The sequence below is a fragment of the Manihot esculenta genome, chromosome 2 (assembly GCF_001659605.2).
Source record: "Manihot esculenta cultivar AM560-2 chromosome 2, M.esculenta_v8, whole genome shotgun sequence".
Taxonomy (NCBI): Eukaryota; Viridiplantae; Streptophyta; class Magnoliopsida; order Malpighiales; family Euphorbiaceae; genus Manihot; species Manihot esculenta.
The window spans coordinates 9,893,426-10,032,200 of record NC_035162.2 but is presented as its reverse complement, the minus strand read 5'-3'; the positions used below and the strand labels follow the sequence as shown (position 1 = coordinate 10,032,200).

Here is a 138,775-nt window from a genome sequence, read left to right as displayed (position 1 = left end):
CGGTCGCCACGAAGCGGCATCGTCATTGGAACGGCTTAATTTCTCGGTGGCGGAATGTCATCTCTGATCTTGAAATTCCCTCCCAACTTCGTGCGCCAGCTCAGCACCAAGTCCCGCCGGAACTGCAGCAACATCGATGTGGCGCAAGTCGTTGCCGCTTCGTGGTCCGACAATTCTGCTACAGGTATTCCCTCGGCGGCGGCTGCCGGCTCCGCTGCAATCCCCGCTACGCCAGTCGATTTGATTGACGGCGATGAGGCGACAGTGGTTCGGGTTTGGCTTGGGTAAATTCGGTTTGCAGTGGTTATGTCCTCAGTTGATCCACAGAAAGATTTCAGAGATTCAATGATGGAGAGGGGACAGGGGAGGCGAACGCCTGGGCCGAGGGTTGGGATTAGAACCGAAATCGGTTATTTCGGTTTGATCGGTTATTTAACACGTTTAAACCGAACCGAACCAAAAACCGAATAATTTTAAATATACTAACCGAACCAAACCGATCATCCCGATTAATCGAATCGAAAAACCGAAATTAATCGGTTCGGTTCGGTTTTTCGGTTTAAACCGAAATCTGCACAGGCCTAATCCCACTTCACAAAAGGTTTTAATGCATTTAATGCCAAGTCGCAAGGTGGGTACACGCTAGGCCGACTAACCGGGTGTTAGTCCCACTTCACAAAAAAGTTCTAAGGCATTTCATGCCATGCTGTAAGGCAGGAATATGCTAGGCCGACTGACCGAGTGTTAGTCCCGCTTCACAAAAAGGTTTTAAGGCATTTTATGCCAGGCCACAAGGCAGGTACACGCCAGGCCGACTGACTGGGTGTTAGTCCCACTTCACAAAAAGGTTCTAAGACATTTCATGCCAGGCTGCCATGCGAGTATACTCCAGATCAACCAACCAGGTGTTAATCCCATTTCACAAAAAGATTCTAAGGTATTTGATGCCCGAAAATTTATCAGGGTTAGAGAAAGTCCAGAAGCACGTCAAAGCTAGGATCAGGGTTAGGAAGTGCATGTAAGGGTTAGAGAAAACCCGTGAGCTCGTACGGGCTGGAAAATACTCGAAAGCCCATCAGGACTGAAAAAATACCAAGGAGCTCACAAGGGCTAGAAAAATGCCCGAAAACTCATCAGGACTGAAAAATGTCCGAAAGCTCATTAGGACTGGAAAAAGGTCAAAGAGCTCGCAAGGACTAGAAAAATATTCGGGGGCTCATCAAAGCTGAAGAATGCCTGAAAGCCCATAAGAGCTGGCAAAATGCTCGGAAGCCCGTCAGGTTTAGAAAAAGGTCAAGGAGTTCGCAAGGGCTAAAAAAATACTCGGAAGCTCATCAGTGCTGAAGAATGTCCGAAAGCTCATCAGGGCTGGCAAAATGTCTGAAAGCTCAAGTGGAAGGTGCTTGCAAGGGCTAAAAAATGCTCGAAAACCCATCAAGGCATTACTATATCACTCGAACCAATTTTTGCCAAACAATACCTTGGACCTGACTGGTCGGCGGGATAAGTAAGGAGAAAGCAAGGACGTCATGCGTTCAACTACATGTCAGATCATAAAGACAATTGTCATTTTCGAATTTAAAGAATCGAATATTAGTAAGAAACCTCTGATGTTACACAACAATCGCCCAAAGTAGACAGTGAATTGTTACTATAAGACAGGACCATATAGTAAGGATCTGATAAACCAATATACGGTCCCACCCGTAGAAAGGAAGATCTAGACATTTCAGAAAATGTCAGACAAACTCGTCCTCTTAACTTCAAGACGAGACTTCATAAGAAAGTTACTATTAACGGTTATACTCTAGCAGATTCGCTTTACACCTGCGATTATGGGTTTCCCAACCAATTAGTCAGTGAAGATTCCTTACCAACAAGCGGACCACATTATTGTTGTATATTATCAGGAAACATTATATTTATCTCCGCATTCTTATAATATAAATTAGGAATATACAAATTGAGAACAACTATAGAGGTAAAAGTTTAAAATTCTCTAAAACATAAATACTTTCAAGTTTTATATTCATTTCATTCTTAATATTACTAACTTGAACATTGAAGTAACTGCCGTGAGCATCTATCACCTCACTTTTTATGTCTTGCAGAATTAGTCAATTACAACACAGTTTAATTTCAGTCACTTTATTATTTTAGTTTCAACAATATTAAATATTAAATAGATTAAATAATTATAAGAATATATATAAAAAATAACAATTAATATTATATTAAAATTTTTAGAATAGCAGATAATATAAAATAAAAAAATTTCTAAAACCATATTTATTGTAGAATGGAGGTAATAATTTTTAATATATATATTTTACATAAAGTAAATTATTTATATTAATTAATAATAACATTTGATTTAATTTATTTTTGTATAAATATAATTACTCTATTAATAGAAGTGAGACTAATTATAGATACAGCATTAAATATTTATTAATCTTTGTATTCACTTATTGCTTTTGATAATTAATTTTGTGTTGGACATATTTTATATTAAAATAATTTGTTATACAGAAAATAGAATTGAGATTAGTATTCAACAATATATTTTCTGATAATGACATTCATACATCATTCATACAAGTTAAGTTATATATTATTTTATGAGTATACATGTGATAATGTTTTATTATAAAATATGAAAAACACAAAAGAATATTGATTATTAAAATTTCGACTATCAACATTTTTATTATAAAAACAAAGTGAATATCTAAAAAAATCCATTATAGAATAAAAAATTATATTATTAAAATAAACAACTAATTTTGTTAATAAAAAAAGAGAAAAAAATGGGAAAAAGAGAGATGGTTCATCAATGGATGATGTAAGGTAAAATTATTTAACATTTAAAGTTGCTTGTTGATGAAATAAATATTTTTAAAAAATTTTTTGGAGTCGTCGCCTATTGTTAACCGTTGATGGCTTTTTATTTATATAATATAGTTTTTTTAATAAAATATTAGTGTTTTCAACCAAAATCTGAGTATGACAAGTGAATAATATACCCTTATCTACTGTTAAGATAAATTTTATATAATATAGTTAAAATTAATTAAACTAATTTTGATACAATATGTGAAAATATATAAATCTGATGCAAAACTTAATTTAGTTTGGGAAGTTGGATGAAATCATAATAAAATAAAAGAAGGGTTGTACTCACAGGCTTAGTCTGGTGATAAGTGTATTCGAGTAAATCTGAGAGATCTTATGTTCGAATTCCTTACTCTCCATTTAAAAAAAAAAAAAATAAAAGAGGGTTTTCATTTAATGTGAGAACCAATTACACCCAATTTTTGTTTGCACAATAATAATGTCCATCTATACACAATCCTGCTGGATTTTGGGACAATACAAAAGTTTATTTGGGTCCCATTTTATACCTAATGATAAAAATTAAATTATCTTTTACATAAAATCAATAATTTGGCTAAATATATAAACTTTATTTTTTGAATAAACATAATCGTTCTTTTAAATTAATAGAAAAATACATTAATGGTCATGATCTTTTAATTTCAACTATTATATTTTAACATTTTTTTTATTTATGATATATTGCCATTTTTTAAAAAAATTAACAATTAAAATTCTACAATGTTATGAATAAATAAATTCCGAGTTGAGCAGGAAAATTTTCAACTCTTTAGTTCAACTTAAATTTGATCATTCACATGCACAACTTAAAAGTATGTTGAAATACATCCGAAAATTCGCTTCAACTTACATAAAAATATGCCAAATTGATAATAAAGATAAAATTTTTTGATATGGCTTCCTCTGGCATTGAGCCGGATCTTTTTGGAATCAGATCTGACCTCTGAATCATTATCGAATATGCAACTGCTCAACCCTTTTTTTTTTTTTTTTTAAAGTTAAAAAAACAATTCACAAATATAAGCAAAGTATTAAAATGGATTCATTTATAAAGGAAAAGTTCCGTAAAGAAAGGGATTATCTGCAAATTTGATCAATATTGGATGCATATGGGCCAACAATTCCAACAATAAGGTCCAATGGGTTGCCCTTTAATGTTTCGTTTTCTAGCAGCCCAAAAATCACTTGTTTTGCATGAAAAAAATTACTAGTAATATAAAGAAACTAAGAACTCTATTATTATTAGATTTTTCTCTCTTAATAGTAGGATATTTCAATTGAGTTTTCTACACCATGGTCATTACTGGAAACATATTAATTGATTAGTTTATTTCATCATATTATATCATTAAATAACAAATTTTTTATTCATTAAACAAGAAAAAAAAACTATGATTTTTTTAAAAATATTAAATTATTTTTTTAAAATATTTTGTATGGTTTTAAATATTTTAAAAATATTTTTTTTGAATAACTATTTTGAGTATGTTTAACTCTTTATTACGGTTTAAGTTTACTTAGACCGTTTACAATTATATGCTGAATTGAAATATTATTAATAATATTTAATGTTTTAATATAATATGAAAAGATAATTTCTATTCCCATTTCAAAAAAAAAAAAAAAATCTATTCCAAAATGAAAAAGAAAAAAATAAGCACATCACAGGGAATCATTAACCTTTTCAATTACATGCGGCTTCAAATTTTCCACACTAGAGAGGCCCCCACAATCAAACACTAAATTTGTGTTAAAGAATCCAATGTTCTTTCTACTTTGGATTTTCCTTCTTCTTTTCCCTGTTTTTTTAGGTGTAATAACAGGAACCTTGAGATCTTTGTCTGAAAAATGAAATAAAAGATGAAGGGGAAGAAGAACAGAAACATCAACATTTTCTATACCCACATGAATACACAGAGCATTAACAAAATCCAACCCCACCATGTGCAACTTTGATTAATGCAATTTCACTGGGCCTTCTTCTGTGATAGTGACCTCCTTGTAGCCTTTATACTTTGCTAGTTACACTTCCCTTGTGAGTATTAGATCCTTCTTTTCCTGTCTTTTCTACTGCAAATTGCAAGCTATATGCTACCCAACATAAAACATGTAGCTCTCCTATGTACTTGGCAGGCCCAAAAGCTAATTGGTGTGAAATATAGTGCAGGAAACATCCATGATCATTGCAATTTGCAATAGCTAGGCAACATTTAAGACATTTCTTTGAAGTTTCTCACAAATTATGTTCCTATTAGAATAAAGTACTCTCAATAGAAATTAAACTCTCGATCCCATTTAAAAAAAGATGCCGAATTAACTTTATCCTTTATCAAAATCAAGTTCTTAGTTTCTTGTGGATTTTAGTTCCATCTAATCACCTGGATGGTAGATCTTTTGAACTTGTGAAATTTCACAGGAAATTTCCCTACTAGTTTGTTTGGAGCAAATAATGTATTCTGTGAAAATATAGATGTAGTAAAATTGAGAAAGAGAATATAGAAGGCAACCAAATAAATCTTGCAAACTCAACTAAATTACTACAAATGCAAATGTGTGCCCATCACCATCATACACTACATAAAGAAAATAAGAAGGACTTGCTAAGGGCTGCGGGCTAACAATTTTTGTTTGGCCACTTCAGCCTCAACCCTAAACTTCACAACTTAGCATACCCACCATTCACAATCTCAAAAATAATCCATTTTCACTCTTTTTTTTTTTCGGTCCCACCCCCTAATAATGCCAATTACCGATAACCTGCGTCAAATAAGCTTTGCTTTTTGAAAAAAAGAAAATAACCAAAATGGTAAGAATGGAAATAGATTACGGCCGGAAACTTGAACCTTTTTTTTGGGTTTTGGGTTTTGGTTAATATTTAAATTAAATCAGACTCTGAAATTCTTCCCTGTGAACGTTTGACCAAATTGCCAGTTGTTTGGGACTATGTTCCATGAAGTGGAAGTGCGTCTGTCACTGCCTGTGAGCCTAAAGGAGAGTGACTGACCAACCAAAACTGCATTTGATTGCCAGTTTTGACCCCAGTTACGGCTCATGCTCATCCACCCGGTCCTGGAACCCTTCACGCTAACCTTCACGATATCCCCTGCACCTGCGACGTTGGAGATCAATACCAAATTGAAGTAACGGAAACCGTTGATTGTGAACCTGATTCCGCCTTTCTTCCGGCATGGCACCCTACGTAAATAGAACACAAACCGTGAGGAAATATTGTAAAATTAATTTGAGAATATGTCAGCATGAAACGCGGAGCTGGGGACACCACATGTAACCCTTTTATGAAGACTAGGATGATTTCGGGGACAGGGTTTTTAGGTGTTTGATGAATGTGTCGTTTCGATTTTCTAGTAAAAAACTACGGCTCTCTGCTAAAGAGGAAGGAAATTACAGTTGGGGTATCTACGTTCCAGTAATTGATTCAACAAAATCAACCACCTGTATTATTTATTTGTTTTATTTTAATTAAAATTTAATATTTTTTAATTTTACACGGTACTGCAGCTTATTAGCTCATAGATTTTCTTTTTTCCTATGGGAATTGGAAGAAAGGGCAAGGGTAATTTGGTACTTTAGCACAAAGAGGCAAAAAGAGCGGAAACGAACCAACGAAACTGACCGAAAACGGTTCAACGGCTAAACTCTAGTAAACGACGGAATAGGAGAAACGGTTCTTACTAAACGCAAGCATAGGATTCGTCAACATTTTCAAGATATCAGTTAGTAATATTCTGTAAAGACTATGGGCATTTCAGTCATTTCTCACTAACTAGTTAATGTCCAAAGACGGCAACTTTTCCCGCGGCATGACAAATGCAATAAACCAAAATCTGACCCCCAACGCCAAAACAGAGCACCACCATAAGCTTAGATTAGATAGATACAGAATGTTTCTATTTATCAACACCAAATTTTTATTGGTTTCAAGAATTAAAGCCACAAAAAAAGCGAAACAGTTAATTTTCTGCATTAATTCTGTACATGTTTTGGTACTTGAAAAACAATTGAAATATTATATGACGTAGAAAGTTATGTTCATCATTAAGTTAATAATTCAGCAGTGGAGCTTGTGCGAAGTAATGTTAAAAGATGTTAGAATGAGAAGGGTAACAACGGGCTTACCGGCGGTAGGCCACAGGGACAATGCCGGCGCGGTACTCGGCGATCTTGAGGAACATGGGCATGGCGAGGTCGAAGTGGGGGCGAGGAGGGTTGCACCACCCACCATTGTCATTAGGAAGAGCAAAATTTGGTGGGCAAAAATTTGTAGCGGTAATGAAAATGGAAGGGCTGCCTGCGTGACACCATTTTGGGTCGTTTGCGCACTTGATTTCAAAGCAAGCACCGCAACTCAGTCCATTGTTGAACAGAGCTGTGCTCAGTGCTGCAGTGTTCACTCCATAGCCTTGGCTGTAAAGGTTACCATACCCACATGCCCCACCTGAAAATTAAAGAAACACGCAATTTAAGGACTTTGCTTCTAGATCCCAACTAAAGTTAAAGGTTTAATCCTCAGATTTGCAGAATTTTAGAGGAAGGTAAGAACCCAAGAAATGAGGACGTCACTTTAGAGTTAAAGTCGAAAGAAACTAAATTTAGAAGCAGTTTTTTTTTTTTCAGAAAAATTGCACAATGAGTGTAAATGGGGGTAAAGAAAGGAAATACCCATGGTGCCGGAGGCATCAGCGCCACCATAGAAAGTAGCATGCGCATTCTGCCAAGCACCGCCGTTGTAAACGCCTGGAATTCTAGCTTCAGCCATCCACATTAAAGACATGAGTAGAGCTGCAATGTAAAATGCAGTACCCGCTGCCATTTTTTTCTTGATTTTCTCTCTCTTGACTGCCAAACTCAACGCTAAAAACCCACTCCCGTTATGATCTGAGAAGAAAGGAAGGAGAGAGAGTGTTTATGGAGGTGTGAGGGTCTGAGGAGAGGAAGAGCAGAGTACTTAAAGAGGTAGCTAGAGGGGCATTTCATGTAATTTTCAAACGGAACCATCATTAATAATACTTTTATAATATTTATTCTTCTTATTCTTTTTCATGTGTGAAACTAAAACGGAATTTTATTTATTATTTACTAATATTTATTTATAAATATTTTTAGTCCTATTTAACTACCTGGTTAAGTATGTATAAATCTTATTTTTCATCTCAGAATCGTGACTTTAAATATTAAATCTCAAAATAAAATTTTCTTTTTTGAAATGGGTCTCAAAATAAATTTTTAAAAATTATTGATATAAAGGTATAATTATAATATTTAAAATTATATATAAATAAATCTTATTGATATCATTTTATACAAATTAATTAATATTTTTTGTTTTTAAATTTCAAATTAATAATTAAAATACTTTTCATATATAAATAATTTTTTATAAATAAATAAATAAATAAATAAAATCTTGATATGTTAAGTAATTATTATTTTAAATTAATAATTAAAAGTAATTTCTAAAAGAATACAAAACATCCCATGTTTAACATCAAATATTAAAGAAAACAAATTAGTGCCATTCTTATCGAGAAAAATAAAAATGAAGATAAAAATAAAAATCTCATGCAACTAACTGAATTACGTGTGGACACCACCATTCATACCAAACGGTAGAAAATATTAAAAATAAATAAAATCAGGACAAAGGAAAATCAACAGGAATTTTCAGTTTCATTGGTAGAGCAATTTTCACGGTGAGACAAAAATGCCCTTGGATGCCAATAGTGTATGGGCAATGCATGACATCACTTGAGAACCCACAGGGACAAGGGCCGGAAAGGGTACACATCCAGTACGCTATAAAAAGTAAAGTAAAACAAAGTGTCTGGAGGGTTAGATCAAGACGCGTGATTTGCGGCTGTGGTTTGACGGAGATTTTTGATTGGGGCCCAAAGGAAGACCTTATCGGGTCTGAGATGGATACGAGCGAAACCCCATATAAAAATGGACCCAAACTAGAAGACACGGAGATGGAAGGGCATCCAACGTGGGGGCATGGGACCCACTCAAAGGAAAAATGTCCCCGTAATCATCGTTCCATATACTCCGGTGGGGTTTAACAGTAAATGGGGCGCACAATCTCGAGCCGCACGCGCGCACGCAGACAATTACTACTCTCCATGCCTTTTTCTTTTTTGGTATATATTTTTCTTTCTTGATTTACTGCTTAAATTCATGCATGTTGCCTGAGTTAGTAGTGTCATTTCATTAGCTTTTTAGAACAAGTATGCTAATTTGGACTGCCTTTAATCATAGTCTTCACTCTTTACGGTGTCTCCATTTTTCAAATTAGGCGGAGAGATGGCCAAATTAGGTTAAACTCAAATAATTTCTATACACTTGTTTTTAATTGATTTGTTTTGGTCTAATTTAGATATAGTTCATAAAAACTCTAATAATGTCGCAAATTATAAATATTGTATTTTGGACTTTGAATTCAATTGCATAAAAGCGAGCAAATGGGCCAATTAAATAGAGGCACGTAGGGATAGGGGGTAGGGTTGGGTGATGACTAAGTGTGAGTGGGAAGCATGTGAGTCCCAATCATTTTTACTTGATTTTATTAACTCCCCCAAAGTCAACTTCTACAGTAATCACTTTTTTTTTTTCTTTTTTCTTTTTCCCTCAACTCCCCTTGTTATGCTTTATAAAGAAATTTGTGTATCTTATTGTATGGAGGAGAAAGGATTTTGAAGTTAGTATGGTAGTGAGATTAGGGTTTTTGGGTGGCTAAAAGAGAGGGTTGGTTGTGGATCTTGGAAGCTGTATAGCCATGGCTCTGAGTGAGTGAGAAAATTGGCATGAATGTTTTGATAAATTTTGAGGGTTTTGTTTAATTTAAGGTTGTTATAAGTGAAATTTAAAATTTTGAAAATTTAATAAAAAAAATTTATAGAATGCAAATAAATAAAATGAAGTAATTTAGCGAATAATTTGAGATAAAATTACTAAAATTTAAAGAATTTAATTTTTTTTTCATTATTCCTGATTATAAAACATATAATCAATATCTTTTCTTTAAAAAATTACAAACGTTGTACAATGTATTTTTTAAATAGCTAAAATAAATAGTGTGGCGTTGGATAAATAGGCAATAATAAAACAGTTGACATGCATCTCAATCTGTGGGTGGCTTTTAACCTTTTTGTTTGATGTGTGTCTTACTTGATATCGTCTAATTATGTTCTTACCAAAACCATATTAATTAAACAATTTTTGATTAGTTATAACTTGCATATAAAAGAGGCGATTTCTTTTGTTTTAATTTGCTCTATTTTAATTTGATAGGTTATTTTGCATTTGTTCTCTTGGAATGTTGCTATTTGGTTTTAACACTTTTGGACATCTTCCTTTCTAACCACTTTCTTATTGTTTTCTTTTCTTCTGGGTATTTGCAATATTAACTTATTAGTTTGTCTATTTTCCACTGTAAGTTCTTGTTCTCTCTCCCTCTTATTTTTTATGCATGATTGACTATTAATTTTTTAAACTTTTTTCTGTGGATTTTGCAAGTAAATAATATGAAGCACCATTGAATTTGGGTTGATGGAGAAATGATACACTCCCTCCATTCCAGAGTAATTTTCACTAACTGTTACTAAACTTAAACCACTGTTACAATTTTTAAACTTCAATTTGTTTTAGAAAATTATTGACTTTTAAATACTTATCTGAAACACTCACTTAAATGAGTTTCTAGAAAATTTTGCACATATGTCAGAGGCTTAATCTCGGCATGACATAATTCTTTAACCCTTTTGCAATCCCTTCAATCTTTTTCATAATTACACTGGAACAAATTCGATAAATCAAAGATAAATAAAATAAAAGAAAATAATTTTGAGATAATAATAATTTTATTAATCGATTTATGTATTATTATAATTTTAAAAAAATAATAATAATTTTGAGATAATAAAAAAAATTATGGTTAAGAGAAAATATAAAGTAACATAAAAAAAGGAATTGACTTGTGATAAGCATAACTAGTTTTTTTTGGTATAAATAAGTATAACTAGTTTAAGATGCGAAGTGTGAACCTAATCTTTGAGTACCATATTCACATTAATTAAAGTTTTTTAAGAAAATAAAAATTTTCTAAAATGCATCAGTACTTGAGGGGCAGTATTTTAGGTAGAAAGAAAAGGGTGTTCTTTTTTTTTTTTTTAGAAAAAGAGGGATAGAGCCCTTATTTTATTAATTTAGGCCATGAAAGCCCTAACCTATCAGCATCCAGTAAAAATTTAATAGTAACAGGAGGCCATTGATGAATTTTCAAATTAAAATTATCACCAATGGTTAAACTAGTCAAACGATCCGCTACCGCATTTGCAGAAAGGGTGTTCTTTGGCAACCGCTGACTTTGAATCTTTCAGTTTCTTATTAAGAGATAACGAATATTTAGAGTTATACACGTCATGTCTGAAAAATGAGAATTCTGGAAGGGGAAAATTGGTCATATGACTACCACTAATTTAGGCATGATTGCAGTAAATCAAAACCTTAAAAAAAAAAAAACTAGCACTCTTTGCCCACGACTCGATCGTACGTGTATTTGCAAAATACAATATGTTTCTTTTTTTCTTTAAAAAAAAAAAAAAGACATCTCAATTAATTAAACAATTATGGGATTAATAATTTAATAATTAAATCCTTGTTTTTAAAGAATTTTATATGCATAAAAGAAAAAAGAAAAACTAGATAAATGTAATAAAATATTATCCTAGAATGAAGTCATCAGTAAGTTAAATTTTCAGTGGTAGTTAAAGAAAAGCCAAGCTTGATGAGCTATCAGAGTGAAGATTCTGCAGCAATTGGCAAGATATAGCCATCTGTTTTTCAGTGTTTTTAGCAGCCTTCTACTCATTTTTTTCTTGGTATTATTAGGTAACTGGTTCTTTCTGAGCTTTCTACACATAGATTCTTCCCTTTGACATAAAGTTGTTAGAATAAAATTTTTTCTTACATATATTATAAGCATAAATGTGAATGCAAAGACTGGGTTAGGCTCGATTTCATGCTTATCCTCAGCAAAAAGCATTGATAGTTATGAGATCACATGGGATTGAGAATGAGAAGGTGTTTGAAAGGAGACTGTGTGAAGGGATGATATCACATGACATGAAGGAGGTTGAAGAGGCCATAAAGAAGCTTGCAGAGGGTAAGAAGAAAGATTTCATAACCATAACCATGTGGGCTCAGAAAAACTTGCTACAACAGGACAACTCAATTTGCCCCCACCATCTTTGTCTATCCTCCTCCACTCCCCATGTGACCTTTATTCATAAAATAAAATCACCTTATTTTCTCAAATTTGGAGAAGATATGTATGGCCCATGGTGACTGATACCCATCAAATTCTGACCTCATCAAGGCAATTTTTTTAAAATATTAAGATACAATTTATATTTATTTTAATAATATTGAATGATGGGATGTTTTAAATATGTAAAAGAAATTATTATGAGACTAGCAAGAAGAAAGAATCCAATCCCACAATGAAGCATTGATGGAGCACAAGACCATAATATGTGAAGGATTTGGGTTGCAGAAGCCAATCTGAACAACAGATATTGTGGAACGCAGGGAATAAGTAGATAGGGACATGGTTCCCTGTAAAGCAAGATTTTGACCAAAGAGGTAGACACAGAGTGTCAGTCAAAGTAGATACAAATTTGAGACAGGAATTCTATCATGCAAAATATTACCTTATGACTATCCTGCACTCTCTTGTCAAATAGTATGGCCATGGGGTTACCAAACTCAAAGGCTGCAGCCTCAGCTCCAAAAATTTGACCGACTCAACAAATGGGTTTTCTTTTCTTTTTTTTTTTTTTAAAAAAAAAAGAAATCACAAGCAAATTTTTTACTGACATAATGTGTGGCAGAGAGACCAGGTGAAAAATTGATGGTCAAATGGTAAATGATAACATGTCCTTGGACAGTTGAGACAATTGAATTTGATTTGATAGGACAAGGCATCTCTTCTCTTGAGGCATGAGAGTTGAGGGTTCCACATGGAATATAAATTTTCTAATATAATCAGTTGCATATATATCGGTGATTTATATGAAATCTATCATAATTAATGACTATAGAGAAAATATCAGTCATGGGTGATCAAAATAATTGAAGGAACAAGAGGTTTAGCTGCCTTTTGCTGGACTTTTAAATCACAAGAGCATTCATGTTACAAAAGAGAGCAGCTAGAAAGAGGCATTTATTGAGAATCATAAATAGCTGGAGAGATGTAAGGATGAAGTATCTATTGCTTATTTGAGAATAGTAAGGATATTTATTCAACCCATCAAAATTTATTTGTCTTGACCAACATAATTAGATTAGTTTTCCTTATTAAATTAACTTTTCATTATCATTAGTAATGAAATTGAATGAAACTTGGAGGATTAATATCAAAGATTAAATAATTAATCTGTCCTTTTCAGACAAGAAAGATATATTAAATCATAAAGATCATTCTCCATAAATGCATCATTAATCAAATTTCAAAAATTTCTCTCTTCCTAATTGTGATGATCAAGGGTTTGAAACTAGGATAAAAAACAATAATTACAACGGAAACCAGCATGCAAGTATGATGAAGAGCCTTAGGCTGGTCACATCAATCTGTTAGTTGAACACGGGGACCAATATGCTAAACCATGCAATTTCTATTTTGATTAAACCCCTGCATGCCTTGAAAAAAAATTAGTCTTCAACTTTACGCAATCTCTATATGAACCCCTCCCCCCACCCCCCCCCCCCCCCCCCCCCACCAAAAAAAAAAAAAAAAAAAAGAAAAAGCTTATATAAAATGTTTCAGGAGCAAGATATGAAAAGACAGAATCATATCTAAGGATTTTTCTTTTTCTTTTTCCTACATAAACCACAGGCACCATCACTGCATTGCTAGTGATCTTAGCTTTGCTTTATTTGCTTTTGAGGCAAAAGTACTAAATTCTTGCTTACAATATTCCGGCAACCCTAGTTTAGTTTAGGAGTAAAGACCAACTGCTACAACTACCAGCTTAACTACCCATCATCATCTTCAAAAGGGCAAAGATTCTACAACCCCCAAAAGCTAAATCTATGAAGAGGGAAAAGGATTTGAATGCTGAGGGGAGAGTGTAGCGAAAGCAATTGATATCAAATTATCCACCACCCACATGCATGCAAAAGACAAGACATTATGGCCCAACCCACTTTCATTTGTATGCTTTGAAATTCATTTAAAAGATTTGATGGGTTATGCTCATTTCTTCACCTACCTCACCTAAGTTAGTGTTTTTCACTTATTTTTTTAAAGTACTTGTTCTTGTTGAGAAATTATTTATTTGAAGTGCAATAATTTATCACATTTCACCACTTCGCTTAGACTTCAAGGTTTTTAAGAAAAACACTTCACGTGGGGGTCCTATTTTCAGAACCGAAAAAAATAATTTAAATATAAGAAATATTTTAACATAAATAATTTGTTTTTATTATTTAATATTAAAAAATAAAATAAATTACTCTATCCATTTTATAATTTTTATTAATTTTATTTTTTCACATAAAAAATATTTTTTTATTAATTTTTTAATTATATTCATTTTAAATACATTAAATTTTATTAAATACTAAAAAATATTTTAAGAGATTTCATAAATATAAGATAAAATTAAATAGAATTATAATAATCAATTTATATATTATTATAATTTAAAAAAGTAAACAATAATGTTGAGATAAAAAAATAAAAAATAAAAATTATAAAACAGAAAAAGTAACATTAATAAGATTTAAAAAATAAAAGAATAATTTACTCAAATTTAAAAAGAAGAATTCATAGTTTAAAAAATAATTAAAACATTAGAAATTTATTTTTGTTATAAATTATTGAAAGTAAATATGTTAATATAGGAAGTAAATATTGATAGATGTGTCAGTTGCTTAATTTTAGGGATTGTATAACCATAGGTTTGATTTTCCTTCCTGTTTGGTTACCGTCTCTCATGTATAAATAGATTGTAATCTCTATTGTAATATACAATAAATATTATCTTTTTACATGGTATCAGAGCCTCTCATAGAGATTTTTTTTCTCTTTTCTCTCTCGTAAAGTTTTAAAATTTTTTTGGAGATTTAGGGCTCCGTTCATTTGGGTTATCCATAAAAGGTAACATTTGGATCTCACCATCGCTGGAGTCACCACACCGACTCCTTGTCAGATTTGAGGTTTGTTTGTCATTTGGGTGTTGGGTGGAAGTGTTTTATTTGGTACTGTTCATCGGACACTGTTCACGGTACTGTTTACGGTACTGTTCATCGGCACTGTTCACGTGGTACTGTTCATCGGTACTGTTCACGCTGGGTATTGTTTTCTGATTCTGTGTTTCTTTTGTCGCTATCGTTTTTGGGTTGGTTGTCCTTATGGCTGAAGTTAAAACCACCACCGTAACTGATGTGATTCCTATGATGACTAAAATCACGGAACACAAATTGAATGGATCTTCCGATCAGGGAATTTTGATATCTACAGATGAGTATGCACAATTCATCCAATACCAGACATCTATAAAATCTTCTAATTCCTCCTCTATCACTGCAATTGCCGAGTAAGGTAACTCTACTGCATGTCTTGTGTCTTCATCCTCCAAATGGGTTATTGATTCTGGTGCTACCGATCATATGTCAGGTAATTCTACCATTTTGTCCAATCTTGAGTCTCATACATCGCCTTCTTATGTTACTCTTGCTGATGGCACTAAATCGTCTGTCATGGGTTCTGGTCATGTCAACTTAACCCCTTCTCTTTCTGTATCCACTGTGTTATGTCTCCCTAAGTTCGCATTTAATTTGCTTTCCGTGAGTAAACTCACTCGTGCATTGAATTGTTGTGTCTCATTCTTTCCTGATCACTGTGTTTTTCAGGATCTTTCGACGAAGCAGATTATTGGTAGAGGAAGTGAGTCAGAGGGTCTTTACGTCTTGGATCAGCAACTACCTCGATCTCCTCGATCTCTGGTATGCTCCACGCGTTTAACACCTTTTGATGTTCATTGTCGTTTAGGGCATCCTTCTCTCTCGGTTTTAAAGAAGTTATATCCACAGTTTCATTCTTTGTCTATTCTAGATTGCGAGTCTTGTCAATTTGCCAAACATCATCGTTTACCTACACTGTCTCGAGTCAATAAACGGGCTTCGTCTCCCTTTGAGTTAGTCCATTCAGATGTTTGAGGTCCTTGTCCTGTTGTGTCTAAGTCTGACTTTAAGTATTTTGTTACTTTTGTTGATGATTTCTCTTGTACTACTTGGTTATTTTTAATGAAGAGTCGTTCAGAATTATTTTCTATTTTTTGTGCATTTTATGCTGAAATCCAAATCCAATTCAATACTTCCATCCGTATATTGCAAAGTGATAATGCTAAAGAGTATCTCTCTAGGGAATTTCAATCTTATTTGTTACAAAAAGGGATTTTTCATCGGTCCTCTTGTGTTGCCACTCCTTCACAAAATGGAATTGCTGAAAGAAAAAATCGACATCTTCTTGAAGTAGCCAGAGCCCTCTTATTCCAAATGAAGGTACCTAAATGTTTTTGGGCTGATGCTATATCCACTGCTTGTTTTTTGATCAATCGCATGTCTTCCTCCGTCCTTCATGGTGATATCCCTTATAACATTTTATTTCCCACTAAATCTTTGTTTCCTATTGAGCCACGTATCTTTGGTTGTACTTGTTTTGTTCGTGATGTTCGTCCACAGGTTACTAAATTGGATCCCAAATCACTCAAATGTGTCTTCATTGGCTACTCTCGACGTCAGAAAGGGTATCGTTGTTTTTCTCCTGATCTGAATCGGTATCTTGTGTCTGCGGATGTAACATTCTTTGAGTCCACTTCGTTTTTTCCGCCATCATCTGTTTATAACACCCAGGAGGAGGAAGATGACCTCTTGTTATACACGGTTCGCTCTTCGTCTCCTCAGACTACTCCTACACCTTTCGCTCATGTGCCAGGTCGCCCTCCCATCTTTCATTTGTATTCCAGACGCTTAGAGGACTCTGACTCCGTTCCGCTACCCGCTTCTTCGTCGACCGATCCTGCTCCTACTAATCCTTCATTGTCTGATTTGGATTTTCCCATTGCTCTTCGCAAAGGTAAACGTACTTGCACTTATCCTATTTCATTTTGTGTCTCTTATAATCAATTATCCTCCTCTTCTCGTTGTTTTGTCACTGCTTTAGATTCTATTTCAATTCCCAAAACTGTTATTGAGGCTTTGTCCCATCCTGGTTGGCGTGCTGCAATGGAAGAGGAAATGATGGCCCTTGACACTAATGGTACTTGGGAGTTGATGTCCTTGCCCCCAGGAAAGCGGGCTATTGGGTGCAAATGGGTGTTTGCAGCGAAAGTAAATCATGATGGATCTATTGCTTGCCTCAAGGCCCGTTTAGTGGCCAAAGGTTATGCACAAACTTATGGAGTTGACTATTCTGATACATTCTCCCCAGTTGTCAAGCTCGCATCTGTCCAATTGTTTATTTCCTTGGCGGCTACTCATGATTGGCCTTTGCATCAACTGGATATTAAAAATGCTTTTCTTCATGGTGATCTTCAGGAGGAGGTTTATATTGAGCAACCACCTGGTTTTGTTGCTCAGGGGGAGTTAGGTAAGGTTTGTAGACTTCGAAAATCGCTTTATGGCTTGAAACAGAGTCCTCGGGCATGGTTTGGCAGGTTTAGTGAGGTGGTCCAACAGTTTGGAATGAAGATGAGTAAGTGTGATCACTCAGTGTTTTATAAAAATTCTGATAGTGGAGTAATTCTACTTGTAGTATATGTGGATGATATCATTATCACAGGAAGTGACATTGCTGGCATCACATCCCTAAAAGAATTTCTTAAAACACAGTTTCATACAAAGGATTTGGGTTCCTTGAGATATTTCTTGGGAATCGAAGTTATGCGGTGTAAGAAAGACATCTTCTTGTCTCAAAGAAAATATGTTCTTGATTTGTTGGCAGAAATAGGAAAATTGGGTGCTAAGCCTTATAGTGCCCCAATAACCCCTAACCTTCAACTTACCACAGAAGACAGTGAGCCATTTGCAGATCCTGAAAGGTATAGAAGATTAGTTGGCAAGCTGAATTATTTGACGGTGACTCGTCCTGATATTGCATATTCAGTGAGTGTGGTACGTCAGTTTATGTCTTCTCCTACTGTTGCCCAGTGGGATGTTCTGGGACAGATTCTTTGTTACCTTAAAGGGGCTCCAGGACGAGGCCTATTCTATGGTAATCATGGGCACTCAAATATTGAATACTTTTGTGATGCTGATTGGGCAGACTCGAAAGTTAATAGGAGGTCAATTACTGGGTATTGTGTTTTTGTGGGAGGTAACTTGGTCTCATGGAAAAGTAAGAAACAAAATGTGGTCTCCAGTTCTAGTGCTGAATCTGAATATCGAGCTATGGCACAAACTGTTTGTGAAATCTTGTGGGTACGTCAACTGTTGGAAGAAGTTAGGTTCACAAATTCGGTGCCTGCTAAGTTGTGATGTGATAATCAAGCAGTTATCCACATTGCCTCCAATCTAGTATTTCACGAGAGGACTAAACACATCGAGATTGATTGTCATTTTGTTCGTGAAAAGGTCCAACAAAAGATAATATCAACAGGACATATCCGAACTGGAGAACAATTAGAAGATATTTTCACTAAAACTCTAAATAGGACTCGAGTTGATTATATATGTAACAAGTTGGGCATGATTAACATTTATGATTCAACTTGAGGGAGTGTTATAAGTTATAGAAAGTAAATATGTTAATATAGAAAGTAAATATTGATAGATGAGTCAGGTGCTTAATCTTAGGGATTGTATAATAATAGGCTTGATTTTTCTTCCTGTTTAGTTACCGTCTCTCATGTATAAATATGTTGTATAAATATGTTGTAATCTCTATTGTGATATACAATAAATATTATCTTTCCACAGTTTTTATAAAATAAATAGAGGATAAATCTATAGACATATTCAGCTCGAATTTTTTTTTTCATAAAATAAATAATCTGTACACATATTCAGCTCATACCTCCAATTCTTTATTTTTCATTCGGAGACTCTGCAGAAATAATTTAGAAAATTATATGCCATATCATATGAGTGTTCCATCACGAGAAACAGGCAACCCACTTAGTCACAGACACTTTATCTTCTACTCTAATTGGGCATCATTTAGCCTTTCTTCTACTGGACGCCAACTCCAAACTGATTTGAGGCACAACTATACTATAAAGCATAAGCAACTGTTACCATCGAAAGGAACACACCAACTACAAATAAATAGTATATTATGCATATCATACTTGTAAATTATGTCATATTTCTTAATTATATAAATTTCATATTGGAGTACAAAATTATAGCGAAAATAAGATAAGTTCCTTCATGCAATATTGTCACAACCCGCCAGATCCGCAGACATAATAATTGATTCAAAAACTCTACGAACCTCTAATGCTCCCATCGAAAATAAATTGTATTCAGAATCTTAAGGGTCAAGGGCAAAGCAAATAGTGTTCCTGGCACTAATTTGATTTCACAAGCTAGGAATTCTTTGCACCAAAATACAATCAACAAACTAAAAACAGTCTAAACAGCAGTTAACATGATAGACAACAGCAGTTTCTGCCTCGAGATTGCTGATGCTCACTGCTTAACACGAAAGACGACGTAAATTCAATGTGGCTGCCACTTGTTTCAGAATTTGCTCAGTTCTCAGTACTGAGATCTGGTACCAATATACCGGTCATATAGACCGATATTCTGGGGCGGAGCAGCAGGACGAAGCAATGCCCTCGTGTAAGGCTGATATTCAGATGGCTGGGAAGCATAATATGGGACATCATGGTCCAAAACACGATCCCTGTAAAGAACATAGGGATCATGGTGTTCAATCTCCCTTTGATGCCTCATTTCCAGACCTAGAGAAAATTCATTGCGACGCTCATGGATCCTTAAACGCTCAGGCTGCTGTCGATGCCTCGGCTCCAAATCTCGGAGTCGCACGTACTGATGCTCAACAAGCGGATCCCTTCTGTAATCGTTCATTTGCAAGTTCCCTTCATAAGAATATGATCTGGGAGGGGGCGCAACAGCTGATGCTGAGGGTAAAAGTGCACGCGATTGCAGAGGGGCAACAGGGGATGCATAAATTTCCCTTTTATAGGTGTCTTCCCTTTTGTAGGTGTCTTCCCTTTTGTAGGTGTCCTCCCTTCTATAGGTGTCCTCCCTTCTATAGGTGTCGCGGTGTCGCTTCCTAGTCCTGTCCTGATCAGCAAATCTACTGGTTTCTGTTCTGCGACTTCGTTTTCTGCTCTTATCTCGATCAGTAAATGTACGTGTCTGTGCTCCAGGATTTCTCTGCAACCCTTTTGAGATGGAGGTTTTGCTTACAGGTTGAAAAAGCTTGCACAAATTCTTCACCTATAGACAAGAAGCAATCTCCATCTTTTAAACAAACTAGACGTGGCATCATCCTTAATTTACCTGATGCCAGTAGCACCTTTTATAGGTATATTCATAATTAGAAAAGGTCAAACCTGTTTTGATGTCAAACGACAATCAAATTTGTTCTTCCGGTAGTAGTTCTCTTTGATGACCTTTTTGAACTTTTCCTCTGGCAGCGGCATGCAGTCCTCATAAACATTGAACCGCACCTACCATAATAAATCCTCTTATAACAAAAATATTTGATCACGAAACTGGCAAATAACACATATTTTCTAATATCTTTAACTACATGGTTGGGACAGAAACCACAATTAACCAAATCAAGATCCAGGTTTATCATTAGATCTTTTTTAAGTGAAAAAGAACAAGATGGTGCCTAAAGCAAATCAAACAACAGTGGTTGGCAATGCAATTAGAGAATCAAGCGTGAAATCAATTGAATGTCATAAAAACACTAACAGGAAGCCTTAGCATGACTTGACATAACATCAGTGTTTTTTGGCACACATATGCAGGATCCCTTGAGCTAAACAAATAAGAATGTGCCACATGCAATCTTCCAGAAGCAAGATGCCAATGAGGTGCTAATGTAGCTTTATATTGCTGAAAGAAGAGTGAGTTACGTTTTTCATCTTTTTAAAGGATTCTGTATAGCCCACATAAAGGCCCCTTTCACAAGCACTCCTGATGAACCTAGCATGAACCCACAACAATCTCATCTTCATATTAGCATTGACCATTCTCCTATTTTAAATTGATTACTTTGAGTTTGCTGAAATGATCAAGGGAATCACATGATTTCAGGAATATCTTGTCTGGAGCTACCAAACTTGTACGGTTTCTACGTGCATTAGTAAATAAAGAAATCCTTCCATCAAAACTTCAAAAAGGATAAACTAAGAAAGCAAGGACTGGGAAAGGAGATGATATGAAACGTTAAACATTAATCTGCCACCCTCAAACCCTCATAGTAAGTACCCTTCTCCCATAGAAAGCCATTGTTACAGGGCCTTCTACACGGATGGGCCAAGTCAAATTGGGGGTGCATTAACAGTATATTTTAGATGAAAGATGAAGCATGCAAATTATGATGAGGTGGCTGAGAATTCTGAAATGTTAGTTACTGGGGAATATATTCTGAGATGTTAATTACTGAGAATTCTGAGTTGATAACCAGTTTTGGCGCCTAAGAGTGTGTTTACTTATGGAAAATAGTTTTCCATTTTCTATTTTTCACTTTTTAAGAAAACTCTAGTTTTCATTTTTTACAGAAAATCAGAGAAAATATGGAGAATGCTTTCACCTGCAATAAAAAAAATCATGTTCTAATTAAAAATAAAAAATATTTGTAACATCCATAATTAAAAAAATTAAATCATTGAAAAATACTTAAAAACTTAGTAGTCTTCCATTAAATTTTCAGTAACAAATTAGTCCCTAAATTTTTATTTCTGTCTAACAAAATGGTCCTTCCGTTAAAAAAGGTACATATTGGTGTTAATTAACCATTAATTAAAGGTTATATAATTTTAATGACCAAAATACCCCTTCTAAGTGACATAATTCTTTTTAATAAAACGTTATTTTTATTCATTATTTTAATAATAAAAAAATTGAAGTACTATTTTGATTATTTTATCCATTACATATTAAAATAGCAACCTCTCAATTTTTATATTAGTAAAATAATCGATAAAAATAACTTTTTATTAAAAAAATATTGTCACCGGTATTTTGATCATTAAAAAATATATAACCTTTAGTCAATGGTCAACTAACATCAATATTTAATTTTTTAAAAAGGACCATTTTGTTAAACGAAAATTAAATTTAAGGACTAATTTGTCACCAAAAGTTGAATGAAGGACTATTTTGTGGATTTTATCAAACCTCAGGTCCAGTAAATTACCCTTTTTCAAATAATCATTTAAGTTTAATTGTGAAAAGTGTTACATGTGACAACATAATTTTTATTACAGAAAAGTCATTGACTTCCATTTGGAAAACAACTAGAAAACAGAATTATTATTGTAAAAGAAAACTTCCATTTGCAAAACAACTAGAAAACAGAATTATTATTGTAAAAGAAAACGGGAAAACACCTTACTAAATCTTAGCAAAATTTTGAAAACTAGAAAACTAGTTTGACATGTAAATCGGAACTGGGTTCCAATTGCCATAGAAAGTTCTTTCAAAAAACTGTTCCAATTTGCATAGAAAGTTCTTTCAAAAAACTGCTCCAATTTTCTAGAAGTGAAAGTTAAGAATTAGTTTGAGTCTACTAATGCCTATGAACATAATGTTTATAACAGAGGGTTTTTTCCCCTTTTCTGTAAAATTAGCTCCACTAGAAATTTGAACTTAAGACCTTACAACTATGAACACGACTAACTCTAGAGATGACCAAGTACCATGGTTTTAAATAACAAGCCGTTATGTAACAGATTTTGGAGGGGGGAGGGGGGAGCAGTTACCCGTTACTCCGTTATACAACGGCCCCCTTGGTTTGCAAGGGTTACGGCCGTTACACAACATTAACGGGCGTTACATACCGTGAAGTAACGATAACGGCCGTTACCGGTAACTGAAATTTGTTTAATTCCTCCCTCTTTTACTCCCTATTCTCATTTTTATTAGTTTCTACATTTTCCAGCAGCTTCAAAGACTATATATTTTAAGTTTTCTCTTCCCTTTCTCCATCAAATTTCAATATTCCCTGCATATTTTTCATATAACCTTAGATCCATCATAAACTACTATAAATCCAAGCTTATTTTTTCTAAGAAGTTAGTCAAATTTTATGTATTTTAGTTTTTTTAATTGTTATTTTTCCCTTTTTTTTTTAAATTGTGACTTAAAGTGTTAGCTTTGAGTTAAAATTGTACTTTCAACTATTAGTTTACTTGATCTATAAAAATGATGTTGATTTTTCTTATTTAAAACTATATGATTAACTTAAGTTAAATAATCTATATTTCATGTATTTATATTTATTACGCATTTGTATAAATTATTCTAAATTAAATCTAATCAATACAACATTAAGTTACAGGCCTGTTTCCATTACTCACGACCGCGATTTAAACCCATGCTAAGTACCAAACCTAATGCTTTATATTGAAATTTGAAAGGGGTAAGGACTAGCACAAATAAATTCTTTCACATGAAGATTATAATGCGATTCTCATGAAAAAAAAAGATTTGCAAGTTCATTCTAATTGTTCTTTTGTGATTGGTTTACACTGTTATTAACTAAAGATAAAAAGGCGCCTCTTAAATCTTCTTAAAGGGTGTTTTGTCTTTATAAGTTAGATAAACAAATTTGTAATATCTAAAAATAAGTTGTTTATAATATTTTCTTTTAACTTGTAATTGGATTATAAGCTAAAAAAAACTAGTACGAGATCAATTTTTCATTTTGATACTTATAAGCATTATACTTAAAAGTTATTTTTACTAAGAATGTTTACCATATTGCCACAATTTAATTTTAAAATTTCCCCATATCCCAATTTGATACCCATTTTAGTAATATTAGCTATAAATGAGTTTATAAGTTACTTTCTACCAAAAGTATCAACTAATTATCATCCACCAATAAAAATTTAACCAAATATGTAAGCTTAAAGTTTTAAAGATTTATAATTTAAAAGCACCCAATGCTTATAAGTTGTCTTTCATAAGCTAAGTTATACACCCTCTCAAGCATAAGCTACTTGTCAGGGAAAAATAAAGATAAGAAAAAGGTAAAATGCGAGAGCTTGCAAAATTTGCCTAAGAAAATCATCAACCATCATAAATTAAAATAAAATTGAAGTGCACTATGGCCACTAACCTGTGAGGGGAATGCAGACTTGAAAGCCTTTGGTTCAATATTATAACCTCCAGGTCCTGTAGCTTTGTAGATTCCATATAGCAATTTCAAATCAAAATCAAACAAAAATAGCTTCATGCCTTCATTGATTTGTAGAACAACATCTCTCTTGTTTGCGGGTAGACCTAAAACCTTGTAATGATAGCAATCCTTCTTTGTCTTAGAACTACACATAAATATCATCCCCGAAAGTTTGGCATTCTTTATTGCCTTTATGTTTGAAGGTTCATGGTCATTCTTATCCTTGACAATCACTTCATTCATGCCCTTCAAAGCCATCTTCTTCTTTGAGTCTTTTCCCCGCTTTTTCCTCCACTTGCCTATTTTCTTTTGGGAAATATCTTCTACTTTATCTTCACTCTTCGCTTGTTCTTTTATGCTTTCTTCATGCATCTCGTTATCATCAACATTGTCTTTATCATTCAAAGTTTGAAGGTTCTTGTTTGTAGGTTCTTGATCATTTGTATCCTTGACAATCACTTCATTCGACCTCTTCAAAGCCATCTTCTTCTTTAAGACCTTTTTTCCCTTCTTCCTTGGCTTATCTATTTTCTTCTTGACGATAGCTTCCACTTGTTCTTCATTCTTCACCTCCTCTCTAGCATCTTCCACAAGAACCACTCCTTCATTAGGATTCTCTTTGTTATTCAAATCCTCCATTGCATGCTCTTTCTCCTTGTCATGTCCTATAACCACATTAGAGACTTTTGCAAACTCTTCCTTCTCCTTGCCACCAAGAATCAAAATTGATTCGTCGCCATTTGCATTCATTGGATCCAAGGAAGTTATCTCAGTTTCAACATTCTCAATCTTATTATCATTCATCTCCACTTGCATATTTTCTTTATCCTCTTCACAACCAACAATCTTATCAAATTCTTTTGAAAATTGTTCCTTCTCTTCATCTACAAGAATCAAAATTGATTGTTCACCATCCACCTTCATCGTTTTTGAGGAAGCTATCTCAATTTCAACAATGCCACTCTTACCCTTATCCACTTCTTCCATCTTATCTTCTTTCTCCATTTCACCTTCAACATTGTCGTTGTTAGGCTTTGGCATTGAGCTAAGAGCATCCACCCCATTCATTTCATCCATTGCACCCTGAATAATCATATAGAAGTTTTTAATCAAGTATAGCTCCCTATTTAGACATTTATAGGTTAAACCAACTATAACAAATGGCAACAAAAAATAGTATTGCCAAATTGCATCCCCTTACAAGGAATTCAAGGAATTGAGCTCCTAGTCTTCTTGCTAGAATCTCTCAAGAACTTAGAGAACCTAGCACTTGGACAATATGGAGGAACCACATTAACATAATCATCCTAGTGATATAAAGAAATAGAAAGTTGCCTCTAGACACTTACAAGTTTGTACAACTTGTTATTACTGAATAAATTAAATCCAAACTATGGTACTCCTAAAAGCATGAACTCGAACTCTAAAATATCAAATTACATATGCAAGACGAGATTTAGTAGGAGCCAAAAGGAAAGCAAGGAAGAAAATAGAGACTACAAGTATAAGATTTTTTTGCTCAAGATAACTCGCTCACATTATAACTTCGAGCCATGTGAAATACATAATTCACAACATAGTCCTCAAGGTAAATAAAAGAATATGTTATTGTTTGATATACCATAACTAGGGCTGAAGCCAAAAAATTCTTTTTTAGAGGATCAATATTGTACACATGTAATTAATTTGAAAAATTATTAACTATACTCATTTTATTAATGTCATATATTCAAAAAATCATAATAGAGTACAATTGACTAAAATTTTTTAGAGGATGCCAATAACGTAAAAATTTATTGTATATATAATAAAAATAAATACTTCTAATATTTCACATTAACTATACCATGATAAAACAATAAATTATTTTCAGAGGGGCTAATGACAAAAATAAAACATTTTTTCCTTAAATGTATAGATACATAAGAAGTTGTATGGAGGTTGGGGAGGCCAAGGCTCCCCCTAGTCCCCACTCCCTTTGCACTTGACCATGACGATGTAACAAGGATATATTTTAAATATCTATAAGATCACCCAACCATGGTTGATACTATGCTACCCTTGTGCAATATCAGCCATAGGAGAGAGAGAGAAAGGAAGGAAATAAACTTTTTGAATTGATGATTTATAATCTATTAAGACATGCAAATAATAGATGGAAAGGAACCTATAATTAAATTATAGTGTAAGGAGAACAAATAGTCATTTGTTCTTCAAATCTCACATCCATGCTTCTCTAGAAGCACAAGACCTTATTTGGTTCACCAAGAATAATGATTAGGAACAAGAACCAAGTGTTCAATCCAATGATTTAAGTTCTCCGTTGACAAATATTGAAAAGAATCAAAATGAATGGTTTTCATTGGCCAACTTCATAACCACATATGGACTAGGTATTAGGAACAGAAAAAGGGAGACAAATCTCAATAACCAGCAAACTCCAAGTGTTACATGAGCTTGATAGTTATTATAAACGGAAAAATTCCTTCCACCGAAAGCCATGCCCAATAATAGAAAGGAAATTAGATTCACATAGCAAATCACCTAGATATTTCCTTCCACAAAACTAACCAAATCCATTCTGTGGCAGATCTAGGAAAAAAAAGTTTTGTGGTAAAAATACAAACATTTTTTAATAAGAGGTTTAATAGACCTCCCAATTGGATAAATACTTCTATCACTAAAAAAGTGGGTTGAATAATTAAATTATGAAGGTCAGTTTAAATAAATGCACATATACATAATAGTAACTTTTAACAAAAAAAAAAGACAAAAAAAAGAGGGGTCAATTGACCCCAAATTATCAGTATATTCCCCAATATATCCATTAGATATTTGCAAGTGGCAATCTGAGGACCTTTAAATTTGTTTGCATTTCATTTTTTCAATATATTGATCCTTGTCAACTCTATTATTATGCCATCCATGAAATCCTCACCAAGATTGCCATCATTGTGCTGTTTCTTGTTACATTTTTTACTCAACTAACAGAGTATGAAGTAAGGGAGAGGATGTGAGATGTGAAAAAAGTACAAACAGTCAATAAGAAAAGATACATCCATGTGCAAGAGGAAGAAATTTTTCAGAAGTAGGATTCTGTAGTTCTAACATCAACTAATCACTTTATAGTTAAATTTAAGGGAACATTTATTTTCATGACATTTCCTAAGAAACATTCATCTGTTAGGAAATATGCCAGTCAAAGTTTAAACAAAGTTCTTAGAGAATCAAGTTTTCCACTTTTCCTATTTTAATTGGACTTTTGAAAATAATTCTTCCAGTTCTCTGAGTTCCCTTTCTGAAGTTTATTCTTCATAGTAGAAAGTTAGAAAACATATTCACCTAAATGTATCTTTTCAAAAATTCTTATCAAGTTACGGAAATTGAAACATCCCACTTACTAAATTTGGACAAATAGCTGAAGACCATGTCAACTGAGTCTAGTTTTTCATGTTCTCTTGTTGAAAAATAAATTAGAAAATGTAGATAGAAAAACCTGAGAGAAGCAGAAACAATAGGCTGAAGGAAACGCAGGTCCAATTCCTTTAGAATGAAGCAGGCTCAACCACATGGAAACCAAATAATATCCAAAACGAAAGCATGTAACTCAAATAGTATCCAAACATCCTATACCTCAATAGGAGTTCTTAGAAACAACAAGCCACTCGAGGAACAATAGAACATGGAATGCAATAAACCTACATAGGTAGCAGCAATTGGATTCAACATGAATCTGTTAGTGACAACGTTGAGAGTATCTTAAGCACGTGAATTAGCCAAAAAGAGTCACACAAGAACGAAAACCCTAAAAAAATTACTAATCAAGCCCCGAAGCTACTAATTGTTACATAAAGTTTCCCCAAAATGTAAACCAGAACGAGTACAAAGCGATAGATGCATATAAAAAGATAAAATATATAACAAATTGGTTCCATTAATCAAGATGGAAGAAATCATACCCTAGGACAACAAAAATTCACCTAGAATTTCTTCGAAAAAGAAAATAAATGGTAAAACCTAACCTCCGTGAGATCGCTACCTCGCTAATGGCCGAAAAGAAAATCTGCAATCGGAGGACGATGACTCCCCTTGTGTTTCCAGTGAGAGAGAAAGAGGTATCGAGAATTCGCTATCGACTATAGAGAAAGAGGCTTATTGCAGTTTTGCAGATATTTTCCCCAACGTTGGCCCTAGAAAAATTTATACACGCGGAATCATCCCCGCTATGCTTATGAAGATGATAGCCAATATTTTCTGGATACCTGGCACGTGGGGGGGGCACGACGGCAGTTACAGTGTTGTGTTTAAATGTAATTTACTCTTTCCCCCCACTTTTTATTTTCTATTTAAAATTTTTACATAATGTTAAAAATTTAAATTATCTAAATTGTAATAAAATACTCGTTTAATTTATCGTATAGCTCTAATTTTCTTTCATTAATTTAATATTATAAAATATAGATAAATAAAAGATAGAAAATGAGATATTAATATAAGTTTAAAAAGTTATGAAAATAATTTTTTTAATAGTTATAAAGTTAATATTAAAAAATTAATTTATTTAAAATATAAATAATTTTTAAAAAGTTTCTGAATAAAAGAGTATAAATTAATATGATTTCTATTTTTTATTTTTCATTTAAAATTTCACTAATTACTCATTAAATTAAATTACGTATAGTATAAAAAAATACTCATTAAATTAATTAAATTACCATTTATTTTATCTAATTACTTAAATTTCAATAATAATTTCTTCATCAATCTATTATAGTCAATATTGAAATAAGATAAATTTAAAGAAATTATAAAAATAATATTATGCTATTTTTAACAGAAATAATAATAAAATTAAAAATCAGTATGAAAACTTATTGGCATACTTTTAATTCTTAAAATTTTAGTTAATAAATTGAAAACTATAATAATTTAATTTATAATGCAATTCCTAAAAACTATATATTCCATTTACTTAAAAGTATAACATTAAAAGTAAATGATTTAAAAATCATGACAAATTAATTATTTAAAAAGTAAAACTCAATTATAAAATCAAGCATATTTTAAAAACCTTTACTGCTATCATCCCAACAATATTATCTGCAAAAATCAAGTACTTTACTTTTTTTAATGGTAATAAAAGTTTGAATTTGTCATAATAAATAATAAGGTATTTTATAATATTTCAATATCAATATGCTTCATTTATAAAAAGTTAAATAAACGAAATTAGGAAAAAGAAAAACCAGTTTAAAAATAAATAATCACTTCATATTCTTTTCTTTTTAGAATAAGTAACCACTTCGTGTTCAGCTACAGTTTGTGGAATAGGGACCTAATGTCACATGCGAACAGTGTTAAATGATTTGACATAAATAACAAAGATAAAAGTTTAATGTTGTTGGGAGTTGCTAAAGGGACAAAGAGCAATTCAAGCTTTATAATTATTGAAATTAGTTTTAAAAAAACTATTGAAGTTAGTTTGACTGGAAGTGCTACAGTCATCTTTTTCCCAAAATTATGGAATAGTTTAAAATAAATCCCAAAAGAAAATGAAATTATAAATCATAGTCCCATTGCATTTTAAATTCTCCTCATTAAATTTGAAATAAAAAAAACTTTTGTACATATTTCCTTTGCCAAACTGATGACTGTTCACCGATTACAGTATACCATGACTCAATGTACCATTGATCTAAAATGCAAACAAGTTACTTATTTGTGTATTGGGTATATAGTGCATCCAATTTAGTTAAAACTTTCCCTTCAAAGGAGTAATGCAGCCATGCTATTGGCTATATATAACGAACTAATCCAACAATGAACAAAGAAGCAATAGGTAGAGAAAGGCTAAGGTTGATCCTCTGGTTATGACACAATTCTGTAAATTGTGTGATATCACACATCAAGGTTGTTTCTATTCTGCTAATGGACCAGTTCTTTTAGTTACAATTGTTGTAAAATTCTATATTTATAAAATTTTTGTTCCACATACAACAAACACAAATTTCTCCTTTAATTTATAAATGACTTTTTATTATTAGGCTTGTAAAGAGCGAGTAAGAAGAGCAAGCCTTAAAATAAATAGAACCAAATATTGTCACTTGGAAAAATGCACAAATCAAATAACAGGTACCTTGAGGAATAGAAAGTAATACCTTTACCTATTAGAGTATTAGTTGCTTTAGCTTCTTTTAAATGGAGACTTCGAAGCAAAAAGTTATATGGTACAACCTGATAGTTATGTTATTTCTGATCAAGAAAACAAAGTATGCAAACTTCTCAAATTCTATCCTCATATGGTTTAAAACAAGCACCCAAACAATGGCAAGTTCTGTTAAATGATGGTTTTTCCTCTGGTGAAGTTGATAAGTGTGTATATACAAAATGTATAAATGGTGAATCTGTGATTATTTGTTTATATGCGGATGATATGCTTATTTTTTGTACGAATTATGATATCGTTTGTAAAATAAAAGCTTTCCTTACCTCTAAATTTGATATAAAAAATACGGGAGAAGCAAATGTAATTTTGGGTGTTAGAATCATAAGAAAGAATGATAATATAATGTTATTGTAATACCCGGCTAGATTCCGGCATCGGAATTCCTACCTTCCGGCGGAATATCCGTTGGAATCTCGAATTTTGTCGATGCTAGAGTCTTCTAGAGGGGTAAAATGTGTTTCTAAAATGTTTTCACACGATTTTATGGTTTTTAATGGAAAAGAAATGAGTTTTTAAAAGATTAGACCAAGGAGGCATTTGCCAAGTTCGGTCGCCGAAAGTGAAGTTCGGCCGTCGAACATGGGAAGGTTTTGGGAGCGCTTTTGGCCTCCGAAAGCTTTGTTTGAACGAACCAAGGTTCGGCCGCCGAACCTCAAGTTCGGCCGCCGAACATGCATGAGTTTAGGGGGCACATTAGGCTGCCGAAGGTGGTTCAGCATGCCACCTATAAAAGAGCCCTCAGATCGGAAATGGGCGAGTTTTCTCCCCATTCTCGAGCTCAGGTGAGTTTTGGTCCTCCTTTGGTCGTTTTCATGCTTTCTTTACCCATCCCTCAAGCTTTCATGAGTTCTACCCTTGTTTTGAAGTTTTGAAGCTTAAATAGAAGTTTTGGAGCTTGGAGGCTTTGGAACTTGGATCCTCCACACCTCCGAGTTAGGTGTAATACCCGGCTAGAGTCCGGCATCGGAATTCCTGTCGTCCGGTGGAATCTCGGATGTCGAAACTCTCTAGAAGGGTAATAGGTATGTTTTCTAAGTATTTTGAATCTGTTTTACTGTGTTAGGTATAAAGCAAATGGGTTTTTGACTGGAAAACACAAAGGAAGGAAATGGCAAGTTCGGCCGCCGAAAGTGAGTTTCGGCCACCGAACCTTGCATGGTTTCGGAAACACGTTTGGCCTTCGAAGGTGGTCTGGCCAGCCACCTATAAAAGGCCACATGTCGGTGAAATGGATAGAAATTTCATCTATCAGCCGCCATAGGTGTGTTCCTCTCCTTCCTCATGTGATTTTTTATGTTTTCCCGTAAATCTTTCAAGGTTTTGAAGAGTTTTGTGTTTGTTTTGAAGTTTTGAGCTACAAGTCCAAGTTTGAGAGTTTGGAAGCTTGGGAAGGTTGGTTCTCCATCTTTCCACGTTGGGATTACCTATCCTCAAGTATTCTCCGAGGTAAGGGTAGATCCTGAGCTTCTAGCATGTTTTCTAAAGGTTTATGGAGTTTTTATGGGTAGAGATGCATGTTTAGGTTAAGTATGGTTGATGTGAGTTTTGTGCAAAAGCATGCTTATGAGATGCTTTGATGTTGTTGTTTGGGGTTTTAAGATAGTTTTAGACCCCTTTGTGTATGTACATGCGTATATGCGAGTTGTGGTTTGGTTGGTTGCATGTTTGAGTGTGTTTGGGGGAAGTTGTGCATGAGAATAGCAGGATTCTACCTACATGGCAAATCCAGGTTCGGCCGCCGAATGTGCTAAGGAGGTGGTTTCGGCTGCCTAAGCTCGCTTTCGAAGGTTTGAACTTTCGGCTCTGGAGCGGGATTTCGGCCGCCGAAGGTGCCGCTGAAGGATAGAGACTTTCGTCTCTGGAGTGCCCTTCAGCCCCCGAACCTTGCCCCCGAAAGGGTTCGGCTGCCGAAAGTAAAAGTTCGGCCACCGAAGGTGCTTGAGTTTCGTCTCTGGACAGGACTTTTGGCCGCCGAACCTGCCGCCGAAAGTGCCCTGTCCAGCCTTCTTTTGCATGCTTTATGTGATTGTTTAGGTTGTATTAGAGGGGTTTGGGGAAGTATGTTAGAGATGTTCTTGAGCTAGTTTGGTCCCTCATTTGAGTCCACCTGTATAGGTACGGACCAGAAGAACCGCAGAGACCAGCAGTGAGCACTGCACCAGAGGTAACCAAGTTAGACCAGAGTCAGCCAGAGGTGAGTAGAACTCAACTTCATCTTTATTTTAAAGAAATTAAATGCCTCAAGCATGTTCATGCATCATGCTGTTTATAGTAGATTGATTGCACTAGTTTCACGAATATGGCGCATTGCATAATATGATGACTATGATGATGTGGATGGACCAAGGCGACTCCAATAGCCCTAGAGATGTTGTAAGACCTGGCCGGGCCAGGCATACAGATGTTGTAAGACCTGGCCGGGCCAGGCATACAGATGTTATAAGACTTGGCCGGGCCAGGCATACTGATACTGGAGGGAGTTTTGGTGGTCATGTCCATCCGTGATATGAAATGTTTATGATGTGATGCATGTCATGAGAGCATGTAATTCATGAACTAGTTTTCAGTGTTTCTACTCACTGGGCTTTATAGCTCACCCCTCTCCCCTAACCTAGTTTTGCAGGTTCAGTGTGCAGGGGAGTCTAGCAGGGTACAGGAAGAGAAAGAGTAAGAGATGTGTAATAGCCTAGTGTGGACATGTAATGATGTAAAGAAAAATAATAATGTTAAGAGTTGTAATGGTTTTGTATAGTATTGTGCTTGACCCAGATGTAATGTAAATCCCTTTTTGTATACATGGTCTATGTATACATGGTCTATGATGTATATGGCTAGTTGATGAGTATGGATGACCAGGTTTGACATATGCTGTGTGGACTCAGCTAGTGCTTTGATGAGTGCTCTGGCAAGGGGAGTCTGTGTAATGAGTTAGTGCATGCACAGGTTGAACCATGGTATGAGATAGCAGTTTTACAGGTTATGTTAAACATGTATGGGGTTTTACAGGTACACAGAGAGTATAGCAGGCTTGCTACAGGTCCCGGCGACCTTAAGTCGATCTGGATCCTAGCGCCGGTAGCGGTCCGATTTCGGGTCGTTACATTAGGGATCGCACCAACCCTCGATCTTCAAGAGGTAAGTGTAGATCCTTGCTTCCCTTGGTGTTTAATGAAGTTTTAAGAAGTTTTAATGGTTGAGTATGGGTAGATATGCATGTTAAGGTTTTTGTGGGTTTTGTGCCCAATGTATGTTTATGTGCTGATTGTTGGGGGCTTGGACTAGTGTTTATGCCCTATATGCATGTGGGAGAGTGTATGCATGATTGGGAGAGGGCAAGTGAGATTATGGGTTGCTTTAATGGTTTTGGCGTATGTGGGTCATAAGCTATTGATGTGTGCTTTTTGATGTTGTTTTAGGAGTTTAATCTAGTTGTTAAGCTCCTTGATGCATGGTTAAGGATTTATGCATGTTTTTGAGAAGTTGTATGCATATTTAGGATGTTTGGAGGCTTGTTTGTGCATGAGGCTGAGTTCTGGATGAACTCAGGTTCGGCAGTCGAAGGGACTTTCGGCCGCCGAACCTGCCTGTGGAGGCAGCTTTTGGCTGCCGAACCTTGCCTCCGAAAGTTGGACTTTCGGCTCTGGAGGGGAGATTCGGCCGCCGAAGGTGCCGCCAAAAGTGGCTGAGTTTCGGCTCTGGAGGGACTTTCGGCCGCCGAACCTGCCGCCAAAAGTGCCATGTCCAGCCTTTTCTTGGGTATTTTTATGCATGCTTTGATGATATTTTAGGGGGTTTTTGGGGAGTTGTTTATGAGTTGTTTAGAGTGTGTTTGGTCCCTCATTTGAGTCCACCTATGTAGGATCGGACCCGAGGAACCGAGGTGTTCAGCAGTGAGTTAGCTGCTTCAGAGTTAGCCCAAAGCTAGCCAGAGATGAGTAGAACTGAACCTTATGTTTTTGTTAAATTTAAACCAAATGATTTAAGCATGTTCATGCATCACGAATACCATGTTATGTAATAGGTTGTTTGCATTAGAATTCATGAATATGATGCATTGCATAATACGATGATGATGATGTGGATGAATATTGGATGATCCTCTAGCCCTCAGTACGATATGATATGACATGGTATGACATGAGATGGAAAGACCAGGTGTGGCTTAATCGCCCCTGGCAATAAATTATATGTAAGAAAAGACCAGGTGTGGCCTAATCGCCCTGGCATAGTTGGACATGTTATGATATGAGATATGTAAGAAAAGACTAGGCGTGGCCTTATCGCCCCTGGCACAGTTGGACATGTTACGATTTGTGGAGGGCTATTGATGATAAGTTCATCCTTGATGTGATATGTTTGTGATGTGATGCATTTCATGAAAGCATATGTTCAAATGATTTCTATTATCGTTCTGCTCACTGGGCTTTATAGCTCACCCCTCTCCCCTAACCCCAAGTTTGCAGGGTCAGAGATAGTTCAGGAAGACAACAGGATATGGCTATGGTTATGATATGTAATAGAATAGTAGTGGACATGATGTAATGTAAAGTTATGTAATATGTTCAGAGTTATAGTATTGTGCTTGGCCCGAGTTGGATAATCCCTTTGTATATGAGTTTTATGTTATGTTGATATATGTGTTGGACCGAGTTTGACATAGGGTATGCTGACCCTAGGGATTCTATGAGTTCAGTCATAGTGCATACATAGGTCAAGTTTGGTAAAAGTAAAGTTTTAATGTTTTATGGAAATGTTTGATCATGTATAGGATTATACCAACTGTACAAGATGCATAGTAGGCTTGCTACGGGTCCCGGCGGCCTTAAGCCGATCTGAATCCTAGCGCCGGTAGCGGTCCGGTTTTCGGGTCGTTACAGTTATCACAAAAGCATTAATTGGAAAATTTTTAAGAAAGTTCGAACATTTCGATGTTAAACCAGTGACTACTCCTTATATAATCCTAACTCTCAATTAAAGAAAAATAGAAGTGATTCCATTGCTCAATCTGAATATGCACAAATTATTTAGAGCCTGTTACATTTAATGAATTTTTCACGACCTGATATAGTTTATGCTGTATGGAGATTGAATAGGTATACACATAATCTCAATGATAATCATTGGACTACATTTGTTAGACTAGTAAAATATTTGAGAGGTACCATAAACTATAGTATCTTATATAGTGGATTTCCCGTTGTATTAGAAGGATACAGTGATACTAACTAGATTTCATATTCAGATGAGATAAAATCCACTAGTAGTTATGTATTTACTCTACGAGGTGGTGCAATTACATGGAAATCAAAAACAAACTATCATTGCTAAATCCACTATGAAGTCGGAGTTTATTACTATGGAATTAGCAGTAACTGAAGCTGAGTGGTTAAAAAACATTTTAGCAAATATTTCGTTAGGAATAAAACTAACACCATTTGTATCAATGCGTTGTGATTGCCAAGCGGTAATAGCCATTGCAAAGAATAAAACTTTTAATAGCAAAAATATGCATATTCGTCTAAAACATAATGTTATTAAGCAGCTGCTGAAAGATTGAACTATTTCTATTGATTATGTGAAGTTAGAAGTGAACTTGGCCAATCTTCTGATTAAATCTTTAGAGAGAAAACTAATAGATGAAACATCGAGAGGAATGGAACTTGAGCAAATTTGAAATTAACAGTAATAGGAACTCGACTTTTGTGATTGGATATCTCATGAAAAAGGTTCATATAGGTAATAACAAGTCACTTGTTAGTTCTGCTAACACTATTTGTCGTTGTCCCTTTCTATGATGTGAAAAGTGCTAGACTGCATTAATGAGAGGATGAGATAAAAACTCTTAATGATATTCATATTTCTTATGAGTGGTGTATAAATTACATAAATATGGAGTGGAGCCACTCCTACGAGATTGTGGCATAATCTCCAAAGTACTTATGAACTACTAGGCACATGCATAACCTATTTAGTGCAAAACAACTTTAACAGCAAATATTGTGAAGTGTAATATGATTGATAAGATTTTAATCTACAAAAAAAGTACTTGGTTCATAGAAGCAAGAACTTCACTAATTACTTTGTATATTATATCTTATCAGTCTAGGACTAGGGCTGTAAACGAACTAAGCTATTCGTGAGCTATTCGAGACTTGGCTCGATAAAAACTCGATCTGTAACGATTCAAAAATCGGACCGCTACCGGTGCTATGATTCAGATCGACTTAAGATCGCCGGAACCTGTAGCAAGCCTACTATATATCCTGAGTACCTGATAAAATCTCATACATGATCATATATTAACAAAAAAACTTAAATATTGTATGAAACCAAGCTCAGCATGTACATGTATCATACTGAAAATATAAAACCCATACTAGAGCCCTCATCAAATGCTCTAGTATGGTTAACGTCACATGTCTCAAGCTTGGTTCAAATAATGTTTAAGTTTTTATGTTAATGTATGATCATATATGGGATTTTATCAGGTATCTAGGATGTATAGTAGGCTTACTATGGATTTCGGCGACCTTAAGTCGATTTGAATCCTAGCGCCGGTAGCAGTTCGATTTCTGGATCGTTACACGATCGGGCTCGATTTGATTTCTAAACGAGTCAAGTTCGAGCTTAATTTTTAGGCCCGTTTATTAAACAAGCCAAACTTGAACTCTGTAGTATTCGGCTTGTTAAGGTTCGTGAGCTTACTCGTTAAGAAGCTCGTGAACGGACTCGTTAAGAGGCTCGTGAACAGATTCATTAAGAAACTCGTGAACAGATTCGTTAAGATACTCATCGAGTAGGCTCGTAAGAGACTTAGCTGAATTCGATTACACCCCTAAGCCACTTAATTTATTTACTATATATATCATTAATTTTTATATTTATATCCATTAATTATATAACTATATTATTATTTTATATATTTATTTTTTATTATATGGATAGACACTCTTTTTAAACTATTAAATCTCTTAATAAATTATTATTATTATTATTATTATTATTACTTTCGTATGTTTATATATGTGTTTGTATGATTATTTTTCTACTTAATATTATTCGCTTAATTTTATAAATTAAAATTTTTATATAATTTAAATATAAATAAATATGATTTGATAAAATTCTGAGTATAATGTATATATATAATTATATAATTTAAATTGATTATATTTATATTAATATATTTATTTTATATAATATTTTATATTTATATTATATGTATAGTATTTTTTATATAATAAAATAATTTAATATAAATTATATATTTAAATAAAAATAAATAATGATATATGAATAATGAAATAATAACATATAAATAATTAATAATAAAATATTAATAAATTTTATATAAAAATATTTATTGATACTAACAATAAAATTATACAGATTTAATTAAAATTATATAATTTAAAAAGAACTATATAATTAAAAAAAATATCCTTCTTTATCATCTATATAAACTGTTTATATATAAATTTATATATTTATTATATATATAGATTTATATATTTATTATATATATTTCAATTAATTATTTATGTAATATAAATATTTAAATAAATAATTATTAAATTTAGTATTATATAGTTAATCTTATATTAAATATATTTTATATAATTAATTAAAAGTTTATAATTAGTATTTAAATAATAAATATTATTTAATATTATAAATAAATATTTAAATATTAAAATCTAAATAATAAAAAAGAAAAAAATTTAATCATTTATTTAACAGAATTCAAAATTTTTAAAAAACCACATTTTATTAATCACCAGAGCACAAATCTACTTTTATAAAATTATTATGCATTATTTTATATACGAGGTATTAAAGGTTACTAAAATTTTCTCCATAAATAAAAATTTTACTTTTTATTATATTTTAAATTAAGAATTTAGTTAGAGTAGATTTTAATTAAATTATATTTAATTTTATTAAAGTCTTTTTTGAATTTTTAGTTTAAAATTTTAATATTTAAAATTTTAAATTAATTAAATTTTGTTAATGAGTTTTTTAATAGAGTTTTCGAGTTTGAACTTGAATTAGACTCGTTATTATTTTAAATGAGTTTTCGAGTTCAAGTTTCAATTAAGCTCGTTATTAGTTTAAACGAGTTTTTCATGAATCGAACTCGATTATAGTATTTAATTTTTGAATAGAGCTCAAGTTCGAGTTTATAAAATTTTTTAATAAACGAGCCTAAACTTTATAAAACTTGACTCGACTCAATTCGATTATACCCCTATCTAGGACTAGTTTATATCCTAAAGACATAAACTTTAAAGCATTTTCACTTAAAACTTAAACTCAGCAAAAAAAAATCTTTTGAGATATGTGGAGATTATTGTAAAATTCTATATTTAAAAAACTTTTATCTCATATATAAAAAAATACAAACTTTTCCTTTAATTCATAAACGATTTTCGTTTTTAGACTTGTAAAGGACAAGTAAGAGAAGCAAGACTCGCGCAAACAGACTTGTACCGAAAAACTAATTTTAGTTCAAATCTATTGATTCACCCCTACGCATGCGAATAATAGAGCTGTAGAATTTTTAATTTTTATTTATTTAATTTTTTGAACCTTATCTACTACTAAATCAAAACTGTTTATAGCAGTTGAAAGATTTTTATTTAAACCATTCTATTGATTTTTCTAAACAGCTCCAACATCTCTTTTTCTACGATTATAAATAGACTTTGTTTGTACAATTCAGAGATCTCTGCTCTCCTATTCTACCTTTCTGTACTGAATTATATTAAATAACTTATTGTTCTGATCTCAAAAGATTCTGTTTAATCCTAGAGAGTTATTAGATAATCCTTAAAAACAGTGCAAAGCACAATTCAGACTATGTTTTCCTTTCTAATGGGAGTTACCCAATTTGAAATGCAGAAAGCAATTTATTAAGAAAAAAAAATAGTAATTTTCATAAAATTGATTCATTACTCGGCGGCTAAAGATGCAGAATGAATCATATACAGCAATTTTTTTAAACAATACGATTCAACCAACACTCTATTCTCTCTTGTCAATATGTGCACATCAACTACAAAGCTGAGAGCATAGCTGCTGAACCTGGGAAGAGGTATCATCTGACAGTGGATAGATGCGGCTTTTCCCATTGCTCAAGCATGTCAAGTTGAACTGATTCCCAAACTCACTCGACTGGAGAAACAAACAAATAGATAACAAGAAATGAGAAATAATTACAGATAATCTTCCATCAGAGGTTGAACTGACATAAAAAGAACAATTAGAACCCATTCACATTGGCGAATGCAGGTTGGCCACATATCACCTTCCGTATCTCAACAAATAATTTTCTTCTAGTTAAGAAAAACAACTTTAGAAGGTGGGATCATTTTAAACAATTCCTATATGAACTTTCAATAACAGCCTTTTCCTCCCTATAGCTGATTCTTTGGCCTTTGTCCGATGTGAAAAACACATATGAACCAATGATGAACATGTAAGTAAAGAGTGTAAAGATATCAGTTACCTCACAATAAACTTTATCTGACTTGCAGCTCCATAATGAGTTAGGAACACAGCTCAAATAATGACACCAAGAACATTGATTATTCAAATCTGTCCCTCGAAGGAGTGCAATCAACCCACCAGTAAATCTGGAAAAAGTTATAGAATGCCAGTTAAGATAACTTCTGAATATTATAACGAAGCTAGTCATAAAATTATTATGAATTTGTCGAGATAAATGCTCTCAATAATATGCGACAAACAACAACTAATCAAGCCATCTCTCAATCATTTCTTTTTGGCAACATAATTAATTGGAAAATCAGTCACAACCAATTATACAGTCTGCCCCAAGGTGACCAGGCATAGTAAAAAGATCCAAGCAATAATCATATGAAAATCTAATTAACCACACCGCTAATGTTTTCTTCCAATGTAAGAAGGAACTTCTTTATTCACAGAGATGAATCCATTGCAAATACTACCACAAATAATAAGGAAAAAAAGGGAATGCCAAACGAAACAATCAACTTACCCAACAATCAATAGTACCAGAGAGAAAACCCACAGTACATATTGATAAGTCTTGTGTTTAGATTTAACCGGGGGTGCAATGTACCCTGGAGGACAAGCCTTTTGGTTAATCCACCCAAACTGGGGCCGAATTAGCAACACAAATCCAAGCAAAAAACCAGAAAGAAATCCTCCAATATGGGCAAAGTTGTCTACGTGGGGAAGGATTCCAACAGCTAAATTTATTACGATGATTAAAACAAGGGTCGACAATGCCGCCAACTACACAAAAATTCAGCTTTTAGTTCAATAATAAATTTTGACTTCTTCATGGGGGCTGAAATATTTACAAGAAAATTGTGTTTTATTCAGATCAATTGAACTTACCTTATTTGCATATATTGTCCAGTTTGTAATCAGCTCTGAAAGCATACCCCCAAGTAGGCCAAAAAGTGCACCAGATGCACCAACAGAGATACCTGACTGAATAAAAAGAGCTGACAACAAACTCCCACCAAAACCAGATATGACATAGACCAACCCAATTCTGACTGTAAAAATGCAAATAAGAGAAAGAAATTATTTTTTGTGCAGAAGTGTAACTGATCTTCGCCCAAAGATTAAAGAAAAAAAGAAAAGATTCTATACATAGGTTCAAAGAATCCCTCTGCCATCCCAAACCCCCACCCCTTCTTTTTCAAATTATCATCCATAAAAACATCCATGAACTCAACTGCTGGTCTGCTGCACAGATTTCTTTATATGTGTGACTGCAGCCTTAAACAGCCAAGCCCTTTTAATATGTTCATTTCCTAAAGTTTCTGAGCAAGGTTCAAGTTTTAAATTTGCGAAGTATGATTGATTGGATATATATTTTTTATCAACAAAATTCTACAGATGCAAATCCAAAATTACCATCACAGGGTCAGACTGACAGGTGTTCACATGCCTGTAAATATCATATAATTTCTTCAAAACCTTCTGACTCAAAGTAAACAACAGGCAACAATAGGATATATTTTCAGCATTTCAATTCAGTGGAGTACACAATTAAGTTTATTTCATCTTGATCCATAAGCTCAATGAACCTAGTAAACTTTCCATTACTATTTTCAGTATTTCAAACAATTTTTTTTTTTTTTTTTCAAAGACCAAACAAGTTAACTACCATTAATTCTTGCATACATCAGCAAGAACAAATAAGTAGTATTTGTACGGTCATATTTGTTGCTGTACAACACTACACACACCTTTTTCTGAAGGTTGCAATTAATAGAAAAGTAATAGAAGCAGATTTCATATAAGAGACATGACAACATAAAAACAAAGGTGAAATTGAGAAACCAGGTGCATACTAAACCCAAATTCTTGCTCGAGGCGAATTCCAATAAATAGAAGACTTAACATGTTCGAGAGTATGTGAAACACCCCAGCGTGTAACCATATGCAAGAAACGAGACGCCAAGGCTCGTGCCCATGCACTACTTTATCCACATCTAGAGCTCCCATCTTCTCTAATCTGAAGAATTAATAAACAAACACCAGAACATATTAGACCCCCAAAGAAAAAAAAAATCTCTGCTTTACACAGACCCAAACCAAAAAACAGAAGAACGCGTCATCCTTAAGCAGCACAGTCGGCCAGAAAACATTATACGGCACAACTTTAAGTGCACACATACATAGGAAAATCAATAGGAAGCACATGTTAACTCAATAGAGAGGTTAATGCAACTAAATTTCATTGAAATTGGGATTTCTGTCCAACGAGGGAGAAAAGAAAAAAAAAACTCCAATATTCACCCACTACGAATTCGAAGAACAAGCAGTGTAGAATCAAATATTCAGATGCATGACATTTAATCAAATCCCACTATGCAACATCTTCAAAGTTTCAAAGCAACTTCCAAGGGAGACATCAAATATAGCAAGAAGGAATGCACTCACGTGGTAGAGGAAGGACCAAGAAGGGGATTTTCCTTGATGGGTTGAAACGAGAATCTCCCAAGGAACTTGCCAACACAAGATTCGGAGTTCTTCGGACAATTATTAACATACATGGCAATAAAGAATATAACGATATTGACTACGACAAACAGCGGCACCAACCATGATACCCACCGCCTGAAAAGGCTGAAATTGCCGGATGGCACCTGCTGACGAGAAGGCACAGCTGGCGACTGCCCTGATCTCTTGGGCAATAGCTTAGATGATGAACCGACCGGGTGCACGTCGTTGTCCCCCATCTGGGAATGCACCTTGATCTCCACAGCATTGTGTGCCAGCTCTTCCCCCACCATAATCAAGAATCAATTTCTTAGCTAACACTATGACATTAAAGGTGAGATCACAGAATGTGAAGAGAAACGGTCGACAGAGAGAGAGAGAGAGGGGGAGAGATGGGAGTTGGAGGAAGAGGGAAGGAGGACGGCGTTTAGCTCGGTAATCTAACATACAAAATCTGGAAAAAGGAAATGTAGTAATTGTAATAAGGAGTGAATTTAAGATTTGAGTTTTCTTTTGCTTATATTCTTATTTCTTACTTTTCGTAGGCATTAAACACTAACTTAGCCCTATTCAACGGTTAAAGTAAATAAACAAATAAAACACTATTATTTTACCTTTAGACTCGAATTCGGTTTCTTCTTTTCTAATAGCCCACCGCCTAATTTAATTACGGACAAATATTTATATCAAAATAAATGAATTAAATTCGTTTATTTTGTTTGAGAAAGTTATAATTTATAATATTTTAATATTGTTAAGTTTCTGATTTTGCAAGGATTCTATGTGTCCAAAACAAATAAGATCCCATTCCTAGACGTCCAATTGTGGGATCTTTTGTTCGGGTTTCTTACAAGGCATTAGTGATGTCCTGTCATTGAAAAAATTGTTCCTCAAGGATTTGGTCTGATTTAAAGATAAGTTGTGTTAAACGTTAGTGGAAATATATATATATATATATATATATATATATATATATATATATTTTTTAAAATTTAAAACTTTTTAAATTTACTCAAAATGTTTTAACCGACATAAAGAAATTGATCTTTCCATTAAATATTAAATTTTAGTTATTTGCTTATGGTGCTAAATTACAACAATTTCTATAACACGAACAAGCAAATCCAATGGTTGAAGCAAAAGATGACTTTGAAACCCCTCAAAAGAGACAAAGGAGTTTTTCTTTTATTAGTTTGCATTTAAAAAATTAAAATAAACTAAAAAAGCTTAATATGAATTTGAGGTAATGTTTTATAAGCAAAGTTTAGTTTTTGTTGACTTATGGCAAAACATTGCGCTTCCAAAATAATCAATTTGTGGTGGCGTTATGAAAGAGGTTACATCACAAACCATAGTTATAGAAATAAATCAACACAAAAGGACAATTCACAAGTTTCCAATCCACAGAATCAGTGCATAAGAAGGAAGTTGTTGTACACATGTAAGATGTGTATGTTTCATAAAAAAAAATAAAACATTTTACACGTCTTTTAATATTTAAAATACTTTAAATTTAAAATATTTTATTTATACTATATATAAAAATGAAAAGAGAAAAATAATAAAATTATTTATAATACCTTTAAATATTTAAATTATATTTAATTATTTAAATACTTGATAATTTTATTTTTTAAAATTTAATTTTTAAAATATATGATAATATTATACTTTATATTAATTTTAATTAGTTAAGAAAAATTTTAAAAAATTATATAAAACAAATAAAAAAATAAATTTTGAATATTTATAAAAATATAAAGTTAAATATTTTTATAAATATATATAGAAATAATTTATCTATTAATAATTAATTAACAAAATAAATAATAATATTTGTAGTTTAAACTTCTTATAATAATATATCATTATCATATCATATAAGATATAATAACTACCGTTAAATTTAACTAGAATTATTGTAGGAATAAAATTACAAATTCAATAGATATATTATTTTTTAAAATAGATGAAAATATTATACTTTATATCAATTTTAGTTAGTTAAAAAATTTTCAAAAAATATATAAAATATAATAATATTAATTTTTTAACATTTCTACCATTAATTTTATAGGTTTTGATATATATGATTAAAAAATTTAAATTTATATATATAATTATTAAATATTATTTAAAATATCAAAAATAATTATCACAATATTAAAATAATAATTATTTATTTGAATTTTAAAATAGTAATTAGTAAAATTTAATTGGGATATAAATCCATGGTGTCGTGGTCTGCCTATTATAAATACCTGATTACTTAATAAGACTCGAATCATATCGCATTGCATTTTAATAATTTATTACATTACTCGAAAGGTTTAATAATTTTTGTTAATGCAGAAATAATAAATGAAAGGACCGTTATAAAATAAATTGAATTTGAATTAAACAATATTTAATAGAAAAGTATCTTACATTTACATATTGATGATCGCTGGATTTCTTCACCCCGGTATAAAGGCCAGACCCATGAAAACAGTCCCTGATCCGAAGGCTTCAATATTCCCCTCGAGAGCCAGTCCAGCCCGCTCAGTCACAGGGCCGGACTCCGCCTAGACTCCTCAATCAAACCGGCCCAAACCTCTCGGCCCAGTAATCAGGCCCTCACCAGGCTCAACTTCAGCCCTACCATTCAACCCAGCCCGGAAAGGGGAAAATGACCAAGATGCCCCGCTGGTAGGTCCTTCCGCATGCGTATCAGAGGAGAATCATACGTATCAGAGGAGAATTAATGGCCGTTACGCATGGAGCAGGCGCCTGACACATCCGTACATACGGAGCTAGGCGGCAGAAGACAGCTAGCATTGTGGCAGAGAGACAGATATATATATCACGGTAAAGGCCACGCAGAGGGGGCTCTCTTCTTCTTCCTTTTCCTTCCTGGACACCATTTTTATTCTTTCTGTAACCCTTGCCTAAATATACTACTCTGAGCCATAAAATCTGACTTGAGCGTCGGAGGGCCTCAGCCGGGGCACACCCGGTAGGCCCCTGACCATTCTTTCTTATTTTACAGGTTCCTTCACCAGGAAGAACATGGAGAGATCCACCAGGGAGCCCAGCAAGAAGGGATCCAGAAGAAAACCAGATCTATCATGGACCAGGAAGAGGAAAAGATTTATCAAATGGCGCCGTCTGTGGGAACGAAAGAGATTTTACTATCTCTGAAGTTTCTAGATCCACCCATTGAGATCCACATAAGGTACGAAAGTTTGAGCAGATAACCCAGCTGAAAAGAAAGGTTCATTGTGCTAAAGAATATTTTGATGGTCTTTCAGATAATTTATTTTAATATTTATTAGATTTTATTACGGCTGATTTTTTTTTTGAAGTCTGGTGAATATTTTCTGTAAAAGAAAAAAAAAGGGTGAGGAATATATGTATTGTTGAAATTCTGAGGTCCGCTGTATATATATATAAAAAAAAAAAAATTCTGAGGTCCGCTGTATATATATAAAAAAAAAAAAAAAGAGAGAAGAAGAAGGTGAGAGAAAGAGAAGAGGAGTCTGTGAGAAAAAAGGAGGTCGGAGCCGTGTTTAGCAAGACAGAAAGGAACTCAGCAAATCCGACGACCACAGCGATAGATTGGTCGTTGAGGTCGGATCCATGTTCGAAACTAGATTCGTGGTCGAGGTTGGAGTCGCATTTCAGGACAGATGGAAAGCATTGGGGCGACAGGGAGACAATACGAAAAAGAAAGCTTACACGAAAAAGAAAGCTGGAGATTTACAGTAACCCAGCTGAAAAGAAGGACCCAGCTGGTGTAAGAATATCTTGATAGTCTCTTAATCTTCATTTTCCTACCCTCGTTGTTTATTTTAACATTTATTGAATTTTATTACTACTAACTTTTTCTTTGAGATCTGACGAGGTGAAACTTCATATCGAAATGCTTGTCTCTGAGTGTAGATTTTAATTTTTTTTTATAAAAGAAAAAAAAAGAAAAAAAAAGAATGAGAAGTATATATATATTTGTTGAAGTTGTGAGGTCGGCTGTAAAATATCAGGTTAGCAAGTTAGAGAGAAAATTAAAAATAGACAAGGTCGGACTAACATTTCAGGTCGGATAGGACATGAGGTCAGAGGATACACGATTCATAGCCATCCAACTCTGTTGGAAAGCAACGCCCCTCAAGTATCAGAGCAACCTGAAGATAATAGGAAATAATCAAATATCCAGGCAAGGTGGATAAGTTCGGACGCGGTGCGCCGTCCAGCTCAAGGACAAGGTGAGATGAGATACCCAGGTCGGCATGGTCGGCATTAGTCCGTCTGATTGTCGAGAGAATGACTGATCAAGCACCGGTAGTAAGACCGTCAATGGTTTCGCTAGTCGGAGTAACAAAACTGAAAGGAGCTCGACATATCCAACGACCCCGACATTAGATTACTCGTTGAGGTCGGATCCATGCTCGAGCTTAGATATGTGATCGAGGTCGGATCCGTGTTTGAAGCGTTACCTTTCTTCCTGGGTTTTGGCTTCTGGAACCAGTGTTCTGCAGAGAAATATTTCTGGGTTGGTTGGTCGGAATAGCAAGACAGAAGGAACTCGGCAAATCCGATGACCACAGCGTTAGATTACTTGTTGAGGTCGGATCTGTGCTCGAGCTTAGATGTGATCGAGGACGGAGCCGTGTCTGAGATCGGCCTCACATTTCGGGTCGGATAAAAATGATTATCGCGTCTAATTGCCGCTCTCTTGTTTTTGGTTCGCGTAATGCTGGAGGCCGGAGAACTCGGCAAATCCGACGACTATAGTAATAGATTGCTCGTTGAGATTGGACCCATGCTCGAAATTAGACTTGTGTTTGAGGTCGGAGCCATGCTTGAGGTCGGACTCGCGTTTCAGGTCGGAAGGAATAATGTTGTAGACATTGGCCGGCTTGAAGACGAGCGCAGGAGTTCGTCGCTCTCGTGGGCGTGTGGTTTCATGGGAGATGACAGAATCGAATCTGTGTGGCTCTGTTTCACCTCAGATTTCCAGGCTGGACGAGCTCACCAAATTGTCTCTTGCAGGAAACAACTTCGCTGGGCAGAGCATCGAAGGAACGCTTGATTAGAGCGTCGAGGGATCTGCGTGGTCAAACCCGTAGGTCGGACAATCAAGAGCTCGATAGGCCGGTTAGATTACCAGGTCGGCAAGCCTTCAACCCCTAATTGAATAGGCCAGCTCTAGCGTTGGGCGCTTAATCGGATGACAGAGGCCTATGGCTGTACAGTGGGGGGGTTTCTTCTTTGCTGGTGGCCTGTGTGTTGCGTCCTCTGTACCAACTGCAGGAGGAGGCTTGTTAATTAGTGGCTTGTATTGGGTAAGAGAGTGAGTAGTGAGTAGCACCACCGCAAGAAACAACACTAGCAAATATTTGGGAGGCAGTTTAATGCTTTCGGGAACCAAACAGAGAAAGGAAAAGGAGATGAGGAAGGTGAACGCGTGAATGGGCTAGAGCCTATAACAGCAGGACAAGTGTCCTCTCTATTGGCTTTTTTGTATGCCAATAATACATATACATTTATATCAATGCAAGAAGAATCGCACCTGCTGAAGAAGATATGCTAGTTGATGAAGATGGTGAGTTTAAGGTAGAAGTGAATTCGAGTAGCTATGGAAAGCGCCCAAGGAGATCTGATCGGCGTAAGCAACAGGTCTCTTATAAGGAAAATTTGAGTGACGATGAAGACTTCATGACCCATTCAAAGAAAACCAAGGGGACGGGATCATCCTGTGCCAATGAAGAGAAGTGCAGAAATGGATTGAAGGACAATTTATTTAAAAAAGATAATCATTCTGGTGTAGCTTATGTGAAAGATCTGAATGAGGAGAACCAGAAGAAAGGTCCAGAGAGTTTTGTAAATGAATTAAAGGACAGCAAGGATGAAAAGAGAAAAGAAAAAGCAGAAGAAAATGGGTATTCGGGCTTAGATCGGCACTGATGGGCCTCCGTTTGTTGCCATCAGAGCTGACATGGGTGCTTTTCCCATTCAGGTTCCTATCTCCTCTTCTCGTAGTTCTATGTAGGCATGTGTCTACATATGCATTCATCTCATGCCATGTCATGTGCATGATAATATAACATATAGACATGAAAAAAAAGAAAAGAAAAGAAAAGAAAAAGAAAAAGAAAAAGACTCTTTTTTATAAATTAACCGATTCTTTTTACAATTAGTATTCGAAGTCCCAAATAGGTAAGATAGAATTTAAATTTCAAGATTGCCTTTGGTTATTGGTAATTATTTTTTACAGATGATTTTATAAATTGATTAAAAGGCATGCTTCGCATGTAAATAGTAAGATTAAGTTTAATCAAAATATATTTCTATGAGTTTAAATATCTTGATAACTGCCTATGTTCTATAGATTGAAAAATCCTAGAGAAAATTTACACATGCAAAAATATTGTTTATTGCATCCCTGAAATTGCATGAGTTAATACTTGCATGCATCTGAAAGGTGAAACCAAGTGACATGTGTGACATATTATTTATTGACGGATATTATTGAATTAACAACAAGCATTCTCGTTATATACGCTCTGTACAAGCTCTTATTTTGCAGAAAAATTCAGAAAAATAAACAAGACCTCAGTTAGGCACAAAACCAGTTGAGATGACGAAGCGACAGTAAGGCCAATGAGCCTGAATCTTGTGCAAAAACCTCAAGAAGGCACAAAAAACTGTCGCCGGGGCCCCGAGGTCACCCCCGAACGGCCGGCGAGGATCTTAAAGATGCCTCTCGGAGCATGAAGACCGGGATCCCCTAGAACTCCCGGGAAAACAAAACAAAAAACTGCCGGCGGGCCCCGAGGTCACCCCGGAACGGCCAATGAGGATCTTAAAGATGCCTCCCGGAGCATGAAGACCGGGATCCCCTAGAACTCCCGGGAAAACAAAACAAAAAACTGCCGGCGGGCCCCGAGGTCACCCCGGAACGGCCGGTGAGGATCTTAAAGATGCCTCCCGGAGCATGAAGACCGGGATCCCCTAGAACTCCCGGGAAAACAAAACAAAAAACTGCCGGCGGGGCCCCGAGGTCACCCCGGAACGGCCGGTGAGGATCTTAAAGATGCCTCCCGGAGCATGAAGACCGGGATCCCCTAGAACTCCCGGGAAAACAAAGAAGATCGGGATCCCCTAGAACTCCCGGAAAAACAAAATAAAAAACGGCCGGTGAGGATCTTAAAAGACCTCCCGGAGCATGAAGACCGGGATCCCCTAGAACTCCCGGGAAAACAAAGAAGACCGGGATCCCCTAGAACTCCCGGAAAAACAAAATAAAAACGGCCGGTGAGGATCTTAAAAGACCTCCCGGAGCATGAAGACCAGGGTTCCCAAGATCTCCTGGCAAGAGAAGACCTCACTGAGGTCCTAGCAAAGGAAGACCTCAATAAGGTCTTGACAAAAGAAGACCTCACTGAGGTCCTAGCAAAGGAAGACCTCAATAAGGTCTTGACAAAGGAAGACCTCAATAAGGTCTTGACAAAAGAAGACCTCACCGAGATCCTAGCAAGAGAAGACCTCAATAAGGTCTTGACAAAGGAAGACCTCAATAAGGTCTTGACAAGAGAAGACCTCACTGAGGTCCTAGCAAAGGAAGACCTCAATAAGGTCTTGACAAAAGAAGACCTCACTGAGGTCCTAGCAAAGGAAGACCTCAATAAGGTCTTGACAAGAGAAGACCTCAATGAGGTCTTGACAAAGGAAGACCTCAATAAGGTCTTGACAAAAGAAGACCTCACCGAGGTCCTAGCAAAAGAAGACCTCAAAGAGGCAGAAGAAGACCTCAAAGAGGCAGAAGACCTCAATGAGGCAGAAGACCTCAAAAGAGGCAGAAGACTTCAAAAAGGCAGAAGACCTCAATGAGGCAGAAGACCTCAATGAGGCAGAAGACCTCAAAGAGGCAGAAGACCTCAAAGAGGCAGAAGACCTCAATAAGGCAGAAGACCTCAAAGAGGCAGAAGACCTCAATAAGGCAGAAGACCTCAAAGAGGCAGAAGACCTCAATGAGGCAGAAGACCTCACTGAGGTAGAAGACCGGCAAAGATCTCAAAGATCTCCCGGAGCAAAAATAGCCAGAATCCCCAAGATCATCCGGTGCAACAAGCAAAAACAACTCACAAAGAACATAGTTCTGATCTCACATAAAAAATTGGGGCACGGGACCATAAATGAAAAAGCTAAACTTCGACCTCCCAAAGGAGCTCAAGTCATCAGGTAGAGAGACTTTAATCTCACACAACAGCCAAAAGTACCAAAGCATCATGCCGATCTCAAGAAAACGAGCGCAGTACTGGTAAACCCGATAAGACAGACCGAATTAAGGCAAGGCGATTCCTAAGCAAACTGCATACCAAAATACAAAGCCAAACAGAGAATCAGGGGCAATCATGAGAGGCAACGACCTCGAGAATTGACCGCTCACACTAAACCAACTCAGCTGACCTAGAGAAAGGTCCAAGCAACAAAGAGCCCGCAAAACGCTCGAAAGAAGACAGCCCATAAATACTCAGGGGCAAAAAACATACACAAGAGTCCAACGCTCAGGCAAAAATAATAAAAAGGCAAGAAAGGGATACTTCCGACAGGAGTAGTTCTCAGACCATACGGTCATGAATAGAGTTTAAAGATTTATCCCCTCACCAGTCATGGAATAACTGTTGAGGAGATAAAGGGGCAATTGATGATCGCTGGATTTCTTCACCCCGGTATAAAGGCCAGGCCCATGAAAACAGTCCCTGATCCGAAGGCTTCAATATTCCCCTCGAGAGCCAGGTCCAGCCCGCTCAGTCACAGGGCCGGACTCCGCCTAGACTCCTCAATCAAACCGGCCCAAACCTCTCGGCCCAGTAATCAGGCCCTCACCAGGCTCAACTTCAGCCCTACCATTCAACCCAGCCCGGAAAGGGGAAAATGACCAAGATGCCCCGCTGGTAGGTCCTTCCGCATGCGTATCAGAGGAGAATCATACGTATCAGAGGAGAATTAATGGTCGTTACGCATGGAGCAGGCGCCTGACACATCCGTACATACGGAGCTAGGCGGCAGAAGACAGCTAGCATTGTGGCAGAGAGACAGATATATATATCACGGTAAAGGCCACGCAGAGGGGGCTCTCTTCTTCTTCCTTTTCCTTCCTGGACACCATTTTTATTCTTTCTGTAACCCTTGCCTAAATATACTACTCTGAGCCATAAAATCTGACTTGAGCGTCGGAGGGCCTCTGCCGGGGCACACCCGGTAGGCCCCTGACCATTCTTTCTTATTTTACAGGTTCCTTCACCAGGAAGAACATGGAGAGATCCACCAGGGAGCCCAGCAAGAAGGGACCCAGAAGAAAACCAGATCTATCATGGACGAGAAAGAGGAAAAGATTTATCACATATAATTACTTATCAAATATTTTTTTTCCTATCGTTATCAAACTCATACAATTAGCTTTTTACGTTCCAAGTACACCTTTCCAAACACACCTTTAATCTCTCAAATCTCAATTTATGAAGTTTATATCATTAGATATTTGATTTTATATATTTATTTAAATTATATTTAAAAGGTTAAGAATTTTTATTTTTATAATTTTATTTATTATTAAATTGGTTTTATTTTTATATATATTTAATTGAATTTTTTAGATATTTCATGTAATGTGGATACGAACTGTAATTTATATATATATATATATATATATATAATTTTTGAGTTCAGAATATATAATTTTTTCCATATAAATATCTCATGAAAAAGATAAATAAAGAAAAATAAAGTTTACTAAAATTAAGATTGAATTAATAATAATTTAATGATATATATTTTTCAAATAATATGATTATTTTATAATTGATGACATTTATTAGCAAGTGTCATTAATAATCAGATTATTTATACATTGTTAATTTCAATAAAAATATAATTTTTTATAAATAGTTGAATTTTAAATTAAAAATTAAATCATTGTAAAAAATATAAATAATTTGATAATATAAAATTATTAGATAATAGGTTGTTCTTTTAATTATCAATTATTATATTTGAATATTAAAGTGAAAAATTAATATTTATTATAAATAAATACTTAAATTTTGGTTATATATATTAATAAACAAAAATAAAAATTAAGATAATATTATTGAAATAAATTTAATTTTGATAATACTAAATTATTAAATAAAAATTTTAAATTAAAAAAATATTGTAGGATAATAAATGACAATATAATTAAATCATCAGATAATGATAATTTAATTTTTAATGAAATTATTAAAATATTATTATAATTTTAATTATTTAATAAAATATTTAAATTTATGAGATTAAAATGATATAATATATATACATATATTACTTTTAAAATTATTAAAAATGATATTTAAATTTTAAAATGTATGATAATTCAACCAAACTTATAAGATAGAAATATAAATTATTAAAGTGATAATATAAAATTATTAGATAATGTTATAAATAATTTGATAATGAAAAAAAATCAAAATATAAATAATTTGATAATATAAAATTTTTAAATAATATAGTGTTGTTTTAATTATTAATAATATATTTAATTTTTAAATAAAAAATATAAAGTATTAAAATAATAAATCATAATATCAAAAACCAACTTAAAATTATTAATAATTTTAACTAATAAGTAATAAAATTGTACTTTTAAGTTCAATAAAATTTATTCTGTATCTTTTAAAAAAATTATAAAAATTCACTATATTAATTTTAAAATTTAATATTATAATATTAAAAAATAAAATAAAATAATATTTATTAAGAATAATTAATAATATTGATCGATTTATTAAAAGATAATAATAAATATTAAATAATTCAAATAATAAAATTTTTTAATTTATAAAAATATATTAAATATTAAATTATTAAAATAATGTTAAGATATCACATAATAAGTTTAAATTTTAAAATTTTTATTTCTGTTTATATTTAAATTATTATAGTTAATTTTTTATTATAATTTAAATTTATAATATATATATAAATAAATAAAAAAGTAATATTTATAATTTTAATTTAATTAAAATAATAATATTTAATAATTGAGAAAATAAATTATAAAAATTTATTTTTTATAATATTTGATTAATCACTATTCTAAATAGCATACAATTTTTCTTAAAATTTGATAGTGATTGTCAATGCTAGCTCCAAAAATAATTATTATCCTTTTGAAGAGATTTTATAGTGTATTTATTTTAATGTTAAATGCAATTGATATTTCCTACTTAGTTAATTGATAGTTAATATTATTAACACGTAAAATAATGTATTTTACTTTTAATAAAAATAAAATTTCATTTGTTTATATAAAATAATTTATATTTGAAAAATATAATAATTTATTTTTATTGTTTGATTTTAATTTAAAAAATAAAAATATATTAATAAAATTATATATAAAGGTTTTAATAAAATTTTTAAAGTGTGGAACTTATTTTTCTTAAAATAGTTTTTTATGATAATAATATTTTTGTTAACCGTGTCATAAATATCAAAAAATATAAAAAATATTTTTTTAAAAAATATTTTCTACGAAAAAAAGGAATCTAAATATAATTATATTATATATTATTTATATTTATTTTATTGTATTTGTTTTCTTATTAACGTAGATAAATAAAAATTTTAAAGATATAAAAATATGAAAAATGTTTTAATATAGAGATGTAGATTTTTGTTTTGGACAGAGATAGAAAGGAGAGAGAACAAGCACTCCAAGATTTAGTCTGGTGGAAAGTACATCCTGTAATCTTGAAAGGTTTAAAGTTCGACTCCCCCAACCCCTATTTAAAAAAAAAGAAAGGAGAGAGAACAAGAAATAGATTGCAGTAGGTTTCTTTATTTTTCTTCCTCATACAAAAAAGAAATATATATAAAAGTAAGAAAAACAAAGTTACACAAGTTCTAACAAAACAAGAAAAACAAAGCTACACAAACTCTGTTGCTTGCTAGAGAAGAAAAAAACAATAGAGAAAAAGAGAAAGGGATATAATTATTTAGTAGACAAGTGGAGAAAAAGAGTTAAAAGTAAAAAATGAAAAGAGACTCAAAAAGCAAAATCTGTAAGTCTACAACAAGAAAGCATTCACAGGTTGGAGGGAGCATAGTATACTTGGGGATAAAAATAGCAGGAAAGCCCAAGAAGGATAAGTGCCAATGAATTCAAACTCTAATTTAGAGTTGGTAGCAATCAGAAACCCTCCTCATCTCTCCATGCGTTGACAGCTTGATGGCCATCCATCTTTATTGTGGGCATTTGACAACTCTATTCTGCCATGTTTTATTTTATTTTCTTTAAATCCACATTATTCCTTTTATTACTAATTCAACAACAATGGCTTTCAAACTCTCCTCCTCCTCCACTCTTTACTTTCAAGACATGGATGAGCTCTAGAAAGTTTCAATCCGTTCGCCTTCAAATATTCTTAAAGCCATGGGCTCTAACTATACCATCATAGAGCTCAAAAAAGTCATGAACGAAACTGACACTAATAAGAATATTTTCATCAATTTCCAAAAGTTCGCTCAACTTTACTGTTTTTTTTCCATCGTGTCGCTGACTTTGAGTTGAAAGAAGTTTTTGATCCATATAACCAAAATAAGAATGAATTGATATTATCTATTGAGTTGCACCAAATATTCAATCGTTGGGATGCAATCTTCTGTAAAAGGATTGCTTGAGTATGATCAAATGGGATAGGTGTAAATTTCAAAACGTAAAAGGCAAATAAAAGAACATTTGACAATCAATTGATAGATCATTACGCGTGTATCTCACACATATTTGACAAGATAAATTTATATCTAAGGGTTATGATTTTTTTTTAAAGTATAGATGCTAAATAAATACACGTGTATATGTTAGGCAAATCTTAGATAATAAAAGTGTTTAATGATATATTTTACTCATTTTAATATATTTTTTAAAAATAAAATACTAATTAATAAATATTCCTATAATATAAAAATTAAATAGTAATTTTTCCTAAATAAAACCAAAGAGGCTTCATTCTGCACGCGATTGAACCACATTCTGGCTAAAATATATTTGTATAAAATCGATGCGAAAACTAAAGTCTCCAATGGAATTAGAATTAAGGATGTTTAATGAGTTTTTCCAAAGCAGGGAGACGAAGTTATTAATCATGACAATTTTTAAATAAATTTCCTTTTTCAAAATAATTATTGTGTTTAAGAATTTCGTGGCTTCCCTTCCTTAATACGTGAGGTGTGGTAGCTATTAAACCAATTGGATTCTCTGCTAACATAACAGGACAGGTTATACTATAATTATAGAACATTCCTCAACAATATTCAATACATCTTGAATTCTTCAACGCCACCATTTCCTTCCTTCCTTCTATCTCTCTCCTTTGCTTTCCAAGCAATTCTTGTTTCTCTTTCATATCCTTAGACCCCCAACAATTCCCTTTCTTTTTTCTTTATCAACAAACAACTCTTCTTATTCTTCTCTCTACTGTCATTTTCATTACAACATCTTTCGCTGCATCGACATCTCCGATTCTTGATTGTCAAGAAAACTCCATACATGCATGATTTTGTGGGACTAAAAGGGAAGCCTATGATAGGAAAGGGCCATAACAAATTCTGGTACTTTGTTTTAGCCTCATTTCATTTATGGTTCTTATTGCTTTACTTCTATTTCTCGGGTTTAAAGATTGATTACAACCATGCTTCACTGCCAAGAGAAAATTCTAAAAATTTTTATGTCCGCAATTCTAATTCTGTCAATGCACGTGGAAAAGAAACACGGGATGTTGCAAGGTCTAGTAAGGACACGAATGTAACTGGTAATCCAATCGACAATTTCTTCATCGGAGGTGATTGGGATAAGTATCTTGATGAAATGTCAAAGGTCAATAAAGAATTAAAACAGGTTAATAAAGAACATCTCACAGAGAATGAAGCACAATCTAAAGAAGAATCTGATAAAGCAGTGGGTAGCAAGGAAAATGGGGTTGATTCTGTTCCAGTGGAAGAGAAAATCGAGGAAGTCTCTGATCCCAGTTCTGATTCAGATTCTGGACCATGCTCCGGTAGATACATTTATGTTCATGATCTTCCTAGCCAATTCAATGATGACTTGATCAAGCATTGTGAATCACTTAGTGAATGGACTAATATGTGCTTCTTCATGTCAAACTTGGGGCTAGGTCCAAGACTTGGGAATTCTGAAAAGGTGTTTTCAAACACTGGGTGGTATGACACGAACCAGTTCATGCTAGAGGTCATTTTCCACAACAGAATGAAACAGTATAAATGCTTAACCAATGACTCATCATTGGCTTCAGCAATCTTTGTGCCTTATTATGCTGGACTTGACGTTGTTCGATATCTATGGAATTCTCATAGATCGGTGAGGGATTTTTGCTCTCTTAATCTTGTCAAGTGGCTAAGAGAAACTCCTGAGTGGAAAAGATTGTGGGGTAGAGACCATTTCTTAGTTGCAGGGAGGATCACATGGGATTTCAGGAGAATAACCAAAAGTGCTGATTGGGGAAACAGGCTTATGCTTTTGCCTGAATCTAAGAACATGACCATGTTAACTATTGAAGCTAGTCCATGGAGCCAAAATGACTTTGCAATTCCATATCCTACTTACTTCCATCCTTCAAGAGATGGTGAAGTGTTTCAATGGCAGCATAAAATGAGGAGAACGAAAAGGAGATTCTTGTTTTCTTTCGCAGGTGGTGCAAGACCCAACCTCACAAATTCTATCCGCGGTGAGATCATTAATCAATGCCTGGCGACAAGGAGAAGATGCAAGCTACTTGATTGCGTGTCTCGCTCAAACGGATGCTACAAGCCAGTTTATGTAATGAAAATCTTCCAAATGTCTACCTTCTGCTTGCAGCCTTCAGGGGATTCTTATACTAGGCGATCCACTTTTGATTCAATATTGGCTGGGTGTATTCCAGTTTTTTTCCATCCAGGTTCAGCATATGTTCAATATTTATGGCATTTTCCAAAGGACTATACTAAATATTCAGTGTTCATACCAGCAAACAAGGTAAAAAAAGGTAAAGTTAGCATCGAGAGGACACTGTCTCGGATTCCAAAGGCAAAAGTGTTAGCAATGAGAGACCAGGTGATAAAACTGATACCAGGAGTGGTATATGCAAATCCAAGGTCTAGTTTGGAGACACTTGAAGATGCATTTGACATCACTATCGATGGAGTTCTTGAAAAGGTTAAGAAAACAAGGAGGGATATTAAACAGGGCAAGGATGTTTCTGATAATGGGGAAGAGTTCACTTGGAAGAAAAGATTATTTGGGACTGTAGGGAAACATGAATGGGATCCCTTCTTTGACAGGTCATAGAATAGCGTTTGTGCAGGAAATAGGAAGAAATCTTAGAGAAAATGACGATAAAAAGATTCATTATAGTTGTAAAAAGCATTAACTAGGCCATTGTTTTTCACTTTTTCTCTCCCAACTTCCAACTTCTTTTGTAATTTCTAATATTTTTTATACAATTAGAATTAATTGAGTTAAAACTTAATTTATTTTTTCTTATTGCTGAAGATATCAGGAACAACCATTCAAGTTTTCTGACAACACAATTTAAAAAAAAAAAAAAAATGCTGAAAGTTAATCAACATGGAGCAGAAAGTAATATAACGCAGTAAGAAGATTTGAACGATTCTTATGATTTGCTATGAACCCTGGATCATTGTTAGCAACATGATTGCAACTAGAAGGCTACTGTTATATAATACAATTTGAATGGTAGTAACAGAAACTAATAAAAAGCTATTTTAAAATTATCAATGACAAAAAATAAAAGATATTTCACTGATAGCAATTATAATATAATCTGTAATGATACCACATAATACAGTGGTTGTACATAGTAGGTAGCATGACATTAAAAACTATTTAAATTTGGAAACGTAAGCCTTATGTCGCATTGAGCGCGTTTGTAGTCCAACGGTTAGGATAATTGCCTTCCAAGCAATAGACCCGGGTTCGACTCCCGGCAAACGCATCCTATTCTACAATTTATTATGAGCTTTGACGACGTCGTTTCGAAGAAAAGTATTTTATGACGTCGTTTTTGCAAAGGACAAAAGCTAGCCAATCGCGCATGAGAAAAATCGCCAAGCCTCCAGCTAAGATATTTACGCGCCAAAACCACCAGAACCTCACAAAGGGTATTCTCGTAAACAACCAAAAAAATCCTTTTAAACCCAATTCCGTGGCTGCAAACAACCGTAGATTGCTCATTTTTCGAACTGTTACATTTCAACCTAATGTTCTCTTCGACTCCTAAACGGTAGCTTGAAGCTTCTTGTTTCATGGCCGGCACGTGCACCTCTATTACGCGCCACGTCGTCAGATCCACGACCGTCGAATTATCCAGAACCGGCAGCCGCAGCTGGACTTCTTTTTCGGCCAGGATCTCTATGAAGGGCAATGGAGCGTCCGCGACGTTCGGGGAGCGTCAGTTCGCAGGCGCAGCAACAGCGACAGCTGAGGGGCCATCTTGCATATATGTTGGTCCTATTGAGACCGCAAGTAAAGAAACCCTAGAAGCTCTCTATCGTCAAGTGAGATGCTTCAGCTTTTCTTTTTCTGTTTTATTTAGCAATTTGTTCATTGATAAAAATTTGCCCCTCTTTCTCTTTTAGCCTTATGTGTATTGTTGGCCATGTTTGGTTGACGGTAACACATAGGAGAATATGAGTTTTGATTTTGAACATTAGGAACGAGAGCATTTATTTATTTATTTTTAAAAAATGATGCTCCTTTGTTATGATATTTTTCTTATGGACATTCATAACTTTTTTTTTTTTTTAATTTGAAGTGTTGAATTTTCTTCCATTATTTTCTTAGAGAGGCTAATTTTTACTATGACCAGGGATGAGACGATAACGTGTGGTAGTGGACTGATGTTGTTTTTGCCTTGTAGGCACGGGATGCGTATTACAGTGGGGAACCTTTGATAGTTGATGACATGTTTGATAGAGTAGAGGTAACATCATGCGCCAAACTTTCGTGGATTGGATTTCCAAATATTTGGTAATTTAATCTTTATTAATTCTTAATAAATTATTGAATCAGTTAAAATTGCGGTGGTATGGTTCAAAATCTGTGGTCAAGTATCCTCGTTGCAGTATTAGGCGACAATCCACATATGCAGATGCTGAGGTAATTCTCTTTTGAATATTTCATATTACATGTAGCTATACCCTGCAACTGCCTAGACTTGAAGCAAATTGGTGTACTGCCTTAAAGCAGAGATAGGCACTCTGCTGATGGCGTCATCTCTTGCTGATTTTAGTTGTCCTACCAAAAAGAAAAGAAACTACTGAATGTTGGAGAAACTCTTGTATGATTTCAAGGGATTTTGCTTTCTTTCCTCTACAAGCATAACTCACTTGGTCGGTTGGTATTAGAGTTGGGTTTATTGTTATTATTATTTTAATCTTGCTTCTTGCTTCCACTTGAAGATTGATTGACATGGATGTAGGGCAGGAAGATATATCACAGGCTTTTGCACTAGCAAGCGTATGGATTATCTTTCTTGCATTTGGGAGTTCAGCATTGGTTGGGCCTATTATCTACACTGTTTTTCTAGCTTATCAAGATGCATTTGGCTCAGGAATTTCCCAAGGCAGCCAAGCGTCCATAATACAGTTTCTTGAGATGGTGAATGGCATTCTCTTCATGCTAGTGGGATCTCTGATTGGCTATCCAATTACATCGGCTTCTGGTAATAATTTATGGCTGACTTGACTTTTCTGTGTTATTCATAGAACTACAAATTTCGTGCAATTTTGAATTTAAGTAATTTGAATCATGATGTTTGCTATATGTTAGATTCTTGGATTAAATGAAAAACATTTGGGCCTTTTTGCCAACTTGTGGTATCTTTGTGACATATGGAGTTGATACAAATATTAAAAGAAAGACTTCCTTGTAAAATTGGAATTGTGCATTTCCAAAGCTGCCTTTGTATTTTTTGCTAAACTGGTGTGATTGAGTGTACTGTGAGTGAACAAAGCAAGTTATTGGGTATAATTTGGTGTAACAAAAACCAAAATTGGCATGATTGAATATGTTGTATTTGAAGGCCAAATGTGCAGGTGGCTTGTGGAACATTCTAAAATGAGTTCACTTTATGATCTTGAATTTGGTTGCGCCACTTTTGATTGTGGGGTTTTACTTTTGCTGCAATTTTTTTGGTTCTTTAATTTACCTTCTTTTTTCCCCCTTCTAGAAATAGCAATGCTAACTAAGATAAGCAGATGAACTTATGTAAGAATGAAATCAGAATCCCTGAAGTATGTTATTGCTTATTATATTTTCTCCCAGTTAAGGTGCTCTTGGGGCTTTGGAGGAATGATTTGGTGTCTCTTAAGGGAGCATGCCCAAATTGTGGAGAGGAGGTCAGCACCGATAGATATTATCTTGTGTTCTTCTCTTTTAGTGCTTTACGTATTTAAAAAAAAAAAAATTAAAAAGAAAAACTGGAGGCATCTACTCTCCTGTCTTTTCTTCTATTCTGTGGATGTATTTAACGCCATCTAGAAAAAATAAATGAAAAAGAAAACATCTCATGGTTTAACATATATTCATTTTATATCCATCCTAACCAGTTTGGCATATGTGTCAGGTGTTTGCCTTTGTGAAATCAGATCAGTCTAATAGTTCTGCACACAGAGCAGACTGTCATGTATGTGAAAGCTTACTAGAATTCCGCACTAAGGTCGAGGTATGTAAATCTGATGTGTCCTTATCAATTTGGTATTGAATTTCTAGCTTAATGAACTGATATGGATATGGAAATGGCCATTGTAATGAAGAAAATTAAAATTCACGGTTTCTTTTAGAAATTTTGACCTTTAGAAATCCGAACTTTCTCTTTGGGCCATTGAAAATGTGGCAAGTGAACATCAATAAGTGGCTTCTGTAAATTTGCAAGTTGACTGACTGTACAACCCATCCATTTTTCTCCTTGCATCTCAGAATTTTACTCGACCGTCAACTTGTTCTATTACTGAAGAGACCGGGAAAATACAGTAGAATATGGGGAAATTTTAGTGTGGTATTTTGGATGTTTACCTCACTCTGTTGTCATTATGCAGCAAACCGTTTCAACACTGGGAAGACGATGGGTCTATGGCCGAATATATCTTATATCACGCAGACGTCGGAGATTGAAGTAAGATCCAGACTAATATATACAAGCAGCTCTGTACCATAGCATGATTCTTTCCAGATTGTTTTCTCCTCTTACTTAATTTTAGTTGGTATGTTGAAGTAATTCCTATTCGTCAGAGAAAGAGAGTGAGAATAAAAAACCGTTGGGAATTGTACGTTGTAGAAATACAATTTCAGCTTATCGCTTATGATCAAATGATCTAGAGCTCGTATAGCGAATTATTTCAGAGGAAATTTAAAGCAGGCAAAGACTATCTTCAAAAGATATACTTGTTCGTTTCATAAATCGAGAACACTTCTGCCTTTTGTTAATGGTATATTAATAAGCCATGTTGTCTCTGCATCTTCGTCTCTCCGTTATCTTCCACATTTATAATTCAAGAATACTCCTTTTCCGTACAGTGGAGGATACGGTAGATGACTGAAAAATCAGACAGAATCAAATGAAAATAGGAAGGAAACCCTTGTTCTTGTCCTTCTTTTGAACTAACAGAAGGACGACTAGGAGAAATGCAACATGCGAAAGCAAGTATAGAAAAAGTGAAGTATCCTGTTGCAAATGCACCGCCACTTTCTTTAGGCAGTATGCCTGAAGCTTTAGCTTCTCTTCAACTGATCTGATCCTCTATTTATTGTCACTGAGGAGGAAGCTTTCTTCTTGCAAAGATGTCATGGCATGCGGTAGCTTGCAGACGGGCAAGCTAAGGACTAGAAAGAGAAGGCTAATCAGCAGAGGAGTGCAGATAACAAGTACAAAACAGGCACAGAGATTAGAGAAGTTGACCCATATCATATTTAAGGGAAAATTGCAAGTTACCATGTCATGTTTAATGGAAAGAATTGCCAATTAAGAGCCTAATTAACCAATACTAGATTAGATTGCTTCCTCACAGGAAAAAACAAAGGAAAAAGTGTCATGAAATATTTATTAAAAGTATGATACTTTTCATTGATTCTGAGATTAGTGAAATACTTTCATTAAAATTAGAGAAACTTTAGCTACATGATTGACAAACATCACAGAAATGAACAAATCCGGATGACTCTACTGCATAGTTCTCTAATACCTTCTTTTAAGAACAAAAGGCAGAGAAATGAACAAGCCCGCAAGATATGGGCAAAAAAAAAAGACAAATCAAATTCCATTTTCAATATCTTTAACCTTATTGAGTTTTAAAGTTCTGATTCATGGATTTTTCGATTTAAGGACGTTTTAAGAGTTTTTTGTTTAATGATGCATCTAATGTAAGCCAATTCTTGAAAGGTAAGGACTAAAAAAGGGAAGAACTGAAAAAAATGAATTGGCAAAAACAAAAATGGAAAAGTAAGGTTTAAAAACCCAAATAGGGAATGGTATCCCCAGAATCAGAAGCCTGGGAAAGAGGGAACCCTCTGTGTCTCGGTATGGAAAAAAGGAAAGAACACGATTTTTTATATTCAGGGCAACCAAATCCTCAGCACAATAAACACACCGCGGATATTTCAACTAGACTTTTACATGATAATCCATAGCAAAATAAGATTTTTCTACTCCAGTTTGACGATGAAAAGTGGCCTATATGACTTTCTTGTTAAGTACCAGACGAAATCATTTTGATCGAAAGGGAACCCAGGTTGAGTGATTTATTGGTATAAATTTTGTTTAGTGGTAATGCTGAAATTGGAAAATAAAATCAGCAAGCAAGAGTCCTTGCTGGCACAGAAAATTATCTATAAGCACATATAACTCTTCATTCATTTGGCTTTGCAGCTCATTAATTTAATGATCTCTCGCACAGCATATGAAAACCATTTGCTGTTTCCACAGGTGCGTAACGTAATCCAAAGAAAAACAAATAATACTTCCTCTCTACAAACTGCATTAGTCATTCAAATTGAGTGAATTCAGAATTTTGATTGCAGATGCGCAACCCATAAATTGCAACATTTATGACGGTGTTGAACGAAAACATTGATTTATCATCAATGGGAAGTTAACACTTCCATGCACTGCAAAATCTAGATGTTGCACAATCATAGCGTAGCTAACTGATAATAATTGCAATAACTTTCTCATTGTTTTTAGAGCACATGTCATGGTGCCTCACCCAGCTTCATACAACTCTTTGATGGAGAAAGGCCAAAGCAGTCAAATTGGCGTACCAAGTGAATCAGAAGTGCGCCAAGCTGTATACTAGAGTCCATGAGAGCTGGAAAAAAGATAAAAGTTGGGTTTCTTAGTTCCTATTCTAATTTAACATGCTTGAAGTTGAAGGATGCATTACCTTGAAAGATAAAGAAACAATGACAAAAAGATAAAATACCAGAAATAGAGTAATAGAAGCAAAAAGTCCCTCTTGGAGAAGAGCACCATGACCACCAAATTCTTCCTCATCAACCTTCAATATCATTGAATAATAAACGTATACAATCCCAGAGGATATAACCAGGAAACTGCAACAAAATGAGCAGCAAAAAACTTTTAGCAAGGGTTCACCAGAGGCAATAAAAGATAATAAAATTTAGAAATTCAATCATACAAAGTTTCCATACACAAAGTTTTGCATATGTAAATGAGTGTATTGGTGGTTGGTGCAATCTCAGTGTCCTTATTTTGTACACAAGCAATTCGATATATTCCTGTACAGGAGACAAGAAATTTTAGCTCATATGAATAATTGAACGTCAAACTTTTCTCTAAGCCAAGCTTGAGCCATCAACCAAGCCAATCAAATCTAACAATTCGAATTCATCTGCTCTAAATATGAAAATTAGCATCAAATTGACAATGACAATATAACTCTGAACATTGTCAACTGCGCTTATTTTCAGATTTAGAAAGCAAGATCTTTCAATAAAGCAAGAAATTATACATCACCCCATTTCATTCTCTTACTTGTCCTCCAAGTAGGGAAAACACCCCCTGTTGGACTCTCCTATGATATCTACCTTGAACTTGCTCCATTATAAGGGTGAAGTCTAATAATATTTTTCCCAATGGTCCACCTAACTGTTACCAAGGATGCAATTTGTTATGGGAACAAAGAATCATGGGATCCTATTACCTATCTATCTATATACAAGCACAGCACAGAAACACACATTCTCCATAGTAACTTTCCAACTGGAGAGAGGGAGAGGGGGGGGGGGGGGGGGGAGCTGTTTCTCAGAAAAAGAAAATTCTAAGTTTAATTGTTCTTGAAAATTTACAATAATGCAGCTGCAATAGGAATTAGGAAAGGCAGTAAATCAAAGAGAGAGGATACTAGGAACCAATTATATTCTTACTAGAAATTTGAGATGGTTTATTGGGCTGTCTACAGATTCATATTTGAGCAGTGAACTTTTAACTAAATTACCATGTAACCTGATTTGAGCATGTGTCCCTTAATCATTTTGATTTGGACGATGTGCTCCCTTGTTATGCTGCTATCAAAAAACTGATACACACAACAGGAACCCTCTGCAACACTTTTATCTCCTTAAAGATGGATTTCTCTACCTTTGGCAAACTAGTATTTCCCCCTCTCGATAAATCTGCACCACTCCCCTTCTCTTGCCCCCCTAATTCTCTCTCTTTCATCAATTCTTTCCTTCCTCAAGGAATATTCAAAAATTAAGCAAGATATTTGAGGATCCAATGAAGATTCAAGCATCACAAGCACTCAAAGAATAAAGAATTTGGAGATCAAAGTCCATTGCCGTGAATCTGTGTTGACGAGGAGTCCAACTAAACTACCTTCTGCACTTAAAGCACCATAATCCAATTATAAAATCTTCATTTAATCTGCCAGTAGAGGGTCTTTCTGAAACTTTTTCCCCTCATCAAGAAGAACTACATGAAAAGGGGTTGAGAAAGTAAGTTGCAGAAGGAAAACGAACCTACTGACAAGTAGATCTCCCACCTATTTCTCATGTAGCTCAATTTCCAAGAGGTTAATTTCCCTTGACATCATGAAAGTGGAGATTCTCATTAGTCATGTCTTTTGAGAATTCCCAAAGGCAAGCAAATATGTGTAGAAAAGGCCCTGCAAGCCACTCAACTAAATTTCCAAAAACATATGAACCAACTTTATTTATAATGCCCTAGTCCTCTACCAGTAATTTATGTTGCTCAACCATCAAGCCCTAGCTATTTGTCACAGATAATCATCCATTAGATATTAGATATTGAATTGTAATGAAAGAACTGCAAGCATCCATTTGGCTAAAAGAGTTTTTACTTTTTTTTAAAAAAAACGCATTAATCATAAAAAGAATCATAATAGAGTTGTGGAAAATTCTACTTTCCTGATGTTCATTTACTCCTTTCATCTCAAATATATCAGAAATTAAATAAGTGGAAATCTTCTGAGTGAAAATCAAAAACCAAAGCATCCTGTTTAAGTACATAAATAAAGTTTAGGACAATGGAATACTAGTCAAAGGATTCATATGTGAAGCTTTTATTCCTCTATTTCTCAAATAACTAGAATCTTGACCCCTATTAAGTCACAACGTGTAAAGTCACATGCCATGGCCATTGTTTAAGTGCTTTCTGAATTTCTAATACATGCAGAAACTAAGCTTAATTTGGCAGAAGTCCAGCCCTAAGGATTCAGAGTCAAAGAAAAAGTGTCTACTACTGCTGCTGCTTAAATATCACAAATTTATTGATCTTTATAAGTGAACAATAAAGACCCAAAAAAGCTAATGATATAACACAATAATCGCCTGAAGTGTATTATGCGTTAGCAACATGCGATGGGACCACGTGGTAGAATCTTAATAAACTGTGACTCTTGGTCACTCAGGTCTCACCCACTAGAAAGGAGACCCGGTCGACAGGATGATCGGTGTTCGGATCAGTAGAAGCTCGCCCTGCATGTCTGATAACATCTAGTTACCGTTAAAGGATGTTATACAACAGATTCCCATTACAATCACGGAATCTTTTATCCATTAAACGGTACTAGTCAGATTTTCAGCAAAGTGATTAACTAACCTTATCTTATTAGGATATAAAAGCAAAATATACACAGAATTCAAAATACACATTCTGATACACTCATCTCTAAGCTCAAGTTATCTATTTACACTCATCTTTCTTGAAAACTCACTGATTTGAGCATCAAAGTGGCTGTCTCTAAACGTCAATCACCTCACTCTTACTTTTTGCAGATTGACAGATCATATTCAGCTCATTTTCGGCAACATCAACTAAATTCTTCAAGCTTATTGCATATTGAACACATCATCCTAGAGGTTTGTCTCCTTAGATTATTCCACTAGCTCCATTAACAAAATTAACACGAAAGCTTCAAATTGAATCCTAAGACCATAATTGCATTATAGCTAGAAATAGGGTGGTGCTACCATCAGAATGAATGACATCTCACACAGTTATAAGTGTAAAAATAAATATGCATCTTCCCCTTTTACCACGAGGAGGCTATTTCCATTATTTAGACCTGTGATTCAAAAGTCACAAAAAATGGAACAGCCTGTGCTATCTGATGATGCATACAAAATTTTCTTCAAAAGAATATCAATAGCAAGCATCAAATATTCAACAAGTTTAGTCTTACAATCCATACAAAATTTTAGAAAGCACAGAAAACAATGATGCATGGAAAAACACATTTGGAGGCCCCTGTACTTATCTCAAATCTTTCACCAACAATGCTCCTACGGTCTATTTCTTTTTTTTTAAAAAAAAAAAAAAAGACGAGGAAAACAATATTCATATACTACAAAGAGAAATCCAGAAGTAATAAGTTTAGGGAAGAGAAAAATATTTAGAAAAAAAAAATAAATGAGGATGTTGAAGGAAATACTGTGAACGGTAACTGGAAATACCATTTCCAAAGAGAATTTGAAGAATTCAACAGTTAGCAAAAAGAATAAAAGGGTTTGCAAGCTCCAACTTACACGGCAATCCATATACCCCCAACCAAAGGTATAGCACCCCAAAGCAATCCACATAAAAGCGCCACTACTTGCCTAATCCAATGCAAGACATCACCCAATTGATCCTGTGGAAAAAAAAAAAAAAAAAAAAAAGACATCAACAACCAATAACTCAAAACCATACACTATTTCATTTGGGCATTATATATCTATTGCAAACCGCTAAAAAAGGTGGTCTAGATTCCAATTTAATTAATGGGTTTAACTCCACAACCACTATTAAGCTAAAAGCCATCAGAATAACTACGCTGCATAGTGCAGTAGCGGACTACACTGGGCACTGGGTCCACGATGATTCTATATATAGTTTACATACTCAACACCCCAAAAAAATAAGCACTTGAATGTTATGAAATTAAGAAAAAATTAACAATACATATACATAGAGAGAGGGATTACAGATTGAAAAGGAAGTAACCTTATCCCAAGAAGCCTCTGGATCCAACAATTTAGCAAATTTGAAAGGAGATAAGTGGCCGTTTTGATGTTGGTGTAGCTGCTGATTATTCAATTTACTCGATTTCCCTTCTTTCATTGCTGGTCAAACCACCAAAAAGAATAAAATAAAATTCCCAAAAAAAGAAAACCGGAAACTACAGCAACCTAAGAAGTACTTCTCCGACCGGACTATCAGTACGGATTTTGGTACTGAGGGTTTAAGGATTGTAAGTGGAAGCAGTGGCGGGTGAAAAACGAGCAAGGGTTGGATTGATTTCAGGGAGATATGGGATTTGAGTTAGATAATAAGAATTGAAGTTTCCCCCTGTCTGTAGATCTGCAGCAATGAACAAGAAAAACTTTTTTTTTTGCCTTTTTTGATTAGTGTTATCTTTATGGTTTAGTCCTTTAGTGCCATGCACGTGCTCTGTGCCGAGCATCGTTGCACCATGTTTGGATACGTGAAATATAAGGGTCTATTTCTAATTAAGCATTATATTTTTACATAAAAAATAATAAAATTATAAGTATATAATTATTTTTCATCCATTTTATTTCCTTTCAAATAAAAACATATATATATATTTTTTATTTCTTTTCATTTTTTTTATTTTTTTCTTCTGTAAGTAATTTTCTAAATAATGTGTTAATTGCGAAAATACAAAAAGGTTTAGTAAAAGTAGACTTATTTTTACAAAGCCAAAAATTCCCTTCTCCGAACTCACAGGCTTCCCCCAAATGTTGAATTCAACATCACCACTAAATACAAAATTACCAAATTGACCTTAAATATTACGGAGAAAATAAATGGGAAGAGGGCCGAAGCACCAATTTAATTTATCTGATTTTGATTCATTCCCGGTTCCAATCTGGCCCTTGATCGGATTCGGAGATAGCCCATGTGAGCCAGCCTGGTCCAGGTCCAACAATATTATAACTTTGGTCCTTTATGCATTAGATTATGTGCGGTAACGTGCCATGTTGGATTGCTAAAGTGGAGATGATGATTGCGTTAGGCTTATTTGTCACAAAAATAATGTCAGCAAATTATGTAAAAAAAAAAAAGCTATATAATCAGCAGTGTCCTATCTATCATCACCCATATATATATATATACTTCTAATATTGCTTTAATTGTTAAAAATAATCATTTTCAATCATTAGAATTAATTTTCATTGTCAATAAATATTTTCAACTGTACATTATCTTTTGCCCTACAAATGAACCTTTTTTTTTTAAATAAAAGGATTTATTTTTTTTAATTTATAAAATTTTCACTTTTTTAAAAAAAATTGTACATAATTTTGTAATTTTTTAATTATATTTTTATACCAAACATATCATAAAATCTTCTAAAAAGACAAACCACCCTAAAAAATCTACTTCAAGATCGAGAGCATTGGATGAAAAAACCAATGTGGAGTTGAAGCACCATGTTACATGGTCAAACTATAATTTTATTTTTATTTTTTATTTTATTTATATAAAAAGGATATTTATTTTTACAAATCAATCATTTATATAAAAATTAAATTAAAAATAATATCTGCTTTATATATATAATGTTTCACTAAAAGATACATCAAATTCTCTCGTTACTATATTATTTAGAATAATTGTATGTTTTTAACTTTTTTTTTAATTTTTAATTCATTTTATTATCCATTTTTTTAAAAAAAATTCATTTCATTATTGAATTAAATTTAACCATTTATGATTATAAGATAAGAATATATAAAATCTATCTAATTAAAAATTAATTATTATATAATTTAATTTTATTATGAGTTATTATCATCTTTTGCTTCTCTGTCCCCTCTGTCATTTCACACTTCTCCACAATTGGTGCAAATCAACGACTCTTTCTCTCTCTATATATATACACATCTCACCCTCACTACATCGCTGCGATTTTAAATAGCTGTTTTGTCCTCGTGGATTTGCCGGCGAGGAATTGAGGTCAGAACTAAATTCAGAATCAGCTAAACCTGGTTGTACTTCCTAGACGAGCTTGTAGTGATGGATACTCCTAATAACAATCAAAGTAAAGGGTTTTTTGCGGCCATGACCTCTGGTTTGTCCATGTTTGGCAACGCTATGCACAGATCCGTTAATGGGTAACTCCAGTTTTTTTTTTTTTTTTTTGTGAAAAGAATTTAGTTAGATGGTCAATTTGATCGCGATCTGTTAACATCTATGTAACTGGGATGTTGAGTTCTTGAATTCAATATCTGGGTTTTCTGTGCTTAATGTCCTAAATTTTATTAGTTTACTTTGTTCTCAATGTCTCCAGATTACTTGGTTATGAAGGGGTAGAAGTCATTAATCCAGAAGGTGGTAAAGATGACGCAGAAGAAGAAGCTCAGAGAGGAAGATGGAAGCAGGAGGTATGCTTCCTTCTTTTAATCCTCACCTTCAAATTTGCTTTCTTTTTTTTATCAGTTGGAGTCAGATGCTGTTAATCATCGCATGTGTTACTTCTTCTTCTTCTTCTTCTTTAAGTGAAGATGTTCTATCTACTGGTTTTGTTCTACAGGAACGAGATAGTTATTGGAATATGATGCATAAATACATAGGCTCAGATGTTACATCTATGGTGACACTCCCTGTCCTAATTTTTGAGCCGATGACCATGATTCAGAAAATGGCAGAGGTTTGTGCTTCTCTGTTTCCTGCATTTTATGATTTTGTGAGATGGACACTCCATACTATCTGCACTGTTTTCTAAATTATACCTGCCTGTCACAGTTGATGGAGTACTCCTACTTGTTAGATCAAGCAGATAAATGTGAAGATCCTTACATGCGTTTGGTGTATGCTTGTGAGTAATATGCTTTTGCATTAAATATTTATGAGGTTAACTTGGGTAACAAACTGAATTCGTGTTACCTGCTGCAGCATCATGGGCTATTTCTGTTTACTATGCCTTTCAACGAACATGGAAACCATTTAATCCCATTCTTGGAGAAACTTATGAAATGGTTAATCATGGTGGCATTACATTTATTGCGGAGCAGGTGAGTTTTCAACTTTTTTAATATTTTATGAAGTAGAACCTGCGCAATTCCTACCATTGCTTTACTCTTTAGTGTAGTCTTGCTTGTGGAAGCTCTGCTAAAATTGCCTCTCTTTTTTTTTTTCCTTTTTTCTCCTTACCCTTCTGTTTCGTCCAAAGTGATTTCTTTTGATTTATCTGGCTATTTTTAATCTTTATTTGGCAACTATATCATTGAAAGAAGTTTTCATTTCATTTCGGTTGCTTTTTTATATTGCTTGCAATGCTCATTTTCTGACCATATGTTGTAACAGGTAAGTCATCATCCCCCTATGAGTGCTGGCCATGCTGAAAATGATCATTTTACTTATGATGTAACATCAAAGTTAAAAACTAAATTTTTGGGAAACTCTCTTGACATTTACCCAGTTGGAAGGTAATATCTGCATTGCAGCTTTCTATTGTTTGTTTCAGCATTTTGTTGTGTGTCTTGAGAATTGTAAGAAAAGAAATTAAATGAATTGAATTCTTGCGAATTCTTCATTCCAAACAGAGGAAGAGAGATTGCATTTAGTGGGACCAAGGGAAATTTGGCTGCTTTCTTTTCACTTTCATTTCCTTGCATGTCTTCCCCACCTTTCTTCTCACATTTTCCATTCTGCACAGACCATTTTCTCTCTCCTAAGTTCCTTTTCACCAAAAGTAGCGTAATGCTGCCTTTTAGCAAAGCAATTAAAACATGTATGCTACTTACAGGGCTTGAACATAGCTGACTACTTTTTAACTTTGTTTAGTATCATGAGATGTTTTGCTTTGTTAGAATTTGAGCACTTAAGTAGTCTATAAATTCAAATTGAAAGATTACATTTAATGGGACAAACGAAAATTTTGAGGTTTTTTCCCTTCCCTTTCATTTACTTGCATGTCTTCCCACGTTCAAACAAAGTAACTTAATTTTCCTCTCACATTTTTCATTCTGCACGCTCCATTTTCATTCTCCTTATTTCTGTTTTCCCAGAAGTAGTGTAATGCTGCCTTAAAAAAGCAGTGAAAACATGTGATGCTCATACAGGGCTTTGTCAGAGCTGACTACTTTTTTCCTTTGTTTAGTATCATGTGATGTTTCATTTTATTAGAGTTTGAGCATTTGTGTTGTGTATAAATTCAAATTCATCCATTTGATGTTTATTTTATTAGATTTTGTGCATTTAAGTAGTGCATAAATTCAAATTTATTTACTCATTTGCAGAACACGTGTGACTCTTAAAAGAGATGGTGTGGTTTTAGATCTAGTGCCACCTCCTACAAAGGTAAATAATCTAATTTTCGGACGAACATGGGTTGATTCACCAGGGGAGATGATAATGGCAAATTTGACTACTGGAGACAAAGTTGTTCTATATTTCCAACCATGCGGCTGGTTTGGGTATTTAACCTATTTCTTTCTCTCTTTCTGATTTTATTATTCCATTCCCTCAAAGCTCTTCTATGTATAAAATCTAGGTGATTGATAAATGTAGAATTTTGTGGCATAATTACCTTTATCATTCTGAAAGTTGGAAAATTATGGGTGAATTTGACTGGAATGAAGTTGGAGTTATATTTAGACTTTACCTACTCAATTGCCCATGCTCTGTCTCTCTCTCTCCTTTAAGATGTCTTTAAATCTACGGGAGATAAAGTTGGAAATGCATAAATTTGAATTGATTACTTCGTCTTCAGATTGTAAGTTCATTGAATAGATTTTGATGCTTCTACATGTTATCTCTCTCTCTCTATATATATACATGTGTGTGTATATGGGAGGTTTTAAAAAAGGGAAAGGTCAAAGGAGAGGGGGGATGTTGGGTCCATATCTTCATATTTTGTTCAGACAAGAATCTCAACCATCATTGCATTTAAATTCTCTTAACCTGCTGGTGGTGACTGGAGAACAATTGTGCTTGATGGCAGTGCTGGTCGCTATGAAGTGGATGGATATGTTTATAATGCTGCTGAAGAGCCAAAAATATTGATGACAGGGAAGTGGAATGAGTCATTGAGCTATCAACCATGTGATATGGAAGGAGAACCTCTTCCAGGCTCAGAATTGAAAGAGGCAAGAACTTATGTTACAAAATGCTTGCTTTGTTTTGCTTTCAGTTTCCTTTTCTATCTGATGTGAAACAACAGCAAACTTTTATAACATGTTGAGGTTTATTATTCAATTTTTGCATTAAGCATTCTGCTGTTGTGCTTCTTTAACATATATCAGTTCTGATAATGGCTTAAAGGCTGTTATGACTAAATTTTAATTTATGCATTGTCTTCTTCCTTGTGTTCATTAGTCACTTTTTGTAGTCAGGGCAAGCTTATAAGAAGTTGCATGGAATGTTTTTCTTGCTTTTGCATGTTTTCTATTGAGAATTTGTTCCTCTATCTTCTACCCTGAAATCTGATTCTGATAAAACTGCAAACAAAATATTTTCCTGTTCCTAAACAGGACACTATAGTAAGAAGCACTCAGAGTACTGTTTTTCTAAGATAGTCTGCCAAACAAGTTTTAACATTCACACCATTTTCATTTTTTCATAATTGAACTTAATTTTTGAAATAGGAATTAAATGCTATTCTTACAAATGAACATTTGGATTACTGAAGCATTGCATTTGTCTTTTCCTTTTATTTATTTAAATTTAATCCCACTAGCACACAAAGAAAGCTTTTGAGGATGATGTTGTTGAATGTGTTGTGAGTGGTTATGCCTGCACGTGTGTTGGGATAACATTTGTGATGGAAGTTGGAACGGATCATCTTTGGTAACTAATAGTCAATTAACTTTGGCTTTTGCTAGTATTGGACTTGGTAATTAAACATTTCACCCAATAATTACTTCTCATTTTGGGTCTTTTTTTAATTTTGGTCGGCAGGTCTGGCATGTTGCTGATGCACCAGCGAATGATAAATTTCAGTATACTTATTTCGCACATAAAATTAACAGCTTTGATACGGCTCCTAGGAAGTTGTTGGCATCTGATTCTCGACTGCGCCCTGATAGACTAGCACTTGAGAAAGGTGATCTATCAAAAGCTGGTGCTGAAAAGAGCAGGTCTCTCTCTCTCTCTGCACCAAATTTATCACTTGACTAATGCCTGGAATGAAATATCCTGCAAATAACTTCTTTCAACTTTTAATGCGTTTACCCTATGTTTTCTCATCGATAGTCTGGAGGAAAGGCAGAGAGCTGAAAAAAGAGAACGCGAGGCTAAAGGCCATAAATTTATACCAAGATGGTTTGATATGACTGATGAGATTACACCTACTCCATGGGGTGACTTGGAAGTGTACCAGTACAATGGTAAATATGCTGAGCACAAGGCTCATGTGGACAACTCAGACAACATAGAAGAGGTTGATGTCCAATCAATTGAATTCAACCCTTGGCAGTATGGTAACTGTTCTGCTGAATGACGTCCTACTGTCTTCATATTTGCTTGGGTTTATGCAGTTGGTTGTCTTTGGTATCATGTGGAATCCAGCTGCTGTTTGTTCCTTATGTACATTATATTTCCATTTCCACAATCACTTTGCAATTGAATATGAAACGTTCTATCTTTCTTATTTTCTTAGTTTTATAAGGAGCTTTTTAGCCTTTTTCTGATATATCCAATCTCCCCTCTTTTGCTATACATATTGCTAATTTGCTTATGAAGATTCTGGTATCTTAGGGTGCCTGTGCATAAATGCAGGAGCATTGAGCTGTTATAATATTATATTAGAAAGCAAGCTAAAAATTCATTTCCTTAGAGTACAGAAGAATAGGGAAGTGATGGAATAAACAGTGATGAATCATTATCACTATTTTCTAGTCAGAGATGTACCATATTTTGTCAGGTTATCATCAAAATATTGTACAGGTAATTACTATTATTCCATTCACCAGCTACTTTGAGTAGCTTTATTCTGTCATGTTGAGATGGCATGGAAAATGGATTAGTTTTTCAACTTCCATCTTGAAATTTGATGCACTCCAGCCATCAAAATTCTTCCTCGAATCTTGAACACAGATCAGATGAGAGGTCACAGATATTCATAAAGCTGTTAATGCACAGCTAGAATGAGCTTGATATGATGAACCCCCGGTATCAAATTGGTTGATTTTAACTGGGTACATTTGGTTTGGAGTTTCACTTATCAAATGTCTGGGTGGGAAAAAGCTGTCGCATTTTTGGACTAATCAAAGACACAGTTACGAAAGGTATCATCTTTAAGAATATTTGAGTAAGTTAGAAATTGGGAGAGGATGTTGATGCAAATAGGTGGTGAGAAATTATTGTCTCCCCACTGTGTTTTTATTCATTATAAAGAGGTTCAAATTTTGAGATTTTTAGGCGGCTCAGTTTCAAATTTTTGATTTTTGAAATTGGTTACCGTACATCGCCTTGTGAATGTGAGATTCTTTTTAGGAGAATCTATGCATTATTTCTAATCAGACCTTGTTAAGTAACTATCACAACTTGTCATTTAGAGAGTGAGGAAAAAGAAAAAACTTATTGATGCTAAGATAACTTTACATCATATAAAAATAATTATTAATTTAAAATTAAAATGATTTCTTTTAATTACAAAAACTATAAATAATACTAATTTTAAAAAAATAATAAAACGAGAACTAAGTTACTAGCAAAATTGAGATTATTACAAGGGAAAATTGCATTTAATGAATAAGATGGGGAAATTGTAGACATTCTAATAAAACAATTAAGGGACAATAAACAAAATTCAACAAATTTCTTTTTTAATTTTACATAATTGGCTTTCTTGTTGGGCACTTCCTCTTCCTCTTCCTCCACGCATGAAAGAGTCAAAAGCATGACAAGAAAGAAATAAACACTTTCATTTGTCGTATGTGAGGTTTCCCATTTTCATGGAGCATGCAAATTAATTTCTTCTGCAAAACAATTAATAGTTCCGTTTTCCCAAAAAACTTTCCAATAAAATCACTATTCACATTTAGCTAAGTTGTTATTATTACTATTACTAAAAAAATATATAACACAGTTTCTAATGAAAAGGGTTTGTTGAATGTTGGATTGTATATGTAAAAAATTCTTTTAATTATAAAAATAACAAAATAAATGTCCAGAACATAAAATATTTTAATGATGAAAATTCCCAAAAATAATAATAATGTGATTATTGGAAAATTCAATTAAAAATCTCTCCCACTCTATGACTTTTTTTTTTTGTTAATTTAGTTTGTCCCCTAATTAGATGCTAATTCGGTGGAGGATAAGCTAATTGCTTGCCAACCCAGCTTTATGATACCTCTTATCTTATGTTTTGGGCTGAAAATCCTCACTCTTCTATTTTTTTTTTTTTATTTCTCATGTAATTATTTTTTTTTATTTCATCATTCTTTGGCTTGTACATATATAAATGTACGAATTTATTAACAATTTAATTACTAGTGGTAGTGGAATGTTTTTGTAGTGACAAAACGAATAGGATTGGTCCAATTAAAAATAATTATTTTTTTTCATTAATTATGATTTGATTAGATAAAGTAATATATAAATTATTTTTTTATAAACATGTCAGGTCAGTATAAAGGAATGAAATCTACAAATTAATGCAAATAATAAACGTAAAAAATATGGATTTAATTACAACTATTTGATTTGATTTGATTTATAGAAAAAATTATTTAAATTTAATTCACTTTTTGATATCAATACAATGTAAATTAGAATCAACAATTTTATATATTTAAAAAGCCGAATCAATTCCTAATTATTAAGAAATATTAACTTTTCTACTTACTGATTTTACAAAAATTATTTTATTTTTTATTATTTAATTGCAATGTAAATGTTGATTTATTTTATTTATTTATTTTATTAGGAAGAGATATGAGTGGCAGAGGCAGATACAAAGTGTGGATGAGGAAACAAATAAAATAATGTGCAAAAAATCCGAAGCAAAGAAGAGAAAGATGCAGCACATGAGCTCAGGCTCAGATCAGATTTAACAGATCATACCTCACACTCATACCATGTTGGATGTCTGCTACACCAACACCCAAGATTTAGCGGTATCAAATCTTATCTTCTTATTTAACCATATTTATCATCATCCTCTTGTTTAGCTCATATTAAAAATTAAAATCAAAATTCGCATTCACCACCATATTTATCATCATTCTCGCATCCGAGTAAATATGAGAGTCTTAATTACTATTCTTATTTTTTAAAAAAATTAAAATTAAAATTCAATCATTTATAATTTCTCTCTATTTAATAAAAAACACGTTTTTTAATAAAATTTAAATAATCATGAATTGTGATGGTAAAATGGACGGTTGAGATCCATGTGATGTAATATACTATATTATCTCCATAAGTTAACTAAATATTAAATATGATTATTCTATTTATTAATTTTTTTCCCTTAACTCATTGTGTTTTTTCCTGGCTATTAGTGTACTGAGAATTGCTTTTATGGATTTTAATAAAAAATTATTTAATAAGTTAACAACCAAAATTTTCATCCTGTATAAATAATCAAACTTAACTTTACTCAAATTTAAGATTTAAAGTATATTTTATTAAGTTTAGTTTGATTTGTCTCTTTTTTATTTTTTTTATTTCTTTTCTCTTTTATTATCTAGTGACGCATAATTGTTATTCTAGTGACGCATAACTGTCATTCTGCGTTCGTATATTTCTGCTAAAGTCACACTGGCTCTATGTACAGATGTACTGTGTCTTTTCTATCGTCAGAATACCATTTAACTCCCTCTGGCGTCATGTGGACACTATTCCTTATACTCATCAAGTCAGTTAGAGCTAGATCTCCCTCCAATTGACCCGAGTCCTACTATGTCCGACCTATTTGCTCAAAGTCAGAGTCGCACGCTTGTGGATGGATCTGCATAGCAGGTTTTGATGAGGGTACGGTCCGACCTTCCTACATGGGCTTAGCTATGGTCAGGATATTCGACACCCAATAGTTATTAAGTGCCCTTTTACTCACTCATTAATTATTTCATAATTAATGAAGGGATAAATCCCAAAACTCCAATTACTACGCGGCTCTAAGAGTGCTTTTGTCAAAATGTCTTCTCTCCGCCTGTATCCATTTCAAATTCGCACTTTTGATTTCACTCACAGTTCTTCCTCTTGCACTGCCTCTACTATCTTACTCTCCTTCTTTGTAATCCCTGCTTTCTCAGTTTGAGGTACATCTTATTATCTTCATGACTTCATTTAGAATCCCCGATGTCGTGGGTCTGGTGTCCTCCATTACCTCTTCTTCCCTTTCTAATTTCTTCTCTAACGACTATGTTGATACCACGATTTATAGCATTAAGACTCCCCTTCCTAATGAAAGGATTGTTCTTCCCAATCCACCTCCTACGGACTTAATAGACGCCCAGCAAGGGCACAGTTTGGTCTTCTTTGTCAAACAGCGCAATTTTGGGCTGACCTTTCCTTTTACTCCTTTATTTATTAAAGTCTTCCGTCACTTTGGAGTGACTCCCTGTATGTTGTCTCCCAATTCTATTCTATTTATGTACTGCTTTGAGTCCGTTTATCTGTGTTAGGGTTTTGCATCCTCTGTCGCTTTGTTCTCCACCTTCTTCTGCCTCGTCAAGTCTAACTACAGGTTCTACTACTTTAGTCCCTGGGCAAGATTATCCATCTTCACCGAGTATAAGGACTCGATAAAAGGCTAGGCTGAGACCTTTATGGTAGTCAAGCTGAAAAAGAGCTTCGGGATCAATTGGAATATTGATCTCCCTTAGGAGGAAATCCCTCAAGACTGCAACGACTGCCCTAGGTTGACCCTGTTAGACCAAGTCTGCTTTTTTCGACTGATCTCTATTATAATACCCGGCTAGACTCCGGTATCGAAATTCCTACCGTCCGGTGGAATCTCGGATGTCGGAAGCCTCTAGAAGGGTAAAACCATGTTTTCATAAAATGTTTTAATGTGTTTTATGTTTTAAGCATGAAAGAAAATGAGTTTTTGCATGAAAACAACCAAGGAGGAAAATCCAGGTTCGGCCACCGAACCTCAGGTTCGGCTGCCGAACATGCATGCGTTGCGGGTGTGCTTTAGGCCCCCGAAAGCATAAGTGAGGGAAGTCTAGGTTCGGCTGCCGAACATGGCATGCATGCGGAGGCACATTCGGCCCCCGAACGTGGCCTGGCCAGCCACTATAAAAGGGTCCCTTAGCCGAAAACGGGCGAGCTTTTCTCCCCGTTGTCGGCCAAGGTGAGTTCTCCGCCGTCCCTCACCAATCTTTGATGTTTTTCCTCTAGATCTTTCAAGATTTTCATTTGTTTTAACTTTGTTTTGAAGATTTGAGCTTTTGAGAAAAGTTTTGGAGCTTGGAGGTTCAAGAACCCAATCTCTCCCACCTCCGAGTTTTAGGTCGTCTCTCTCTCGATCTTCAAGAGGTAAGAGCCGATCTTAAGCTCATTGCATGTTTTAAGTAAGTTTTAAGTAGATCTATGGGGGTAGAATGTATGTTTAGGTTATGGTTATGTTTGTGGGTTTAATGTGTGTTCTTGAACAATGTGGATGCTTGATGTGTTGTAGATGGGGTTTATGTTGTTTTGAGGCCCCTAGGAATATGTATGCTTGTGTTTGTGTGTTGTAGAATAGGTTTGATGCATGTTTGGAAGGTTTGGAGGCGAAATGTGCAAAAGGAGCCAAGTTTCTGCCCTTTGGCAGAAACCAGGTTCGGCAGCCGAAGGACTTTCGGCCGCCGAGCATGGCTGGGGAGGCAGCCTTTCGGCTGCCGAAGCTTGCCCCCGAAAGGAGACTTTCGTCTCTGTCTGGCAGTTTCGGCCGCCGAAAGTACCGCTGAACATGCATGAGTTTCGTCTCTGTCTGGGAGTTTCGGCCGCCGAAGGTGCCGCCGAACCTGCCTGACTTTCGGCTCTGGAGGGACTTTCGGCCGCCGAACCTGCCGCCGAAAGTGCCCTGTCCAGGCCTCCTTTGCATGTTTTTCTATGGTTGTTTCATGATGTTTTAGGGGGTTCTTGGGGAGTAGTTTATAGTTATGTTCAGGTGTGGTTGGTCCCTCATTTGAGTCCACCTGTGTAGGTTCGGACCCGAGGAACCGAGGACCCCAGCAGTGAGTTCAGCTGCTTCGGTGTTGTCAGAGTCAGCCAGAGGTGAGTGGAACTAAACTTAATCTTTTAAATTGAGAAATTAAATGTTTCATCATGTTTCATGCATCATGATTATGCAATAGGATGATTGCATTAGTTTTCACGAATATGCCGCATTGCATCGATTGTTGTTGATGTGGGTGAATATTGGATGACCCAATTAGTCCATGACAGGAAGACCAGGATCCCATTCTACGGCCTGGCACAGAGTAAAGAAAGACCAGGACCCCATTCTACGGCCTGGCACGGTTATGGGACTCGAAGACCAGGAGCCCAGAGGAGGCCCTGGGGAAATGGTAAGTAATGTATGTTATGACAGGAAGACCAGGACCCCATGCTACGGCCTGGCACAGAGTTAGCTTGGACTAATTGGTGACAAGTTCACCCAACCCTTATGTGAATTGTCTGTGTTATGATGCATTTCATAGAGCATAGTGTTAATATGTTTTTATGGTTCTACTCACTGGGCTTTTAGCTCACCCCTCTCCCTTTACCCCCAGGCTTGCAGGTACAGGATAGAGCAGGAGTCCGAATAGAGTAATGAAGTTTTGTTTATGTAATAGTTAGCAATGGACATGATCAAATTGTAATGAAATGACTTAATCAGTATAGTTATGTAATGAAATGATGTATATGGATGTTAGAGGTGTGCTTGACCATAGATGGTTGCTATCCCTTTTATTACATGATCTTAGAGACTTTTATGATGTTTATGTAAACCAACTCAACATATGTTATGTCACCCATTGGGGGCACTGATGAGATCCCACAGAGGGATCAATGTTATGTATAGTGCATGCACATGTTGAGTTTGGTGTATGAATGGAAAGAAAAGTTTTAATTTTTATGTATGTTGTTGATCATGTATGGGATTATACAGGTTTACAGGTTAGATGTCAGGCTTGCTACGGGTCCCGGCGGCCTTAAGCCGATCTGGATCCTAGCGCCGGTAGCGGTCCGATTTTCGGGTCGTTACATCTATAAGGAAGACGTATGACGTCGAGAAGTACATATTCATGTCTAGCCTTTGGAACTGCTAGGAAGCTGGTATTATTATTTTTCTATTTTTTTTCTTTTTGTTATTTTGAGTTCTAACTGGATTAACATCTCTTTTTCAGCTTCTATTGTTTCTATGGATAACATCAAACTCCCGAATAACTTTTTATTATCTCGAGAAAGCATGAGAGCGACATTGGCAGCCTTTAAGGCTAATAAGACAGTGGCCAATGTAATCCGGAAAGTCTTTCAAGCGATGGATCCAGCAGTTGCAAACCGTTCTACTTCCCCTGCCCCTACTTTGGCGTTGGTGCCTGCAGTAGGGGGTTATCAGTCTGCAGCCTCGAGGATGTCCATTTCTACCAAAGCGCCGGCTCCAACTAAGACTCCAGCTGCTCCTAAACCGGCTTTCAAGGAGCCCATTGCACTTAGTAAGTATGCCGAGAGCAGCTCGGAGGAGGGCACTAGATTTGCCCCTTTGGATGTCCTACCTCTTCAGGCTGTGGGGGCCATAGTGATTGAAGGGGTAGCTAGCAAGTGGGCCTGGACTTCAAAGCCTGCTACTGAAGGCAAGGCTACCAAACGGGCTCGTACTACAGAGCCTACAAGGACAACCCCTCCCCCCTCCGCTGATAAGGGGAAGAAGGCCATGGAGCAGCTATTGTCAACTCTAGACAACCAGTTCTTGAATGCTGCCGAGGTGACTCGTGAGTCTTCACATGCTTCGGCAGCTAAGGTGCTCTGCAATAAGATGTTTGGGGGGATTCCGGATGCCTCGGATTCCTATTTTCTAGTTCTCATCATCCACCTTGCCCGCTTTACTAAGCAACGGGCGACGTTCAACACTCGCTCTTTGAATGACCTCGGAGACAGCTGCAGGGAGATGTTCCTCATGGTAAGCCATCTATCATTCTCAAAGGTATTTCTAACTTTTTTAGCTTTTTAACTTTGTTTTTCTGTGACAAGCCTTCGGAGTATTCTTGGAGATTGATGCCTGGAATAGGTCTTTTTAGAGCTCGGTGGAGCAGCGCATTGCTGAGGAGCGCCGAGATGAAAACATCATTGCCACTGGTGAGGCCTGCGAACGAACCATTGAGTTTCAAGGGGTTATTGAGGATCTCACTGTAACGACCCGAAAATCGGACCGCTACCGGCGCTAGGATCCAGATCGGCTTAAGGCCGCCGGGACCCGTAGCAAGCCTGACATGCAACCTGTAAACCTGTTTAATCCCATACATGATCCACAATCATACATAAAAATTAAAACTTTTCTTTCATTCATTCCTCATACACCAAACTCAACCTGTGCAAGCACTAAACATAATCATAATCATAAACTTGACCCCTCTGTGGGATCTCATCAATGCCCCCCAATGGGTGGCATAACATATGTTGAGTTGGTTTACATCTATATCATAAAACATCTAAGATCATGTATTTAAAAGGGATAACAACATCCATAAGGTCAAGCACAACCTCTAATCCTCAATATCAATATACATAACATGACTATTCAACTTTACATTATCTTACAATTTATCATGTCCACTTTCTAACTATTACAAGCATAAGACTTTACTCTTCTTGACTTCTCTGTCTAGCCCGTACCTGCAATCCTGGGGAATTAGGGAGAAGGGGTGAGCTACTAGAGCCCAGTGAGCAGAATAATAGAAAACAACATTTAAAATCTCATGCCATCATGTAATGCAACACATCACAACAAATCACATCTCGGATGGTATTGTCACCAATAGTCCTCTACATTCCAAAGTGCCGGGACGTAGAATGGGTACAACCGGTCTTTCTCTTAACATAACATATCATAACATACCAATGTGCCAGGGACGTAGAATGGGTACAACCTGGACTTCCATACCATATCATGCCGTAACATCATCATATCATATGAGGACTAAAGGGTCATCCAATAACCAATCCACATCAACATCATAAATGCAATGCAATATATTCGTGGATTCTAATGCAAACAACCTATTTCATCACATGGCATTCATGATGCATGAACATGCTTAAAAATTTTATAATTTATTTGCTTTAAATCGTAAAGGTTTATTCTACTCACCTCTGGCTGAAGCTTTACTGACTCAGAAGCAGCTGAACTCACTGCTGGGGTCCTCGGTTCCTCGGGTCCGAACCTACACAGGTGGACTCAAATGAGGGACCAAACAACTAGAACATAACTCTAAAAACATCCCCCAAAAACCCCCTAAAACACCTCAAAACAATCATGCAAAAACATGCAAAGGAAGGCAGAACAGGGCAGGTTCGGCGGCACCTTCGGCGGCCGAAAGTCCCTCCAGAGTCGAAACCCAGGCAGGTTCGGCGGTACCTTCGGCGGCCGAAAGTCCCAAACAGAGACGAAAGTCTCTTTTCGGGGGCAACTTCGGCAACCGAAAGGCCTGTCTCCCCAGCCATGTTCGGCGGCCGAAAGTTCCTTCGGCTGCCGAACCTGGTTTCTGCCAAAGGCAGAAACTTGGCTCCTTTATGCACATTTGCCTCCCAACACATACCATCATGCATATAGCTCAACCAAAACATGCATACAAGCTCCTAGGGGTCTCAAACTACCTTAAACCCCAACTACAACACATCAAACACACATTACAAGCCACATTGCTCAAAAACTCATCAAAAACCCATAAACATAGCCATAACCTAAACATGCATTCTACCCCCCATAGATATACTTAAAACTTACTTAAAACATGCAATGAGCTTAAGATCGGCTCTTACCTCTTGAAGATCGAGAGAGAGACGACCTAAAACTCGAAGGTGGGAGAGATTGGGTTCTTGAACCTCCAAGCTCTAAAACTTTGCTCAAAAGCTTAAATCTTCAAAACAAAGTTAAAACAAATGAAAATCTTGAAAGATCTAGAGGAAAAACATCAAAGATCGGTGAGGGACGGCGGAGAACTCACCTTGGCCGACAATGGGGAGAAAAACTCGCCCGTTTTCGGCTAAGGGACCCTTTTATAGTGGCTGGCCAGGCCACGTTCGGGGGCCGAATGTGCCTCCGCATGCATGCCATGTTCGGCGGCCGAACTTGAGGTTCGGCGGCCGAACTTGAGCTTCGGCGGCCGAACCTGAGCTTCCCTCACTTATGCCTTCGGGGGCCTAAGGCTCACACGAAGTGCATGCATGTTCGGCGGCCGAACTTTGAGTTTTCCTCCAAGGTTGTTTTCATGGAAAAACTCATTTCCTTTTCATTTAAAATCATGAAAAACATTAAAACATTTCATGAAAACATGGTTTTACCCTTCTAGAGGTCTCCGACATCCGAGATTCCACCGGACGGTAGGAATTCCGATACCGGAGTCTAGCCGGGTATTACACTCACCAAGCAATTAGGGGAATGAGGGAGGAGGTTGCCCATGCCTCCCAACGAGTTTCTTTAGCTGAGTCTCAGCGAGATAAGGTCTGAGCACAACTATCCTCTTTAGAGGAGTCCTATCGTCAACATAATGAAACCTTAGCTCGCATTGTTGTCCTCCAATAGGAGCTCAATAAGCACATCAAGAACCTGAAAGACATGGTTTCGATAGCAGAAAGTCTCGTCTCCAGCAACAACTCTGTCAGTTTAGAAAAGACTAAGAAAGTGAAGCGATATGCCTCCAATAGTGAGAGAGATTATTAAGATTTGAATTGAGATTAAAATTTCTCAGGTAAGTGTTTTATAATGATTTGATGAATTAGGATATTTTTTTAAGTTTTATTTTTTTAACTACAATTGTTATTTTTAATCTAATCACAATAATTAATACTTAATCACATATAAATAACTATAGTTAGATATATTGTTTTTTTATTATTTATACATACATAATTATATCCTTATTCCCTTTAATGATAGTCTTCTTCCGTGTTCAAATAATTTTTTATTATAAAACCTTTGATAATTGAGAAATTGATGAATAGTGGTTTTCATCCAACTACTTTCTTTGGATATAATTTTTTAAAAATAAATATACAATATCATATTGATCTGAGTTTTCAAAAAGCTATAGCATCAATAATGATAGAGATTTCCAATTAACACAAAAAATGTTACTAAAATATTTTTCATGGCAAAAACAATAACATAATTTCAAGTTTATATTCATTAATAATATATATTTATTTATATCGAAAATCATATTTTACCTAATAAACATAAAATAAGTTTATTACTGTTTGATTACACTTGCTTTCATTCACCATCATACATACAAGAGATTCATTTCATGGTTAAATGAGTATAGAAAATTAATAATTTAATTTTATATTTAAAAATATATTAAATAGTTTTTATTTTTAATAATTGCTAAATCGTTAATTTATTTTATTACACATTATTAAATATTTTAATTTATTCGTATATTTAATTCGTTAATAAGATATAAAATGATTAAAATATATTATTTTTAATTACTATATATAATTTTAGAATATAATTATTTAGTTTCAGTAATTATTAAGTTATAGTAATTACTTAGTTTATGTAATTTTATTATATTAATATTTAATTTTTATAATTTTACATTAATAATTATGTAATTTTTATAATTAACGGGAGAGATGAAAAATTATTTAGTGATTTTTTTAAAATAAAAACACTAAATAATTAGTTTATTAAATTATGGAAGATACACAGTAATTTTATTAAAATAAAAAAAATAAAATAAAAAAAAACACGAGAAGGGCCCTTCTCGTAGTTCTCTAGTGATCCAACGTTTTTATCGATCATATGGATCACAGGCAGCCACAGGATACCATTTGCACACACGTGTCAAAATCTTGAAGTCACTGAAAAAACAAGTGAACCGGTCTTTGGGTGTTTTTCCTGACTGGCTATAGCCGGTACACTTTGAAGCACTTACCTATAGGTCCGGTAAGCGAGGGTCAATGGTATAAGGTCTGGGGTTTAAGCAATGGCTGGGTGGTTTTGGAGGGTTTTGCAATCAGAGAGATCAGAAATAGAGCGGGTTTTTTCCCTTTGTTTTTTGAGAGAGAATTGAAAATGGGTAGCACTTGAAATTACGTTTTCTCGATAAAATATGGGATAGAAAATGACAGAATCCGGGGAAACTATGGTGTGAGGGCAAGGAGAATTGTTTTTTCTTCTTTGATATTTGCATTTCCTTCCAAATTCTGAGAATTTCGCTGTTCGTTTTGTATGGTAAAAGTTTTGCACTTTGAATCGAACCGTCGCTAAGAGGTGGGTTGTGGATTTGGACATGTGACTAGTTTTCTTCTTTGTTATGGGTTTTCTGGACGGGTTGTGCTTTTATATAATATAAAAGTTCGTTTGGTTTCCGGGAAACGATGTGAAATAGGGAGGAAAATGGGAATTCCGAAAGAACATTCACCCCAGGAATTTATATGACTCAAGAGTTTTGGAACTTTATTTTCACTAATTTTTTCTAACACGTTAAGTGGGTATGTGGGCATGGTTTGTTAGCTTTAATAGTTTCTTCTTCTTCTGTTTTCTGCTTTTTTTAATCTTTCTTTTTCATGGATTTTCGTCTTCATCTGCAATTATGTTTTCAACGGACTTGATCTGATTTCCAGAGTGATATTATCCTTCAAAAAATAAATCTTGCTTTCAAAATTATAAATTTATGCCCTTTAAACTTTTGATTTGATAAAGTTTCAATTTTTTTTAAACCATAATTTTGAACCGAGTATTTGATTTCTTCAAGGTGGATCCTTGTTGAGGGTTTTAGATCTTTTGAATTTGTTTTGGTCTGAAATGAACAGAAATTTCCTCCGCAACTGTCTGAACTTGTGTTTATTTTCTTTTAAATTCTCTGACTTGGATCCCTGATATCAGGGTTTTGTAATGGTTTTAGTTTTTCCTCAAAAAAAAAAAACGGATTTGTTAGATTTCTATATATTTTCATGCCAAGATTGAATCTATTACCTTTGTGATCGAAGTTAACAAAAATCATAGGGTAAGGATTTTTTGGGCGTAATTTTTTTTAAATTTATTTTATGCCTCAATTGGCAATATGACATCAAGTCTCGTTTTTTTAAGCTGTTTTTCTTTTCTTTTAATTTTTTGTTTTGGTCCTTTACATAGAATCTCCAGGATTTATCATTCTTCTCTCTTATTTGATTTCATGTTTTTTCTGGTATATCTGGTATTTTCTGTTGTGCATTTGGTTTGTTCAGATCACGAGGATCTGATTATGAATTCTACCCTTTGCTCAAAGTTTCCCTTTCTGTACCTCTGCACTTATATATGGGTTGAATTGGACTGCAAGGAATAGTGGTCTCAGACTGATGATCAGTGATCTCAATTCTGATTGGAAGTTTTGCAAATCCCAATTCCACGTCATTTCATTGCCAAAAAGCTTTGGTTGTTGCAGCCAACTGATTGGAGAAAGAGAAATAAGCAGTGGTCTCTGAGATAATGGTGTTTTTGATTTTTTCTTAGTTCTCTTTCTCTATATGCTTTTTTGGGTTACCACGTCTCTAGGAGTTTAAAGTATTGATCTTTTGTTTTTGTTTTGTTCTGTTCTGTTCTGTTTTTCATTTTTGACCTTTATTTTCTAAGGCTATATTTCTGAACTTCAGATGTTCCATATTTTGTTGTTGAAACTTTCTATTTGTGAAATTTTTATCAATGGTCTTATTATCAGGTCTATAATCATTAAATAAGTCGTTAGTTTGATGCCACTTTCAGGTTCTTCTTACTGGGTTCTGCAAGCTCAAGTGGTTAGGAAGATTTGCGTTTGAAAATTAGGACCTGAAGGCTGATTTAAGCATGCGATGTTGTCCTTGTTGGTATGATCTCTGAGTTATGGTGTTGCAGAAAAGGTTAGACTATGGATTCAATGGCTATCAGGTTCCTCCCACACCCCGAGCTACCAGATCAGCTAGGGTAATGTATTCCTCTATTCTGCTGTTTCTTTGCTGTTCATTTTTATCTTCATAACAAAAACTCTGATCTATACTTGCACCCTATTGTTTCTTATAGAGGAGGGGCTCCCTCAAGAAGAAAATTGGACAGAATCAAATGTGTGCATTTGACTTATTGGCCGTTGTAGCTGGAAACTTATTGCTTGAGAAAGGAAGTCCCAGTTCTAGTGATGCGTTTGCTGACAAAGATCACTGTCTGGTTGTCAATAATACTGTAAAAAATGAATGGCAAGATGAAGAAAAAAATATGAAAGTTGAAGCTCATGATCAAGGAAACCCTGCTAGGAGCTTCTTTGTTTCGGAGCTTGTCTCACAAGGTAATGACCAAAATTGTAGTTCCAAGGAATTATTGTTTGCTCAGAATGAGCACAATTTAGGGTTAGCTTCTACGCTGGCAGCTTCTGAGTGTGCAGAGAGGTTTGATCCTAAGTTGGACAGCAAAAGCAAGAATGAAATAGGAACTTTTGCTAGCAAGGTAGAGGTAGATTCCTCTGGGTATAGGGAGTTTAACGACTGTAAACTAGAGGGTTCAACTAAAGACCTAATAAAAGATGAGTCCAATAAGTCTGGGAAGGTGCAAATTGGCACCATGGCTAACATATGCTGCTTTGAGGATCCAGTGGACTGGGATGGAAAACCTCATGCACTTGCCAGTTCAGACAGTAGTGCCAAGGTGCCTTTGTGGGGGAACAACATTTCCCGTAGTTCTTATCCCACAAATGGGGATAGTATAAATGTAGATAATAGAGATGATGACGAAAACTCTTCTGGGTGTACTCACCCTAGCAAAAAAAAAAAATTATTTAGGCCAGCACCACATATTGGAGGTCGAAGAATAAGGAAAATTTTGGCTTCTAAGTACTGGAAAGTAGCTCCAAGATTGAAGGATGTGACCATTTCTAACGCTGGTAAGTGCATGATCTATGATTTAAATTGGTGCTTCTACGTTTCTTCTTGTCTTTATATGCCATCTCATTAAATCAAATGATCTATTTTTTAAAAATGAAATTTCTTTTGGTGCATGCAGATGGTGCTGATTCTATGCCTCTTTACCACAAGAGGAAGAACTATTACAAATATCAGAGATCTGAAAGGCTGTATCCTTTCAAAAAAAGGAAACACGTTTTCTGTGCTTCAGAATCAAATTCTGAAGGGGGGATTTGTAATGAGTTCATTTCCAATTCACTCCAGAAGGGTAGTGATGGTGATGCTGCTGGCTCCACTCCAAAGAAGCATGGAGGTCTTTTTCTTCATACTGCTCCGATTTTGGGGTTTCTAGCTATTTATGATATTTGACTGATAATCCTAATTTAATATGCACAGCTATTGGGGTCTCATCTTCCGTTGCATGTCAACACAGTTCATTCCGACCTAGGGATTCTCACGGTATGAGAACCTTTGATGGAGTGATTCATATGTACTCTTTTGACTTGACTGGTGTCTGACATTCAAAGAGGTTCTTACACCAAGGTGTATTTCCTTTTGCTCAGTGAAGCTTAGGATAAAGTCTTTCAAGGTACCGGAGCTATTTATTGAGATTCCAGAAAGCGCAACTGTTGGCTTATTGAAGGTATAATGATTTTTTATTTTGGTCATTTTGATAAATGGAATTTATTTACTATTTTGGTGTTGTATGTATATATGTGAAGAGAGACATATTGGTTTATTCTATGTTTATGTTTTGTATACATGCTCTATAAAGGCTTCTGCGCTACCGAACTCTCTGATGGGGTCATTTTTTCACTAGAATTTAGACACTTGGTCTCTTGTGTGATTATGGTAACAAGTAATTGTTCCACAGAGGACTGTTATGGAGGCTGTGACTGCTATACTTGGGGGTGGATTACGTGTTGGTGTACTTCTTCAGGGAAAGAGGGTTTGTGATGACAATAAAACTTTACTGCAGACTGGAATTTGTCACAATAATCGATTGAATGCTTTGGGTTTTAGCCTAGAGCCAAATTGTTCTCAAAGTCCCCATTCTTTGTGCCCTGGAGATTCGCCTTTTCTGATTGACACACCACAGCCTGTAAGCAGGTAATTGGAAAACATTGATGAATTTCTGGAAAATAAATCGCTGTCAGTCATGTTTATCTGTAGCTAGAAAGTGAATTTTTGTAGCTGGTTCTGCCCCTTCTTGGGCATTGAAAACCTGTTTTGTTGAGCTTGTGATTTTGTGCAATGGATGACATGATAGAATATGGTGAATTCTTAGAAATATGATTCTGTGGTGGGAAGAATCAGATCATGGAAGTTGAATAGTTATTTGAACGTGTCATAAATTCTGAGAGTTGTGAATGATGGGACAAGTATCGTGAATTGGATCTAAATAAATAATAAAGTTGGGTGCTGATGTCCAAATTCTTTTACCAGGTATCCACCTGTTCCGAGTTTGGCACAGAAGACCACTTGTGCTGCATCTGCAGAGCCTCATGGGACTGATTTAGAGAATTTAATTGAAAGTGATCATGATTCAGCCCCCTCTTCTACAGATGTTGACAAAACCAGAAATGATGCAAAAGCTGTGATTCCTTTGCCAGAAATGAATATAGAGGCACTAGCGATGGTTCCGGTACACCGGAAATCCAAGCAATCTGAGATTGTGCAGCGCCGAATTCGTCGACCTTTCTCAGTTGCTGAAGTTGAAGCTTTGGTGCAAGCAGTTGAGAAACTTGGAACTGGAAGGTATATTGATTATTGTCTTCATGGTACACAGCTAAGGAACTAAGAAAAGCTGCTGGAGACATTTTATATCTGAATCTGAGATTGGTTAAATTTGGATTGTTCGGTAAAGATATATTTAGCCCAGCCCTTGGCCTGCCTGGTGGTGGCTATTTCATTGCAAATTTTTCTTTGCCAACAATTCTGTTGAACAAAATGAAAAATTTAATGGGTTTTTTAATCCTCACAGATGGCGTGATGTAAAACTGCGAGCTTTTGATAATGCAAAGCATCGAACTTATGTGGATCTGAAGGTGAGTTTCATTTCATACATCTTCTGTTGCTTTAAATGTTTATGTATATCCCTTTCGTTTCCTCTATATTGCTGTTACTTTTGAGGGTGGTTTGATAGTTTCCAGACTATCATACTCATAATCTAGTCCTTCTGGGTCCGCAATTCTCGAGGACTTGCTTTTAGTTTAAAAAATAGTTGCTTGTATAACGGGTAAAATGATTAGATAAGACTCAACAACTGTCACAAGGAATCTTCTCAACTAATTGAATCTTCCTTGAAAGGTTAACAATCACATGGACACGGTTCCTAGTTTGACAGGTATTTATGGGTTATGCAGGATAAATGGAAAACACTTGTGCACACGGCAAGAATATCCCCTCAACAAAGGAGGGGAGAGCCTGTACCCCAGGAGCTCTTGGACAGGGTACTTGCTGCACATGCTTACTGGTCCCAGCAACAAGCCAAGCAACAGCCAGAGACTTGCCTTCTCCTCTGAGATCTCTAAAGCAACACATAGAGAAGGATTTCTGTGTAATCTTGTTATTATTGTATAAAAAAGTTGATGACTAGGGGAGAAAAACAAAAGCCTTGAAGAATTAGAATTGAATTTTATGGCTCTCGCTGTGATTCTTTTCCTTGAGGGAGAGGTACAGCACTTGTAAATGGTGATGAAATAAGAGCTTTGCTAAAGGGATTCTTTTCTCAATTAAATCTTTGATTTTAACTTTTTTTATTCGCCTAAATGATTTGAACATCAGCGAAGAGTAGTTGGAGGTGGGGTGATGGAACATTATCTGAAAAAGAATTCAAGCGGAGAGTTTTCAAAGCGTGAATATAGAATTGAATTGACGTCAAAATCACCCTCAAATCTCTTTCAACAAAGGAAAAAGCTCGTCTCTTGCTCTTCCTCTTCCTCTTGTGGCCACAATTTTATAAGGCTTCTTTCAATTTCTTTTCCTATTTATCGACAAAAAGATGATAATATTCTACTACTTGTGTCCAACAAAATTTCAGAACTCGTTTTCATTTGTCAAGAAAGTTAGCAGAGAAAGAAATAAAGAGTGTTGCCATCTTTTTAAAATATTTGTCAAATACAAATTTTAAGGCTCTTGGGTTTTATTTTGTTATATAAAAAAAATTAATATTTAGCCTTTATGATATAGAAAAATTTACTAATTAATTCATTGATTTTGAAATATATATTAAAATATTTTTAATATTTTAAAATGTTTATTATTTAGTTTTTTAATAATTTTGTTTAGCTTTTATAATTTAAAAAAATTTATTAGCTGATATTTCATATTTTCAAAAAGTTTATTAATTTATTTCGAAATATTTTAAATTCTTTTATAATATCTAAAGGTTAAAATTAATAGAGCAATTAATTAACAGACTTTTTTAAATATTAAAAATATTTTAATATATTTTTTAACATTGAACGAATAATTAACGAGTTTTTTGGTACCATCAAAACTAAGTAGTAATTTTACTTCTTATAATTACATTTAGTGCAATGTCTTTCGTAATTGGGCTTAATGGCTTTCGTAGGGCCTTCTATTCATCCACTAAGCCTTTGGGCCTCTTAAAATATGTACGTAGAGATATTTGTGGATTTCTCTGAGAGCCGATTTAGCCTTAGGTTTGTGCCTCTTGTGCACAGATCTCGAAGGCCTTACACGGGGCCAAAAAATTAATTATAAGTTCATTAATTATTAATCCCGGAGATTTGATTTATCAGCTGGGATTCGAGTTAATTTTGATTAAAGATTCGTTACCCCTTTAATTCTTTTTTATCCTTTCTTTGTTGCTGGTGTCTTTTTCGTTAGTTGGTTTCTGCATCAGAGGAGAGTTTTGTCTCTTTATTTATGAGAGGATGATTGAGTTTCTGATATGGACACAATTACAACACCTGTAGACATAATATATGAACAAATATGATGGAGCAATCACCCTTCTTCCTCCAGCACATGTCCAAATTAGCTTAGTTAACAACGATAGAATGGTGAATATGGGGAATTTAAACCATCGTGTATGCAGACAACTCTTCCAAACTAATTTCATTTTTCAATCCACCGCCTGTTCCAGTTCAAAAGAGCCAATGGGTTAGCAAGAAATGGTAATGACAAATGAATTCATTCAATAAAAGTCTTCCCTGTATTTTTCAACAAGGTCTTGTCAAGGGAAAAATTCAAAACAGATTTGGATGACATTAATCTTTGAAGGTGCCCCTTTAATGTAATGGATGTTACTTATGTAGCCTTTCAGAAAGCTTATGCATGGCTGTGTTCTTCTAAAAGAGACTTTCCGTTGATAGACCACGGAAGCTTCAATACGTTTTTAATGACATTGATAATTTAAGACGAGATGCCAACTAGAACTGAGGAGTTAATTGCTTGGCTTTAAGATAAAAGACTAACTTCTCAAAACTATTTCTTGATACTGTGTGGAGCGTTATGAATTTTAGGCGTGTTGTATTTTGCATCCTCTCAATGAGCTCGAAGGACTGTTTGATGGCCGCTTCTACTTTGATCTGCAGGACAATTTTACTTGTCGTACTTGTCTCTTTTAACTTGTGGGTTAAAGAAATGGCACAAGTCATCAGACGAGTTTTCCACTTTGCCTGCCATTTGTATTTGGCAGCAAATAGTATGTATACAAAATTTGGACGTATTATTTGCATTAAAGTTGAAAAAAGAGGAAGAGTATTAATTTTTCTGATTCTTTGCAGCATTTTAATTTTATGAAACATAAATATATAATATTTTCTTACTTGTCAACATTGTGTTTAGGTTAAAAATAATAATAATATATAGAATTATTTCTTCATAATTATCGGTACACATATTTCAATCACATGCCAAATAGCAGCCAACTACTGTTAATTTCCTTGTAATTTTCAACTAGAGTACAAGCTGTCTAATTTACTGAACTGCTCTTTGTTCAGCTTAGGTCAAAGATGCATGGTGTTTTTTTATTTATCTTGAAATGCCGGATTCTTTGGTTCATGCATTTCTAGATAATATATGCATACTTTATTCAAACATTCTACTCTAATACACATATTTTTTTAATATTTAAACTTTCTCTAACCACTGATTCAACTGCCATTAAGTCATTGATAGCCCTGCAGGCTATAATGAGAAGTTGCAGAGAGTTAAAGCAGGGAGGCTCGTTAATGATACAATTCAATTTTTTTTATTTGGTTAAGTGTATAGTTTCCCATGCATGGACTTCCCTAGTTCTCCTTAATTTTATGCTTCACGTCAACGATCAGAAAGGATCGAAACGACGCAGGTTAATTACATAGCAGCAGCAGCCTCCATTGAAGAATTGGAATCTACAAGAATGGAATGTGGAGAACCTTGTTTGCAAAAATAAGAGAAATCTTTTGGTACACTCATGCTATTTCTACTGAAACAAAGCTGGTAGTGAACTAGCTTTATTTTCAGAGTGGCTCGCCAGTGGTTAACCAGTGAATCTTCCTTATAGAAACTATTCAAAACTCTTCTATGATTGTTTTTCGTGTTATGTATTGATTTGGGCTTTTTGGATTGACTTGAAGGTGATTTGCTCTGTAAGGTTCTTTGTAGTGGAGCTAGCGGATTCGTCAAAACTTTAAAAAAAAAATAGTGATATTAGCGTGAATGTGGTTCCATAATGTCGAATAAACTATTGGCCGATTAGTAGTCAAAGTCTAAATGCTGACGTTCATGTATTAGACTCTCTTTTTCTTTTTACAGGAGTAATGTTTCTTAAAAGAAAAATTAGCTGGGCAATAGTAAATCAAAGAAAATGTCGCCACATAGTCGCGTACAGCTGAAAGCGACAGGGTGAATATTGCAGATGAAAGAGTTTTATGTTATGTGCTCTTAAGTCTTAAAACTTATAATCTTGGCTTTCCATCTCGTTCATTTACTCTTCATAAACCAATTATCAGAGTCTTTAAGCTCCTGCTGACCATATCTTTCCTTGTTAACAATTCCAGGTAATAAGTGGAAATCCCTCTTAGGACTCATGAACCCAGTTCTTCAAAAGCTTTCAAATGATGCTATTTTGAAGTACATCAACCATGCTCTTATGGAGGAAGAGTTAGAGGAACAAAGCTGCTGCATTTTACAGCACTCCGCTCTTCAGGCTGCTGAAAAATGCTTGCATGATATTCTTGGTCCGAAATGTCTCCCACCCAAAAATATTTATCATGCATTTTCATATGAAAATCGGGATCTAGGCAACCATGTCAGTACTTACTGCACCACAGCTAACGACATCGCTGCAGTGAATTCTAGATTGTTGATTCGCGATGTCCATGAGCAGGAATCTTCCTGTACAATTACTACTTCGCCACTTGGATTGGAACCCAGTTCATCGCCTTCCTTCCTGGCAGCTGCAAGCATTTCTGGAACTAAAAAGTTGCAGTCTATTAGCGGATGGGAAGTAGAAACTGGGGAATTCCCTCGTAACGGAAAACAAATGATTCTCGATTTTGCAAACAATAGAGTGACTCCTGTGGCGGCGGCTAAGACAAGCAACGGTAGGAGGGACATTGATCATGAGTATGATTTCTTTAACCCTTACGAAGATTTTCAAAATGCACCAACCAGATGGATATTGAATCGGAAGGGAAAATCAAGGGGATCTAATGGTGAAACGACACGCGGGATTAAAACCCGAAAATTTGTTGACCTCAGCACTCTTTTGATTCATTGTGCAGAAGCAGTATCAGGCAATGATCACAAAACTGCAACTGAACTGCTAATGCGGATTAGGCGGCATTCTACTCCATGCGGTGACGGATCCCAGAGGCTTGCCCATTGCTTTGCAAATGCTCTTGAGGCGCGCATCATTAGTAGAGAGAGCGAGGCAGTTGCAGCTCTTGCAACGACTAAGGTGCCAGCCACTTGTATGTTAGATGCTTGGAAGCTCCTTTTTTCAGCTTGCCCTTTCTTGAATATATCGAATTCATTCGCATTCCACACCATTATGGAAGTTGCAGATAAAGCAGATAGGCTCCATATCATACACTTTGGTGTTGTTTATGGTTTCCCATGGTCGTCCCTAATTCAGCATCTCGCGAAAAGACCTGGAGGCCCTCCTGTGCTTCGTGTTACAAGAATGGAGATCCCCGAACCTTGTTTCGATTCAGCATCAAAGCTTGAGGAAACGGGAAGTTACTTGAAAAGCTTTTGTGAGAGACTGAATGTTCCTTTTGAGTACACTGCAGTATCAAGGAGATGGCCAAGTATCCGATTTGAGGACTTCAAGATAGACAGAGATGAAGTAACCATTGTCGCCTGTTTATATCGGTCCAGGAACCTGCTCGAAGAGACGGTAGACGTAGACATCAACTGCCAGAGGGATGCTGTTCTTAACTTGATAAGGAGGATGAATCCAAGTGTCTTCATTCAGGGGATAGTCAATGGGGGCTATAACGCTTCCTTCTTCACCACGAGGTTTCGAGAGGCTCTTTTTTACTTTTCGTCGCTGTTTGATATGCTTGACGCGAATGTATCCCACAACGTACCCGAGAGGATGGTGCTTGAGCAAGAGATATACGGGAAGAGGATCTTGAATGTGATTGCATGCGAAGGATCGGAGAGGCTAGAAAGGCCGGAGACATATAAGCAATGGCATCTTAGGAATATGAGGGCTGGGCTCAAGCAACTCCCATTGAACCAGAGGATCATGCAAAATATGAAGGAACAAGTGAAGTTACAATACCATAAGGACTTTTTGATGGATGAAGATGGACACTGGATTGTTCAGGGATGGAAGGGAAGAATCCTGTTTGCCCTCTCTTGTTGGAAATCTGCCTAGCAATTTCCAAAGAGAATGTACATATTGGAATTTTCTTTCCTTGATTGTCGTCTCTCTCCGCTCTTGCCTATCTATGTTGATAGGGTTGTTAATTTACCATATATTTCTTTTCGTGCTATGGACTTATTGCATTTTGGGCAAAGTCCTCACTTGGGTTGTACCAATTTGCTACTCTTGCAATTCGCATTTCATTTTGTCATTGCTTAGTTGTTTCCTCTAATTACTTGCTCTTAATAAGTGAGAGCAAAACAACCAACTATTTCTTTTTTTTTTAAGGGAGAGAGGCCGATGAGACTATCTCGTATGACTATAAAAGAATGAAATGTTGGTATGTAGGGGTTCTATATTTTTTTCCTTTCTAATATGCCTTCAGTTGTCAATTGTTCATTAAAATAGTTTTAATCAGTGAATTTAGTAGATAACTGAATAAAAAAATAGTTTGTTTCAAATGATTTGCTCCTCAAATTAAGTTTACATTAGCAGTGTTTTCCATCCGTTTTTAGTCTATCGGAAAAATATATCAAAATATTAATTTGTCTTAGTTATATATGAATTTAATGAGTAAGTTAAATAAATTTTATTAACTACGCTACATATATGTGTATATGTGAGTATATATCATTAATATGGTATGAATACTTTCATATGCTATAGGATTAAAGAGTCTGGTTATTCTAAAGAATGAAAGCACTGTGTCAATTTAAGGTTTGGTTCTTGGGGTATAGGATTTGTTCTAAGCCTTGTATAGAATAGATCATCAGATATTTTGTCGGATTTGTCCTTGGACTAGGGCTAGGTAAATTTCTATTATTTCTGGTTAGGCATTATCTATTGTATCCAATAATAAAGTAAAAAAATTGACTATAACTCATTGTTTGAACTTAGAACTTGCAAGAAGAGATCATGAAGAACCTTTAATATCAAAGAAATGTCTGAATGTGAGTCTCTTAATTTAGAACGAGAGATATTCACAGGGAAAAGTTAATTTTTGCCGAGTTTTGGCAAACTTAATCTAAATTTTTAGTTGTTAATATTATTGGCCAAATTCTTAATTATGTTAATGATTTTATTCAAATTTAAAAACAATATGTTCATATGTGTCTTTTTTATTATTTTCTCAACAAGAGTGCATGTTATATGAAATAATTATTTTTTTAAGAAAATAGCCTATTAACGTATGTTTGTACAGTTTTGTGATTTAATATGAAACTTTAAGTTTTAATATAATATATTAAATTTTTAAAATTTTTGGCAATTTTATTTTTAATCTAAAGAGTATATTATAATTTCTCAAACGAAAAATTTCTATTCTTCACATTTTCTATTTTGATACTTTTTATTATCATTTAAAAAAAAGAAAGAATATATGTAAAGATTTCTTCGTCAAAGCTCGTCCAACATTTGGTTGTAAGGGATTCAGAATCATAAATATTTACTCTTCGAGAAAGGATTTCAGAGGCTTAATATAAGTTTCAATTTCACAAGATAACACTTTAAAGACTTATTTTTTAATGAAAAATTAACTTTCATACTTCAATTTTGATTCGACGAATAAAGATACATTAGAGTTTTAAAAGAATTATGTGAAAATTTCATAAATAATTAATTTTTTTTGAAGATAAAAGAAAATTAAATTTTTTTAATTTGAAAATTATTAATATAAGAGATTATAACAATACCATTTAAATTAAAATAAAATTATCAAAAAATTTAAAAGTTTGATATGTTATATCAAAAATTAAATATATAGATCAATTCGCAAAAGTTTGAATGTTTTATTATATCCATAGTTTTATTTTATTTTATTTTTTTTAAAAAAATATTTATTTATTTATTTTTAAATGTGTAGCGAACACATTCCATAAAGCTAGCAACTTTGGCTGTTAAAATGACAACATACCAAAAAGGAATACGTGAGAAAACAGAAGATAATAGAAAATAAAAACTTAACAATGAAACTACATTTAATTTTATATATATACCATTTTTTTTAATAGAGAATTGCTTCATTCGCACTGTTTGAGCAGTAAAAGAATTCAGTATAAAAAATCATCCATTTATTACAATTTTTTTTTATACAATGTCGTGAAGTTGTTCAAAAATAATGAATATAGAAAATAAGTTTGAATAGAAAAATATTAGTCTTAATGAAGAAAATAATATTCAAGATCTCAATGTCGGATAATTTACGTTTTCAACGAAGAATATTTTCTTCAATCAAGATTATAATTGGTCCAATTTCCATTAAAATCCGAATGATTTAATTTTTATTTTGATAGAGTAAAGGGTTAGGAATTCAAAACTGGAAGGTTAGGGTTGGTGAATAGATTTGACCATTAATTTGGTCATTATCATATGCTATAATTAATCTTTTAAGTTCTATAATCATGGCTGAAACCCTAAATTAATGTGGGCGTCCCACTGCCAAGTGGCACATACTTGATTAGGTTTGCATTATGTTCCATTAAGAGGAAAAAGGACATTAAACAATGACAAATGGATATCACAGCAATTATTACCCTTTTGTTTCTTACTACAGCCATTATAAATTCATGCTGATTTGCTCAATCTTCGATCGGATTCAAAGAACTTTCTTATATAAAAGGAAAGTTTCATTTAACTTAGGAAAATAAAATAAACATCACAATCTGTAATAGGGACAGCAGACCAGGTGAAATGAATCCAATTATGTCGGTTTTAATATATGTTATCCATTTTCTTTTTAGGCGGCTAAGCTTTAATTTAGGAATTCTAAAGTTATTTTACTGAATCTTATTAATATCTTTAATTAGGTGGATTTATTTAAATTTCAACAAGCCTATATAATTTCAAAAATAGAAAATTAAAATAAGTCATTTTGATTTAAATGGTAGGCCAGAAATTAATAAATTTAAATTACTAAAAATTTTGTGGGTTAAGACAATTTTGATAAATTTAGGAGAAGATTGTAATTCGAATAAACGATAATGTTAAAAAAAGGTTAAGAGACATTAAATATAACATTATTACAGATTTTCTTTTCTCTTAACAGGATACCTTTATAATAACATCTCTGTGAATGTTAATTTAACAGACAACAGTAAAGTAGCTCATTCCATCAAAGGTTGGGATAGTCGAAAGCAATAATCGTCATGTGTTAGAACTGCCGAGGACTCGGTAATCCTCAAACAGTTAATGTATTGAAAGATTTAATTACTAATTACAAGCTGAACATTTTATTTTTGTTGGAAACAAAAACTCTTAATTCTCGTATGAAATTTTTTTGTAATTTTTTACATTTTAATGGTTGCTTCTTAGTTAATAGATAAAGATTGGGAGGAAACATTTCATTAATGTGGAAGAGTCATGTGTCTGTTTCTGTGGTTGGCTTTTTTTTTTAAATTTTATTGATTCGATTATTTCGGAAGGTAATGTTCAATAGAATTTTACTAGTTATTATGAATTTTCAAAATCGCAATAATGATATCAGTTTTGGAACCTTATTCGAATTTTATCTCGTAGAAACTCTTTTCTGTAATTTTATTCGGGAGACTTTAATGATTATGCTCGAGAGATGAAAAAGAATGAATATTTTTATCAAATTATCTTATATTGGAGTTTGATTTTTAATGATTGTAAATTTTTGTTAGACTCTAAAGCTGATATTTCTGTTAGACGGATTCATCGTAATACTACTCTAACTGCTCATATTTTGATTTGAGAATCTATTAGATATAATTATCTCTTTATTTAGAATAATATCTCTTTTTATTTAATGAAATTTTATTAATATAATTAATAATTTTACTTGTAAAAAAATTTATTAACTTTTTTAATGAAATTAGATATATTTTGAGAAAGATAATAGTGGGTAAGGTCAAAAAAGGTCGTAAAAGTTTGAGGATTGAAAGATGAAAAGAGTCGATTCTCGAATTTTCTTTTGAGGTCCGTCGCTTTTCTTATGGGTCCCATAGAATTGGACACCGGCGGCTTCGGTAATTACATATTTTCAATTATTTTATTATTTATTAATATATTACATCCGGATTAGATGCAGCTGTGCTCCGGTTTAGAGGGGCATTTAAATCCATTTTTTAATTAAAAAATTAAATTGAAATTGAAGTTGACATTGAAAATAAAGTTGAATTTTTTTTTTTTTATCAATTTGTATTACACAAGGTCTAGAAGGTAGAAACATGCAAGAGGACGCAATACTTATTAAAGATTCAGGAAATAAAATCAAACTAAATTAAGAATTAAAACTACTCAAACAAATACTACAGTTTGAAAAATAAAACAAAACTAAAATACAAATCAACCACACCAAACAGTCAATTGATTGCCTCAATAAGAATTCACCACACCAACAATCCACCACCGAATCAGAGGAATGGATATCACTCATAACACAAAGAAGGCTAATACAATATTACCAAAATCATCCAATAAATATAAATGGACGATCAATAAAACAACAAATGAAAAATTAAAAAAAAAAGAGATTCTCAATGAACGGAGCGAAATAGTATTGAATCACTACCGTGGAGACGATCCGATAGAGCTTCCGCAGAAACAGTAGCTACCAAACATATTAATGCGATTTTAAATTGTCGCTGTCATTCGTGCAAGAAATCTATTAGAGAAGAAGTTCAGAAAAACTCTTTGGGAATAGATTTAGAAAGAAATCCCTTCAAACGAATCATCGAAAACCTATAAAATATAAATAAAAAATAAAAAAATAAAAATATTATCTATGATAAGAAGAAAATTATTAAAGGCGAAATTAAAATAAATAAATAAATAAATAAAATAAGACTAAGTCCTTCCATTTAAGGGTGAGCTCCATTTAGGGGTGAGCAGTATTCGGTTTAAATCAAAAAAATCGAACGAATCGAATCGATTTAAAAATTTGGTTTGATTTTTTATATATTTTGGTTTGGTTTGGTTTTTAATTTTAGAAATTTCGATTATTTCGGCTCAGTTCGATTTTAATCAGAAAAAACTGAAAAAATCGAACCAAACCGATTAGTAATAATAATATATATTTTTTAATAATATAGAGAAATTAAATCATATTAAAATTAAAATATTTTAATTAAATTTTAAAATATTAAAAATAAAGTGTAAAAAATAAAAAAAAATTATTAAAAATTAAAATCGATCAAACCGAACTAAATCATACCGATTCGGTTCGATTTAGTTTTTGATCAAAATTAATTCGGTTTGATTTTTATAAATACTAAAATTTTAATTTTTAATTTATTTGATTCGATTTAATTTTAAATCGAACCGACCGAATACTCATCCTGCTGCCACTACTTGAAGGTAAGGGAAGGCTACCGACTATAAAAATGACCATCAAATGAAAAAGCAATAGCACCGACGATAAGATAAACCGAACTCACTAAAATATATACGATCTTTGCCTTAATGACTTTCGCCTTATGAATTTCACTCTTTCTTTCTCTACCTTTTTCTTTCTCCGTCTTATAAGAATAGCTTCATTTTATAAATATAAAATTAAAATTTCAAATAATCGTTTTACTTGAGTGGAATATAATTTAACATTTTCTCCTATTTTAAATTTTAAAATCATACTATAAATTTCAGTAATAATAAAATTTATAATTAGTTATCACCATATTTCAAATAGTAATCAATAACTTTTAGACAGTAATTTATTTAATTATATATATTTATAATTAAAAATTGTAAATAATAATTATAATTTTTATATGATTAAAATTAAAATTTAAAACATAAAAATATTTATATAAAAGTTAGTACTCTACGCTCAAATTTGACTAAGGTTAAATAATAAAAACTTCTAATGGTCTACGATAAATGCATGCATCGTCATGAACACAAAATCATTAAAATGCCTGGTCCAATGCTTATCTGAATTGAATGAAAATGATTTTTTTTTTTTAATGAAATATGATTAGTTTAGATTTGTAGAGATAATGTTCATCAAAATCTCGAAGCGACATTTCCACAAAATTGGCATCAGTCAATGATGTAATTTCCTTTTTTTTTTTTTTTTAATGGATAATATAATATGATATATGGATGAAGACGTTTGAACTTCACATCCTGGAAGTATCCTAATTAACATCGGAAATTGAAAATAATATGTTTGATTAAAGTTGTCCAATCCTATTTGGCTCTGTCATGCTACAGGTTTCTTAAATTTTTATACTGAGAGATCGAGGTACTTGCGTCGACTTTCTGGAAATTTTCCTCTTCTTCTTCACTTGATTCTTTAGTCCTTTTTCTGATTTTGTATCTTTACCCAATAATTGCTCCTCCGCTTCAATGAACGGAGGCGAGTGTGAGTGGGGAGCATTTGCAGTTACCACAAACCACAAATCATAATCCTGTTGGTGGGTTTAGTTTCAATCTTGAATCCATGAACCCTCTTTCAATTTCTGCCGATCTGCAGCCTTCTGGTGCCCATATTCTATCTACGGAATTAAACACAAATAATGATTCTCCCTACAATAGTGAAACCGGCGATTTCTCCCATGCTGTCCTCAAGTTTATAAACGACGTTTTAATGGAAGAAGAATCGGAGGATAAACCCTGTATGTTGCAGGATTGTTTAGCTCTTCATGCTGCCGAGAAGTCCTTGTATGAAGTCATTGGCGAGAAGTATCCACCTTCTTCTGATCAATTCCCTTCTCCTATTCACCGAAACGCAGAAAGCCCAGATGAGAATTTCACTCCAACTAGCAGCGGTGACAGCAGCAACATTGCTATTGAGTTCAATTGGATTTCTGATGAATCCTCTGCTTTACAACCTTCTCCTATGTACTCTGACGAGATCATATTTTCTCCACTAGATTTATGCGGAGATATGAGCTCTTCTGGGAAGGTCAATGGGGTGATGGGGAATTTTAACAAGTCCTCTCCAAATAATTGTTCTTTGATTTTGGCACCGACGAATCTAGAGAAAGACTTGGCAGAGAAAAATACGGAGAATGATGGAAGAAGGTCCTATGCGTCAAATCCGTCAAGGGGGAGGAAAAATCATCCGCCGGGTGATAATGGCTGCATTGAAGAAGGAAGAAGCAAGAAGCATTCTACGTTCGTTGCCGGAGAGTCTGAACAACTAGAGATATTCGATAATTCATTTCTGCATAAGATTGGGAACAACGAGGCCATACCATGCCCTCTATACGATGCATCACGTAACGAAGAAAGCAAGAAACTGCAGCAGAATGAGCAGTCGCAAGCATCTAACTCACGCATGAGGAGGCAGGCTCATGATAGAGAGACGATGGACTTATCCACTCGCCTAATTTACTGTGCACAAGCTGTGGGAACCGGCGATCAAAGGACTGCATATGAGCAACTAAAGCAGATAAGGCTACATGCTTCTCCATTCGGAAATGGAAACCAAAGAATGGCTCATTATTTTGCTAATGCCCTTGAAGCTCGTCTAGCAGGCACTGAAAAATTGTTTCAGACCCTCATTTCAGGGCCCTCGACTTCTGCTGCCGATATCCTGAAAGCATACCAACTTTATGTTTCAATATGCCCATTCAGGATGATGACAAATTTCTTCACTAACAGAACAATAGGCAAAGTAGCAGACAAGGCAAACAGGCTGCATATTATTGATTTTGGCATTTCTTATGGTTTTCAATGGCCTTGTCTCATCTATCGTTTTTCAACAAGGCCTGGTGGACCTCCCAAGATTCGCATTACAGGAATTGATTATCCGCAGCCAGGTTTCCGACCTGCAGAAAGGGTTGAAGGGACGGGGCGTCGCTTGAAAAGATTGGCTGATAGATTGAATGTCCCATTTGAGTACAATGCCATAGCACAGAAATGGGAAACCATTCGATATGAGGATCTTAACATTGACAGAGATGAAGTGGTCGCTGTTTGCTGCATGTACCGATTGAAGAACTTACCAGACGACACAATAATGCTAGACAGCCCAAGGGATGCTGTTCTGAAAACGATAAAGAGAATAAATCCTGATATATTCGTCCATGGAGTTGTTAATGGATCTTACAATGCTCCCTTCTTCACCTCAAGATTTCGTGAAGCACTCTTCCATTACTCAGCATTGTTCGACATGTTGGAGGCAAATGTAACTCGGGAAGATCAAGAAAGGCTGGTCTTCGAAAGAGAATTGATTGGAAAAGATGTTATGAATGTAATAGCTTGTGAAGGTGTAGAGAGGTTTGAAAGGCCAGAGACATATAAGCAATGGCAGATGAGGAATTCCAGGATTGGGTTTAAGCAGCTGCCATTACACCAAGATCTCATGAAAAGAGTGAGGAACATCAAATCTGATTATCACAAGAATTTTGTGATTGATGAAGATGGGCATTGGATGCTGATGGGATGGAAAGGGAGAATAATTCATGCTATTTCAGCTTGGAAAGCTGTCCAGGACTAACATGTACATTTTTTTTTCCCCTTCAGCAAAACTGAACTTGAGATTTAACTGCCTAAGAAATGAGTTGGGTATATTTTTTTAGTTAAACATTGTTCACTTTGTGTTCTGAATTTGGTGGATCCGAATTGAAACCCAAATTTCCTTGTATAATATGTAAAAGTTTAATGGGCCTTGAACTTAGTCCATGAAATCAATTTAAAATTCGATTAAGTAGGTCCAATCATCAATGTTCAAACGAGAACATACATACCTTTTCTCCTATATTCCCAATCTCACAAGTCATAAGCGAGGGTGAAAATAAAAGTCTACAAATTTCACTTAGTCAATTTCATAAATAATTTTATTAAATTGATTTAATAAAATATTGTAAAAAAATAAATTCTCTACGTTAACAGAATAAAAAAAATTATTATGTTGGAAAGTAAGACGTGGATAAATTTATTGCAAGTAAAAATTGATCTCTTATCCTTAATTTTAGAAGTCAAGTAATGATTAAATTATGAGTATGTCTGTGACCCGCCCATCACGCACGCTTGCATGTGGACAGCGTTGCAGTTAACAGAGCTCAAGCGTGTGCTGTGACAACCCACAGCCGTGAATAATGTTAGCTGCGGTGGTGATTCCACATACTCAATTCCATATAAGCTAATAATAATAATTTATATAAATAAAATAGGCTCTATAAATAAATATTTTTTTAAAAAAAATATTTAAAAGTAATTATATTTATAATTGTTCTATCTTGCTTTTTCTTTTTTTAATTTTTATTTAATTTAAGATCAGATCAAACTAATAAATATTAAATCCAATGAATTCAATTGTAAGTTCAAATCAAACTCTAACAACTTTACTTGGGCAAGAAGCTAACTTGGATTAAGACTAATCACACAGTTGGTTGGGTGAAAAGGAAATTATTTTAAAATAATCATAGAGATAAATTTTCTCAATATAAGTAATTTTTCTTCAATAAAACATGAAAATATTTATCCAAAGAAACCATAAATATAGCATCATGCATGAAATAATTAATTAGAAAATAGAATCTACTACATATTTATGGAATTGCAGCCATGTTCATACTTTTCTTCACTGAAAACAAGGAAAGTTACTATTCTTAAATTCAAGTTCATGAATTGAGACGCCATTGCATAACTTGTACGTCCCAAAGAGATTCAGAATTCATTGTGTTCACACTTCTATATCTGGTCAATGACTTGGTGATCAAGGACATTATGATAATAATAAAAGAAAAAGAAAACAGGACAAGACAAAGACAGCCTAGTGAGTCTAAGGTCAACATTACATGTGAACAGACGTTGATGCACTCCAGCGCTCACGGGGACTCCTAAAGGTTACTGAGCCTTAATCTGTGTCTGAAAAGCTAACCACTGTGGCGTAGGCTGGCGGCTGATTTGGTCTATCTTTAATGGACCTTCCCAGAAACTTCTTTCTTCTAGGTTATGCCTTCACAGATTCTCTTTTAAATAACTTTGTGTTTACTCTCTCACTGATTTCAATGCTTCATAGCATCTCGCCAGAGCTTTGTGGTTTCTTGGTATTTCATGTTCACACCTTGCTTCTTTTCATCTTTACCTTGCTTTAAATTCCGATTTGATCTGTTGGTTTGTTTTCTGTTTTCATAATAATTATTTATTCCTTTCTTTTTGTTTGAGCCCCATTTTCCTTTCTATATTCTGGAATTCTCTTGTTCGATTGGCCTTCTGGGTATTCTTTTATTTTATTTGATGAGATTATCCTTGTAATCTCTGCTGTTTATTTATATTCCTCTGTGATCTTTTTTTACAAGATTCTGGATTTCCCACTTGTTCAATTAGATTAATTGGTTCTTTATCATTTCTTGCACATTTATTCAGCAGAGATCTACTGAACTGTTTAAATATATTTGGGAAACGTGAGCCTTAGTTTTCTTATCTTGTCTTGATTGCTCTTCCCCAAATTGATTGGGGACCCAAAGCACTGTTGTTGTTCATCATGAATACCCTTCTCCAAGAACTTCCTGATTCCATGAATAGATTCAAATTGCAAAATACATTTGAATATTTCCCAATTTCTTTATCTTCAAATAAAGATCTTCTCAGTGGGTATGAGCTCAATAATAACTCCATTAATCCTTATTCCTCCTTTGCTTCATTTGGTCCACACATACAACCTACTAATGACTTCACATCATCATCTTCTTCTTCCTTGAGCTCAGAAGGACATGATCCAAATAATAATGTTGTTCTCAAGTACATAAGTGATATGCTTATGGAAGAGGACTTGGAAGGCAAAACTTGTATGTTGCAGGACTCTTTGGCCCTCCAAGCTGCTGAGAAATCCTTGTATGATGTGCTTGGTCAGGAATACCCTCATTCTTTGGATCACTGTTCTCAAAAGGTTGAAAGTACTGATGATACTTCACCTTGGAGTAGCAGTGTTGATAGCAGCAAGACCTATCCAGCTGCTGATAACACTTCAGTTGAAAAATCAAATTGGGTGTTTAATCAAGTTGATTTAGATTTCTCTGGAACTCAAAGTTCTCTTATCGACTCCCCTGAAAGTGCCCTTATCGGACCAGATTTCCACAGTGAGATACAATCATTGACAGTGTTCAGGCAAGGCATAGTAGATGGTGATTCTTTGGTATTGGCAACAAAGAGCAACTCAGACAAAGAGAGAGATTATTCACCAAATGGTTCACGGGGAAGGAAAAATCATCAACGTGAGGATGGTGACTATTTGGAAGAAGAGAGGAGCAACAAGCAGTCTGCTATTTCTCTTGCAGAGTCTGAGCAGTCAGAGATGTTTGATGAGGTATTGCTTTGTTCAAGTGAAAGCAATGAGTCTGAAACATGTGCTCCTTTTGAAAAGTCACAGAATGGAGCTAGCAGGAACTATGGGCAGCCTAAAGGATCTAACAGTAGAAGTATGCGAGGAAGGAGACAGGGAAACAAAGGAGAAGTGGTGGATTTGCCAACTCTGCTAACTCAGTGTGCACAAGCTGTGGCAATCAATGACCAAAGGACTGCAACAGAGCTACTTAGGCAGATTGGGCAACATTCTTCAGCTTATGGGGATGGAAACCAAAGATTGGCGCATTACTTTTCCAAGGCCCTCGAGACACGTTTGGCTGGAACTAGGATGCCTAAATATATACCGCTTGTAAGCAACAAAGCTCCGGTTTCCGATATCTTAAAAGCTTACCAGGTATATGTTAAGGCATGCCCATTCAAGAAAATGTCAAATTTCTTTGCTAATCAGACCATTTTCAAACTGGCAGAGAAATCAACTAGACTCCATGTCATTGATTTTGGCATTCTTTATGGTTTTCAATGGCCTTGCCTTATCCAGCGTCTCTCACAAAGGCCAGGTGGACCTCCAAAGTTGCGAATTACAGGAATTGAGCTCCCTCAACCTGGTTTTCGCCCAGCAGAAAGGGTTGAGGAAACTGGTCATCGCTTACAAAGATATTGTGAAAGATTCAATGTCCCATTTGAGTATAATGTGATAGCTCAGAAATGGGAAACCATCAAGTATGAGGATCTCAACATCGACAGAGACGAGATGACTGTTGTTAATTGCTTATTTCGGTTCAGGAATCTCCCTGATGACACAGTTGTAGCAAACAGTGCGAGAGATACTGTCCTAAAATTGATCAGGAGAATCAAACCAGACATTTTTATCCACGGAGTTGTTAATGGTACCTATACTGCTCCATTCTTTGTCACTCGGTTCAAGGAGGCACTCTTCCACTTCTCTTCCCTGTTTGATATGTTTGAGGTTACCATTCCTCGCGAAGATGAACAGAGAATGCTGTATGAGAAAGAAATATTTGGAAGAGATATCATGAATGTCATAGCATGTGAGGGTACAGAGAGGGTTGAAAGACCAGAGACATACAAGCAGTGGCAGGTACGTAATATGAGAGCTGGGTTCAGGCAGCTTTCATTAGATCAGGAGATATTGAAGAAAGTGAGATGTACAGTGAGATCAGAGTATCACAAGGATTTTGTTGTTGATGAAGATGGCCGATGGATGCTACAGGGATGGAAGGGGAGAGTCATCAATGCTCTTTCAGTTTGGAAACCTGTCCGACAGTAACATGAAGATATGCTTGCAACTTCTACTTAGGATTAGAGGTTTATGAGGTGTTACTACAAATTTTGTTTACATCTTTTATGTAAACGTGGCTAGAAAATTTAATATTGATGTTTCCTTTTTCCTGCCCGATTGATGAAATGTTAACTACAATATATATACGTGTATATACCAATTCCTAGGAAACAGGTATTTAAGGATGCTGAAAGGGAGATGGATATTGTATAAACCAACACATGTTATCATCCGAGTTTTCTGAGTAGTTCCACAGATCTTTTTTAAGCTATTGTCATAGCAGACATGGGCACTCCCATTGAGGGTACGTAGGGAACAAAATTCTGCCAATATGCTTTGTCTTGAAAATGCCGACTTGATCTTCCGTTTGATTGGAACAGCCAAATAAAGGTCTTGTATGTGGCAAAAACAAAAGCGGAAGTCCCCACAAGTGCAGCTAAAACAGGCAGCTTTCTCAAGGTCCCCAACTAAAATATTACCAAATAATGCAACCAGGAATACAAATTAACTTATTTGTCATGAACTTCTGAGACATTTTTTAGCAATTTTAGGCAATAACTGATAATGAAGCAGTACTGGGCATGGCAGCCACTCTCATGGCTTGTCCAGTATAGTGAAGATGGTGATCAAGAAAAATACAATTAGGAGGAATCTGTAAACAAATATGATTCTGGAAAGGTAGACCTTGCAAAAGAACATGGTATAATTTATATTTAATTGGCAAACCAAAAAGAGAATGAGTGGAAAAGAAAAAAAAAAGTTTGAACTTTAAATTAAAAGTCGATGACTAAGGAATAGATTTATTTAAGAGATCATGATGGGAACCTAGTTCTCAGAAACCCCCCATATGCTTCCACATTTCCTTGTCAGTGACATGTGGATCCAGATTCTTCAAGTTGGCTTGTCAACCAAATATTCAATAAAAAAAAGTGACCTTACATTGTTAATCGTGACATTTATAGTCTCCCATTGGCTACAACTTACCTAAGGTACCACTAATGTATGAAAAGTAGATCATTGCAAGCTGAGCAGCTGGTTGGTTCATCAGTTCATTGGCTTCCTAAAAAGGCTCCTGGACTGTTCCTGCTACATTTTTCTCATCAATTTTCTCAAAGTACAATCTAAGCCTCCTACTGGAGAGAAGGACATACTGCTGCTTTCTATAAAATTAGGTGAGCTTTCATCTTTCTTCCTCAATCTCCTTAAATCCTCAGTGTTGATTTTTGGCCCAAGATCCACAGCAACAAGAAAAGAGGAATCAGATTTTACAGTTTTTTTGAGAATAAAATTAATATCTGTTTCCATCAGGCATCAGTTGTGGATGATGTCTGCTCCGAGCAACTCCAGGCTCCATGACCAGATACAGATTTGACCACGCCACCATGTCAGTCCTTCCAAATCACCATCTTGTTAATGATTTTCAACTGTATCATGAATCTGTACATCCACAACAACCACTGTTTCCAACAAATGCACACGCTTCAAGTAGTGATGCAGCATCACATTCAGGCTCAAGCCCTGAAGCAGATTCCCTCGATAATAGTGAGTTCTCCAATGCTATTCTCAAGTACATAAGCGATATGCTTATGGAAGAAGAACTAGAGGGCAAGAACTGCATGCTGCAGGACGGTTTAGCCCTCCAAGCTGCTGAGAAATCTTTCTATGATGTTCTTGGCCAGAAATATCCTCCTTCGTCAGATCAGTCGTCTGGCTTTGATCAAAACATTCACAGCCTAGACAGTGGTTTCACTTGGAGTGCCAATAGTGATAGCAGCAATACTTTCACAACCTCCATCCACTTAGCTGAATCAAGTTGGATTTTTTACCAAGCTGAATTTGAATTGTCTCATGTAAATACCCTCCAGGTGCCAGATTTATGTAGGGAGTCAATTTCAAATGCTAGTTCTTTGATTCTACCAGAGTCTCCAAATGCAAGGGATTCTCACTCAGTAAAAGATTGGAGGGAGAGAAAACATCATCAGCTTGAGGAAAACGCCTATTTAGAAGGGAGAAGCAACAAGCATTCTGCATTTTCAAATGAAAAGCCGGAGGTAACAGAGATATTTGATGAGGTGTTGCTTGGTCAGGCAGGAAAGAATGATCGTGGATCACTTGCTCTTCAAAATGATGGAAAGTTGAAGAATGATGGACAGAAGAAAGGTAAAAAAGCTCGGTCAAAGAAACGTGGTGGTAAAAAGGAAGTGGTAGATTTGTGGAGTCTCCTGCCTCAATGTGCACAAGCTGTGGCTAACAATGACCAAAGGGCTGCAAAGGAACTGCTAAGGCAGGTAAGGCAATATTCTTCCCCTTTTGGTGATGGAAACCAAAGATTGGCACATTTCTTCGTAAATGGCTTGGAGGCACGGTTGGCCGGCACAGGGACGCCCGGATATACGCCTGTCGTCAGTAGTACAACATCAGCTGCTGATATGCTAAAAGCTTATCACGCATATATCACTGCCTGCCCTTTCCAGACAATGTCGTACCTTTATGCTAGTCATACTATCATGAAATTAGCAGAGAAAGTGAGCAGGCTTCACATTATTGATTTTGGCATTCTCTATGGCTTTCAATGGCCTTCCCTTATTGAGCGTCTCTCAACAAGGATTGGCGGACCTCCAAAGTTGTGTATTACAGGAATTGAGTTTCCTCAACCAGGCTTTAGGCCTTTACAAAGGGTTGAAGAAACAGGTCGTCGCTTAAGAAAATATTGTGAGAGATTCAATGTCCCATTTGAGTACAATCCCATAGCTCAGAAATGGGAAACTATCCAATATGAAGATTTGAAGATAGACAGAAATGAAATGATTGTTGTTAACTGTTTGTATCGGTTAAAGAACCTCCCTGATGACACAATGGTAACCAACAGCGTGAGAGACATTGTTCTGAAACTAATGAGAAGAATTAATCCAGATATCTTCATCCATGGAGTAGTTAATGGCACTTACAATGCACCCTTCTTTGTGACACGCTTTCGAGAAGCACTCTTCCACTTCTCAGCGTTGTTCGACATGATTGATGCTACAATACCCCGTGAAGAACCTGAGAGAATGATGTTTGAGAAAGAAATATTTGGAAGATATGCAATGAATGTCATAGCCTGTGAGGGAGGGGAGAGGGTTGAAAGGCCAGAGACATATAAACAGTGGCAAGTTCGAAATATTAGGGCCGGGTTCAGGCAGCTTCCATTAGACCAGGAGAACTTGAAGAAAGTCATAGCTACTGTGAAATCAAATTACAATAAGAACTTTGTTGTTGATGAGGATGGCCAGTGGATGCTGCAGGGATGGAAGGGGAGGATAGTTTATGCACTTTCAGTTTGGAAACCTGTTCACGATTAACATATATGTAAGGCTCTCATTTTAATTTGTTAGAATTAGTGGATTATGAGCTCCCATTACAAGTGCAAATTCTCCCGTCTTGTCTGTTATACTATGTTAGCTTCAGATTTGCCCGTGTTGCTGTTTTATTTTACCTTTCCAGGTGAAGGACTTGCAAAGAAGATTCTTAATTGTAGATCCACAAACATTTACCTAATGTGGATTTGGTGTTTTTTTTTTTTCGCTCTCCCTAAATCCTCAGTCTTTTGCTAGTACGCTATGATGACTCGCCCTGAAAGTTCACTTCTCTAATGAAGAAATCATTACCCAAGCAAGACCAACGAGCAGCGTGGAACACACCAAAACAGGCTCCCCTGCTAAGCAATATTCCTCCGCTTCTTCTCTAACAATGACTAATAAGTGGCCCATCTACCTTTTCTTTTTTCGCATGTTTCAAAGATTCCTTGAATATTCTCTTTCTAGAAGACATTGATTAATGTTTCTGGTCCATAGCCTATTGGTTGTCTGATAATTATGACTAGCTATGCATTTTCATGTAGTACTGGTTGAGCTGAATTCACTGGAGAGAGAGAGAGATGAGCATGCTAAATAAAGTTCCTTGATTTAACCATTCCAAACAATTCTCTCAGCAAAACAAATTATGCAGGTAGTAAAGAAGTTAGGATATACCGTGTTTTTATATATGTGGGTTAGTAGAGATTATAATATATTTATAATATATGTGTAAATAAAATAAAAATTAATTTAAAATATATATACGGATAAAATAAGAGTCAATTTAAAATATAAATTTAAATTGTGATAAATGTAATTGTTAACTTCTCCTAATATCACATTAAAGTAGTTTTATTAATAGATGAAGGTGTATTAAAAAAGCGGGGCCAGCATCTTTGTTAAATGCACTCATCATCCAACTGTTTATTTATGAATATGACTTGGGATGTGATTTTGAGGATGACTTGCGATTTGGCACAGTTTAATCATCCAACTGTTAATACTGAAGTAGGTCGGAGGGTTAAATATGAATGGCATCATCTTCTACAACCATAGCACATGGGGCTATCATGAGCGCAACCTAGTATGAAAACTATTTAATAATATAAAATAAATTATTTACATTTTAATTGATTACACAGTACCACTTCAGACTATTTTTCAAATTCCAAGAGAGAAACTCTCTTCTCTTTCTCCTTGCTCCCTTGTATCCGGATATCAGGATCACAGTTCTGGAAAAGCAATTCTCATCCACTTTGTAACATTGCAATCCGTTCATTCACTCATCCATTAATCTACATATCAACCAAGCAGCCCTATCTTCTTTAGGGACAACAGTAATTAGATTTAACTGAATTAAAGAATCGAAGAGAGAAACAAAATCCGACAACGCCAACCTAACAACTAATATAAGCTACTCACATCCTATTACCTATCCTGCTATAGCTCTTTTGTTGGAAATTATAACAATCGATGTCATAAATAAAAACCTTAGACTTGTTCAAACTACAACCAACAGTCACCATTAATCATAAACCAAGAAGAATTAACTGAAAAAGTTAACTGCACACAATACATTAAACAGAAAGAGAAGTAAAATTTCATAAAATTAACAGTGACCAAGCTTTCAGTAGAAACTAGCAAAAATGGAAGAAGAAAGATTGAAGTTTAAAGTTCGATAAAATATTACCTTCAAGTTCTCGAGAGTACTGGACCTCGCTCTTTGCCATGTTTAGAGTTCTCGAGTAAGACCGCTTTCCTCTCCAAGTAGCGCAGTAGATTTTGATTAATTGGGAGATGGAGAGGAAGGGTAATTGGGTCGGATTAAAAAATGAATAGCTCCGCCCAATAGCTCATATAGCCAGGCCCGAGCTTCGCTAGGTTTAAAAGTTTGCTAGTGTGGTAATAATTTTTAATGGTATTTGTATTTCAGAAAATAAAAAAGGTAGTATTTGATTTCTCTTTTTACAAATTTTTCGTAAGAAATGACCTGAATTTGATTGCTAAATTTTTTTAAAAAATAATTATATTTATTTAAAGTTATGAATTAGTTGCTTTCCTCCCATTCTATGGTTTGAAGTAGGAATATCCAGGAGGAGGACCGTAACATAAAGGACATTTTAAGAAATTAAGAAACCACTTTTATTTCTCCCTTGCATAAATTAGGATTCATATCAACACTTGTACAGGCTTCATTACAGGAAAGCTAAGATCAGTTAAATAATACAAAACATGGACACGCACAAAAGGAACCACTCTGAGAGCTCAATCGCTCAACTGCTACAAAAATGTGGAGATAAAGAAAATAGTATGTCATTGTGTGATTGCATTAGATGGATCTGAGAAAATGCCCACCTACATATACGCTATGCCTCCACTCAAGTCTCAATTGCAGCCTTTCCCGAACACTTCACACCTTCAGAATCCTCCCACAGCTCTGCCAGTGCTTCCTTGATATTGTGGATGCTTTCTACTGCATAGTCCACACCTTCAGTTCGCTCGGAAGAGCCTACCTGTCCTCGCATCATCAAAAGTTGATTATGAAGTCTAAAGTTCTTCTGAGTTACAATCTTGTTCAATGTTAATAAATTAACTTACCCACACAGTGTTAAGACCCACACGTTTCCCAGTCTGTATATTACGGATGCTATCGTCAAAGAACAACTACAAAGCGAGAAATGACGATGTGAGTGAAAGATAAAAGAGACTACGGACACAGGGACGTCCCATCAGTATAAATATCTTACAGTTCTCTGAGGATTGATACTGGCAATCTTAAACACCTGGTCAAACGACTCTTCAAATGGTTTGCATAGAACTGGTGACTTGGGAAGTGCGATACCAGCATTAGGAGCAGAACAGTATTCATTGATATCAAAAACTGCATTGTCATCCTCTTCAACACTGTCATATCCTTTGCTAGTGGTATTCAAGGTCTCAAAGCATAAAACCTCTTCAAAGCAGTCCTCTAACCCAAGTTTACTGAGGACCTTAGCAGCATGAGCTTTATCTGCATTGGTGAAGATCTGGACAAGAACTAGATCAAATCATTACCACCATAAGAAAACTTGATGGCAAGCCATCAAGATTCAAGCAGTAAATAGCTATCCATATGTTGAAACAATAGATGAAATGAAACTTACAACTTTGCGGAGAGGCACACTATGTAAGAGATGACTAAGAACATGGTCAGGCTCTAGGATTTCATAGGGCAACCTTCCATGAACAAAACTACACAATGGGACAAAGAGTTAGACCACATTTATTTCATAAAAAGAAACAAATAGACATAAAGAAAGAACCCTTACCTGTGGAAGTCATCATAGTCGAGCTTGTACCCAATAGCCTGGAGATAAGAAAATCCACAAAGAACAAAACTTTTTAATCAAAAGACTTTTATGAAAATGAACAGAAAGAAAACGCTCAAGTTTTTATGGAACCATACTCTGAGACCAGCCATGGTTGTCCCATAATGCTTGTACAAGGAAATACACAATTGTGGGACTTTACTTTCCTCAATGCCGAGCTTTTGAATCATATACTCTAAAGAAACAAGTTACAAAATGCATTCAACAAATTCAAAATCATATACACACAAATGAAATACGTAAAATAAGCAACTAAAAATCAGGAAAACAACAACCTTCAATATTCTTGGTGACCTGTTTAGACAAGCCAGAACTCAGAGGATAAAGCGTGTCATCTACATCTGAAAAATGATTATAACCGGTTATCGCATACTCTAAAAAGAAGAAGAATTGGCTATCAAACAGCAATACGACAAAATAAAAAAGCATAATAGAGCTTACCAAAAAGGAGACAGTCGTACTTCTCCAAAGCCAGGGGTTGGTTCCCTTCATTCTCCATTTTTATATGTAGACTAGAAACTGCGGAGAAACAAAGTTAAAATGTGAACCAAATGCTTAACAAAAAGGATTGCATCTTACCAGAAAATACTTTGTTCAAAAAAAAAAAAGGCTAGATGAAGCACACATAGGTCATGATGATTTCATATTTAGGCGACATTACAACAACAAAGATAAAAAGAACACAAAGAAAGAATAATGTGGCTCAAGTACTTCATCAAACGACACCAAAGACGAAAATGGGGGAGAAGAGGAGAAATGGAAAAAGAAAGAGAAAGGAATTGAAAAACCCATTTAAGGCTATTACCAATGTGATCGCAGAACCACAGAAAAATGCAGAGGTAGTGCAATTTGATTAAATGAAAGGACGCAAAATGGGAGAGAAGAAGAAGAAGAAGAAGAATATGGAAGTTGGCTTCTTGTGAAGTTAAATAGAGAGAAAACAGGGAGACGAGGGGTTGAGGACGCTTCACAGAGGGAAAATAATTTTTAAAATTAATTTTATTTAGTATTTACTTTGATTGGACGAGACATCCAGAAGAAACTGAAATGTAGGAGCGTTGACTTTCCTTTAGTCTCACGTTTCAGAGTTCCATCAAATTAAAGACTTTTGTGTGTCTTATTTACGTTATCAGATTGAAAGCAAACTGAAGAAACCATCTGTTGACACTTGTTAATTGTAGAATTGGCGTGTTTTGAGTTTGTGCAGGATATTTTGCCACGTCCTTAAATGGCCTCATTTCATTTTTTTTTTTTTTAAAAACTGCTTTTTTTCTTTTCTAGATTTTACTCCTTTCTTGCACATTATACACGTTACATTTTTGTATAAATTATAATTTTGAATGGTACACATGGGTTGTATTCCTGATTGTTTACCGAGGAGATGGTTTGAGTAGAATGAATTTCAAAATTAAATTAATGAATTATTGACTAATTATATATTTACTTCATTATAAAAAACTGAAACAGTTCAATTCTAATAAAAATAACTTTGTACTAACTATTATATAGTATTTAGATTTACATTACATAGCTGACTATTATACTTAAATAAGCAGTTAATTATTACCCTCTTTTTATTAAATTTGCAACATTATTAAATTTTTAAGTACCGTGGTTTATTAATATTTTGGACGGTTCTACCTCATCTTACACAATAGACTTTTTTTTACATGTTCACTTGCGATTTGTACTCATTTACTATTTGATTCAAAATTATTAATTCAAATTATTTAATAGTTTCACACTAATTATTATATATAATTTAAATTTATCTAACTATTAATTTATCATAATCCGTAGATATAGGACGAATTGAGCAAGCATCTTACTATTACAGAAGTAATTCATGTAACCATCAAAATTTCATGATACTGTAAATTGATGAATGCCTTGGTGAGTTCCCAAGAGCCAAGATTGTTGGGGAAATTCAACTAGTTAAATCCATCAAATTAAGCCCAATAAATATGAATAAAAATAATAATAATTTTTTTTAAAAGAAAAACCTTTATTGATGATCATAAGTGGGGATAAAAATTTCCCAACACAAATGTCAAATGGTGTTACAGAAACTGAAACGGAGAATGGTAAAGTTATGCAGTTACAGATGTTCCAAATGCGACATTTCCTGTATATTTCATAGTCTCGGACTTCTTGTCATTTTCTTCCCAGAGTTCTGGAAGTGCTTCCTTAATATTGTGGATGCTCTCCAGCACATAATCAGCCCCAGAAATTCGATTCGATTTGCCCACCTGTAACCCAGTTTCTTCCAGATTAGCACATTGGGAAGTTAAAAAAGAAAAATCTCAGATCAGATAAGCCAAGAGTGAGAAATCCTGTAAGGTGTAATAGAATTTACCAACACGGTCGTGAGTCCCAATTGCTTCCCTTTCTGTATGTTGCGGATGCTATCGTCAAAGAATATCTGAAAAAATTGAAACAGGATATAGATAAATTCCCCAAGTTAAAGCTCAATTACAGGGTCCATGTCAATGAAGTTTGACATCCACTTACTGTTGTTTGAGGATTGATGTTAGCCAATTTAAAGGCCTGCTCAAATGCATCTTCAAATGGCTTGCAGAGTATTGGAGTCTTGGGAAGTATTGAACCAATATCAGATTGGCATGGATTATCAAAGTTTTCACTTCCAAATTGAACATCATTTTTATCATCAAATCTACAACTGGTTTTGTCATTAGGATTGAGGGTCTCAAAGCATATAATCCTCTCAAAGCAGTCCTCCAATCCAAGCTTCCTCAGAGTCTTTGACACATGGGCATTATCAGCATTTGAGAAAATCTGCAAGCAAAAATTTCAAGTACTTAGGACCCTTTCTAAGTGTGAAGAGTCTCACGCACTGTAAAATCCTTGTTTTTTCATATGAAGGACGAAGGAACTTACAACTTTACGCAAAGGCATGCTAAGCAGAAGATTCCTTAGAACATGGTCAGGCTTCAGCTTCCCATAAGGTAATCTTCCATGAACAAAACTGCAAATTACAAAGCAAGGTGTGAGATGATTATCATGATTATAACTAATCATAGATATAGTAGAAACACAAAACAGGAGATCAAGTATATACCTGTGATATTCATCGTTGTCAAAATCATAGCCAATGGCCTGAATAATTGTAAAGGAAAAGAAAAAACAAATTAGTCTAATTTCAGAATGAAAGTTGTGGATTTTTCAAATAAAAAGTTAGAGAACATATGTAAAAGTACCTTGAGACCTGCCATGGAGGTTCCATAGTTCTTGTAGAGTTCTTGATTCAACTGAAAGACTTTATTTTGTTGAATGCCAAGCTTCTGAACCATATATTCTGGAGAAAGACAAGAAGAGACAATTGATTAAGAAAAGAGTAAAACAACTGATAAAAACATCAGATTTTCTTGGAATGCTGCACACTGAATACCTTGAATGTTCTTGGCGCATTCATTTGAGAAACCAGTACTTAAGGGATAAAGGGTATCATCCACATCTACAAAAAAATTATGATAAGATTAACACATTGGAACTTCTTATGAATCTTTTTTCCAAATTGAGAAAGTAAAGAATCAAATAAGGGAAGCTTACCAAAGAGAAGAGTATCATATTTTGATTGCTGGTATTGATCTTCATATGCCATGTTGATTTGCTGATTCTGAAATCTTTGATAAGGAACAAGAAAATGAAAGAGAGACTGATTATTTTGAATGAGGAAATGAAATAAGAGATGAGAAGAATCTGGAAGATATATAGAAGAGAGTAAAGGAAAGAGGAAAGAAACACAAGTTCCTGTTTCACACTTGGGTCCAACACTCTCCTACAACACAAAGATATGACCATATTCCATGAATTAACTAATTTAACCACCTCCTTTTGACTGGCATGCCGACATTGAAATACCTGTTCTTTGTAGCGCCATAGTATTCATATACCCGATCAATTAAAAATTATTGAATTTATCATGATTTTACTATATATAATAGTTATGAATTTATTGCATGTGTACACTTGGGTGCAATAAAAATTACCCATTTGAGAGTATGCTATTTGTCCAGAGTCCTTTTCTTTGTTTTTTACATATTATAATCATAACTAAACCGGTAAAAAACGATTTCTTAGAAAAAGTAAAATTACGATGGTTGAAATTTGAAAAAGACTTCTATAGCTTTAAAATTGAATATGGGAGAAACATTAAAGAAATTCTTAGAAATTTTTAGTTGTGAATTCGATTTGGATGATGAAATGGAGTAATTAATTTTAGATTTTACAGTAAATTTAGATCAAATTTAATTTTTATCGTTGAAATTCGATAAAAACTTACGATAACTTTTCGAAAAAAAAATTTCGAGATTCACGACTTTTAAAAATGTGATAAAATGAAAATTCTACAGTTTAGAGTCAATTTTACATTTTAATTATTTTTTTATATATTTTTATAATTTTACATATTATAATTTTTTTTCATTATAAATCATTTTCTTTAACTATTTAAGACTCACTTATCGATCTTTTAAGAATTTTAATAAATTTTTTCGGCTTTTAATCTCTCATTTTTATTATATCGTCTTAACCAAACGTTATTAATTAAAACTGAATATAATCAACTCTATATCAGTTGAGATTTAAGATTATAAGATAACAACACATATAAAGGATTGATAGTTTACTCAGAGAGTAAATAAACTTGATTTAGTAAATAAAGATAATCACATAGTCCGATAGTATTTTCGAAAAAGCTTATATGGAAAGTATTGAAAGTTTGAGAAAACAAAATGTGATCTCTTCTTCAGAATAGAAAGGATATTTATACTAGATCTATATGAGGTGTCTTGTGACATATTGTTTTAGAGAGAATAATAAAATTTTTGATCAACTTTTTGGACGACTTATTAATAGTAGATAATTAACTAATTTAATATTTAACCAATTAAGATCATATCATTCTTGACATTCATATTCTTTCTATTGTTATAGCATATGCATTTAAAATTTCATACAAATATTAAAAATATATTCTTTCTATATTGTTATAGCATATGCATTTAAAATTTCATACAAATATTAAAAATCAAAAGCATGATACTAAAAGGGTTAGAACATTGAAAAATATAATAGACTTAAAAACAGAGCTAGAAATCCCTGCAAGTTGTGATTCCTATAGGTTCGATTCAAGATAACTTATTTACTAATTTATAATTAATATACCTCATATCCGATATCATGATTTTTGAGGTTTATAATTAATATACCTCACATACGATTTCCTGATTTTTGTGGTTTATAATTAATATACCTCACATACGATGTGGTGAGTTTTGAGGTCCATATTTGATATGTTATCACAAATTATTATTATTAATTTAAACATGGGCAGGTGGGACGCTGGACAATAATTCAAGAAAACATTGTCTCATGGTGGCATGTGTCAGCAGTTGGTTGATAAACTGGAAACAATATTGGCATTTATTTCATTACGAATAAAAAAACACAATGGCCGCACTCACAGACTGACAGTAAATACTCAGAACTCTTAACTTTTACTTTTTAAATTCTCAATTTCCATTAAAAAAAAAAATGCAATGGCCGTGTTGATTGAATTTTTATTTTTCCCCCAAAAGTATTCGATAATCACTTACTATTGTGCTTATGATTGGAATTAGGAAGATATTAAAATATAAATTCTATTTATAAAATCTGCAAATTGGATTGAAAGTCGAGTAGAATAATGGAATGGATATATCCTTTCTTATTTTTAAACATTATCATTTTGTCGTATTTTATTTGCAACACGTGTATTAGTATTTTACTATTTTCAAAAAAAAAAAAGAAAAATATTTATTAATATTTTAATAGTAATTAGCATGCCAAAAATGACATTTGCAATGACAGTCATATCAACAACCGCCTCATTGACATTTTTTTTTCTTTATGATGACTGAATTATTTATTTATTTTTTTTAATGTTTAATAAAGACTTGAACTCCCACTTCATTTTTCATACATCGTTAAATAATTAATATAAAATTCCTAAAATATAGGATTATTATTACAGGCTGAAAACCCATAGCCCAACGAACTAAAGTCAAATACAATAACAGAGTCGAGGTAGAGAAAATACAGGCTGAAAACCCAGAAGAAAAACGAAATACGGCTCCATTTATTACCCACATAGTCCAACCCAATAGAAAGGCCTGCAGCCATAAAAGAGAAAAACATAGCTCAATTATTAATTATGCTGTGAATTTGATTTGAATTGGTTGATTATGTTATGATTTTAAAAGTTTACAGTGTCTTCCACAGCCACAGGTGTCTATTCTTGATGCCAAGAGTTTACTGGCGAGCTAATGGCTCATTTTATAGTTTTTTTGTGAGAATTTGGAAAATTATTCTAAGAGTCCAGCGTGGATTTCTAGCGTGCACAACCCGCTCATGCCCAACACACCCGATTACTTATTTCGGCCAACATTATCTCTGGGATCCTTGAACACACGCCAACCGCAACTAGAGAAAGGAGAGCCATAAAAAAATTCTATTCAACATTGATAGCTACATCATTCACATTTAAGTTTGATCTTCAAAACACACAAACGAAAGCACTTTTCTTTCCTTTTTCTCTTTATTTTCCTTTTTCCATTTTCCCTTTTTTCCCTGCACTATACATTACATCAACAAATAAATGACTTGGGCACGTACGCCTTTTGACATGAACTTGTTGCAGACCCAGACCCAGCTTCCACTAATAAAAACTAGCAAATACCTATACTACTTGATAATAGGATTCCCCACCAACAAGCAGATTTGGACAACCAAATTTTGTTACTTTTTTGGCCCCATCGAGCACAAGAGAACGGAGGATGTCTTTCTAATCAGATTTTGCAAATTTTTGCTTAGGCCTTGGTGCCACTCTTATAGGCAAGCCCCTCTTCGGCACAGGGAAAGGACCATATTGTATTCCATCCTCGTCTTCTATAGCTTGCCACCTACATGCACCCAGCCCAAAAACATCACAAAATGAGTAATAATACACATTTCATACAGGTCACGTCAATCAAATTTTTCTTTATGATTAAGAATCATAGAAAGGTATTTTGCCTTGAAAATATAATCAAGAAAATAAAATGTCTAAATCTATTTAAAAAATATGAAAATTTAAGAAAGTGATGTGGAGTCTAATTTGCAGAGCAAAGATGTGGTATGAAGTAAACCTACAAGGTGACACATCATCACTACATTTGTCATATAGCCCCTAGATTTGAAACAGAATAGCTGGCAAACTGTGTCGTTTTTACCATAGAGTTGTGATTCTGTGCGTCTAGTGCACAAAGATCACATTTTCATGACATTCTTCAATGGATCGATATACATAGATAATTAGATATTCGAATATGGAAAGGAAGTTATTTTATATACATGACCATGGAAATTTCAGAAAGTTATCTTAACCGAATAAAATGAAATGAGCTTTCAATATATAACATGTCATTATGATTCAACAAGGTAATTCTTATTTAAATTGGATATATATGAATTTATAATGTATATAGGAGTGTTTTATATGAATTTTTTTTTTATTTTATACTATAAATTCATTTAAGTCTGCTCTAAATAAATTCTTATTTAATTCAACATATTATAATAGAGGACAGATAAAACATAAAACACATTCATTAACCAATGAATTATCGACAAATCAAACAAAGTGTTAAACTAATATTATTTACTAATGAATAATAAGTTTTAGCTTATTGAGTATCTTGGCTTGAAACATTAATCAGAACTATGCTAAAAACAATACTGCTCACTAATGTATAGATCATGCATGCAAGTGCAACTGATATATTGGTTGTGATTAATTACAGCTTTTACTGATATCGACTACTAAAAAGCAGTGGGTTCCTATAGAGAAAAAGACCACTTCACAGCCCAAGGTACCCTGTGGGAGGACCACCACGTCTCCGTCGACTAGAGACTTCAACAAACTAGCTAATAACTTCGTATTCAAGCCATATATAAGGTGGCACTATCTATATCTTCCATATCGAACTAAAATGTGTATAAAACATTACGACTGTGTTTTATTATTTTTTGTAGCTTTATATTATTAATATGATCTAATAATTGTCGGTAGCCATTCCATAAGATGATTACTTAAAAACAAGTATTTCTGCTGGATTTTAAAGACTTTTGTACATAAACTGTGCTATTGAAAGAGAAAAAGAAAATGACCTGTAAGTGATGGTGAGGTGGTGAAGAAGAATGAGCATCTCAAGCTTGGCTAGCTCACTGCCTGGACAAGAGTGGACTCCATTGCCAAAGGGCATGTACGTATTAGGCCTTGGTGGCACCTGCACCATCACAATTTTTTCAATTAACTTAATAATCTAGAAAATTATTCAATATTGGTCAATGATGAAATATTCTCCTCTGTTTGGCAGACCTAGCCCTGTTGAAGCAGGGCACTTCTCCTTAAATAAAAATTATTACAAACTACTTATTATAACTAAAAAATATTATATAAAAAAACTAAATGAAAACAACCTGACCCTCATTATTACAATGTTACAGCGTTAATTAATATGCCATCCTATAAATAGAGAGTCTCTTGAGTGAACTAAATGGAGGATGAAACGGGATCGTTTTACCGGTTGTTTTAGTCTTACGGTCTAAAAAGAACTACTATTGAACTTAATTAGTTATTTTTTAAAACTATTGATAATTAAAGGGATCGTTTTTAAATTACATATATCCAAAAGAACATGATGACCCACTTGATGAAGAGAGCGAGTGAGTGTGAATATATTAATTAATAATTAAAGGGCTCACCTCGAATCTTGATGGGTCAAATTTATGGGGTTGAGGGAACAAATCTGCACAGTGATGAATGCTTCTGAACAGAGGCAGAACCTTCCAACCTTTTGGGATCAAGTACCCTTCAAACTCCACTTCTTCCACTGCTTCTCTAAACGTAAATGATAGTATACTTGCTGTTCTTAGAGTCTCCTGAATCACCTGTAACTTCTTTCTCTCAGTCACTACTACCTCTTCTTTTTTCGTATTATAATATAACTTTTTTTTTTATTAACTAACAGAAGTGTCACTCGAATTCCAATATCACTAAACATAAAACAAAAAGGAAAAAAACTTCGAATTGAAAGAGATATTATACGAACCCTGGTGGTCAATGGCATCCGCCTCGTATCGTCCCACGTAAGCCTTCGATTTGCCTCAATTATTTCCTGTCTAATTCCTTCCTGTTCACTCTAAATGGAAAAATAAAATAAAATAAAAAAAATTATTGGCAGGAAAAATAATACCAAATATTTAGAGAACGGACATTTGACTGTCGGCATTTTATTGCACCGGATAACAAAATAGAAAGACTAATATATACTAAAAATAGAAATAGCTAATTATTAAATTGATGAAGAAATTATTACCCTTCCCAATTTTATTTTTTTTAAATTTAGAAAATTACCGTAACAGCTTCTAGTATATCCTGGTTATCGTGCAAATACTTGAGAACCCAAGTAAGGATACTAGCAGTAGTATCATGAGCAGCGAAAATGACACCAATGATATTGTCGGCAATTTGAGAGTCATTAAGCTTCTCATCTTTAGCTCCTAATAGAACACCAAGAAGGCCTCCTCCTTGTTTCCCACTGTTCCTTCTCTTTTCTATCAATCTCCTCAAGGTCTCATTCAGTTGCTTCCTTGCCTGCTTTTGTCAAACAGATTAATTAAAGGTAATGTGTGAATTAGAGTAGAGATGGAATAAAAAGGTTCTAAAAGAGGGCAATGTAGGAGCCCACGGCAAACCTTCATTGCCTTGTGAAAGGGAGTGCCTGGTAAATCCAAAGCCATGGAATTGTAACCTTTTTCTAAGCAGCTATATAGATGTTTGATTCCTTCCATTTCCAACTGTTGTTTTTCTCCAATGACAGAAATCATTGCCACGTCAAAAGTGTACTAGAGAGATAGAGAGAGAGAAGGAAGGAGACTCTTTTGGTTAATAATATCATTATAATGAGACAAAATTATCATGCATTAAAAGATAAAATTTGGTTATTTTACCTTCTTCATTTCCTGCAAAGTGTTAATGGTGGCATATTTCCAAGTAGGAAGAAACTCCAAAACAATCTGTTCAATCTCTGAGATAGAACCTCGTATTGCAGATGGCAGAAATGAGGCCTGCACCAACTTCTTGAGCCTTGAGTGGTAAGCCCCTTGTTGAAAGAAGAGAGCTTCCGGTCCAATCATTTTTTCTTTACTTGTTGGATATGTTGGCTTGAACAAATGTGCTCCTGTCACTAGAACAACTCTTGCTGCTTCCGGGCTTGAAATCATCACACAAGGGCATCCCAATATGTGAGTCTTAAATATATCTCCATACCTACAATTAAATAATGACCCATTCGTTAATACTAAGAGATTGGCCACTCTCTCTATATATATATCTATTAAAAAAAATACCCTTTATGTTCTATTGTGTACCGTTTCTGCCTGTTGGAAAAGAAGGAATTGGGGTTCTCAGTGTAGAGCTTGAGGGTTTCTCCAATATAAGGCCAACCCATAGAGCCAGGAGGGAGGCGTTTGTCTTTGGAGTGATGCCACTGAAGAAAAAGAGGAAGAAGCAAAAGAATCAAGCAGGAACACAACAACAGAACTGGTATCACCATCGTCATAACCGGAAAACCAAGCTCCTGAGATTGAAAAGTTGGTGACGATAAACAAATAAATGAATTAATAAGAACATGCATGGTTACTAATAAAAGAAGAAAGAAAAAAGAAAAAAGAGGTAGAGAGACGGCAGAGCCTAACTTGAACAGTTGCTATAGGATTGTAATCTTTAAACGAGGCAACCATGAGTTGGTGGTAGCGGTGGTAGTGGTACCGTGGTAGGGCTTATATGGAGTTGGGAGGGAAGTAGGTGACAGGCGTCACCACGTCAATGGGAACACCTCGCTCTCACCTCACCTCATATGTAATATGTATACAGCAACTGAGTTACACATAATTTGTGCCTTTACAACAAAAGAATTGTGCCTTGTTTTTTTAAAAAAAAAAACACTCGCAATTCATTGTTCCCTTGTGAAGCCTTAATTTAAGTTAAAGCTTGTTATAAGGTTTTATTCGGAAAAAATTATTATAATACAATTATTATTCAAATATTCATTAATATAAAATCCATCATCTTCAATTGCTATAATACAATAATCATTGTGTATTAATGGTTACATAGTAAAATGTATTTTTTTCGATAATAATTTGTGAAATATAATAAATTTTATACAATAATTATCCTACATAAAAAAAAAATGTGATTTGCCACAGTTTTCAATGGTGGACCACTCGTGAAGTCGTAGTCTTAATGCTAGAAAGTCATTATAATTAAGAAAAATGGAAGAAAATAAGAGATGAGGAAAGAATTCATCAATTGATTAAAGAAAGTTAAGTACACGCCCTTAGCTTGGAGTTTGGTCGTGTCCCTGAAAGCAGGAGGACAGACATCACATTCCTCACGGTGCTCATCCGAGCTAATATTTGAGCGCAGGCGGGAAAGCCGTGAGTCGTGAGCAAGTCGCTTTGGGATTTTGGGCTCACTTGTGGCTTAAGCCTAGACTAGGTGTACGGTATTTCTGTGCTCTCTCCAAGTCCGTACTTTTCCGCACAACGCCACCCACCGGCCCTTCCTGTTTTTTCAGTTATCCAATCTTTACCAAAAATACTTGTCTGCTTTTATTTTCTTCGTATGGTATCGAAGCTCAAACGATTAAGTAATAATTTTGATTCGATTATATGTAAAATTAATTTTAAAATCTACGAATTTTAATATGATATCATAATATTAAATTTTTTTATTATATAATTAATGTACAAATACACCGATAATTATCAAAATTCAAAAGATTGACCAACAAATTCACGTGGATGGAGCAATTGCCCATTCTTCCTCCACTCCTTGTCACGGGTGCAGTACCAATCAAAGCACGTGTGTTAGTTTTGGACTTTTATTTTCTCAACGTTTAAAATCCTTTCCTTATTTTCTTACATTATTACACCTAATTTTATACCCTTCATAAATTTTGGATGTTTAATCCTTTTCTTTTATTCGATTGCTGAGCTTAGAACAAATAGATTGAAGGGAGCCGGTTCTTTTAAGTACTCTTTAATAGGATTCGATACTTCGCTCTATTTTTAATTTTCTCCAAAATCAAATGGACTTTTTAATTTTTTTAATGATGTTAGATTTATAATAATATTTTGTTACATTTAAATAAAAAATAAAGTTTAATTGAACTTGAAAAAAAATGCAAATTAATTAGTTAATCCTAGTAATCTCCGTCATTGAATGCATTCTGTGGGCAAGAATTTAATGGTGGCGGCCACAAGAAAATCTCAACACGTTAGCCCCCAAGATGGACTTCCCAAAGCGTGCTCAATGCCATCTGACGGTTCTCAACCTCCTAGCTAACCTCTCCCTCTCTCCTTGATCACCGCCTGCTTTTATTGCAAGAGGAGGAGATTTCTGAGTCGATAGTAATCCTAGCTGTCATTGCGACACGCGTCATATAAATGATGTGCTATTGGTGTGACAGTATTCATCGGGGCCCATTGCATCTTGGTGATAATGGCTGGGGATTGCAAATACAAATTACAGAATGTTTCACTTTGCAAAAAAATTATACTGATAAATTCTTAAGCTCCAAAGCTAGATATGATATTATAACTTTGGAATAATAAAATTCTTTTATATATTCATTTTTAATTTAAATAAAGTTAGATAGTATCGTATTGAAATCATTCTCCTTTGTTGCTGTGTTAAATTAATATATAATTTAAGATTTTTCTAATCTTTACTTAATTATTAAAAATTATTACATTAAAATATTATAATAGTATATAAAAAATGTAAAAAGAAATTATAAATTTTATAATAAGTATAAATAATATGTGATGCAGATTAAATAAAAGCTATTAATAAAAATATAGTTTTTTAAATGAGAAACTCATTTTTTAAAAAAAGAAAAAGAAAAAGTCATTGGGCGGTTATGTCGGGAGCTGGACTTTGAAATGTGATCTGTTGTTAAAAGGTAGAGCCGAGCTGATCAACACTTCGGTCTTCAGTCAGTGTCCCAAGCCCAACCACTACTCGTGCTTTCATCACTGCTGTGATTTGGATAATTGGACCCCCTTTCCTCGTTTCATTTTTTCTTAAGAAATTTTTGCATTTATTTATTCCATAATATGTTGTATTTATGAACTGATTAGTTCAAATATACGTAAGCAATTGCTAATTTTTTCTAATTTAATAATCTACTTGTATTTTTTAAAAACAACTTCAATTTTAATAGGAAAATAATCGTTTACATATATGATCATTATAAATTCAATTCTATGTCAAAATAAATTTTGCAATTATTAGGTAACAAGGTTATATTTAAAAATTATACTTATATATATATTTTATTTATTATATTTAAATTTTAATATAAATATTTAATTTTAATAATTATTAATTTATTTTGAATATAAGTAAGCTTATATTAAAATCGAAAAAATTTGCTTTTTAATTTTTATAATATAGCAAAATTAAATATTTAATTATTCTATTTCAAAAAAAAATTTTTTTAACGGAACAATTGTTGTGGTATTTTTATTCCATATTAGAAATTAAATAATACTAGGAGGGAAACAGACTCCCATGCTCCAAGCCCTGCATTAAAATGTGATTCTGTTGCTAAAATATGAGTAATAGATCAATAAACAAAGTGTACACTTGATTCATTAAAATTTTATAATTTTTAAATAAAATACTAAAAGGATATACATCAAATTAAAACTCTAAATTCACAATATTACCAATTAGTTGAGAGTTTTATTTAATAATAATAATGTGTAATGACTATCGAATTTTATATACTCGATTATGGTTGAACTCGTATTAAAAAGGTCATACTTTAATTCTATCAACGCTCAATACAAGGTATGTTCCACATCACAAATCTTAGTACTCGCTTGGACGGACCATACAAGACTCGAATTCACATATGAGAGTTCTAACCTAATTGTCTTGGTGGATCCGCAAGACAACAAATTTCAAAACATCCGGGATCGTGTCCACATAGCGCTAAATGAAATTAAATGGCCGCTTGGTGATGGAAAAGGACGCAGTATATTCGTACGTACAACCAGCATAACAATAACAGAAGATACGTGCAGGATGGTGGTTATACGTACGTCAGTAGAGAACAAAAGGAAAATGGAATAAAGAAAGTAAGAGAGACAAATCAGATCAAATTTATCAAAGTACACATTGAATCTACCCTTTACTAGATCTTAAAATATCAATATGGTTTTAGTTTCTCAACTTCACCCACCTAAACATTTCATAGAAAGCCATTATCTTTGTCCGTTGAGGTGTAACACGTCTAGGGATATGCCATGTTTTGGCAACCACGAATGGACCAAACTCATCATGACATACTGCACCTGCTCCTACATAGCACTGAGCTTGGTTTGGGGAGGCATCGACATTAATGTTTAACCAGCTTGATGGTAGTCTTGACCAAATGCAACTAAATCCTTGTTGTTCATGGCCTGCTACTAAAGACCGCTGCTGGACCAGCCAGTCATGATACACCTTCTTCACTAGATGAAGAATTGATGATAGCAACATGAACTTGTGGTTCCAAACTGCTTTATTTCTTGCCATCCATATAGACCATAACACCATAATAATCTCTTCAGCAGTTTTTTTATCGGCCACCTGACAAACATTAACAAACCACTCTAATAAATTTGTAGCTCTTGGAAATTGTCACACAATTGTAGTTACTATACAGACTGATCTTACAAAAGAACACTGCAAGAAAAGGGAGATTAAAGTTTTTTCTCCATCGTGACACATAGGACAACTGGAACTCACATCTTCTACATGCTGGCGTCGAAGGGTATCCAAACAATACAAGACTTGCCATATTAAACGCCACCCAAAATTGATTACTTTTGAAGGAATTCTACATTTCCAAAATTTGGACCATAATTGTGAAGCAGCAACACCCATGTCACTGATAATGACTCTCAAACTGCGATAAACACTTTTTATTAAATAAACTCCTTTCGGTTCAAACTTCCAGCACATTTTATCTAGTGCTTATAATCAAGAAAGCAGGATTGATAGAATTTCTCCTACATCTCTATTCTTAAAGGTATCCCAAATCACGTCTCTTTTCCAACTTCTGTTCTCAATAATATCATACACTAAAAAAACTTAATTTTGTGTCGGTCGAATGCTAGTAACATAAGAACTCTCCATATTTGGCAGCCATAGTTCATCCCAAATAGTGATAGAATGACTAGTACCTACCTGCCAATAACAACCATTCTGAATAAGCTTACCGGATTCTGAAATACTTCTTCATATGTAGCTTGGATTTGCCGCTAAAGGAACATAATGGAAAGTAGATCATGGAAAATATATAGCTTTTAAGGCTCGAGTCACCAAATCTTGAGGTTGCTGGATAATCTTCCACCATTGCTTCCCCAACATAACTATATTAAAACTATGGAGCTTCTTAAACCAAGATCTCCAAATTTTCTTGGAATTGTCATTCAGTCTCAGGCCAACTAATGAATCCCTTTGCTATTTCTTCCTCCATGCTCCCACCAAAACTTATTCATGATTCCTTCAAGCTTCGCCCAAAAAGTTTTCGGCAATAAGAAAAAACTCATAGTATAAGATGGCGTATGCTGAAATACAGTTTTCAATAAAATTTCTTTACCCGGACGAGATAACATGGCAATCTTCCAAGAGTTGAGCTTCTTCCACGCCTTATCTTTTATATAAGAAAAACCTCTTTTCTATTCCTTACAATGTGCGATGGTAATCCCAAACAAGTGCCAAGTGTCTCTTTCTCAAAAACCCCAACTACGCTGGCAACTCAAAGCCAAGGTCTTCAAAACTAAAAGTGATTGAGTATTTCTGAAAGTTTATCTCATGATCAGATGCTAATTCATAATTCTTTAGTGCATTTTTCACCACTTTTATTTTCTGTAAATTAGCCTTTATGAAAATTAGGCTATATCAATAAAAAATAAAGTGAGGTAACCGGCCCATCTCTTGAAATTTTACTTCTCAAAAGAGAATAATTAGCATTATGGAATTGAAGCAACCTGAATAACCTTTCAGTACAAATAATAAAAATACAAGGAGATAGCAAACCCTGTGAAAAAATAATTGGTCTTAACTATTTGTCATTCTGAAATATTCAATATCTAACCGTTGATAAGGACATATAGATTAAATTAACCATTTTAAGCCTAATTACTTTCACAAAATATCATTTTATTCTGTCATATTGTAGTGATATTCATTTTGAGAGTTGTCAAAAAAATTTTTCAAAAATATATTAAATAGTGTTATTATTATTTTAAATTATAAAAACTAACTAATTATATTTTGAAACTATAAATGCGAATTAGTATAAAGACATTTTAGTAATTTTATATACACTTTGGAATGGAAAGTATAGAGATCATTTAATTATTTTTTGAAAATGATGGGACCAAATCATTTACTTCACTAAATTAGAGAGACCGTAGACTTGGCCTAAGTTTCACTCTGTTTTTGCGATGGAATCGTTTATTTGGCTGACCTGACAATTTGCATCGATTTCAATTTGAAATCATGCTTTGATTTCAATCCTAATTTAGACTTTTAACATTGATGACTATCCCTATTTTATTATTAGTGTTCGATAGAATATTAAGTGTTAGTTTGAACTGACATTTTCGAGTTGATTTTATATTAGTGAAAAGTAAGTATCAATTTTGAGTCAGTTTATAAACTAAAATCATTAATTTCCAGTTATATCTTTGATTTAGATTAATTTCGAGTTACTGGATCATGCTGAAGGGTACTACCAAGCTGATCGTAATTATATGATTTTTTTTTTTTCCTGATGATTTAAAAAATTAAACAAAATATCTTTTAATTCAATTCAATTTTGATACAGTAGGACCGGATATCCATATTCTCAAGTTGGTCTTTGTGGGTCCATGAATTGCCAGTGTTAAAAACAAAATAGCACCACCTAAGCAGCATATAAAAAATTCCCGCACCTTCACCGACCAAAGGTAATTGGCGCCGAGAAAAAAATAGAAATGTAAGATGGATGATAACTAATGGGCCACATGTTCAATCAACTAGACAAATGGCGCTCCTACTGTCGTACACGTGGATGTCATATTTTACTTAGGTGTAAGTATGTCCACCACAAATTTTGGTGACCTCCAGAACCATCCACATCCTTTTAGTTTCTTGAAATTTGGTCTTTCTAAAAAATAATTATATAATAAAACCCTCAAAGCCACCCATCGACAGAAGTCGGTTTCAGATACTATTGGGGGATGAAGAGAGAAGGGTCGAGTGAAAAGTCGGTGATCATGAAGGCTGACAATGACGGTGAACATGGTTGCACCACCCCAAGGTGCAGAATACCAGAGCCGAAAGTGTGTCCGCCACCCCCAAAGAAGAAGCCATTTATGTTAGTTGGAAAGAAGACAGAACCCAAGAGCGGCTACTTTCAACCTCCTGATCTTGAGCTCCTTTTCTCCGTGGGTTCAAGACGTCAAGCTTGTGCTTGACTAATTAACAACAGCATCAGCTTGGTGATTTTGTGTCTTTTTTGTTTTTGTAATGGGTGGTGTTATTGGGTGCTGGGCAGTATTAGGAGAATAATGTTTATAAATTAGAAAAAAAAATGTAAATTCTAAGCCGACTTTTCTTTTGGGGTTAAAGAAGTGTAGTAGTAGGTTGGTTTGTTTTTGGTAGTTCCCAAATGGACTGATGAAACTAAAAAGTGTTTGCATGTGTTTTGAGTTTCCGATTATTGTCTGCACAAATCTCCATTACTGTCTTGATTCATCTGAATAGTAGTTTGCATTTCCGTGTAAGTTTCTTATTTTTTTAAAGATACGATGGTGCAGGCCGGAAGTTAAGAGGAAAGAGCATGGCTGTGGGTCGATTGATCTGAATGTAGCCCATTACTCGACTTCATGTGGGCTTGTAATAGGCAGTTAAAATTTTAAATGAAAAAATCAATTTGGTTTCAGTTTATTATATTTTAAAAAAAATTATAATTTGAATTTAGATTAAAATTATATGGTATTTTTCAACCAATAAGTCATCAAAATTCAATAAACAATAGGTATTCTCTAAGAAGGCATGAAACTTGGAACAACAGCACAAGAAACAAACGCTACTTGGGCATCATGCTAATCTTTACAGTAACAAGAAATAAATAATTGATTAGTTAATTATTAAGATTACAAGAATTCTCAACCAGACCAAGTGCATGCGGTTAACTTGATAAATGTCTAATTAACTTTTAGGCAAAATTGTTTAACACTCTTTACCATTTTAATTAAAAATATAATAATTAATATAATAAATATTTTTCTATTAATAAAATAAATAATATTAAACAATCCTTTCAAAAATAACTGTCAGTAGCATTTCTTTCTTTGGTATATGGTAACCACGACAAAATAGCTTTAATGAATTAAACATGTATATTTGTCTATGGAAAAGCCATCTAAGAGATTGAATAGTTGTCCATATTAAGTTATTTTCTTCGATCGGATGAGTGAGTTTAGTTGAATTATCAATAATTAATGCTTTTTTTACATACCATTTAATTAATTTAAATTTAATTTATTATAAATTAATATTTTTTAGGAGTGATTAGAAATTTAAGAAATTAAATTTAAATATAAAAAAAATACTTAAAACTGATTCCCCCTCCTAAAAATATTACATAATCTTAAAGTAGGGAGCTTTGTGATGTGTGTGTAGTGTAGCTTTACGCGTAGTCCACACGTTGGGCTGCCAATTTTCAGCTAATTACAATCATGGTTAGCATAAAGTACCCTACCCTCCTTAAACATATCTTAAGTGTCATCACTTCTTTTTTTTTTTCTTTTCTGGAACCTGGATTGATTCCACACTTCAATTTCTTTTTATTTTTATATATACTATTGAGGAATTTTCTAGAAATTATATACGAGTTTGGATCATTCAAATGTTTGATGACATTATTATAATCTTAATCCTTACGAATAGTTTCACTTGTTCATCATCAGTCATCACTAAAGATACAAATATGATTGCTTTGATTAAAGAAAAACAAGCAATATATGTGGCAAGCAAGAATCTTTTGGGAGAAAAACAATAGATATGTGGGGTCAGGTCAGGTCATCGCTCCCACAGGCCACATGAAAATGGTTTTGTTTAGTAGTAAATGGATGAGTATCTTTTTTATTAATTAAGCTGAAATAATTAAAGAGTATTCTTACTCATCCTCAACCCTCCACTGAAGCTTAGCTAATTTGTCATTTTGTTTAGGTATATCTTACTACTTTCCTTACCACCAAAAAGATTCATCTCACTAGTTCTTTTTTGGACACCTGTTTCTGTACCAAGTTGTTAGGTATGCCATGCCAACTCCTCCTTAATTAGATGATTTCATTTCTTCTTTTTTTAAAAAAAAAATAATAATAATAATATTGTAGATTTTCTAAAATTTTTATTTGGGTGTGTATATTTCACATTACATGACACGTAATCACATTTTTTATCTAACTGATGATCATAATTAAATACAAACTATTACAATAGAATTTAAAACATTTGATTAAATTAACAAAAAGTTTCGCTTAAAAGGCGGGGAGAGAGAGAGAGAGAGAGAGAGAGAGGGAGTTAAGACTATATCCTAAGTTGGACCAATCATATGTATTCCATTCATTCTATAAATACCCTCTCTCTATCTCTTCAATCCACACATCTCTTTTTCTGTTACATTCTCTTCAGCTTCTGTTTTTTCCCAACCTAGGTGGCTGTTTCTTTCTTTTTGTTCATGGAGGCAATGGTGTTTCAGGGATATATAGAGACATCTCAGGAACCATCCATCAGTCAGTGTTGGCAGATGCGGCAACATCAAGATTCACAACTTCCGGAGGCTTCACTCTGAGGTAAGGCTACTGCCGACCTGGGCCAGTCGCCTACTCAATCGGGAGAGTTCCTCGTTTTTATGAGAATCTTGATGATGCTGCATCAGCAAATATCTGACTACATACACTTGTTCATCATTACAGCATCCAAATATCATAAAGGTGATGTATCTAACATAATCTTGCTAGCTATATGGATTTTTCGAATTGCCATGCTCTTAGTTAATATCTATTCAATTCCGCAATTACTTCCCAGTTCTTAATTTCAAAAAATATCTAAGATAGCCTAGCTAGGGTTTGTTATATATCAATCTTGTAGGTTTTACTTTTGAATTTTTAGAACATCCACTAATATACTTGACTATTATATGAAAGAAAACAGATTTTTAATTGCATGACATTTGAGATTTTGAATAGGCAAGGAGCGTAGAATTTCAGAAAGTTAATGGGAGTTGATCAGGATGGAACATATATATTAAGAAAGTTGAAACTACTTTTTTGAAAGAAAAATTATTAATTATTTAAAATTCTTCTTTATATTATTTTAAAATTAAATTAATATCTTGTAGATGGTGATTTTTTTTTTTTCAACAGTCGTTCAAACGACAAATTTTACATAAACCATACGTAACAGACTTTGAATCACAAAGACAATCATGATGATGATCACAATTATTGTCAGTTGTTAGTGGTGGAGTCTGTTTACCTCCTTGACCATGCAATCCTAGATGTAGGAAGCCATTCCCTATGAAATAAAATATGGACATAAAATATAATTTCATCATGAATAATTATAAAAAATTTCCAATGATAGTAGAGATTCATACACCAGAAAGTCTGATTTCACATTTTCCTTTTCTTAAATCTATACCTAAGTCGTTGAATAATTTCCACTTCCAATATTAACGTATGCTTATCTTATATTATAGTTTTAAGAAATATACTCAACTATTAGGTTGACAGTTCCCTTGTAATTAGTCATTAGCAAGAATACAGCAATCTGATCACCCTAAGCTGTTTTGTTTTTTGTTTTTGGAAAGATTAGAAGCTGTTTTGTGTTTGAGGGCATTAATCTCCCATTTTTTTGGAAGCTTATTTGTGACTTTGGGCCTCTATATTCACCCGCAAAAACCACAATGGGCTATGCTTATTATACACAAAATTGTAAAAAAGTTTGACCTATATTTTCTTAAGTTTAGTCTAAAGAAAATATTTATTATTTTTAAATTTATTTACTTTTATCTTTATTTACAAAAGTCCATCTCTTCCTGACCCTGATCATATGCCTTGTGCAGCTCACATGTCTCCATGTGGGTCTCCCAAATGCTGATATTCTCAAGCCTACATGTTTAAGCTTTATAAAAAAAAAATGCCATGCCCAAAGAGCCTTAAGTTACCTTGTATACCAAACACAACATACCATGTGGATTGATTTTGACTCATCTCTTCAAGCATTTTGACCAATCAAATCTTATACATCAACTCAAGTTAAAGTTGTTCAAGCAATTGCCATAGCAAGCCTACCCCCATTACATCTTCTGCAGCACAACTCAAGATTTTTGCCATTTAATTTGACATTGTGTAAAGGTCTCTATGTGTTTTGATGGTAGAGATTTTATGGGTTTGTTTTATTTTTTTTAATTATGATTTGATTCAAATTAATATTCTGCTAAGGTCAAATATTCTCTTAACTATGATTGAGAAAACAGTGTTATGATCACATGAATATGACTAATTCCACAAATAAAACCTATTTATTTATTAACAATAATCTATGTTTTCTAATATTGCTTTTTTATATATAGTTTCGTAAAAAAAAGATTGTTTATTGTATTAAACAAAAGCCTCATTGTCATATATTTTCTGTACGGAAACACAGAAATTAATGAATAAGTAAGAGAATTAATGATGGTCGGTCTAAAGTCCTACGATGAATACCAATCTGAAAAGCAGAAAAATCTTGAAGCTTGTCCTCCGCCAGAGAACATATTAATTTCATCACATGGAGAGAAGGCACACTGGATTATTTTGATTCGAGGAATTTTGTAAATTTGGATTAATAAAATACTAATAAAAGATAGACAGATGGCAGAGGACACATTTCATCAATCTTAATGTGGCATAATTCATACGCTAAGAACCTTATAGTGAAAATTTCGAAAAAAGAATCCCAAGAGAATGCAAGAAATAATAAAAGAATCCCAAGAGAATACAAGTAATTGGCAATGTTGAATTAAAACATTAATTAATTCAAAATTTATAATTAGTTCATAATGTTAGTAATTAGTAGTTGCAGAGTGATAAATTAATAATGTGAGAACTTAAATTTATAATACGGTTTTTTCTATATTAACATTAATTAAATACAAATCTCATAACTAATTTTACATTTAAAATTGTTAGTATTTAATTTTATATATATCAAATAAAAAAGAAAAATACATTGTTAATGTCAATCGTAAAATGTATAAGATAATTACATGATAAAGGATTTGAAGTTGTAAAGAGATAAAGACAGCATCTAGGAGTTGATTGAAGATTCATAGGTAAGGAACCAAATGGAGCCCAGTTGAAGAGTAGATACAGCATGCTCCTGGTTTCAACACA

The 138,775-nt window shown here is 34.4% G+C and overlaps 14 protein-coding genes, 1 non-coding gene and 1 pseudogene across 23 annotated transcripts; 9 read left to right on the top strand and 7 right to left on the bottom strand.

The window, feature by feature from the left end:
* Window positions 1–5,394: 5,394 nt before the first annotated feature.
* On the bottom strand, window positions 5,395–7,853 carry LOC110609751 (expansin-A4). Its single transcript, XM_021749536.2, has 3 exons — window positions 7,579–7,853; window positions 7,036–7,354; window positions 5,395–6,093 (listed from the first exon to the last, which is right to left on the bottom strand). The coding sequence occupies exons 1-3, from the start codon at window positions 7,727–7,729 to the stop codon at window positions 5,784–5,786; spliced, it is 780 nt and encodes a 259-aa protein (XP_021605228.1). The 5' UTR covers window positions 7,730–7,853; the 3' UTR covers window positions 5,395–5,783.
* An 11,564-nt stretch (window positions 7,854–19,417) lies between these two features.
* On the bottom strand, window positions 19,418–28,514 carry LOC110604063. 6 transcript variants are annotated; one of them, XM_043954166.1, is made up of 6 exons: window positions 28,330–28,514; window positions 27,804–28,005; window positions 25,064–25,390; window positions 24,248–25,018; window positions 20,502–20,618; window positions 19,418–20,385 (listed from the first exon to the last, which is right to left on the bottom strand). In XM_043954166.1, exons 2-6 carry the CDS (start codon window positions 27,876–27,878, stop codon window positions 19,678–19,680), a joined length of 1,998 nt encoding a protein of 665 aa, XP_043810101.1. In that variant the 5' UTR covers window positions 27,879–28,005; window positions 28,330–28,514; the 3' UTR covers window positions 19,418–19,677. The 6 variants fall into 6 exon arrangements, with proteins under 6 accessions (XP_043810101.1, XP_021597823.1, XP_021597832.1 ...); XM_021742131.2 differs by having other exon boundaries at window positions 24,248–25,390; XM_021742140.2 differs by having other exon boundaries at window positions 24,248–25,390; window positions 28,347–28,514.
* A 10,908-nt stretch (window positions 28,515–39,422) lies between these two features.
* Window positions 39,423–43,060, bottom strand: LOC110607022 (RHOMBOID-like protein 1). Of its 2 annotated transcripts, none has more exons than XM_021746071.2 (6): window positions 42,654–43,060; window positions 41,888–42,051; window positions 40,920–41,083; window positions 40,555–40,814; window positions 40,042–40,168; window positions 39,423–39,707 (listed from the first exon to the last, which is right to left on the bottom strand). In XM_021746071.2, exons 1-6 carry the CDS (start codon window positions 42,830–42,832, stop codon window positions 39,585–39,587), a joined length of 1,017 nt encoding a protein of 338 aa, XP_021601763.1. In that variant the 5' UTR covers window positions 42,833–43,060; the 3' UTR covers window positions 39,423–39,584. The 2 variants fall into 2 exon arrangements, with proteins under 2 accessions (XP_021601763.1, XP_021601757.1); XM_021746065.2 differs by having other exon boundaries at window positions 42,480–43,057.
* A 12,861-nt stretch (window positions 43,061–55,921) lies between these two features.
* On the top strand, window positions 55,922–58,024 carry LOC110610084 (probable xyloglucan galactosyltransferase GT11). The gene has a single exon (XM_021749954.2). It carries the CDS (start codon window positions 56,116–56,118, stop codon window positions 57,907–57,909), a length of 1,794 nt encoding a protein of 597 aa, XP_021605646.1. The 5' UTR covers window positions 55,922–56,115; the 3' UTR covers window positions 57,910–58,024.
* Window positions 58,025–58,504: 480 nt separating this feature from the next.
* On the top strand, window positions 58,505–58,576 carry TRNAG-UCC. The gene has a single exon. It is a non-coding gene; the product is annotated as a tRNA-Gly (tRNA).
* Window positions 58,577–58,791: 215 nt separating this feature from the next.
* Window positions 58,792–62,072, top strand: LOC110609618 (PGR5-like protein 1B, chloroplastic). Of its 2 annotated transcripts, none has more exons than XM_021749325.2 (7): window positions 58,792–59,138; window positions 59,501–59,563; window positions 59,653–59,739; window positions 60,067–60,304; window positions 60,907–60,980; window positions 61,208–61,306; window positions 61,680–62,072. In XM_021749325.2, exons 1-7 carry the CDS (start codon window positions 58,887–58,889, stop codon window positions 61,758–61,760), a joined length of 894 nt encoding a protein of 297 aa, XP_021605017.1. In that variant the 5' UTR covers window positions 58,792–58,886; the 3' UTR covers window positions 61,761–62,072. The 2 variants fall into 2 exon arrangements, with proteins under 2 accessions (XP_021605017.1, XP_021605018.1); XM_021749326.2 differs by having other exon boundaries at window positions 61,561–62,072.
* A 1,531-nt stretch (window positions 62,073–63,603) lies between these two features.
* Window positions 63,604–68,509, bottom strand: LOC110609619 (respirasome Complex Assembly Factor 1). The gene is made up of 4 exons (XM_021749327.2): window positions 68,102–68,509; window positions 67,645–67,748; window positions 64,059–64,188; window positions 63,604–63,944 (listed from the first exon to the last, which is right to left on the bottom strand). The coding sequence occupies exons 1-4, from the start codon at window positions 68,216–68,218 to the stop codon at window positions 63,906–63,908; spliced, it is 390 nt and encodes a 129-aa protein (XP_021605019.1). The 5' UTR covers window positions 68,219–68,509; the 3' UTR covers window positions 63,604–63,905.
* Window positions 68,510–69,948: 1,439 nt separating this feature from the next.
* Window positions 69,949–74,759, top strand: LOC110609617 (oxysterol-binding protein-related protein 3C). Its single transcript, XM_021749323.2, has 10 exons — window positions 69,949–70,239; window positions 70,416–70,509; window positions 70,659–70,775; window positions 70,871–70,943; window positions 71,021–71,139; window positions 71,432–71,553; window positions 72,367–72,543; window positions 73,071–73,215; window positions 74,027–74,205; window positions 74,321–74,759. The coding sequence occupies exons 1-10, from the start codon at window positions 70,142–70,144 to the stop codon at window positions 74,565–74,567; spliced, it is 1,371 nt and encodes a 456-aa protein (XP_021605015.1). The 5' UTR covers window positions 69,949–70,141; the 3' UTR covers window positions 74,568–74,759.
* Window positions 74,760–86,203: 11,444 nt separating this feature from the next.
* Window positions 86,204–91,865, top strand: LOC110609405 (telomere repeat-binding protein 5). The gene is made up of 10 exons (XM_021748959.2): window positions 86,204–86,492; window positions 87,963–88,160; window positions 88,257–89,106; window positions 89,226–89,438; window positions 89,522–89,584; window positions 89,689–89,768; window positions 90,000–90,235; window positions 90,572–90,883; window positions 91,110–91,173; window positions 91,492–91,865. Exons 2-10 carry the CDS (start codon window positions 88,080–88,082, stop codon window positions 91,648–91,650), a joined length of 2,058 nt encoding a protein of 685 aa, XP_021604651.1. The 5' UTR covers window positions 86,204–86,492; window positions 87,963–88,079; the 3' UTR covers window positions 91,651–91,865.
* Window positions 91,866–94,974: 3,109 nt separating this feature from the next.
* On the top strand, window positions 94,975–97,229 carry LOC110608806 (scarecrow-like protein 14). Its single transcript, XM_021748099.2, has one exon. It carries the CDS (start codon window positions 95,169–95,171, stop codon window positions 96,966–96,968), a length of 1,800 nt encoding a protein of 599 aa, XP_021603791.1. The 5' UTR covers window positions 94,975–95,168; the 3' UTR covers window positions 96,969–97,229.
* A 5,812-nt stretch (window positions 97,230–103,041) lies between these two features.
* Window positions 103,042–105,540, top strand: LOC110608498 (annotated as a pseudogene).
* Window positions 105,541–106,635: 1,095 nt separating this feature from the next.
* On the top strand, window positions 106,636–109,587 carry LOC110608996 (scarecrow-like protein 30). The gene has a single exon (XM_021748294.2). The coding sequence runs from the start codon at window positions 107,353–107,355 to the stop codon at window positions 109,459–109,461; it is 2,109 nt and encodes a 702-aa protein (XP_021603986.1). The 5' UTR covers window positions 106,636–107,352; the 3' UTR covers window positions 109,462–109,587.
* A 14-nt stretch (window positions 109,588–109,601) lies between these two features.
* Window positions 109,602–113,009, top strand: LOC110608998 (scarecrow-like protein 9). The gene is made up of 2 exons (XM_021748295.2): window positions 109,602–110,645; window positions 110,782–113,009. Exon 2 carries the CDS (start codon window positions 110,826–110,828, stop codon window positions 112,812–112,814), a length of 1,989 nt encoding a protein of 662 aa, XP_021603987.1. The 5' UTR covers window positions 109,602–110,645; window positions 110,782–110,825; the 3' UTR covers window positions 112,815–113,009.
* Window positions 113,010–114,980: 1,971 nt separating this feature from the next.
* Window positions 114,981–117,412, bottom strand: LOC110609940 (uncharacterized protein C24B11.05). Its single transcript, XM_021749783.2, has 9 exons — window positions 116,982–117,412; window positions 116,618–116,695; window positions 116,452–116,517; window positions 116,254–116,351; window positions 116,117–116,154; window positions 115,952–116,039; window positions 115,556–115,834; window positions 115,407–115,472; window positions 114,981–115,321 (listed from the first exon to the last, which is right to left on the bottom strand). Exons 2-9 carry the CDS (start codon window positions 116,673–116,675, stop codon window positions 115,187–115,189), a joined length of 828 nt encoding a protein of 275 aa, XP_021605475.1. The 5' UTR covers window positions 116,676–116,695; window positions 116,982–117,412; the 3' UTR covers window positions 114,981–115,186.
* Window positions 117,413–118,141: 729 nt separating this feature from the next.
* LOC110607506 (suppressor of disruption of TFIIS) lies at window positions 118,142–119,982 on the bottom strand. Its single transcript, XM_021746634.2, has 8 exons — window positions 119,747–119,982; window positions 119,586–119,651; window positions 119,395–119,492; window positions 119,256–119,293; window positions 119,075–119,162; window positions 118,688–118,972; window positions 118,533–118,598; window positions 118,142–118,425 (listed from the first exon to the last, which is right to left on the bottom strand). The coding sequence occupies exons 1-8, from the start codon at window positions 119,796–119,798 to the stop codon at window positions 118,267–118,269; spliced, it is 852 nt and encodes a 283-aa protein (XP_021602326.1). The 5' UTR covers window positions 119,799–119,982; the 3' UTR covers window positions 118,142–118,266.
* A 2,703-nt stretch (window positions 119,983–122,685) lies between these two features.
* Window positions 122,686–127,108, bottom strand: LOC110607493 (abscisic acid 8'-hydroxylase 2). 2 transcript variants are annotated; one of them, XM_021746630.2, is made up of 9 exons: window positions 126,977–127,108; window positions 126,650–126,858; window positions 126,230–126,548; window positions 125,975–126,124; window positions 125,634–125,873; window positions 125,329–125,418; window positions 124,982–125,167; window positions 124,385–124,503; window positions 122,686–123,138 (listed from the first exon to the last, which is right to left on the bottom strand). In XM_021746630.2, exons 1-9 carry the CDS (start codon window positions 127,019–127,021, stop codon window positions 123,021–123,023), a joined length of 1,476 nt encoding a protein of 491 aa, XP_021602322.1. In that variant the 5' UTR covers window positions 127,022–127,108; the 3' UTR covers window positions 122,686–123,020. The 2 variants fall into 2 exon arrangements, with proteins under 2 accessions (XP_021602322.1, XP_043809378.1); XM_043953443.1 differs by lacking the exon at window positions 126,977–127,108 and having other exon boundaries at window positions 126,650–126,951.
* Window positions 127,109–138,775: the final 11,667 nt, after the last annotated feature.

What these genes read in the sequence shown, in the direction of transcription:
- LOC110607506 (XM_021746634.2), bottom strand. Translation starts at nt 119,798, where the DNA reads ATGGCATATGAAGATCAATACCAGCAATCAAAATATGATACTCTTCTC. An exon ending in ACATCAATCCTCAAACAACA is followed by an intron (nt 118,599 to 118,687) that starts GTAAGTGGATGT and finishes CAATTTTTTCAG; the next exon opens with ATATTCTTTGACGATAGCAT. An exon ending in TGGGACTCACGACCGTGTTG is followed by an intron (nt 118,426 to 118,532) that starts GTAAATTCTATT and finishes ACTGGGTTACAG; the next exon opens with GTGGGCAAATCGAATCGAAT.
- LOC110609751 (XM_021749536.2), bottom strand. Translation starts at nt 7,729, where the DNA reads ATGGCAGCGGGTACTGCATTTTACATTGCAGCTCTACTCATGTCTTTA. An exon ending in TGATGCCTCCGGCACCATGG is followed by an intron (nt 7,355 to 7,578) that starts GTATTTCCTTTC and finishes TTTAATTTTCAG; the next exon opens with GTGGGGCATGTGGGTATGGT. An exon ending in GTCCCTGTGGCCTACCGCCG is followed by an intron (nt 6,094 to 7,035) that starts GTAAGCCCGTTG and finishes CTATTTACGTAG; the next exon opens with GGTGCCATGCCGGAAGAAAG.
- LOC110607022 (XM_021746065.2), bottom strand. Translation starts at nt 42,832, where the DNA reads ATGGTGGGGGAAGAGCTGGCACACAATGCTGTGGAGATCAAGGTGCAT. An exon ending in CTTGGTCCTTCCTCTACCAC is followed by an intron (nt 42,052 to 42,479) that starts GTGAGTGCATTC and finishes TTAATTCTTCAG; the next exon opens with ATTAGAGAAGATGGGAGCTC. An exon ending in GGACAATATATGCAAATAAG is followed by an intron (nt 40,815 to 40,919) that starts GTAAGTTCAATT and finishes ATTTTTGTGTAG; the next exon opens with TTGGCGGCATTGTCGACCCT.
- LOC110608806 (XM_021748099.2), top strand. Translation starts at nt 95,169, where the DNA reads ATGAACCCAGTTCTTCAAAAGCTTTCAAATGATGCTATTTTGAAGTAC.
- LOC110608998 (XM_021748295.2), top strand. Translation starts at nt 110,826, where the DNA reads ATGACCAGATACAGATTTGACCACGCCACCATGTCAGTCCTTCCAAAT.
- LOC110609618 (XM_021749325.2), top strand. Translation starts at nt 58,887, where the DNA reads ATGGCCGGCACGTGCACCTCTATTACGCGCCACGTCGTCAGATCCACG. An exon ending in GCCCAAATTGTGGAGAGGAG is followed by an intron (nt 60,981 to 61,207) that starts GTCAGCACCGAT and finishes CATATGTGTCAG; the next exon opens with GTGTTTGCCTTTGTGAAATC. An exon ending in AATTCCGCACTAAGGTCGAG is followed by an intron (nt 61,307 to 61,679) that starts GTATGTAAATCT and finishes GTCATTATGCAG; the next exon opens with CAAACCGTTTCAACACTGGG.
- LOC110609940 (XM_021749783.2), bottom strand. Translation starts at nt 116,675, where the DNA reads ATGGAGAATGAAGGGAACCAACCCCTGGCTTTGGAGAAGTACGACTGT. An exon ending in GTGTGCCTCTCCGCAAAGTT is followed by an intron (nt 115,835 to 115,951) that starts GTAAGTTTCATT and finishes GTTCTTGTCCAG; the next exon opens with ATCTTCACCAATGCAGATAA. An exon ending in GTATCAATCCTCAGAGAACT is followed by an intron (nt 115,473 to 115,555) that starts GTAAGATATTTA and finishes CTCGCTTTGTAG; the next exon opens with TTGTTCTTTGACGATAGCAT.
- LOC110607493 (XM_043953443.1), bottom strand. Translation starts at nt 126,915, where the DNA reads ATGCATGTTCTTATTAATTCATTTATTTGTTTATCGTCACCAACTTTT. An exon ending in TTTTCCAACAGGCAGAAACG is followed by an intron (nt 126,549 to 126,649) that starts GTACACAATAGA and finishes ATTTAATTGTAG; the next exon opens with GTATGGAGATATATTTAAGA. An exon ending in CTTTGCAGGAAATGAAGAAG is followed by an intron (nt 126,125 to 126,229) that starts GTAAAATAACCA and finishes CTATCTCTCTAG; the next exon opens with TACACTTTTGACGTGGCAAT.
- LOC110609405 (XM_021748959.2), top strand. Translation starts at nt 88,080, where the DNA reads ATGGTGTTGCAGAAAAGGTTAGACTATGGATTCAATGGCTATCAGGTT. An exon ending in TGTGACCATTTCTAACGCTG is followed by an intron (nt 89,107 to 89,225) that starts GTAAGTGCATGA and finishes TGGTGCATGCAG; the next exon opens with ATGGTGCTGATTCTATGCCT. An exon ending in GAGAAACTTGGAACTGGAAG is followed by an intron (nt 90,884 to 91,109) that starts GTATATTGATTA and finishes TAATCCTCACAG; the next exon opens with ATGGCGTGATGTAAAACTGC.
- LOC110610084 (XM_021749954.2), top strand. Translation starts at nt 56,116, where the DNA reads ATGCATGATTTTGTGGGACTAAAAGGGAAGCCTATGATAGGAAAGGGC.
- LOC110609617 (XM_021749323.2), top strand. Translation starts at nt 70,142, where the DNA reads ATGGATACTCCTAATAACAATCAAAGTAAAGGGTTTTTTGCGGCCATG. An exon ending in GAGGAAGATGGAAGCAGGAG is followed by an intron (nt 70,510 to 70,658) that starts GTATGCTTCCTT and finishes TTTGTTCTACAG; the next exon opens with GAACGAGATAGTTATTGGAA. An exon ending in TTACATTTATTGCGGAGCAG is followed by an intron (nt 71,140 to 71,431) that starts GTGAGTTTTCAA and finishes ATGTTGTAACAG; the next exon opens with GTAAGTCATCATCCCCCTAT.
- LOC110609619 (XM_021749327.2), bottom strand. Translation starts at nt 68,218, where the DNA reads ATGAAAGAAGGGAAATCGAGTAAATTGAATAATCAGCAGCTACACCAA. An exon ending in CAGAGGCTTCTTGGGATAAG is followed by an intron (nt 67,749 to 68,101) that starts GTTACTTCCTTT and finishes TTTTTTCCACAG; the next exon opens with GATCAATTGGGTGATGTCTT. An exon ending in GGGGGTATATGGATTGCCGT is followed by an intron (nt 64,189 to 67,644) that starts GTAAGTTGGAGC and finishes ATTTTGTTGCAG; the next exon opens with TTTCCTGGTTATATCCTCTG.
- LOC110604063 (XM_021742131.2), bottom strand. Translation starts at nt 27,878, where the DNA reads ATGTGGTTGAGCCTGCTTCATTCTAAAGGAATTGGACCTGCGTTTCCT. An exon ending in ATTGTTTCTGCTTCTCTCAG is followed by an intron (nt 25,391 to 27,803) that starts GTTTTTCTATCT and finishes ATGATTATTCAG; the next exon opens with GGTGCAATGGATGAAATGAA. An exon ending in AGTCTGCATTCCCCTCACAG is followed by an intron (nt 20,619 to 24,247) that starts GTTAGTGGCCAT and finishes TTATTATGGTAG; the next exon opens with GTGCGGTTCAATGTTTATGA.
- LOC110608996 (XM_021748294.2), top strand. Translation starts at nt 107,353, where the DNA reads ATGAATACCCTTCTCCAAGAACTTCCTGATTCCATGAATAGATTCAAA.